This window comes from Bombyx mori, chromosome 6 (assembly GCF_030269925.1).
Source record: "Bombyx mori chromosome 6, ASM3026992v2".
NCBI classification, from domain to species: domain Eukaryota; kingdom Metazoa; phylum Arthropoda; class Insecta; order Lepidoptera; family Bombycidae; genus Bombyx; species Bombyx mori.
This window is the reverse complement of record NC_085112.1, coordinates 14032541-14176719: the sequence shown is the minus strand read 5'-3', so window position 1 is coordinate 14176719 and position 144179 is coordinate 14032541. Positions and strand designations below refer to the sequence as shown.

The following is a 144179-nucleotide window of genomic DNA, read 5'->3' as shown; positions in this document are numbered from 1 at the left end:
GAATATCCGGGAGTGGACCGGTATTGCCTCCGTCGAACAGCTCTTCCGGCTGGCTGCTGACAGAAATGAATACAGGAAGCTAACGGCCAACCTTCAGGATTTAAGAGGCACTGGAAGAAGAAGATGAAGAAGCACATGCAAGATTCAACAGCACTCAGATCCGGTAAACTAAATTTGGAAAAAACGAACAAGGAATATCTTCTGCCCGGCGGGTGCTATTGCTCAGAATACGAACGATCCAAACGCTGTCCATTAGGATTTGTATGCAAACTTGTCTTGTAAACATGATTAACGCGATTCAGCTTTTTTTGCTTACAAATATACTAATGTCTTTTATATCTGGCGCTAAATAGCTTAGATAAAGGTATTAAACTTCAACCGAGAAGAGAACGTTTTTATCTCATTCTGTCTCTAGTACGAGTACATATTATTATGGAGTCATTGTAAATAGAAAGTATATATACTATGTCTAAATTATTTTTTACAATATTTACCACAGTAATTACCTGTAAAATTACATACATTGCATATGAACCCAACTGTCTACTTACGTCTAGGCCGTTGATGTTAATGCTCCAAAAAATATATTAAGAAGCGTTTTCAATGTATGCCCGATCTGTTTGAAGTGATGTCTTATTGTTTGGGCATTAAGAACGCATTCGGAAATACCGATTTTTTTTTATTGCTTAGATGGGTGGACGAGCTCACAGCCCACCTGGTGTTAAGTGGTTACTGGAGCCCATAGACATCAACAACGTAAATGCGCCACCCACCTTGAGATATAAGTTCTAAGGTCTCACGTATAGTTACATGCATTATGCAAGCACATATCCAAAAACTACCCTGTTCTTGTCTTATAGCGTCATTGACTTATTGTTTACCGTTTTTTCACTATCCAGCCGCGAACTCACAGTCCGCTGTCTTGAGACGAACGTCAGCATTGATGTTTAGCATCTATCATATACAAAAGATACAAAAAAAATGTAAGTCCCCGTTGAACTAATCCAACGCGAATTCGACAATCAAATTCCGATATAACAAATAAAAAAATTAACAAAAAAAATTCATTAAATTTTAGTAATCTTTCTAGTCATTTTTTTATTTATTACGATTTTAGGTCTTTGTGATTTGTTAACAAAACACGAGCTATTTTGTTTTGAAAATTATTCATACTTTAACACGCCTATCGATTACAAGTGACGGGTTCCTTTTTCAGCAACTCGGTCACTTTCAGCTCATCCGGCACGTAGCGGAAATAAAAAATAAAATAAAGACTTTTCCCGAAGCCAATTAACTTCCTCAACGAATTCCGGTTTCGTCTTAGGAATTTTTTAATGATAAAAATTCACATTAAAATTTCCGCTCCGGATTTTAAAGAACGCTTATGGAGTGTTACGAGTGAGAATCTGTCAGTTTGTTTTCTGGCCAATTCAGTTAATCTGTATCACAAAGGCATCCGTGATCACGAAAATCTAATCACGGTTGCTACAGCCGGAGGTTGCAAAAAAAACCGAAGTTTATTTAAACTAAATTTAATCATAAGAATTACAATTTAAAAGTTATACTAAGTTAATCTAAGCTGGTGTGTCTTGATCGAACCAAGATCCAAGAGTGCTGTCTCTTATATATGAAGCGATGCCCTCATAGCTGGACACGTAGGCCACTCACGTTGTGCTGACAGTGCGCCTCGTGTCAGGCGACGGTCGTTGACCAGAAAATGCATACTGGTGGTTTCTATGCACTAGCCTTGCGCAACACTGGTAGTGGCTGTTACCAGAAAGTGCATGTGAGCGATTTTCATGTACTAGCCTGGCGTAACAACCTTATAGTATTCGAAATTTAGGAAATAACATTAGGCCTTTCCTAAGAAATTGCCGTTTGATTATGAAAATAAATAAAGTCAATATTTTTTGTATTTCTATCAGTCCAAATATGGACCCATGGACCCATAGTATCGGTGCATATATGTCAGCGCAGAGGTAATTTTTTAATGCCTTTCTAAAATCATTTAGATCTACGAGAGTCAACAAACTCTTCAAAGGCATTTCGGGTATTAAATTTTGTTTCCCTAACAATATTTGTCAGAACCTTAGAAAAAGTAGGAGTCTGTCGACGATGAGTGCAGTGGACGACGAAAAACTTCCAACTCTAACTCTTGTAGCTTAGACAACGTCTGTTGTGCCATACAAGGTTGAACGCGATTGTATAGAAGAAGCAGAGACCAGTGATTAACTATGGCTGGTCGAAGACTCACATACATCTCGTTGTGTCCAGTTCAATAGAGTTCAAAAGAAGCATGTTATCTAAAATCGAATTCCACTAAACACATTTCAAACATGCCAGATGAATGCAACGCGAAACGGCTGCTTATGAATATTCAAAAACTGAACAAATAAATACGGTTAGCTGCGTTACCAAAGATGATGTAACTTGGTGATAGAGCGGTCAATTTGAAAGTGTATTCTTTTTTACGTAGATACACAATTTTGGACGAACCTCACGATCTTTTAATGTAATAATAAAACGAAGTTACTAGCTACGTAGCTACTTCCATTTTGCTCCATACAGAAGAGGGCCGTTCGGATTGTCGATAATGCCATTCTCACGGTTCGTTTGGAACCTCTAGGACTGCGGAGGGACTTTGGTTCCCTCTATATTTTCTACCGTATGTTCCAAGGGGAGTGCTCTGAAGAATTATTTGAGATGATGCCATCATCTTGTGGTGTTTCAATAAAGAGATTATTTGAACTTATTTACCGTAACCTCCGCCCTTAAAATTAAATAATTATGTACAAATGTGCAGAGCCATAAATCGTAAGCGAAACACATCAAAAGATACCTACTCAATAAAATAACTGGATAATTCAAATTATTAAAAAGAAAGATGTGTGGTGTCGTTGGACACCGGATAGGAACGAAGTTCTTATAATAAAAATGCTAATTTTAAGTTCTATTCGAAGTATAAAGAAAATAAAACTGGAGGTTTCGCAACAACCCACGGTCATTCGGTAACGTGCGAACTTATGGTGGTACACTTAATTCACGGTTGTTTGAGAACCGTGGTCTTTCGTGGAATCTCTGATATCGTGGTCAAGTACACTGTGTGCATTACTAATTTGTACGTTATTTCAAAGTTAAGCCGTACACTGTGTACTAATAAAATGTACTAATAAAAATTTTACGTTACGGACGTTTTTTCCCGGTTAGGGTACCCCTCCGCATCGTGGCAGTCTCCTCCCGGTGATGGTCACGGGGCGACCTAAGGGGGTTGAGGCTGCGCCGCACGCTACCGTCACTCTAGCGCGCTGGCACCAGGAGGACGGGACGGCGCGTCGGCGGCTGCGGACTGCGATGCGGTCCGCATTTTCGTCGTCGCTGTCGTCGCCGAACATACTGTTGAAGAGCAACCCGGTCGGCGGTGTATCGCGTTCCGACCCGGCAGGCTGGTTCTGGCCCAGCGGGGTATCCCGGAACACCAGCGGCACCGCCCGGGCGGCCTGGTAGGGCCGCCGTACCGCGGAGACCGACGTCGTTGGTCGTCGACTATCGCCTCGACGACCCGTCGGTCGGGCGTCCTCGGGGTGGCGCCGCGTGTCTGGTTGTAGTGTTGACCGCGGGAACCCCCCTACTCTGAACGGGTTCTGACCCCGGACGGAGATCGGACGTCGGGTGTAAGAGTGCAGGGGAGTCGTTTAGTGGGTGGGCCCTAAAATCCTTGGGCCCGCGATCTGCTCTCAACACCTGCAGATCGTTGAGTCTCACATACCCCGCGCGCCCCCTAGGCGCGGGGACCTCGTAGGAGGTTCGGCCCCCGGCCCGAAAAAAAAAAAAAAAAAAAAAAAAAAAAAAACCCCTCCGCATCGTCCCACAAGGAACTTCGTTTCAAAAACTGAAATTCATAATCTACTAAAACGTAAAACATTAGCTAATATTTAATAAGCAATGAACGTTTCCCGAAAATTCAAGATTAACATGAGCAGCGGTGGTTTCAACCAAAATATAAAGCCATTTCTTCTTTTCAATATTTACAAACGCATCCAATTTCGCCTCGCTTAGAATTCAAGTCACAATCGTTTGTCACAGTCTGACTGGCAACTTTAAAAACGATATTCTAGAACGTTTCATGATTCAAAGGCATTGTACAGCTATATGAATAACCACGACAAAGGATTAACAGGCTCATGCATATGCATGCGTTTCATCTTGTGCAATGCCCATATAATTGTTAGACGGGCTCATAGAATGAGTCACGTAGACGGGTGAGTCAAAATAACAGAAGTCAAACTTCATTCATTGGACGGCGTTTTTGTTTTTGACAGCGGTGACAGTTGACAGATCTGACAACTGACGTTATTGCCATGGTGACATAACTCTGAGCACTAGTATGCATTACTTATTCGGTGGAGCGTCAGAAAGAGATTCTTTTATTTCCCTTGTAGGCAGACAGGCTACCTGATGGTGATTGGCAACTGTCGCCCATGGACTTCACTAATTTCAGAGGCAGAGCCAAGTTGCTGCCTAAAAATTAGGTGAAGCGTGTTTATTATGTTTTCTAAGCTTAGCCTAGCCTTAAAGCTCATGTCTGGAGATGGGATGCGAAAGCTACGAGCGAAAGTCGATATAGAAAGAAGAGATGTCACTCTAACCACTAGACTAACAAGGATTTCATACTCATATATTTTTTAATGCTTAGATGAGCGGACGAGCTCACGGCCCACCTGGCGTAAAGTGGTTACCGGAACCCATACACATCTACAACGTAAATGCCGCCACCCCCCTTGAGACATGAGTTCTAAGGTCTCACTTTTAACAGTAGTAATAAAGTTTGCGAAATATTAAAATCTAATTGTTCTTCATGTATTAATCTTGTCGGTTCCTTAGTCTATGAAATATTAAAATGTCTTTGACGCATCGATTTACATTTTCGTGTAGTCCACAAGTATTATGGTGCCGGTTTTGTCAAAGGAACAACGGACCTTTGATATACATATGTACTGTAACAGCTGTTGGTTATTCTTGATCTTGATTGAGTATTAAATTTGAATTTATTTCAAATACTAGAGGTCCCGCAGTAGTCGAAATTCGACTATAATTAATTGGAATTGTAAGTTTGTACACTATTATGATTGTATTTTATACTTCTATAATCACAAATTTCGCCAAGACTACACTATAAAAAATATTAACAAAGACAAACAATATTTAATTCTATTCTCGATTTGACAACAGACGTCAAGAACAAAAGTTTGACAATAAATAGTATGCATGCGTGTGTGTGTCAAATACATGGTATGTAGTGTGTGTAATGTTTTCTTTATTGATTTAATGTATCTTTTATGCATTATTTAAAAAAAATATATTAGCATTGTGCACTTCTTCTCTATATTCTCTATAAGTGTGGAAAATTTCATACTCCTCCGTCCGCGCAATTTTCGGAAAAAGGGATTCAAAGTTTTTGCTTCACGTATTAATATATAGATATTATATTATATGCCGTTAAATTTTTATTATTGTTTTTTTAACATTATATTAGTTCCGACATCTCTAATTAACCTAACTACAGATTCCAAAATTTAAAACGAGACACCGAAGCCTCGACACTCATCACGTCAAGCCGACACGGAAAATAAATAAAATCTATCGACATTAAATAACGCTCTGCGTAACATTTAAGTACTCCGTCGAGCCTGGTTTGCCAATGTTTGGCGCTGGCTATAACGCGGCACTGTTTGGCCACAAATCGGGGCGGTTTTGGCATTGCCGGTCGCGGTCATTACGTCGGAACTTGCCGAATTAATGTTCAGTATTTTAAATGAGCTCGCTTTTGGGAATCGGTGGGCAAACGCAGACCTAGTATTTTTGGAACGAAGTTCCTTTATGGGACGATGCGGAGGGGTACCCTTATCGGGTAAAAACGTCCGTAACGTAAGATTTTTATTAGTAATGCACACAGTGTACGACTTAACTTTATAATAACGAACAAAAAATAAAATATTTTTTTATCATTCATTTACCACGATCTCAGAGCGTTCGTTTGCGCAATACACTAACTCTTATGCAAACAACCGTGAATGAAGTGTACCACAATAAGTTCGCACGTTACCGAATGACCGTGGGTTGTTGCAAAACCTCCAGTTTTATTTCCTTTTTACCTCGAATAGAACTTAAAATTAATATTTCTATAATAAATAACTTCGTTCCTATCCGGTGTCCCACGACACCACACGTCTTTTTTTTGTCTTTAATTTCGTCGGAAGCTAGACCCACCACCCACTTTGAGACTTGAAAGCTATGGCTCATCTATGCCTCAGTTGTATAGTAATTACACAAATTTTTTACTTCATTCATCGTGGTAGTCATTCGTGAACATGAGTCTAGTACGTATTTCATTAGAAAAACGTATTTCAAACACCGCAATAGTCGTATTGTCGAAACAAGTACATAGGTACATTGGGCGTCTTATCCTTTACGCCACAACAACTTCACTGCGTGCATTATGCGCTGGTTAAACTGAAATAAATTCGTGATGCCAAAAAACCGTCACCTAATAGATAAGTATACCTGGTATACCTAATAAGTAAGTACCTAGTTATACTTACTACCTATCTATTTGAAAGGAAGGGTGGGGCAGGTGTTGTAATTATACTGAGACCTTAGACCTCATATCTCAAGGTGGGTCTCCAGTAACCACTTAACACCAGATGGGCTGTGAGCTCATCCACACATCTAAATAATAAAAAAACAAACGGTAGTTTGGATTATGAGGTAGGCACAATTTCTTACTCAATACCACACAGAATTTATCTATCTTTCAAAAAAAAACTTTGCTGCGTAGTAAAACCAAATTTGTGAAGTATATTTGACGCAGTGAAGTTCTTGAGACCAACCAGAAGTTGCAGGATACGATTAACACCTTTTCTCAATGCAGTGATGAATTTTGTTATTCATTGATAATCACCGCTGAGTTGAGACATAGAGTGGCTGAAGCTGATGATTGTATTTCTGACTTGCGGTCAGAGTTATGTAAACTTAAGGAACAGCAGACTAAGAGCTTATATTCGGAACTGGTTGAGAGTTTTGAGACTGGTTTGCACATAATGAGAACCTACAAAATTATTTACCATCAACCCGTCTGCCATTGATTAGAACACTAACTAACGAGTCTGGTCATCTTAACACGTCACGTCAAAGGTTCAGATGTTTCGCAATAGTATTAGTTCCGTGTAAAACAAGTCTCAGTTTGGGATACCGGTAAGGACCAACGTAGGGTTGTATTGTACATGATTAATAAACCCGAGAAAGGGATCTGTTATTTCGGAGATCACGTTAACAAAGTTAAGGGGGGAGTTTGCGCGTGCAAATCGAGATAGATCCCGAGGCATCAGCCCTAACGAATATGTCTTTGAAGACGCCATCAGGAAACTTCTAATGATCACGTTATGGGATTGTTTATTTGTGGTACACTTTTAAAGTTAACTGCGAAACGCATTTCATGTTCTATAAGGGATACCATAAATTGAAAAATCCGCTTTAGGATTTTCACTCAGGAATTAAGTAATATTTCGAGTAGGTACTTTTTTTATTGCTTAGATGGGTCGACGAGCTCACAGCCCACCTAGTATTAAGTGGTTACTGGAGCCCATGGACATGTACAACGTAAATGCGCCACCCACCTTGAGATATAAGTTCTAAGATCTCAGTATAGTTACAACGGCTGCCCCACCCTTCAAACCGAAACGCATTACTGCTTCACGGCAGAAATAGGCAGGGCGATGGTACCTACCCGCGCGGACTCACAAGAGGTCCTACCACCAGTAATTACGCAAATTATAATTTTGCGGGTTTCACTTTTATTACACGATGTTATTCCTTCACCGTGGAAGTCAATCGTGAACATTTGTTGAGTACGTAATTCATTAGAAAAATTGGTACCCGCCTGGGATTCGAACACAGATGCATCGCTCAACACGAATGCACCGGACGTCTTATCTCTTAGGCCACGACGACTTCAAATTTTAAATTTCAGATTTTAATTTGTTTTACGTCGGCGGTTTCCCCTTTGGCAAAGTTTTTTTTATCCAACATGTCGTCTTTGCTCACCTTGAGACGTGAACTGTAAGCCTCAAAACTGGAATTGTAAGACCTGACCTCCCTTCTAAATTGATTTGTGGTAACCAACTGGAATGAGGACAAAGAATACTGTAGAACCCTTATAAAGGTCCTTTTTCTTATTAAGATTATGCAATAAGATTTATGACATCTCAAAGTTTTATTCCAAAAGAAAACGAATTGGCTATAAATATAGAATTTTATTGTATTCTATTTTACATAACGAATTCAGTTTCTTTTTGGGCACAAAGTTTTTTATTATTTTCATTGCAAAACAATCCTTAATAAAGTTGTAAATATTAGCTATATAATATGCTTAAGGTAAACATTCAATATTAGTAATGTGCTATTGTAACTATGTAAGTGTGCATGTATGTATATTATGCAGTCTATTGTGGACAAGGATTTTAATACATTATCATTACGATAATAAATGACCTTATTTGATTTCGAAGCTAAGAATTGAATTAATTCTGCCTAGATGGGCAAACGACCCACTTGGTATTAACTTTTTCATTTATTTATTTTTTATTGCTTAGATGGGTGCACGAGCTCACAGCCCACCTGGTGTTAAGTGGTTAATGAAGCCCATAGACATTTACAACGTAAATGCGCCACCAACCTTGAGATATAAGTTCTAAGGTCTCAAGTATAGTTACAGCGGCTGCCCCACCCTTCAAACCGAAACGCATTACTGCTCCACGGCAGAAATGGGCATGGTGGTGGTACTCACGCGGACTGACAAGAGGTCCTACCTTCATCCCTTCCTTCCTTCATCGTGGAAGTCAATCGTGAACATTGTGGTCCGACCATCTCGTGGGACTGCGTCCTCTGGGACGTTTGCCATCTACCTATCTGTTAGTCTAGCCTGCTACTATCAGCTGTTCAAGATCGTAAGCTAGTAGAAAGCTCAGATATAATGGTTTAAATAGTGCCTACATTCTTATTTCATGAGCTCAGTTCAAGGCTTCCCACAAGATGAATTGACGACTTGTTGAGATACGCGGGAATCCGTTGGATGCAAGCAGCACAGGACCTATCGTTGTTGTGAGGCTTGGGAGAGGTTTGTGTACAGCATTGGACGTTTGTGGGATAGATAGATAGAGCTTAGTTCATTACTCACATGTAGATAATCCGGCACGGCTTTTACCGAGCGCTATGACATGTCCTTCTACAAACGAGGCTTGTGGAGAGTACTTGAAGGTAGGCAGAGGTTTGACTCTGCCCCTGGCATTGCTGAAGTCCATGGGCGACGGCAAATACTCGCCATCAGGTGGGCCATATGCCAGTCTGCCTACAAGGGCAATAAGAAAAAAGAAGAGTCGTGATCATCAAAAGTGCCTGATTATTTATGCCAAGAAAACAAACGTTAAGCATTCAATTGGAGCAGCCAACTGACCCGTTTCCGTTGCAATCTACTGCGAAGCAACAAGGGCTTTGGTCATAGAGCTAAGAAGTCTTAAACAAGGATCTTCAGAATTGGGGTCGAAAAAACCAATATTGTCTACACGAATTGCTTCAGAAAAAATTACAAACACATCTTGAACGAATTAATTTAAAATTATATTTCCACAATACCTTACTCTCATTTTAATCTTGCGATAAACATCATAAATCGTCCTGAATAAAAAGCAGTCGTCAAAAACCTTTCTATTCAAGATTCGCGAGTCAATAAGTTAATACTGAGATGAAAATTCAACATTTCTGATATCTCATTGAACGTTTTCCTTAAATTATATTATTCGACAACAATATTTTGTTTAGGTTCTCCCGAACATTCATTGGATCGACAAAAAAATATTCTTGTACAAAAAAGAGAGTCAGGCTTTTGTGGACAGTATTCATAATTCTTTTGCTCTCCCTATCGCAATGAATAGCTTTAAAGATATTATAATGATGTCACATCTGACTTTTAGGATAATTAATATTTCTCAGACAAGTGTTTTAGGTTAGAATGTCATCTTTTCTTGCAATTTATCATTTTTACGTTGCTGATATAAGTTACAGTATGTTTATATTGTATTTTTATTGCTGAAGTTGTTTGTTGGCGTATTTGATATTAATTTACTATCGAAACCCGTAAACACTATAAGGCCAATAGCAGTACATACGTTGACACGTAAATTTTTTATTGTATTCTAATATTCAACGTAAATTTTTAACTGTATTTTAATATTGAATGAATATTTTCTAATAGGAATAGCACAAATGATGGCACTCTTCCACGTAAATACATGATCCATTCTACTAAAGGCAATTATTCATTTCATTTTATAGCTTAAGCAGACAAAGAGGTAAACCACAAAAATTACTGTAAATTTGAATAAAAATGAAATGATAGTAAAATTGCGTTTATATTATTCTCAAGGATTGGAGGTTATTCTTATCGTGAATGCTCAAATAGTGATCTTGTTAGATTTATGTGATAGTTCTAAAATTGGTAAATGATACACTAGCTATTTGTAAATACCTCGAATCTAACAAAATCTATAGAATACATTCAGTATTTTGGATTTCGCTTTAAAAAGGACATATTTGAATTAATATCATGCTTTATGTCATATGCAAGCTTACCTTGAAAATTACGTCGGCGCGCTAAGGTTTTAGCCGGATTATTTCACACAAGGAACATTTAAAGACTACCTAGTAACATATTTTTAACATTTTCAAAAACATGGCTCAATCACTATCTATACTAATATTATAAAGAGAAAAGATTTGTTTGTTTGTTTGTATTGAATATGCTCCGAAACTACTGAACCAATTCGAAAAATTCTTTCATTACTTGGAAGCTACACTATTCTCGAGTGACATAGGCTATAATCTTTTTTGAAAAAAAAAATAGGTATCCTTACTAAAACTCCAATAAGGTAACCCAAGGTGTAAAAAAAACACCTAAAATATACTTTACATCACGTCCCCTGCGAAAACTATTGATGATATAATAAAATAATGTACTACGACTTTGTAGAACACATTACTATTTACAAAAAGTGTCGCGACAGCATATGTCTAACTATTATAGCTATGCCGCAATAAGTGTTTTTTTATTTGAAAAAATAAAACAACATCAAATATCGTTGAAATTTTTGTTAAAGACCCGAGTGGAGCCGGAGCGGGCCTCTTGTATAATATAAAACAAAGTCGCTTTCTCTGTCCCTATATCCCTATGTATGTTTAAATCTTTAAAACTACGCAACGGATTTTGATGCGGTTTTTTTTAATAGATAGAGTGATTGAAGAAGAAGGTTTATATGTATAATAACATCCATTAAATAGTGGAGAAATCAATAATATTTTACAATTTCCGAAGCGAAGCGAGGGCGGGTCGCTAGTTTTATATAAAACGATCTTTCCAGCAATTATTTGACTGCCACTCAATTAAACTATGTCGTAGCTAAGATACATTAAGTAGATAATAATCTTTTGATAACTTAATTCTTCCCAACGGATAATTATTTTCGTCGACATGATGATCCTGCTTCCGGAATACGTTGAACGCTGAGCAGATAATTCTCATTGAGGCGTCACACTTATCATTAATTATTGTGTCCGTACAAGGAAATAGTGGTAATTGTATTTTTTTTTCTAAGAACATTAAACAAGATGCGAATTCTAATATTGTTTTAGACGCTTCGATAGTTAGGTGATTAGTGTTTTTGATAATTCCTAGGGTTTTTTTTTTTGCTTAGATGGGTAGACGAGCTCACAGCCCACCTGGTGTTAAGTGGTTACTGGAGCCCATGGACATCTACAACGTAAATGCGAGACCCACCTTGAGATATAATTTTTAAGATCTCAGTATAGTTACAACGGCTGCCCTACCCTTCAAACCAAAACGCATTACTGCTTCACGGCAGAAATAGGCAGGGCGGTGGTACCTACCCGCGCGGACTCATAAGAGGTCCTACCACCAGTAATGTAGGGTTGTGAGTTCTTTTTTTTTCTTTTCTTTTTATTGACGCACAAAACAAATTACAACCATAGAAATTATATGTTTAAATGTTTAACATAACAATCTGGATTGCAATTGCATTTAAAATAGGTGTATACAGAAAAAAAATTAACAACTGAACCGATGCCTAAATACCATATTGTATACATACACACATACGCTCACACACACACACACACTCACACACATAATATGTAAGTTACTATCTGATTAAATTAAATCTAATGTATCATTAACTGGACAATAATAATTATTTGAGAATATGTCTAACTAATTTACAATATTTATAAAAAATATTCTCAAATATATAAAGATCTGTGTTGCCACTTGCCAACTCATTATATTGTCGTGCCATTCTAACAATGGGATTAAAGTATGAGATGTTATTTTTGTGAACTTTTAAGTGCAAAAAGATTAGTGCAATGTGATCTACGCGCATTATATCTGGTGTTAAAAGATATTTGCGAAATGAAGTCACTTGAATTTATTATATAATGTATGATTTTGTACAAATGGACTAAATCAAAGTATGTATTTAAGACGAAGAAATAAAGATTCAATTTTGAATTGGGCTAGTCTATGTTCATAATTAAGATTATTTCGACCTGGTTTCAAGCGGTAAGCTTAAACCTAAATAAGTTCTTAACTTAACTTGACGAATTATTAGGGTTGAAATACAAAATGGGTAACACTATTCACACCGTGGATCTTTTTTTTTAGGTAGGATTACTGGATGCCCAGAGGCCTTTCAGTTTCACTAGGATAAGTGGACAGTCGATCTATGAACCCCGATAACAGCATAGTAGAACGAGTCTCAAGTTCACTAATTGTTACAAAAAAAATACAAAATTGAGTGCATCGTCTGTAGTCGGCAAGGCCAGGAATTAAACTTAAAAGTAACGGTGCTGTTTCGATGCTTATAAGCTGGAATAATTTGAATAGCTTCGTCACCTCGCAAGATAGAATTAACGTTTTTCAAAGGAAAAAAAAATTGGCTCTGTTTTTTTTTTATTCGCGTCCACGAGCCGTGAGCTTGTCGGGGATTAACGTTATTTCTCTCAAAATGAAAAGAAATGGTCTCCTCAAAGGTTGTGTTTTTTGTAATAATTACGTAGTGCGCGAAATAAAGCTTGTGCTTTTTTTTCGTAACGGGATTTAAAAGGCGAGCATGGATGCGTGCGTTGAGTATGGTTTCCAGTGAAATTTATTTCTAAAAATATTTTTTTTTTGTATACATATACTCTATTTCAAAAGAAATACGTTTGAAAAGCGGAAACGTTCGAAATTTGTTTCAAAAGTAATGTTAAGTTTGTTTTTTGGTATAAAATTCAGCGATTTATTGTTTTTTTTTTCTACCTATGCTGATAGCGTCGAGAGGCTATTTCAGCTTCACCCTAACGTGTGTAGGTGAGCTCAAATCGGAAACGCGACCCACTGAGAAGATCCGGCGAGAAACTCAGTGGGCTGTGCAATTAATTGTGACAGCTCTACTTACCTTCAACGGAACTATATATGGGGTATCCCATACCCCACGACTAATCAAAACGCCATCACAAAGGGCATAACTCAAGAAAATGTGTATTCATATATTTACCTTTACAGGTGTTTTAAATTATCATTATTTACCACCAAACTCAGCATGAATTATCGCCGCTAAAAAGAATTGTTTAGAAGTCAAATATGATCTTATCCAAATATGAGTGGGCGGGTCGTGAATCGATTTCAAAAAGCACGCAGCTATAACTATATTGAATTGGATCATCTAGTATATTTAGGTCTGTAGGACTTCTAAAGACAAAAAAGTTAAGCAGACAGCTCAATTTCTAGATCGTTCGATGTAAATAAATAAAAAGAGAATTTACAGCCTTTAGCGCCGCGCCGGTACCATTAAATATTAATGAAATGCGAGTGGAACATTACGTTATGTAAGTCCATCAATAACCCGAGTTCCAAATTATGGAACGTGACCCGGAAACCGGGTTGCTGTAGCAAAAATATTACTCCCAATTTTTTTTACCAGAAGTGCCCGAAGTGTCCCGATGCTTCGGGACATTTTGAACATAAATCAGGTTTCCTTTTTTTTTCTTTTTTTTAATTGCCTTTGTGGGCAGACGAGCATACGGCCCACCTGATGGTAAATGGTCACCGTCGCTCATGGACGTCAGCAATGCCAGGGGCAGAGCCAAGCCGCTGCCTACCATAAAGTACTTTCCGTAAGCCTCGTTTGAAGAAGGACATGTCATAGCGCTCGGAAAACACCGTGGAGGGGAGTTCATTCATATGAAAATAAAAATAGGGAGGCTCTATCTATTAGTTAGCGCGTACGAATTGTAACATGCCTTCGAGATTCCGACCATCAATCAACCCTTTCACTGGTCACTAAGTAAGGCTTCTCTGGGTTCACGTGTGAATAAACTCATTAGTATATATTTCAAATACTCTTCAATTCCTTTGCCTACTGTGAAGCTATCATAACTATTATTTTTATTTCTCTTTTAAAGTTGACAAAGTCTAAATACTTTAATATTTTAAAATGATTACACACATTTTTATGATATTATTAGCCTATCGGCCTTTACCTTTTTTATTAATTTTATTTTTTATTTAATTACAACCTTACAACCGTTTTTACAGGCATCATCTAATACATCAATACTGGTGGTAGGACCTCCTTGTGAGTCCGCGCGTGTTGGTACCACCACCCTGCCTATTTCTGCCGTGAAGCAGTAATGCGTTTCGGTTTGAAGGGTGGGGCAGCCGTTGTCACTATACTTGAGACCTTAGAACTTATATCTCAAGGTTTTTTTTATATTGCCTTTGTAGGCAGACGAGCATACGGCCCACCTGATGGTGAGTGGTTACCGTCGCCCATGGACTTCAGCAATGCCAAGGGCAGAGCCAAGCCGCTGCCTACTAAGGTGGGTGGCGCATTCACGTCCTGGATGTCTTTGGGCTCCAGTAACCACTTAACACCAGGTGGGCTCTGAGCTCGTCCACCCATCTAAGCAATAAAAAAAAATCAAATAGTATTGTAACCAAATTTACAATTATTATCTATCAAAAAAAAAGATATCACCTCTTAAATACAATTTAAATTTTCAGTTTTTAGTTTGAAGCTTTTTAAGCCGTATTCGAACTTTCATGTGTTCATAAGTTCAAGAGCGGACAGCCAGCCCGTAGTCGTCCCAGTGGAGGAAAACATTTATAAACTCCAGGTCGATAGCATGCGTGGACGTGCATTGCACCCAGACTTTGTGAGGTCTCGACACAGCTAGATCGATGAGCCAAGACTTCAGTTGATAGCTAGACGGCTGGCGTCCACAATCCTTCTGTTAACTGTTATTTGGTAACAAATGTTGGCTTTTTAATACGCTTTTATTAGCTTCAGACGTATGTATGTTAGTATGTAACGGAATCTTTGAACATGATTTTGACCCCCTTCAAAACGTCGGATTAACTCTAAATTTGGTATACTTATTATGGACCGATGACAATTCAATATAAAAAAAATAAATTAAATTCAACTAAAAATGAAATGATTTTATTGTAAAAAAAAACGTGGGGTGCTTTTCAAGATATTATCAAAATAACCCTTCTATTCATATCTGTTCATAAAATATTTATAACTACTGATACCATGCACCCCACGCTTTTTTTACAATAAAATCATTTTTTCTTACACTTTTTTTTAATTCAAATTTATTACAATTTATTTTTTTATTTTTTAGTTGGATTTTCTATAAAAGCGTATTTTGTTAGTTTTTTTAAACTATTATTTATTTCTCCCAAGAGGATGCGAGGGGTATATGGGGCTTGGTGTCCAAATATGGTGCTTAGAACAAGGATTGGAGATTTTCTCATCTTATCAAGCTTCTAGGGTCTGCCCAAACGATTTCCAATCACTTCGACCATTGAAAACTTGTGGTCTGCTGACCTCTATTCCTAATCTATAAACACCACTTGCACGAATCCCGCAAAAGCGTTTGGAGATAATGAGCTAAAGACATCTTGGTGCAACCGATTATTGTCCCAGATGTTTTATCTTATTAGATCGTCAGATTCACAAAGTACGAGTATATGGTATTGGTGGTAAGACCTCTTGTGAGTTTGCGCGCGTAGGCACCACCACCTGCCTATTTCTGCCGCGAAGCAGTAATGCGTTTCGGTTTGAAGGGTGGGGCAGCCGTTGTAACTATACTTGAGACCTTAGAACTTATATCTCAAGATGGGTGGCGCATTTACGTTGTAGATTTCTATGGGCTCCAGTAACCACTTAACACCAGGTGGGCTGTGAAATCATCCACACATCTAAGCAATAAAATAAAAAAAATATGGTGCTTAGCTTATTTATGTTGATAGTGTTTTTTAGCCCACACCTATGTATAGGCTCTGCTAACTACTTAAGACTAGGTAGGTCATAAACTCACCCACCGATATCAGGCAATAAAAATATAGTTCAACAAAAACATAGCGTGTTCCTAAGAGCCTCTATCGTACGCGAGTGGCACAATATATTTCGGAGATTTTTTCGCTCATCACGACATCATTAGTCTCCAGCGTGGTAATGATTTTGCGCATTACCTTCCTAATACATGTTGCGAAGATTAATATTAGCACATAATGAGACTCCATGCCCGATTCATAAAGTTTTGAGGCTATATTTAGAGCTATTTTACTACATCCTAGTCTCTCTAGGTTTTTGGTAGAAGATTCAATGCCGTTCACTCTAAATTCGTGCGTAGCCGTTGTATAATTTCGGCATGCAATCTCAAGGTGGGTGGCGCATTTACGCTGTATATGTCTATGGGCTCCAGTAACCACTTAACATCAGGTGGGCTGTGAGCTCGTCCACCCATCTAAGCAATAAAAAAAAGCATGTTAAGGGTTAAAATGTTGGTTCGTAGTTCAGAGCCATCACGACCTGATTTTGGATAGCCATTTTGGAATGTGAGTTCGAAGCCTGAAATGTACAACGGCAACAACAGGAACAGAATTACCTACCCTCGAGGATTGACAACACACCCTACCAATAGTAATTAAGCAAAATTACCTCACCAGAACACGTCTGATCTTCGGTATTGGAAGTGATTTGAACACTCTGTGCCTTAAATCTGATTAGCGACCGTTATCCTTTTTAGAAGTGATTTGAACACTCTGTGATTTAAGTTTGATGAGCGGCCGTTATCCTTTTTGTATTTGCCGCGATCCTCTCGTCAATGTCTGCGGGAGGACGTTAATTATCACCATCCGTTTGAGTTCATTTATCCCGAGTCATAGTCATAACTTAAAATACTTTAACACCTTCATCTCGAACTTATTACTTTGATTTTATTATTTCCGTTTCCAATACCTTACATTTTCCATGGTCACAGACGGTATTCAGAGATTATTTGTTGATATTTATAAACAAAAAGGGAGAGTAGTCGGGGTCGAGAGGTAGCGTAAAATTAGTTTTAATTAATACTTAATAAAGCTCTGTTATAACGCAACAAGGTAGTTTAGAGAAAGTGGAAAAGCAGTAAATTAAAAAAAGACATCAAACTGTAGCTGAATTCTATTAGAATTAATTATAACCGATTTTTTTTTTAAGAGATTTTATGACCTGGTAACTAAGACCTTTAAGTCATGTCTTATTTTACTTTATATTCTTAATTTTATGAAAAATGATAATATGGAGTGAAATGAAATGAAGATGATTAATTTGAGACATTAATCAACTGGGATGAAATTTAATGAAATGAAATGATATGAGATGAAATATAATCGCAGTAAAATGGTGGTCATTTACTGAGATTTTTTCAGTGGACTTTTTGGAGGAACCGGAGAAGTTACGTCCAGCAGCTTTGTTTCATTTTCCCACATTTGTGCACTTTCACAGATATTAAACAGTTAATAAACCACCATTATTACACATTTAAACCTGAAGAAACACTAAATAGACAAAATAAAACAAATCACACAACTTCACTCCTCGCGTTCCCGTCAAAAAGTGAATTATAACCGAATAATTAGATTACTTACTACCCTCGGTGTAGAAAAGATTTTGTTTTTCGTTCTCGTTCGTTTTTCGTTTGTTTTCATTCTCAATATACATATACATGTTAGTTCTCTATTGGCACAATACACGACGTGAACAAAAAAATTCTATCTTGAAACTCAAATTCGAAGTCTCATATTTATATTTTTTTTTTTTCATCTTTTTCATTTTGTGGTTTCACTCCACATTCACATTTTTCTCTTAGCGAATTTCTTTCGATTTTCAATCGCTGCTTCTTAACGCTTATACACAAAATCCATTAAGGTTTTCCATTTAAAGAAAGACTTGAATCGAAACTGTGAACAACACCTCCATCTTGGAACACTTAAACCCAAATGTACTAAAATGTACCCAACGGGATCGCCAAATCACATTTCCCGACGAAATCATCACAAAAGGAATTCTCCCTAATCTAGGGAATATAAATGGAACATTACAATTAATGTGACAGCATTATGAAGTATGACTTGTTTGTTAGAACGTTTGCGGGACAAGATGAATAGTCGTAATAGGATACTTTAAATCTAATGTAACAGTTTAAGCTAATGTTTCCGTAGCCAAAAGCGGTTTACATAGAACCGAAGCATTAGTTGATAAATATCCAATTAAAGATCGATTCATTGACTTTTGTGGAAAATGATATCCAATCACGAAAACCAAATAAACTGAGACTCAAGCGATCGAAAGAATTTATTACAATTTTTATACTGCAGGACATATTGGGCGCGAACTTGTGCCGCAAAGTTTAAACTGATTTGCAATTTTCAAAACAGGATTTATGTTAGATTTGTAAAAAGCCGTGTAACTACTTTCCTACCCTGAAAACTGAAACGCATGGCAAGAACTTACCTGTGCGTACCAATACACACTACTACCAGTAAAGGTCATTTGGCGATCATAATACGTTGCTACAATACTCACAGAGCACCGCTGCCAATTCTCAACGGAAAGAAATAGAACGGTGCTATTCTAGACCACTAGGTCTCTTCTTCTTCATCGTTCCCTCACTGCTGAGGATCGCAACCACATGTGACTTTCCTCCACAGTGTTCAATCATGGGTGACATTGATCGCATGGACCAACCGCATCCTTAACCAGATGTCAGATCTGGCTGGTGTTCTGCCCACGGCCCGCTTGCCCTTTATGTGACCCGGAAATATGAGCTTCTCTAACACGTGTCTGGGAGACCGCATGATGTGTCCGAAGAAGCTCATAGCACGTTACCGGCAGATGACAGAGAGCCTTTTTTGGATGTTTAGCTCTATTGAATGGACTCGTTAGTTCTCATGGCTACCCATGGTATTCGTAGCATCCTCCACCACACCCACATTTCAAAGACATCGATCTTATATAGTATACAACAACAACGAAAACAAAGTTTAACTCAAAAATGAATAAAAACACCAATCGTCCAATAAATTCTGCTACAAGACGTGTATTTCATATGACCTGGTTCCGTTTCTGGGACCACACTTATTAAACGCGAGCTTGGATTCTGGTTCGGGCATCGAGAAATCGTTTTGAATAGTTTGCCGTCTAATTTATTACTTCAGCCGGTCCGTACTCGGAGATATTACTGCGGCTACGTAAATTATCGCCTAGCAAGAAAACATGAACCAAATAAAACTATTTGGCCCTTGTAAATTATGCGAGAGATGTAAAAAAAGACATAGAGTAAAATATTATACTAAAGTTACGTGATTATTGTATGTTATGGTCGTTGCCAGCATAAATGCGCTGTACACCCTTCTGCTACGGTTATTCTGCTCTTCATAAAGCATAATAGCTTCATAGCAGAACTAGGTAGAGTATGGTATAATCATTCGAATTCACAATAGAAACTATTGCCAATTTTACAATGGCTTTCGTAATGAACAAATACTTTAATCATTTGATTTTGGTTGGACAAATATACATAATGTAGATACATTTATACTTCTCCAGAAGAATCTCTGTCTCTCTGTAGAATTTATTAGGATGCCTTAAGAGTAACATTAAATTGCAATATTTGAACCTTAAAGTCAAGTTCTGTTTATTATTTGTTTAATTATATGAAGAAAGCTCAAGGATAAATGTGGATCGGGTCATTCAAAAATAAGCTAATGATTAGCTGACTTTCCCTTGACAAAATTATCCACATCACTTTTTAAATGATCTGGTATAATTGGTATTTATAAAGTAGCTTCTTCCTCTACAATAATTTTTTTTAAAGATTTCGTAGCGTAAGACAGCGTCTTGACTCTGCCTTTGGTATTACTGATGTCTGTAACAGACAGTCAACACTCATCATCCAAAGCTGCTGCATTAGGAGAAACAAAAATATTCCGCCTCCACTAAATCTGACCTCGACGTCATCACGAAATAACTTGCATTGAAACTTTCTACCAAGGCTAATGGCAGAACGCTGTTTGTCAAGCCCAACTTAACAGCTAAATTAATTTGAAACCACAGCAACTACCTTTTTGTTGCAAGTTTTCGGCTTAAGTATGGACTTGGGTGGAATAATATTTGCAAAGCTTTATTTGTGCTGTGTAATTTAACACGACCATAGTTTAATTACTGTATAACGCGTTTGTCCCATAACAAATATAGAGAATTAGAGACTGGTGGCAGACTGGTAGAGATTGTTTTTTTTTTTTTTATTAAGAGGAAAAAAAAATTGAAGTACTTTTTCACACACTTCGATATTTCGGACACTTATCAGTCAAACCCTTAAGCTACAGCTTGCATTATTTTAGTGTTGGCAATAAAGACCTCTACATTTTTTTTAACCTGTAGACACAAACCTCCTAAGTTTCTCGCCGGATCTTCTCAATGAGTCGCGTTTCCGAACCGGTGGCAGATTGTGCGAAGCTCTGAACTTGCTAGGACTAGACTAGTGCACTTGTTTACAAATTGTGAAATAGCTATTTTCTAAGTTTTTTTTGTTGTTGCTTCGAGTAGTGGTCGAGTGGCTACCGGAGCCCATAGGCCACCCGTCTGATGTTAAGTGGCTACCGGGGCCCATAGGCCACCCACCTTGAGACATAAGTTGTAAGTATTAGTTTTTAAAGTACAACGGCTGCCCCAAACTTCAAAGCAAAGCGCATTACTGCTTCAAGGCAGATATAAATATTCAGGGCGGTGGTACCTATTCGTGTGAACTCACAAGACGTCCACCACCAGTAAAAATTCAGCACCGGTAAAAGTCCAAAATTGAGGACAAAGGATCTTACTTGTCATAAACAATTGTGGCCTTTATTTTGTTTTTAATAAACCCAAAATCGCACAGGTTACTTTTGTACTAAAATTATTTTGTTACACACACTGCTCAGTCAGTGTAGTCGAAGCTTTGTGTGAATGAGTACCTTTCGCCTCTAGGATGTTAGTTTACTGAATTCAGTGATCACGAAAAGATTGTTAAAACAATGCGAATTAGTGTTTCCCAACTAAAATCCCGCTTCCTACGATAATTCGATTTAAGTTACTCGGCCCAGGTCCCGACTAATGTTGTTTTCGGAAACGTAATGTCACGCATGAGCGCCCGACGCCTGGACGGCTAGATAAGGGGATTTCAGTACAATAAAGTTTACAACGTACGATATTTTGATAAATGTATTCGTGGGCACTGCTTTAATTGACAGCTCGTCGGGACGCCACCCTGGAACCTGGAGGCAGAGGCGCTCGCCGGTATCGTCAGTTTGCTCCGAGGAAAATCTAACAGCAGCATCTACTGGTGGTAGGATCTCCTGTGAGTCCGCGCAGGTAGGTAACTATACCTGAGACCTTAGAACTTATATCTCAAAGTGGGTGGCGCATTTACGTTGTAGATGACGTGTATGGGCTCCGGTAATCACTTAACATCAGATGGGCTGTGAACTCGTCCACCCATCTAAACCATAAAAAATAGGGGGTTCGGAGAAAAAAAAACAAAGGTCTAAAGTTGGCTACGAAAGAAAATACTAATATTCGATGCGTCAGATTTGCAAAAAACACATGGCCAAGAAGAATTTTCTTTTTATAATTGTACAAGTGAATTCTAATTCTAACGATCTATTGATTAAACTCAAGTACTCCAAGCACGTTCAAGTTAAACTTTTGCGATCTCAGAGAAAGAAAAAAAATGCTAGAGCTACCATTAAAAGATGCCTTCAAACTTCGATTGAAGAACAAAAGTAATATCTTACTGCTCAACAACTTTTTTTAAATCGGTCAAACAATCTCTGCCGTTTTTACCAACTACGATTTTTTTCTGCAACTTTTAAGCACGGTACCGATTAATCGTATCGCACTTTATAAACGTAAATAGCGATGCCTTAGTGTACGTGAGATGTGCACGTATGAAACGTCGAGATCACATTGTAAACACACATGTGTCACTAACTACATATAAATTCACTTCTTTGTTATTAACGACGGATATCTTTTGTAACATATCACGTGATGACTTTAATCGACCGATCATATCGGTATGACTGAGAATGTACTGAAATATCACTTCGATAAATCGGCACGACACGAGAACCCTCTCATCGTGGCCGCCAGTAACTATATTCCCGATCTTGCGGAAAGAATGGAAAGCAGTCTACGTCGCCCCAAACACGTCATTTCGGATCCTCCCGATCCACTAGCGGTGCTTTTAGGTACCTCAAGCACCGTTCACCGTTCTCGTCGAACCCGTCGCTTGCCACGAAGGGCTCGACGAGTAAATTAACCCTCAGACACAGCCCACTGAGTTTCTCGCCGGATCTTCTCAGTGGGTCGCGTTTCCGATCCGGTGGTAGATTTTGCGAAGCACGGCTCTTGCTAGGGTTCGTGTTAGCAACGTCATCAGGTTTGAGCCCCGTGAGCTCACCTACTAGTTGAGGCGACGCTGATATAGCCTCTCAAGGCTATCAGCTTAGGTTTAAAAAAATAAAAAAAACTGAAATATCGTGAAAAAGAAAACTTATCGTGTAATACTTGGAGGCGTCTTGTTGTGCTGAAGTTCGAATCTTATAGACCCGTTTATCTCTTCTTCAACCAGTGTCCACCCAATTCTGAGTGTAGGTCTCTTCGAATGTACCCCATTCTCTTAGGTCTCTTTCCTTTCTCAAACAGACTCTACCAACCACTTGACCAGGTCATCGGTCCACCTCGTTGGCTGTCTGCCCACATCACGACGTCTAGTACGAGGTCTCTACTCCAGTACTTTTGTGCCCCACCGATTGTCAGTTGTCCATTTAGCGTCCCTTTTAGCGATCCTTTAGCGATTAGCGTCCCTTGTGGACGTGAGCAATGCCGGCTACACAATCAAGTCCTGCCTACCACTATAATAATTAGATATGATATGTTCACGTGTTACTTTTACAAATAGCTTCATGTAATATTAATTCGTTTTTTTGTTGGGTAATAACTTGTTTTTTTATAGTCGAGCGACTACTGGAAGCCTTTGTTATTAATCGGATCTACTCGAAGCGAAACAACGGACGCATCACTTAAAGCTGTTTTAAGTGTTAAATAAAGTTTTAATATGTACTTCTGTAGAAATTTTATTTATCCCGAACTCCAGCGCGTAACAATATTATGCGTCATTTGATAACATATCACTATTGTATTATCATTGTTAGTTTGCAGCAGATTGTGACCTTTGATGATCTTTGCTTTGATCTTGGATTTTTGCTTTAGCAAAAACTCATAGTTTTTTAAAAGAAAGTGGAAAATATCCATTCGTAATATTAAAAATAAGATTTTTCCTCGACTGAATACGTCACTGGTTAAAGTATCATTCAGTTAAGTTTCACCCCGAGGGCACTGAGAAAAGTCGAGAGGCGTCGATGAAAGAAAAGTCAGTAATTACCCTTTCTAGCTTCGCTGCAGTTTCTCCTTCGGTATTATAAGAATATAATTTCTAATAGCAAACTATTTTCACTTTGGCTGAGTTATTTTTAAAGTTTTCATGTTTTTTTTGTTGTTACTTAAATGGGTGAACGAGCTCACAGCCCAACTTTTTTTTTTTTTATTGCCCCTGTAGGCAGACGAGCATACCGCCCACTTGATGGCAAGTGGCTACCGTCGCCCATGGACTTCAGCGATGCCAAGGGCAGAGCCAAGCCGCTGCCTACCGAAAACCACCTGGTGTTAAGTGGTTACTGGAGCCCTTAGACATTATATTATATACCCATTTATATTCGGTAGGCAGCGGTTTGGCTCTGCCCCTGGCATTACTGAAGTGCATGGGCGACGGTAGCCACTCACCATCTGGTGGGCCGTGTGCACGTCTGCCTACAAGGGCAATAAAAAAAAACATTTACAACGTAAATGCGCCACCCACCTTGAGATATAAGTTCTAAGGTCTAAGTATAGTTGCAACTGCTGTCCCGCCCTTCAAACCGAAACACATTACTGCTTCACGGCAGAAATAGGCGGGGTGGTGGTACCTACCCGTGCGGACCCACAAGAGGTCCTACCACCAGTAAAACCAGTGCCGTGTGAACGTTGTTTTATAGAGTATACTTGCTTGCACTATTACATATAAATGTCGTGGATGACGACTTAAGCAATATTAAAACATTGTTTTGATTATTATTTTAAATGATAAAATATTGTTTTGATGACTATCAGAAAAATTTAGGGTTGACGCCGTAAGGCCAAAGCATAAAATGGCGGTACGTGGACAGACTCGGCCCAGTCAATCAGTCAGTCGAAAATTGTCGATTTACCCTGTCAATGTGAAAAATATTTGTTGAGAGTTTCAATAATTATTATTCAAAAGGTTTTATTAACTTTTGTTGCAATAAACTCAGTTTCACCGAATGCAAATGAGAATTGCCGCTCAGCCATCCCTGGCGCCGTCATCTTTATATTAAATACGTGAAACAAAAACCTTGTAACCATTTTTACAAAAATTGCGCGGACGGAAGAGTATGAAATTTCACACACACTTATAGAGAATATAGAGAAGGAGTACAGAATGTTAATATTTTTTTTAGATTATGCATAAAAAATACATTAAATCAATTCAAAAAAACATTACACACACTACCATGTATTTGACACACAAGCGCATGCATACTACTTGTTTATTTTCAAACTCATTACTTATAATCTGTGGTCAAATTGAGAATAGATTAATATTGGACTTTTTGGCGGGAACGCGAGGAGTGAAGTTGTGTGATTTGTTTTATTTTGTCTATTTAGTGTTTCTTCGGGTTTAAATGTGTAATAATGGTGGTTTATTAACCGTTTAATATCTGTGAAAGTGCACAAATGTGGGAAAATGAAACAAAGCCGCTGGACGTAACTTCTCGGGATCCTCCAAAAAGTCCATTGAAAAATCTTAGTAAATGACCACCATTTTACTGAGATTAGATTTCATCTCATATCATCTCATTTAATTTCATCCTAGTTGATTAATGTCTCAAATTAATCATTTTCATTTCATTTCACTCCATAATATCATTTTTCATAAAATTAAGAATATCCATTAAAATAAGACATGACTTAAAGGTCTCAGTTACCAGGTCATAAAATATCCTAAAAAAAAAAAATAGATTAATATTGTTTATCTTTATTAATATTTGTCTAAAGTGTAGTCTTGGCGAAATCTGTGATTGTAGAAGTATAATAAGTCTTTGACAATAGAATCATAATAGTGTACAAGCTTATAATTTCAATTAATTAGGGGACCACTAGTATATATAGTTATTTTTTTTTTTTTTTTTTATGATTGAAAGTTTACTGGTGGCCCGAAGGCCTTTCCAGTTTCACCAGGACAGGTGGGCGAGCAAAGGCTCAGCCAAGAGGGGCGGGATTTGCTAACAACTGCCCGAGCGCCTCCGAAGGAGACCTAACAACTCAAGAGCAATTGTTTCGCGAATGAATCTACTACCGGATCGGAATCGCGACCCGCTGAGAAGATCCGGCGAGAAACTCAGCGGGCTGATGCATGGGTTAGGTTGCACGTCGACCTCTTTGTCGAGTTCGACGAGTACGGTTACCGGGGTCCCTAAGCCTGCCCCTAGTATTAGAGCTGAAGGCATCTAATGCAAAGGTTATTGGATCTGATGGATCCGTAAGGACGTGTCTAGGGCGTCGACGGTGACTGGCTCCTGCATGATCAGGATTCGGGGAGTAGTCAGCGGCGGCAACGATAAGGCGATTATCATGACGCATAGCCTTATCGAAGTATCGTTCCGACGCTGACTTCATGTATTTCCGAATTGATTCGAGGCCCAGGTCGTCGTGTAGGTCAACGTTCCTCACGAACCACGGAGCTCCGACGGCTAACCTGCAAAAGCGGGATTGTAGAGACTGAAGGGTGTCTATGTGTGTGCGGGCCGCGTGAGCGAACACCACACTCGCGTAAGTCATGACGGGCCTTATGCAAGTTTTGTAAAGTGTCACCTTGTTCCGAAGGGACATTTTACTCCGCTTACAGATCATGGGGTAGAGTCTACCGAGAATAAACGCGGCACGGTCACGGACTGATTTTATATGCGGGCGGAATGTCATCGATGCATCCAGGGTAACGCCCAGGTACTTGACCTTCCTGGCCCAGGGTATGGATTGACTAAAGAGAGTAATCGGGGGTGTGAGATTCCTCCTCCTAATACGGGAGGAAATCCGTGTGGAGCTTCCCCTCTGAAATAGCACCGCAGTACTTTTCGCTGGGTTGATGTCTATGCGCCATTTTCGGAACCACTGTCCTAGGGCTAGGGCTGCGCTCTGAAGCTTCTTCGCGATTAGGGACTTATTTCTACTAGAATAGTAAACAGTCGTGTCGTCGGCGAATAAAGCTAAATGGGTCGGCGGAGACCGGGGAATGTCGTTGACGAATAAGCTAAATAGGAGGGGTGAGAGGACAGAGCCTTGCGGGACTCCAGCTGTGAGAGGTCGTGGGGAGGAGCGGGTTCCCTCGACTCGATATCGAAAAGAGCGGTTCGACAAGAAGTCCCGTATGATGAGCACGAGACTATCCGGCACGCCCATGTTGAATAGTTTGAAAATCAAACCATTGTGCCAGACTTTGTCGAACGCTTTTGCGATGTCGAAGAAGAGAGCTCCCGTGTATAACGGTTTTGGTCGATTAAGCCCCACAAGAATGTGCTCCGTGAGGCGGTGCACCTGTTGAACGCATGAGTGATTTGTACGGAATCCGAATTGTTCATCGATGAGAATGCCCTTGGATGAGACGAAGTCTCTGAGGCGTTTGTAGAGCAGACGCTCATACAGTTTGCCTAGAGACATGAGGAGGCTAATCGGGCGGTAGCTCGTCGGATAATTTTTTGGTTTACCGGGTTTATGTATGCCGATAACGTCCGCTTCTTTCCACACCGCGGGAAAGATACAGTTCGCCATAGCGGCATTGAAAATAGATGCCAACATCACGATGAGTTGGACGGGTAGAAGTTTAATAACGCGGTTGGATATACCGTCGGAACCGGGAGCCTTGCGAGGACGTAGGTCTTTGATCAAGTCTTTAACTTCCATCGGGGTGACGGGTGGTAACGCATCCGAGGGTGGCAAGGACGCTCTGCGTTCTACCTCACTGTCTACTAATTCTACATGAACAGGGTCCACGGATTGAGTGCTGGGCGTGCACTGGGTTTGCAATGTATCGGCCAGCAGCTCTGCTTTTTCATCATCATCGAACGCCGCGAGTCGGCCTGAGGGGCCTACGAGGGGGGGCATAGTTACTACCGTATCCGATTTGAGAGTACGAGCTAAGCGGTAGTAAGACCTTTGGGAGGGCGCGAGTCCTTCTAAGAAATCAGACCATCTGGCATCTCGGACTTCGGCGATGCGAGACTTTACGTCGCGTTGTAGGGCACGCATTCGAATACGATTTTCCGCGGTAAGATACCTGTCGTAGGCGCGTATCGAGGCGTTCTTAGCTCTAAGGAGTTCCCTAATATCGTCGGACAATTTGAAGCGGTGAAGGAAGTCCTCCGCTACAACTTGTTTCGATGACCTATCTAATGTCGAGGTGATGTGTGACGTTACGATGTCTATGGCTTCAGCGGTATCCTGAGGAGACGGGGTAGAGTCCGGGTTAAACGGAAGCGATGGTGGATCAGATTCAGCCAGGCTGATGCCCAGCGTGTGCCAATCCACCACAGTCCTCGTGACGGGAACGGAATCGGGAGCGCGACCGAGCTTCATAACGACGGGACGGTGGTCTGAATCTAACTCTGAAACTACTTCGATCGAGTGTAAGCGCAGAGTTACGTTTTTTAATAACGCTATGTCGAGTATATCCGGGCGATGCGCGATATTTAGCGGGTAGTGAGTCGCGGTTAGCGGAGCGACGATATCGAAGGCGAGATCATCGACTAACGCGTCAAGCCGCCTGCCATTCGGGGTTGTGGTGTGTGAGTTCCACCTGACGTGTTTACAATTTAGGTCGCCCGCCAGAATGACAGAGCTTCCCATGCCGAGCAACGCCTCGATATCACTGCTTAGAACGATCTTATCCGGTGGAAGATAAACGGACGCGATAACGATCGGCGCGTGTCCAGTCAGTGAGATTCGGCATACTGATGCTTCGATGTTAGAAAGCGCGGGGGGGTCGAGTGGGACGCAGTGCAGGGCTCGTCTATAGTAAATGACGGTACCACCACCACGAGCAGTGAGCCTGTCGTTCCTAACCATGTTATAGTTCGCGATTTTAGGGTCGCGGCGCGCGGGCTTAAGCAGGGTCTCCTGCACCAAAAAGATGTCAATTTGATGGTCACGCAAAAAATCACAAACCTGATCACGTTGATTTGCGAGACCGTAAGCGTTAAAAAATCCTATCGTTACGGATAGGGGCTTTATTCTACTTATGTACGCCATTGATTACCGGCGGAGTGAGGGGAGGACGTACGTATTTAACGACGCGTATACGTCAGCGTATTCTTGCACAACGGCGATGAAGTGTTGTGCAGTGGAGGCGGCGCGAATGGCGTCACCCAAAGCATTAACACGCTCAAAGTTGATCGACTGAAAAAAGTCGATCGCTAGAGCGAGATTGTCGGACGCGGTCGGAGTGCTGGTCGCGGGGGAGGAACGAATCACGGGGGAGGGACGTATCGCGGGGGCGGGACGAATCGCGGGGGAGGGAGCTACAGCCGTGTTCGTGTACGGCAACGGTTTAGCCCAGGCCGAGCCGCTGGGCACCGGCGCCGGCACGAAGGCAGGCTTAGCCTTCGGCACAGAGGGTGCCGTGGCTTTGATGTCAGGGCCGGAAGCTCGGAGGCGGTTTTGGCGCGCGACGCGGCGATTTATTTTAGGGGCTCGGGGGCATCCACGGTAATTCGCGGGGTGACCCTGTGTTCGGCACAGGACGCAGCTAGGTGGTTCCGTCGCGGTTTTTTGATCGCGAATGCAAAGAGTCGTGGCGTGATCGTCCAAACACTTGACGCATCGAGGACGCGCGTGACAATTACGGGAAGAATGCCCGTACAACTGACAATTGTGGCACTGGCTCGGTGTGTCTTTTTTATGAGGGGTTTCCACGGTGATTCCGGAAAGCCTACAGACCGTTCGAACGTTAAAGATTTGCTTACCTTCGGGGGTAGACTGAAGGGCGACGAGAACCATATTGTATGGCTCCCTCCCGCGTCCTGTGTGCATGCGGTGCACGGAGTTTACGGGTAGGCCTTGTTCGAGTAGGTCGGCCTTTACGAGCTCGGCATCTAACTCCTTGGGGATGCCACGTATGACTGCACGGAGCTCACGCTCCTCCTGGAGCGTATACGTATGATAACTTATACGCTCCTTTCGGAGGTAGCTTGAGAGGGCCCTATGGTCGTCGGATGTTGCTACTTTTATCTGTATCCCGTTCGCGAGGTTACGGGCACTGACAAAATTTATGTTCTGGGCCTTAAGGGCCAGGGAGACACGGTCCCAAGCAGCCTTCTCTTGAAGAATCAACGGAGGAGGGGCCTGATTTCTCGTTTGTGCCACCGGGCGCGGCGACGGCGTGGCACGGGGACAGGGAGCGACGGGGGTCGGAGGGCGGGGGCGCGACGCGTTCGCGGCTTTGCTTATTTTAGTGGCCGCGGAAGCTCGGGACTCCGCGGCGCGCTTCTTACCCTTTTGCACGAGGGTGAATCCATCTGTTAATGAGGCGGGAACGAGGTCAACCTCCATATCCGAGTCAGAGTCGGAGGACGAGGAGGAAGGCGCGGGAGCGGCGGACGCGACGGAAGCCGCAGATGATCGCTGAGGTAGAATGGAAGCTGCCGCGGTAGACGCGGGAGTTTTTCGCGACAATATGGGGGACACGGGTGTGCTGGGCGCGACGGAGGCTGCGGTGTACGGCGCGGGAGTTTTGCGCGCGCTTGCAGGGGACGCGGGAACGGCAGGCGTGGCGGAAACGACGGGCGCGGCGGGCACGGCAGAACAGTTCACGGCGCGTTTAGCTTTGTAAGCTAAAAATTCTGATTCGAGGGCCGGGTATTTCTCGCTTAAGAATTCCGCGAGCAGTGTGTTGGTTGGAGAAAACTCCATTTCTTCGGACTGCCCAGGGGGGGCTGCCCCGGGACTTAAACACGCGCTCGCCTTGCGGCGAGGCCCCTGTGTCGGTAACACTAAATTGGCCGAAGCGATTCTAGGAATTTTAGAAATTTTAGTGAATAGAATAAATAGAATAGAATTAGAGTGAATAGAACACCTGCACAGTTCCCGGGCGGCAATGCCTTGCAATTAGGCGCAGGTACAAATTCCGAGAAACACTTGGGCCACAGATGTGCCACGAACAATAATCTATTATCACCGGTAGTCACTTCCGACAAAACACTTGGACGCCAGATGTGCCACGAACCGAGGTCGGGCAATCGAACGAACAATGAGCACGTCCACGCGCGTCGGTTGCTCAAATCGGAATGATATATAGTTAACATTGAAAATCAGTCAATACTATGGTATAATAAATACAATAGCTGGTCTTATGAACTTTGACTATCGCAGGCTTATAACCAGCATCCATTAGACCGGACAGGGGGGTTTGCTCTATGATCCAGACCCCCGCAAGAACCTGAGAACCCAACGGATATTTCCGTGATAAAAAGACTGAATAAGAAAGAAGAATAAAAAAGAAGAAACGTTTTCTATTATAACAAAAGTGACCATATCAATAACACTGAACAATAAATAAATAGATTACAGCTGTTACGTAATGACCGTCGATCCTAATGTTAACACGACGCAGAATTCACTAAGTTCAGAAGTTTCTGGAAAATATCCCTCGAGATCCTTAGTTCCCCCGATACAGGAAAAGGGCCAGGTAATTTACGCAAACGGATTCCCATCTCTGTACATTTATTATAAGTACGTTGTATTTAATTAAAATTTCACGTAGCTTCTAAGATTTCCTTAAAAACGTTATCAAGAAAAACATTGGCCGCCAACTTGTATTGAGACGTTTTATAATCATTAAATAACCATGCATTTTGAGTATGACATTAAGATTCAAATAGAATCGATAGTTAAAATATTTATCAGAAGGTTCAATCATTAGGGACATCTTTATTTTATTTTCTATACCGGAATTTTCTCATTTTTTTCCCAACTATTTGTTGGTAGCCTAAGGGACTATTCCGGCTACGCATTTCCTGGTAGGTGAGCTCACGGGGCTGAACCTGAAAGTTGAGACTGGCTCTAGCAAGAGCAGTGCTTCGCAGAATCTAGCACTGGATTGAAATCGCGACCCACTCAGAAGATCCGGCGAGAAACTCAATGGGCTGTGCCTATAGACTAGTTCGCACGTCGTACTCTTCGTCGTAAATATATCATGGAATAAGGCCGTCGATACCAATAACTTCAAATTTCGTGCTAAAAAATCCCCACTTCAAATTTCGAGCTAACCATCCCCGACTGTAAATCCCCGACCATCATTAATACGTAAAAAGACTAAGCTATATCATTGTAACAACAAACACTACGTAGAAGTGAGTGCGAAGGGAATTAACTGTTATAAAGCGCAGAGCGGACCTAATTTACTCTACAGCCGGCCGCGTGTATTTCATTAATCACCTAAATAGGTTGACCACAATATTCATTAAACTAAGATATTTTTTAAGCTATTGCATAGATTTTATCGCGGGCCTTGAGCGCGGCTTGAGAGCGGAATCGTGAAATTCCGTAACGAAAAAAACCTCCAACCCTCACTACGCCTACTATATAGCTCGCGTTCAACACATTAACACGTTGCGCTTGTGTAGTGTTTAAAGTAAGAAGTCTAAACACCGATTTATGTACTATCAAAATATGTGATATCATTTCGTAGGTAACACAACGATAGCGCGATTCAGCTTTTGCGTCAAGCGCCATCTACCAGCGACAAACGGAATTTTAAAATAGAAACTTATATCACATTAGAATGCGTTGGGCGTGCCATTTTCTATCGCTTAGTCGAAGAATTTTATTACTACTCCTACTACTCATTCAGTGATTGGAGTGGCATTAAAAATAAACTAGCTAAACCGTTGATTCTGGGCGAATGAGAGTTAGAACTAGCATCCAAAAGCGTGTCTCTATCCCATGTAGCGCCCTCTAGTGAGTGCGCGGTCAAAATGGAATACTCACAATGTAGCAGATTCATTGAAAGTTAGCCCACTGAGTTTCTCGCCGGATCTTATTTTATTGTTGTTTTAATATTAAATTATTATTGTCGATTTATAATTGCATAAGTTGATAAAAAATGCTATGCAATAGCTTTACCGCGGCAGTCTCCGAGTGCTACACGTCTTTTTTTTCTTTTAATTGTTACACTTTTAAACGTATTATGCATATATTACGGACTAAGGTATTCTCAATCAAATAAGTTGACCACAATATTCATTAAACTAAGTTTTTTTTTTCCATTTATATATTACACTTTTAAGTATACGCATATATTTCCGGACTAAGGTATTAAACAGGCAACAGAATGCAATTAAAATTAGTGCATTTAATAAATAACAACGATTAGACTGATGTTTCAATAATGACAATAAATATAGGCATAAAACATAATATGCACACAGAAGAATGCATAATAATATATGGGCGCAAACCGCCATTATTGGCAATGTTTTTTTTTCCTTTTTATTGCTTAGATGTGTGGACGAGCTCACAGCCCACCTGGTGTTAAGTGGTTACTGGAGCCCATAGACATCTACAACGTGAATGCGCCACACACCTTGAGATATAGTTCTAAGGTCTCTGTATAGTCACAACGGCTGCCCCACCCTTCAAACCGAAACGCTTTACTGCTTCACGGCAGAAATAGGCGGGGTGGTGGTACCTACCCGTGCGGAATCACAAGAGGTCCTACCACCTGTAATTACGCAAATTATAATTGTGCGGGTTTGATTTTTATTGCACGATGCTATTCCTTCACCGTGGAAGTCAATCGTGAACATTTGTTGAGTACGTATTTCATTAGAAAAATTGGTACCCGCCAGCGAGATTCGAACACCGGTGCATCGCTCGATACGAATGCACCGGACGTCTTATCCTTTAGGCCACGACGACTTCGTACGACGAGTAATCATAATTTATAATTTAGTTTCTATGTTGATATTTATTTGTTACAGTTTATTTGTTGTTTATTTGTTAGAGACAGTTAAAAACTTAAATGAAAATCAAAATACTCAAATATTATAAATTAATAAGCATAAATATTAAAAATAGTTTCTGTTGATTATAAATTTTAATACTTAGAATAATTCATTGAAATATCGTTATTTTTTTATGCAAATCATGTTGTTGGCGCCATCTATTATTATCAGACTGGTTAATGTTAAAGTTTATTTATATTAGTTAGAAGTAATTTATGTAAAATAAATTACTTGGGAGTCATGTAAAGTTCACTAAAATAATTATTCTGAATATTAAGCTACATTTCATGAATACTTTTCGCAAGAATTCCATTTGTTCGAATAAAAGAAGTTGTATTTATTATATGTGTAACTATTATAAAAAATAAAATGGCTAACTTTGTAAAAATTAGGAGTTGTTTTTTTTTTTTGTATTCACGCAACATTAACGTTAGATATTATAGAAATTTGTCGTATGTTTGTTTTAATGGATCTGTAAAAATCGATCGTGGATCGTGTAACAACCCTGGTGAATCGCAGACATCTACATACCATGTCATCATCATCATCAATCCACACGTCCACTGGGCGACATAGGCCTCCCCTAAGGCTCGTCGTAATGAGCAGTCTTGCGCAGCCCGCCTTCAGCGTATCCCTACGACTTTCGGCAGGTCGTGGGTCTAATTTGGGTAGGCCTACCCACGCTTCATCATCCAGTGCGCGGTCACCACCCTAAAACTTTTTGCTCTACGAACAATACGCCCACATAATATTTACACTAATACTAGTTGTACTCACCCGCTTCGCTGGGCATTGAAAATTAACATTATTATTTATTGCCATTATCATTAGGTAGTCCAACACTCATATAAATATTAAACTATCCATTAAGTACATGTATTTTCTACATGGATACCAAGTCTCAAGTCAATCTGTTGCATGGTTAAGTAGTTATAACGGAACATCCGTAAAAACCGTATATATATTATATATAACGTATATATATTATGCCCTATAATATATCAGTATAAATATATACAGCTTAGAACATTAAAATGAATACACTTAGGCATACACTTAATGAAAATTACACTTCCAATCAATATGATTTACGTTTACTTTTATGTTTAAACTATTTTCCGAAGACTAACTAAATTGAAGATAACAGTAATTAAAATCTACCACTGAGCTAGAATCTAATACTTTAAACGTTGTAGTAATTAATTGGTTTTGTAACTAAATAAGTCCATTTTCCCTTTGTTGTTGAAACACTATACAGCTACTTTATTTTGATTTGTATTAGGGTCTAGGAATATTACCTTGTCCCTACGATATTCATTCATTGTTGTGATCTGAATAAAAATCACAAATATTTTTTGTTTCTTAATTTCTCTTTATTGGTTCATGTGTGGTCTAATGAGTACTCAATGTATTCATATCGAGTGAGTCGAAAACCAGCGACAGTATAAATTTTTCTAAATGACTTACAAAGGACTTCCACAATCAAGGTACATCCTGTACTCAAACAAGTTTTGAGGCTCCTCCAAGGGACGGCGGGACGGATGTAATGTGCTCTGCGTCAACCCTGTCCCGCCGTCTCAATAGCCCCGACTAGACTCCGGCCCGGTCTGAGGTAGGGCGCCGGTTGTGAGCGGCAGGAGTTTTTAGTGAGGTTCAACACCCACATACCCCACCTGTCGCGCGGGTGGGGATCCGGCGATTTTCTCCTGTGGAGGGTCCTCCAAAGTAAGTTTTAGCTTTGCTACACTCTTGACATTGCTCTTATTCGTCAGCGATAGTGATTACCATCAGCTGTTTCATTGGCTCAGCATGCTTCATACGTGATAAGGCACTTAAAGCATCTTAAATCTATATATATAAAAATGAATTGCTGTTCGTTAGTCTCGCTAAAACTCGAGAACGGATGGACCGATTTGGCTAATTTTGGTTTTGAATTATTTGTGGAAGTCCAGAGAAGGTTTAAAAGGTATATAAATATGAAAATGGTCGGAATAAAAATAACAATTTTGTTTTTCCTTTGAAGTGTCCCCCGTCGGACGGATTCCTTTTGTTTGTTTAAAGTTTATTTTATACAAAAACTTAGGTCTTTTATTTATGGATTGAGCCACTACGAAGTTTGCCGGGTCAGCTAGTCATTTAATAAATAATTTTATTATTTATCCTTTTTCATACAGAAACATGGTCACAACAATCCGGACCAGTGATCACAATGGTACAAGTCGCGTGTTATATCCTACGATATTTTCAAATTAATTTGTAAATTTTCCTCGCGCGGGCAGCAACAAATGATCAGCACTTTATTAGTGCTCTTTTCTTGTTGCGTCTGGTTTCAAGGAACGTGTGCTTTTTGTGTGAATAAGCAAGCGAATTTATGACGCGATTAATCTTGCGTTTTTTTTTCTTATATTATTTTAGTACTGGATTCCGTTGACATTACAATGAGCATGCTACCCTCTGGCTTAAAAGATAAGATGATCATTTTATGCTACCCTTAAACCTTCGACCTTCGATGGCCTGAAACAGGCAAAACAGAGGATTTTGGAACGGAGTTCCTTATGGGACGATGCGGAGGGGTACCCTAACCGGGAAAAAATGTCCGTAACGTAAGATTTTTATTAGTAATGCGCACAGTGTACGACTTAACTTTATAATAACGTAGAAAAAATCACATATTTTTTTTATCAGATCTCAGAGCGCTCGTTTGCGCAATACACTAACTCTTATGCAAACAACCGTGAATGAAGTGTACCACAATAAGTTCGCACGTTACCGAATGACCGTGGGTTGTTGCGAATCGTCCAGTTTTATTTACTTTATACCTCGAATAGAACTTAAAATTATTATAATATTTCTATAATAAAGAACTTCGTTCCTATCCGGTGTCCCACGACACCACGCATCTTTCTTTTTTCTATATATTGCTCTGCCACGGCTACCGCGGCTGCCTAGGCCCACGATGCTAAATAAAAGTTGCAATCTTAAGTCATGATGTCCAAATTCCAATTGTATTATTATCCGCTCTTACTCAAAGAAACGTATGACTACTTATCAGCTAAAAAGAGACGGCTAATTGCAGCCTACACCCTGCCACAACAACCGGTAATGGCCAAATGACTCTATCGTCACGTAAGCTAACAAAAACGAGCTAAAAAAATTTGAAGCCGCTATTAAAATTCGTTGAAAACCTATTTAGATTAAGATCACAACGAGCCCTAAAGGACCTGAGAGTTCATTGGCTAAATCACTTATTTCACTTCACTGCCCAGAGGTCGTTTTACTTTGACCATGATTATAAAATCAAGATGGATGTGGTAATTCAAATTCGTTAATGCAATTCACGGTAAACGAATGAATGCCAACTCTACTTTTTTTATAATTTATTGATTGGGTGGGCGAGCTACACGGAGCCCATGGACTTCAACAACATAAATACCGCCACCCACCTCGAGACATGAGTTCTAAGGTCTTCGTTTTTATAGTACAACGGCTACCCCACCCTTCAAACTGAAACGCAATACTGCTTCACGACAGAAATAGGCAGGGTGGTGGTACTTACTCGTGTGGTACCTGTCGTACCAGTACCTACCCGTACGGGCTCACAAGACGTCCTACCTACCACCAGTATTTCCGCAAATTATGATTTTTCAGGTTTGATTTTTATTCTTTCACCGTGGGAGTCAATCGTGAATATTTGGTAAGTACGTATTCCATTATAAAAATTAGTAATTTCCCGCGGGGCTCGAACACGGGCAGAGTCGCATCGCTTGATACGAATGGACTGGGCATCCTTATCCTTTAGGCGACGACGGTTCAAAACGAAATTCAAACAAAACATAGTCGTATAGCTTATACAAGCATACAAAGTTTCTCATTATTTGGATAATGACGATTTCAACATACAAATGATATAAAAAAATCACTACCCAACATTATTTCTAAGTTTATTTTTATAATGTAATAAACAAGCGAAGCATGTGCTATCCGCCAACTACTGTCATATTAAGTAACGAATTCACAATAATACAATATTTTCAACATAGCACTAATGAAAACCGACTTCAATAACATAAAATTATGAGAATATCGTCAATCTAGTCGATGCTTAGATAGTTTTATAGACTTTTATTAGTACAACGGCAGCCCCACCCTTCGAACCGAAACGCATTACTGCTTCACGGCAAAAACAGGCTGGGTGGAAGTACCTACCCCTGCGGACTCACAACACGTCCTTCCACCAGTAAGACGTTTTTTTATTAAGCTGTTTATCAAATATGTATTTTTAAAAATAACTCGGAAACTACACTAGTCAGGTCCTGTTAAATAGGAACACATTCTTGTGTCATTTCACTTTAAAAAAAGGCTTAAAGGCAAAAAGGTTTAAACAGAAAAAAAAATTAAGTTGAAAACAACAGTCTTTTTTGAAAAAAAATTAAGTAAATGCTTAGTTTAAAAATGAACCCACTTAAGCATTAAGCTATCGCATGACTCAAATCACCTGCCACATCCATTTTCATATTATATCAGTACATGTGCACAATTGTCCATTTCATTATTGGTTACATTCGTATGTCTAACTTCGTCTCTAGAGAAATACGGTTGCTTGAACATTATTACTTTGTCATTAAATCAAGTGCTATCTAAAGTAAAGTTCATTGATAGAAAAATAATATTTTATGAATAGAGAATTGAGTTATTCTGCGTTGTATTAAAAAAATATCTAATGGAGCCACTGCGGTCATCGACAGTGCGTTTCCAGAGATCTTTTTTGCCATGTACCATCCGGCTATGGAATGAGCTCCCCTCTACGGTGTTTCCCGAGCGCTATGACATGTCCTTCTTCAAACGAGGCTTGTGGAGAGTATTAAGCGGTAGGCAGCGGCTTGGCTCTGCCCCTGGCATTGCTGAAGTCCATGGGTGACGGTAACCACTCACCATCAGGTGGGCCGTATGATCGTCCGCCTACAAGGGAAATAACTGGTGGTAGGACCTCTTGTGATTACTGGTGGTAGGACCTCTTGTGAGTCCGCACGGGTAGGTACCACCGCCCCGCCTATTTCTGCCGTGAAGCAGTAATGCGTTTCGGTTTGAAGGGTGGGGCAGCCGTTGTGACTATACTGAGACCTTAGAACTATATCTCAAGGTGTGTGGCGCATTTACGTTGTAGATGTCTATGGGCTCCAGTAACCACTTAACATCAGGTGGGCTGTGAGCTCGTCCACACAGCTAAGCAATAAAATAAAAAAAAATTATATATATATAATAATAATAATAATAATGAAAACTTTCTGTGCAAAAAAAGCCTAAAACATAACTAACGAGAGACGCTTAAAATAATTATAATAGCTCTTAAAACAACAACAACAACAAGCTAAACAGCTCAAAACAAATGAATTTACGAAAAATATAATAATTCTATTCTTAGGATATCCATCTTATATATATCTTATATATCGACCGGGTATCCGTAAATGGATTCCCCAGCGTCAAAAAAAAAAAAAAAAGGATATCCATCTTCCAAATTAGTGATTACTTTCTTGCTTACAACTTTCAAGTTACATGATTTAATATTTTAACTGGTGGTAGGACCTCTTGTGAGTCCGCGCGGGTGGGTACCACCACCTTGCCTATTTCTGTCGTGAAGCAGTAATACGTTTTGGCTTGAAGGGCGGGGCAGCCGTTGTAACTATACTTGAGACCTTAGAACTTATCTCAAGGTGGGTGGCGCATTTACGTTGTGGATGTCTATGAGCTCCAATAACCACTTAACACCAGGTGGGCTGTGAGCTCGTCCACCCATCTAAGCAATAAAAAAACCGAACCTTCAAACCGAAACGCATTACTGCTTCACGGCTGAAATAGGCGGGGTGGTGGTACCAACCCGCGCGGACTCACAAGAGGTCCTACCACCAGTAAAAAACTAAATTGATAATTTTGCAAACCTATCAATGGATCGACGACAAAGAAAGCGAAATGGCTTCGCCGTCTAAAGCTTATAGAATTCAAGTTTTAATTGATCTATTCCACGGTAACTTGATCTGAGTTAATGCATACCAACGCCTTCTTATCTCGATTCCGTTATATCATCAAATAAAAAGACATTTGAGAAATCTGTGAGTATTTTGAAGTGTGGTTAAGATATCAAACGTTTCACTCCAGTGAGGGAAAGTTCTACGAAGAATATTTAATTTGTCATTTATTCAGAGTGCAACAGAGTGAAAACTTTTTTGCGATAGCTAAAAGGCATTTAGTTGTGATAAGGCGTCTTGTGAACCAATACGGGTAGGTGTCACCTTCCTACCTGTTGCTGTCGCAAAGCAAACGTGCATTTGAAGGAAGCAATAGCTCTTAATATTGATTGTGTTTCAAGTTAGGTTATCGCCTCCACGTGGTGATATTGATACTTGGTAAGCGATGAGCTCATTACACATAGGACAATAAAAAAAATTTAGCAGTAAATCACGATTAGAACACAAAAAAATATATTTTTATCTATACTAATATTATAAAGAGGAAAGATTTGTTTGTTTGTTTGTTTTGAATAGGCTCCGAAACTACTGGACCGATTTGAAAAATTCTTTTTCCATTAGAAGCCGACATTGTCCCTGATGAACATAGGCTACTTTTTTTTTTTTTTTTTTGGTTTCATGTGTGTTTTAATGTTTCCGAAGCGAAGCGAGGGCGGGTCGCTAGTATATAATAATAACGATAATTAGCGCAATATTAAAATGTCGACGAATAACAAAAACACAGTAGTCCGTGACCACGTAAACTGTAATAATAATATAATGATTATAAAAAACGCAAGATTAAACCGTCAAATAAGTTTTTAATTAAGTGCACAAAAGACGCGACAAAAGAAGAAAATACTACGGCAATTCACATTGCTAACTTCCTTTCTACTTTACTAAACAAAAAAACAGTATCATATAAGCACTTAAGCACATTATTACTTTCCTGCGACACACACACGTGACGTTGTTAGAGCCATCGTGGCTTTGTATACACACTCGAACATAGTGTGATTATCAAATAAATTAACGTACAAACTTCAGTTCACGGAATCACGTAACCCTCAACAAAGTTGCCCGCACTTTAGCATCGACTTGTCTTAGTTTCTCTGCTTATCAATGTCGTTAATTAAATCGAATTAATGAATTAATTTCTTATAGCCAATCATAATTTTTGATGGTCGCATTGTATGTTTTAATGTGGAGCTTGTGTAACTTGGAGTGCGTTCTCAATTGTTGACAGAAATAGTATTATAAATTAATTTATCGTGGCCACTAGATTGATGAATTTAATGACTATTTCGAAAGTTATATGAGAGATATTTGCTGAAATCTTTGCTTCTTTTTCGATAATTAGCGTAATGTTATTAGTAATTTAAATTATTAATAATTAAAGTAACTGTCTGCTTGCATTTCTACTACAATTATCCTTCGAACATAATTCTGGCATTAATGACGACGTCTTGTGAGTCCACATGGGTAGGTACCACCACTTTGCCTATTTCGGCCGTGAAGCAGTAATGCGTTTCGGTTTGAAGGGTGAGGCAAAAAACTCATATCACAAGGCGGGTAATGGCATTAAACTTGTTCATATTGTGGGCTCCGGTGACCACTCAACAGAAGAGAAAGCCAATCACGTGACTTTTTTTTCCTATGCTGATAGCCTTGAGAGGCTATTTCAGCTTCACCCTAACGTTTGTAGGTGAGCTCACGGGGCTCAAACCGAAGAGTTGCTAACACTGACCCTAGCAAGAGTAGTGCTTCGCAGAATCTACCACCGGATCGGAAACGCGACCCACTGAGAAGATCCGGCGAGAAACTCAGTGGGCTGTGTCTATGGGTTAATTCGCTCGTCGAGACATTCGTCGCAAGCGACGGGTTCGACGAGGACGGTGACCGGTGCTTGTGGTGCCTAAGAGCACCGTTAATGGATCAGGAGGATCCGTAATGACGTGCTTTGGGCGACGTCGACGGTTTACCATTCGGTCTACAGGGTCGGATATGTAGCTTCCAGCGGCCACGACAAGAGGGTTCTCATGTCATGCCGCCTTCTCAAAGTAGGGCAGCGATGCCGACTGTAGATACTTAAAGAATTAATAAAAAAACCACAGCAATAACTTGTTCCCCTATCATATACGCCTCAAAAAATATGCTTTTCTGTGGGTAATTGTGTTTGCCATTTTGATTTCAAACTATATCACCATCTTATTTAGTTAGTAAAGTTCTTTCGCAAATTATTACCCTATTTAGATCTACTTTCACCGTTTTAATTTAACCACCATTGTTTTCATTTTACAACTTCTGTATTGACTCACTGAAAGTGTCAATAAATCGGAACTCTGGAATCTCCTCACAGATAAAACGACTGAATTAATTTTTTGACCTTATTGTTTCCCGTCAGTGAGTATTATCGTGTAGATTACTTTTGGTTGTTTGAAAGAGATTGCTTTTAGCGATAAGACCGCCTATTGTATATTTATATATTATGATTATACCTTTATAAGAATATCGTTTTTTATCGGGCAGAGCGCCGAAAGCCTGCCTACCGCCTTTGCGGTAGGCAGCGGCTTGGCTCTGCCCCTGGCATTGCTGAAGTCCATGGGCAACGGTAACCACTCACCATCAGGTGAGCCGTATGCTCGTCTGCCTACAAGGGCAATAAAAAAAAAAAAAAAACCTCACGCGAAGTTTCCGCACCCAGGGTGCGCGTAGGGTATGGATCTTGACGGTCTGGTGACGTAAGGAATAGACCGCGGGCCCAAGAATGTTTTAGGGCCCTACCCTCCAAACGATTCCTCTTGCACTCTCTGACCCAACATCCAATCTCCGCCAGGAGTCAGACCCCGGGCAGAGCAGGGAGGTTGCCGCAGTCAACACTAATAACAAAACTCGCGGCACCACAACAAGGACGCTGAATCGACGCGTCGTCGAGGACTAATCACTCCGGTCTCCACGACAAGACGCGGCGGTGGCCTATCAGGATGCCAGGGCGGTGATGCTCGTGTCCCAGGAAATCCTGCTGGACTTGGCTCAGACTTTTTTTCGAGTTTAGCATTATTTATTACGCATATCCTTCTTGATATATCCTTCTCCTAATAAGTAGGGGTTAATTAAGGTTAATATTTTAATCAAAATAATAAATCCAATGATATCTTTAAAAGTTAAAAATGAATGAAATGGAATTTTATCTAAGTTTCTATTTAATCCAAAAGGGTTATTAGATCCTGTTTGGTGTAAAACTAATAAATGAATTATTGTTAATATTAAAATAATAAATGGTAATAAAAAGTGAAATGTATAAAATCGAGTTAATGTAGCATTATCTACAGCAAACCCCCTTCAAATTCAATTTACTAGATCGAGAGTACGTGTTAAAAACGCATTTCGTAGAAAAAAAACGCATTCAAAATTTTAAAACCGGCATATGCGCATCACTTGATACGTGAGTACCCCAGACATCTTGTCCTTTAAGCCACGCTGACTTCTTTCACTGTTACTAAATCATCATTTTTATCAGATGACAATCCACAGACACCGGTATCTAAATCTCATGATTCCCATCCCTTACGCGACACGGCCACATGACGGCAGCTTCCTCAATTTGTTACCCATATATCCTTATTTGTGAACGTCAAGCCCTTTATCTGCTGTCGACGATAAGGTTGACCCTTTCCCTCGAGGGCCCGAGGTAAATTACTTTCTAAATTGTCTTGATATACAGCGTGTAACGGAATTGTTTCGTCTGACGAAGATAGGACAGGTAGTTCTGGCGATTTATGACAATAAAAATAAATACAATTTAATAACAATGATAGCTGTGAACAAATCAGGCATAATCACCAGGCCCGAATTTAGGTTTTTTATTTTTATTTTATTACTTTATGGTTGGACGAGCTCACGGCCCACCTGGTGTTTAGTGGTTACCGGAGCCCATAGATATCTACAACGTAAATGCTGCCACCCACCTTGAAACATGAGTTGTAAGGTCTCAGTTTTAACAGTATTAAGGGCTACACTAAAAGTACCGGGAATGGAATATTTCCACTGTTCCTGTCATATTAAAATCTTTTTAATTGAAAACTCCTTGGTTTTAAAAATCGAATACCATTTATTTATTTAAAAAAAGATTCTCGGTCTTGTCACGAGGTTTTGTCAAACTTGTTTAGTCGTTGAGAAAATGGAATTGACTCGAGAAAATTCAAGAGCGATGATTTATTATGACTTTCGAAGTGGTTTAACACAAAAACAGTGTGTTGACCGGATGATTTCTGCATTTGGTGATGAAGCCCCATCCAAAACCACAATTTATCGCTGGTTTGCTGAGTTTCAACGTGGACGTGTCAAGCTCAGTGATGATCCCCGTCAAGGTCGTCCAAAAACTGCAGTCATCCAAGAAAACGCTGATGCTGTGCGTAAGCTGATTGAGGAAGATCGACATGTGACATACCGCGAAATTCAGGCAACTTTAGACATTGGCATGAGTCAAATACAAATAATCTTGCATGAACAATTAGGTGTAAAAAAGTTGTTTTCCCGATGGATACCGAATTCGCTCTGTGAAGAGCAAAAAGCGGCTCGCGTTACTTGGTGCGTCAGAACTCTCGAAAGATTCCACGCAGGATCCTCAAATGCTGTATACAACATTGTATCAGGTGACGAATCCTGGATATACGCGTCCGAACCCGAAACAAAAAACCAGTCACGAGTTTGGGTGTTCGAAAATGAGTTAAAGCCAACAAAAATTGTTCGTTCACGGAGTGTTGCAAAAAAAATGGTGGCCACGTTTGTCTCCAAAACCGGCCATGTTACGACTATTCCTCTTGAGGGACAAAGAACGGTTAATGCAGAATGGTATGCTAGCATTTGTTTGCCACAGGTCGTTTCTGAACTCCGTAAAGAGAACTGCAACCGCCGCATCATCCTCCATCACGAAAATGCGAGTTCTCACACCGCGCACAGAACAAAAGAGTTTTTAGAGCAAGAAAACATAGAATTATTAGACCATCCGCCGTACAGCCCCGACCTAAGCCCTAATGATTTCTATACTTTCCCTAAAATAAAGAATAAATTGCGTGGACAGAGATTTTCATCACCTGAAGAAGCTGTGGACGCCTACAAAACGGCCATTTTGGAAACCCCAACTTCCGAATGGAATGGTTGCTTCAATGATTGGTTCCATCGTATGGAAAAATGTGTCAAATTTCGCGGAGAATACTTCGAAAAGCAATAAATACATTTTTAATAGGTATAGGTATATGTATAGGTACCAAAGACCGTTAACCATACTTATAACATTTAAATATATACATTTTTTTTTTCATTGCTTAGATAGATGGACGAGCTCACAGCCCACCTGGTGTTAAGTGGTTACTGGAGCCCATAGACATCTACAACGTAAATGCGTCCACCCACCTTGAGATATAAGTTCTAAGGTCTCAATATAGTTACAACGGCTACCCCACCCTTCAGACCGAAACGTATTAGATATATAGATAATAAAATCCAGATAAAGAGCAAAAAACCTGTTCATCACACAATGTTTTCCCGATGTGGGGATCGAACCAACTACCCACGCCGCAAGAGCGAGGGGCGAAAACTACTGCACCACAGAAACAGTCATTAACTACAGTGAGCGAAAACTAGGTTTCCTGTCGTTTCATAGTACGAGGGCGGCACTGAAAATTTCGGGAATTAACGAAGTGACACAACATTACTATTTAAAAATGTATTTATTGCTTTTCGAAGTATTCTCCGCGAAATTTGACACATTTTTCCATACGATGCAACCAATCATTGAAGCAACCATTCCATTCGGAAATTGGGGTCTCCAAAATGGCCGTTTTGTAGACGTCCACAGCTACGTGATACAAGGCTGTAAAAATTTAATTTTTTGTGTATTTACTCTTCAATCATTCCTACTGTTGTAATTCTTGTGTAGCCAGCTGTCGTGGCGTGCAACCTCTTTGACAGGACATAAGACCTACAATGACTAGACATAGACACAGACTAAGACAGAGATTTGAAAATAATTGGAATAGAAATGGAACGAGCGCGTACGTGACCACGGCACGGCAGTACATTTTTTGACTTCGTAAAAGACGGACAAAAAGACGAAAAAGAACGTATTGACCGTTCTCATATAAGACGACAATAGAACGAACGACTGTTCAACGACCTTCGACCGTTCAAGTGGTGTTCGACCGTTCACCAGCATTTACAGCAGCAATCATGTGAAGAGACCCTCCCGATCCACTAACGGTGCTTTTAGGTACTTCAAGCACCGGTCACCGTTCTCGTCGAACCCGTCGCTTGCGACGAAGTGCTCGACGAGTAAATTAACTCTCAGACACAGCGCACTGAGTTTCTCGCCGGATCTTCTCAGTGGGTCGCGTTTCCGATTAGGTGGTAGATTCTGCGAAGCACGGCTCTTGCTAGGGTTCGTGTTAGCATCGTCGTCAGGTTTGAGCCCCGCGAGCTCACCTACTAGCCACGGTTACGCTGAAATAGCCTCTCAAGGCTATCAGCTTAGGTAGGGAAAAAAAAAAAAGTGAAGAGACTGATTGATGAGGTCCAGGTAACCCGAGAAAAAGCTGATTTATCTTCAATTCAATTCAATTTTCCTTCTTTACAAAGTGAAAAACAATGAACTTTGAAATGACTTCTGATTAGAAATCGGCAAGAAGGCAGTAAAATTATATTTAAATTACGTTTAAATTACGTTACGATAGCAATTCAATTATGATCAGTCATTTTCGATAAGAAACTACTACGTATCTAAAATCGGTAGGCAGCGGCTTGGCTCTGCCCCTGGCATTGCTGAAGTCCGTGGGCGACGGTAACCACTCACCATCAGGTAGGCCGTATACTCGTCTGCCTACAAGGGCAATAAAAAAATAATAAATAAAAATATTAAAAAAATAACAAAGTGTAAAGATTCAAATAAATACCCATTTTTGTTTCAAGTTTATACTCTGTTAAAATAATAAAACCGAGTTCCATTTAACTGATATAAAAATATATTATTCCTTTGTACAAAAGTCAAGATTTTACTTCGAGATAACCAAAAAATAATATCATTTTATTCAAAAGATCACTCAGTTCCTTTGACCTTAGCTCCGGAGGTATCTTTAATTAAATTTCGTCCTCATTCTGTTTAATCTTAACTACCTACTTAATGGGCCTGAGATAACACTATCTTTAGTAATCTGCAAACCGTTATACTGTTGAGAAAACGGTCGAAGAAATGGTTACTTTGAATATAAACGAAGTGAAATTGACGGAGTTTGAATAATTATCAGCAGTCCCTTCCGTAACAGATAAAGATTGTGTTGACAATTCTTGTAGTAAAGTAAATAATAGTGTAGAAAATATATCTTGTTTCAATATACTAAAGCCACCATTCTCCAATCTCGAGATATGAATGTTGAATGTTGTTTTACTGGTGGTAGGACCTCTTGTGAGTCCGCGCGGGTAGGTACCACCGCCCTGCCTATTTCTGCCGTGAAGCACTAACGCGTTTCGGTCTGAAGGGTAGGGCAGCCGTTGTAGCTATACTGTAGATCTTAGAACTTATATCTCAAGGTGGGTGGCGCATTTACTTTGTAGATGTCTATGGGCTCCAGTAACCACTTAACACCAGGTGGGCTGTGAGCTCGTCTACCAATAAAAAAAAAAAAAACAAAAAAATGATTAATCTTTTTGTCATAACCGACTTTTCCTTAACATGCCTTTATTAGCTTGTATCTCCACATAATCGAATGTTTCAATATAATTTTCCTCCGATTCAAACCGTTCCATCATCTTGGAAATTTTATTATTTTAGTCGAATATTCTTATCAATGTCATAACGAGACGAAAGTCAGATGACGGTATTCCTGATACGGTAACCTCTGAATAACGCCGCCACGTGCATTCAAAGGTCTCCTTTAACATAAAGAGTTTCGTCAGCCACATCTCTAGGTTTTTAACTACTGATTCATAGTTTATGAGACAAAAAAAATTTTATTGGTTAAATGCGTCACCCACCTTGAAATATAAGTTATAAGGTCTCAGTATAGTTACAATGGCTGCCATTACTGCTTCACGGCAGAAATAGGCAGGGTGGCGGTACCTACCCGTGCGGACTCACAAGAGGTCCTACCACCAGTAATTCCGCAAATTACAATTTTTGCGGGTTTGATTTTTATTACACGATGTTATTCCTTCACCGTGGAATTCAATCGTGAAAATTTGTTAAGTACGTATTTCATTAGAAAAATTAGTACCCGCCTGCGGGATTCGAGCACCGGTGCATCGCTTGGTACGAATGCACCGGACGTCTTATCCTTTAGGTCACGACGACTTCAAATTATCATACATAGCTTATAATACTGCTCCTCGCTATAATATTATGAGTGATATAATTGTTAATGAACGGATTCAAGCTAAATATCAGCGCCATTCGTATCCATCCAATTCAAACGGAGTCCAAAAGTTTCACAGTATTCGAAATGGGAGTTTCATGTTTTGGCTCCGTAAACACCAATAAGAACTAAAGTAATTAGTCAAGTTTTCTTGAAGAACTCGACGATCTTACGCCGAATAAATTATTTAGTATTGACGGCTACTGAAGAATCTTTTAGGGTTCTCAATTGAAGGCTGCGTCATTGGACTATTTAATTTATGATTCGGCGCTGTTTTTTTAAAATTCTATATTACTTCAGCTTTCTATATGAAAGTGGCACCTGTGACAGAGAAGCTGAGGAGTGCACGTTTGGGATGGTATGGACATGTGATGAGACGAAATGGAAATGAGGTTGTTAAGAGAGTGTTAACTATGAATGTGGAAGGATTTAGAGGAAGAGGTAGACCTAAGAAGAAATGGATGGATTGTGTGAAAGACGATATGGGGAGTGAGCGAAGAAATGGTATATGATAGAAGAGTATGGAAGGAGAAAACATGTTGCGCCGACCCCAGGTGACTGGGAGAATGGCAGGATAATGATGATTACTTCAGCTATCGATCCCCCTTATAGAAAGTCTCTGCTTTTATAACAAGTTGTTACGGCAATTGCGTACGCTTATACGACGTATTAATGGTTATAATAGTTAATAGTTATAAATATTTACTAACAATCACGCCACGTTAACTGGTCCCGTGTTAAGTTCGTAAAGAACTTGTGTTACATGTACCAGATAACGGAAATAAATGTAAGATTTTTATTATACACATATATATATTTAATATACATCCCTAACCCTGGAAAGGACATTTTATATTTATCATACTCTTCTTCAGTATCTTCCCTTGGCGGGATTCGCACCCGCGACCCTCTTGTGTAGTGACCATGTCACTGGCCGGTATTGATATGTCAAAGGGCCGGACAATCATTGCGCGATTTAAATGATACCTCCAGTTTCAAACTAGATTTACATGTCCTTGTCTGTAATCAAAAACTCAGAAAAAAGTGTGACTAGTTCTGACATTAAAAATACATGTGTTAATTATCATGATGACTTAAAACCTTGTACATAAGACATCATTCCTCTACTTTCTATCAAAGAATGAATACAATACAATCTATAAGAATTGATAGTCTTAAAAGTTAGGAGTCGTCTGCAATTATAAAAATTGTCTAAGTTTAAATCTAGCTTCAAAACTATCGATCTTCAAAACTAGTTTTTTGCTGTTAAAATAACAGCAAAAAACTAGTTTTGAAGAGTATGCAAAGGGGAATCACTTTTTTTATTGTCCTTGTAGGCAGATGCGCACACAGCCCTACTGATTGTGACTGGTTACCGTCGCCCATTGACATCAGCAATGCCAAGCCGCTGCTTACCGTTAAGTACGCTCCACAAGAGACTTAATATGCAAGGTGCAGTATTTTGTTCAGGGCGGTCGTTACAAGGGAACATAGAGGAATACAATTTCAATAAAGCCGGTTTTTTTAAACCTTTTTTTATTTTATTTTATTGCTTAGATGGGTGGATGAGCTCACAGCCCTCCGGGTGTTAAGTGGTTACTGGAGCCCATAGACATCCACAACGTAAATGCGCCACCCACCTATTGAGATATAAGTTCTAAGGTCTCAAGTATAGTTACAACAGCTTCCCTACCCTTCAAACCTAAACGCATTACTGCTTCACGGCAGAAATAGGCAGGGCGGTGGTACCCACCCGCGCGGACTCACAAGAGGTCTTACCACCAGTAATTACGCAAATTATAATTTTGCGGGTTTCATTTTTTATAACACGATGTTATTCCTTCACCGCGGAAGTCAATCGCGAACATTTGTCGAGTACGTATTTCATTAGAAAAATTGATACCCGCCTGAGATTCGAAACACCGGTGCATCGCTCAACACGAATACATCGGACGTCGTATCCGTTAGGCCACGACGACTTCAAAAACTTTCTATCAAAGAATGAATACAATACAATCTATAAGAATTGATAGTCTTAAAAGTTAGGAGTCGTCTGCAATTATAAAAATTGTCTAAGTTTAAAAATAACAGCAAAAAACTAGTTTTGAAGAGTATGCAAAGGGGAATCACTTTTTTTATTGCCCTTGTAGGCAGATGCGCACACAGCCCTACTGATTGTGACTGGTTACCGTCGCCCATTGACATCAGCAATGCCAAGCCGCTGCTTACCGTTAAGTACTCTCCACAAGAGACTTAATATTAACGGTCCAAGGGGCAGTATTTTGTTCAGGGCGGTCGTTACAAGGGAACATAGAGGAACAAAAATTCAAAAAACCTGATCTTCTTAAACTTACACATACAATAAAATATTGTCTGCATTAAACACTCACTTGAGCACGTACCCGGTCACCGTCCTCGTCGAACCCGTCGCTTGCGACGAAGGGCTCGACGAGCAAACTAACCCATAAACACAGCCCACTGAGTTTCTCGCCGGATCTTCTCAGTGGGTCACGTTTCCGATCCGGTGGTAGATTCTGCGAAGCACTGCTCTTGCTAGGGTCAGTGTTAGCAACTCTCCGGTTAAGCCCCGTGAGCTCACCTACAAACGTTAGGGCGAAGCTGAAATAGCCTCTCAAGGCTATCAGCACAGGTAGGAAAAAAAAAAAAACAGCACGTACACAACTACGTGACTTTCAGGTAAATGGTAACGACGCTATTCGTCAATTACAAACGCGTTATTTTCAGGCGAATGCCCGTATCGCGTGTGTCAATAAAACCGCATTCAAAGTAAACCTTAAAATGTTTGTTGGCACATTTTTTTTCCGATCTCATTAATCATAAAGAGATTTCAATTCATATATCAAAGCGTTTTGACAGCACTTTTCACAACAAAACAAGATGAATGGGGATATAAGAAATTTATAGTATCGGTATTTTTGTAGCTTAAAACTTGCCGGCAATTTGAACACGTGAGTCGGTTTCATATGACTCTTTCGAAGAGTGCTCTGTTACCTTTGTGGCGGGTAGCCTTCTACAACGCAAGATAATTGACAGATGCCTGAACCTCGCTTACGACATTTTCAAGATAAAGCGCATATATACAAGTTCCGAACAACAACATTCGGACCGTCGGTCTTCCGAGCAAATATCACCCGCTCGGTGGAAGATCTTCCCTTTGTGGTTAATCAGCTCCAAACTGGTGACCTGTGACGAGATGTGAACACGCGCAACGGTAGCGCATCAAGAACTTCGGCTACCACAATCCCCGCATTCTCGCAGATAAAAGCAAGTCATCGACAGTCGTCCCACAGCAAGCCAGCATCGCAGCCTCAACAGGACCATCGCAGCCGACTCACCGCGCTTCCTGGTCCTACGGCACGCACCTACACTGCCTCATCACGCAGCATTCAAGCTCAGTCTCGACTCACCGCAGACTTCGAGCAGCACTGGCGACAATCACGCAGCATTCAAGCTCAGTTTCGACTCACCGCAAACTTCGAGCAGCACTGGCACTTGCAAGCTAATCTCAGCACGGACAACGATAAGTAAATATGACACGACCTCCAGTCTCGGAGGGGAGTGATGTGGCGGGTAGCCTTCTACAACGCAAGATAATTGACAGATGCCTGAACCTCGCTTACGACATTTTCAAGATAAAGCGCATATATACAAGTTCCGAACAACAACATTCGGACCGTCGGTCTACCGAGCAATATTATCTGCTCGGTGGAAGATCTTTCCTTTCGTCGTATATTCTCCAAACCTTATTATTTAATCGAAAACCACAGTTGCGGCCTATCTTAGGGTAAACAATTTTTTTGGACGTGACAACGTCTTATTTTTTTTTTTTTTTTTTTTATTGCTTAAATGAGTGGACGAGCTCACAGCCCACCTGGTGTTAAGTGGTTACTGGACCCATAGACATCTACGACGTAAATGCGCCACCAACCTTGAGATATAAGTTCTAAGGTCTCAGTATAGTTACAACGGCTACCCCACCCTTCAAACCGAAACGCATTACTGCTTCATGGCAGAAATAGGCGGGATGGTGGTACCTACCCGTGCGGACTCACAAGAGGTCCTACCACCAGTAATTACGCAAATTATAATTTTGCGAGTTTGATTTTTATTACACGATGTTATTCCTTCACCGTGGAAGTCAATCGTGAACACTTGCTAAGTACGTATTTCATCAGAAAAATCTTATAATTCGATGGAGCCAGCTGCACGCACGAAAAAACATGACTCGTGCGGCGTTACCTGCGTTCCATTTAAGGCTTGAAGTGCAAGCGAGAGCGCGCAGCGAGCGACAAAGAGGCACAATCGGCCTCCGCGTTCGGCAGCGTTCTACATCTATCTCTCTCCTACTTGAGTGAGCGATGCATCCGCGTGGACAGCTGCTATACAATAATACATTTACATGTTTTCGTCAAGTATGAAGTTCAGTGAAAAGTGAATGTGGTGTCAATTGTTTATAGCAACGATAATTACGATAATTGAAAAATGAAACCACTCCATCAGTATTTTCTAATGACGTTGTCACGTTCAACTATCGTCAGTAAACTAACTTTACAGACAACCGATTTTTTGTTTATTGCTTAGATTGGTGGACGAGCTCACAGCCCACCTGGTGTTAAGTGGTTACTGGAGCCCATACACATCTACAACGTAAATGCGCCACCCACCTTGAGATATAAGTTCTAAGTTCTCAAGTATAGTTACAACGGCTGCCCCACCCTTCAAACCGAAGCGCATTACTGCTTCACGGCGGAAATAGGCAAGGCTGTGGTACCTACCCGCGCGGACTCACAAGAGGTCCTACCACCAGTAAATCGTCTCAATCAATCGTTCTCACTCACCGTCTTGAACTCAGAATACGCTATGCAAGTCTGCCTCTCAGAATTGACGAGATCTATTGTTTGCAAATATTTTGCTGTACTGCTAATTTGAACACTGGAATATGGCCTTCTTTTTTGGTCGTAATTAAATCAACGTTGCCTCCATAGCTAAAACGTCATTCTCTGTCCGAATGGATCAAACGTCGATATATTTTAAGGAGACAACTGCGACAAAACGACTCAGAGAGTTGAATGGAAAAACCAATCATGATCGGAAGCCCTGACGCTTAAATTTACGAAGCCTACAAAAGTTCTTTAATAAAAACTGTCCGTTTGTTACAACGCGAAACGGGTCTCAACCTTCGTTGCGAACTTAACAACTTCTTTAACTCATCCCGATCTAAATATCACAACTTAGCTCTGATTCAACGGTCAATAGATTACGCGAATGCCTTTATTGCATCATTACTTATGCATTAGTCTCATTTTAACGCAGACATCATAAATGTAAGACACAAGAACAGGTTTCAACTCGTAAATGTCGAAAATCCTTAATAAATTTATTCTAATATTTGATTGGCGGACAGGTTTATTGGGTGTTGGTTACCAGATTGCAAATATCCGTTCTTGAGACGTCAAAGTGTTGGATCCAAGTATACTTCACCCCTGCCCTGTGTGGCAGGCAATTCACACCCGGGTAGTGAGGTTCCCCAGGGGTCCGCTCTGTGCCCCCGTCCCGGTGACGACCCCCACAAGCAAGCAAGCAGCATCAAGCATGACTGATACGCTGCTGACATAAGTGGCAATTATACTAATCTATACGCATTGACAACACGCTCTACCGTTACCTGAAAGTATTGGTTAGTAAGCGGAGAAGTTAATAAAAATTTAAATAAAAAAAATAACAAATAAATTTTTCCTTTGAAGGAAACAAGAAAACCGTAGATTGAGGGCAATAGAGACTAGGGGTAGAATAGGGACAAATCTGGGTTGTCACAATGCTTTTATGAGATTTAAATTTGTTGAATTGAAAAGAACTTTTATTTGGTGTTTAAGAATATTAAATACTTTAATTAAGTCATTAGAGTTTTGTAACTGATGAAAGATATTGAAAAGATAATTACCTAAAGGTAAGTAAGTACATTTTTTTTATTCTTCCCAAAAATTATTGTGTATATTTTTCATAGAACTATGTATAATAATGCATCGTATATAAAATTGTTAGCCTCCAGAACCGTTTTAATCTCAACCTTAAGAAAAACCGCTGAAAATTTGTGTTGGAATTGGAAAGCGTCACGATTCCCCCCAATACACTGAATATTGTTTCAATAATTTAACTTTAAAAAAAAGCTTATTTAGAATAGCCACGATAAATAATCGTTTTATAAGAAGGTTTTTTTTTAATTCACCATTTGTCCGTCAAAATGGATGCGCGCTCTAAGTGTATTTTGATTTTAGAATTCAATTATACAGCATCTAATCTAAAATCCTTTCTATGAAGCGGCCGAAACAATAACGTTACCGCGTATATAATAAACAAAGTCCTCTGGGAGCAGTTATTTCGTTATGATTCTCCATAAATTTTACGGTCTTCGTCTGGGCTCCCAATTCGATTTTTATACGTGCGTATTCATTGAGCCACGAAAAACTATAAATCTGATAACGGAACAGCTCTATATATATTTGAAATATCGAGTGGTTTCGCGACAAATAAACATTTCCGGTTCGTGGTGTGAGGTAATAAAGAATTTATTATATACCACTATTATTTTTCAGGCAGCCTGATATCATTTCGCGTCGAATTTTTTACTGGTGGTAGAACCTCTTGTGAGTCCGCCCGGGTAGGTACCACCGCCCTGCCTATTTCTGCCGTGAAGCAGTAATGCGTTTCGGTTTGAAGGGTGGGGCAGCCGTTGTAACTATACTTGAGACCTTAGAACTTATATCTCAAGGTGGGTGGCGCATTTACGTCGTAGATGTCTACGGGCTCCAGTAACCACTTAACACCAGGTGGGCTGTGAGCTCGTCCACCCATCTAGTAATAAAAAAACAGAATACTGGTAAGTTTTTTGGAGTAGAGCTATCGAGTAACACTTCCGGCCTCACATAATAAATTATTTACGAACTAGTTAAGGTACATACTAATGATTAGGCAATATATAGAACTTATTATTGTCTTATAATATAATTAGTAATTTCATAATCAAGTAAATAGTTGATTCATATTTCTTTATACTTATAATATTTTATTGGTGCCTTCCGCTTGACAGCTTCCGGCGCAATAAACCTTTAATGTTATTTATGTTATATAATTCGATATTATTAAATAATAATTGTACGTAAATAATTAACAAAATAATGAAGATAAACAATGTCTAATATTACCTATTAAGTTTGTATTAAAATAGGTCAAGATGATTGTATAAATACCGGCGGTTATCATATTTCTGATTAATTCGCATTCTACCCGTCCTAACGTGTTATTAAAGAGAAATTATATTCGCTTCGAGTAGATCCGATTACTGACTGACTTCGTGTCATCCCTGCAACGCTTTTATAGTCGATACGGCATCCCTAGAATTATCAAGAATATTCCTCACAAGTCGAGTAGTTGCGATGTGTGTTTCCGCTATTGTGACAATAGATGGCGTTGTACTTCTCGATTTTACTAGTACCTTCGATATTCGTTTCTGCTATTCGGTGATAGATGGCGTTACTCTTACCGGCGTAACAATATCTATGGGCAGAGGCAATCACTTAACGCTAATTAAGCGGTAAGCTCGCTCACCTGTTTAGTGCACAAAGATAGAATCAAAAAAAATAATTCAAACCATATAATTCAGATTTGGCGTTTTTTTATCGTTATTTGTGGCGACGCGCGACTTAGACAAGTTTCAATGTTAAAACTTCTTAAGAATATTTTCGGTTTTTCCATTTAAGAAATTCATCTTGAATAAATTAAATAAGTTTTCTTTTTTAAAGTCATCTCTTATTATAAATTTTGTTTCACAGAACGCCGCCGTACACTTCACGAGTTCCGTAACATTGTTATTTATTTATTTAATTAGTTGCATCAAAGAAGTGATCAAACACTATCGAAAATGTTACCACTATTATATGCACAAACGTTAGTGAAATGATTGAGAGCATCTAGCAATTTAAAAATAAGCATAATAGAGAGGGAGAGAGAGAGAATACACTTTATTGCACACCAACACAATTTACATTAAAAAAAAAAACAGTCAAAAAGAATATATGTACAATAGGCGGTCTTATCGCTAAAAACGATCTCTTCCAGAGACAACCGTTTAATTTACAGAAATTCTGTAAAATATAAAAAAAATATAGCAGGTATGTTGCGGTGTACCATATACAATACATTATTATAGAAAATATATGTATACAATACATGTTGTGGATAACGACTTTTAGTTGTCGTGGATAACGTAATATTAAGACGGTGCTTTTGATTATTATTTTAAATGATGAAATGTTGTTTTGATAAATATCACAAAATGAAGGGTAGACTCCGTAACGCCACAGTATAAAATGGCGGTACGTGGACAGAGTCGTGGCATTCCGTGTCAGACAGTCATACCGTCTGTCTCAGTCAGTGAGTCTCTGACAGTCAGTCAGTCAGTCAGTCGGTCTGTCGGTATGTGCAACGAAACTGTCGGTTTATCCTGTCATTGTGAAAGTTGTGTGTGTTGAGTTTCAATAATTATTATTCAAAAGGTTTTATTGACTTTTTATAAACTGAGTTCAACCAAATACGAGTGATGACGGAAACTACCGCTCAACCACCCTTGACGTGTGCCAACATACATATAATAAACAGATATATACCGTTTACATAATATAATATATACCAATATACATACTTACATACAATACATACTAATATACTTACACACACACATAATAAATCAACAGTATAATAATACAATGAAATATGTATTATGTAGTTCAAAATAACACAATTTCACTTGAGTAACAAAATATTATAAAAAAAAACCACTTAATGAGAGAAAAAGTATTATGAAAAATATATTAGAACTGTCGAATGAATAATCAAAACACAGTTTTCTCTGAAATCACTGACCCAATAAAATACAGAATGTGATTAATTTATGTTAGGCAAACGGTTCAGTTTTGGTTCCGTGTATTTTCCCTCAGCTGTCAAAGTACCCGAAACTTCCCCTCCTGATGCCTACTGAAAATAATAAAAGGCTATTTCGCGGCCATTTTAAATAAAACATACTTTTCGATTACTGTGCACTCCATTCAAGCGTATAGTATTTTCGTGGGTTTTCCTCGACAAAGGAGGAGTAGACAGTGGCTTGCTTGTGCCCCTGACATTGCTGATGGCGATAAACCATTGTGACAACTCAGCATCAGATCTGTAAGTACGCTCCGTGAAGCAGTAATGCGTTTCGGTTTGAAGGGTGGGGCAGCTGTTGTAATTACTGAGACCTTAGAACTTATATCTCGAGGTGGGTGGCGCATTTACGTTGTAGATGTCTATGGGCTCCAGTAACTATTTAACACCAGGTGGGCTGTGAGCTCGTCCACCCATCTAAGCAATAAAAAATAAAAAAGCTAAACTGTTATTAAAAGTAAATGATGAAAACAATTTGATTTTGCAATTCTTACATAGCACATATCTGATTCTGATCAAATAATCTTTGTAACGAAAATCTTGCAAACGTGAAATAAATTTAAAAAATATAAATATTCTAGAAGGATCCCTAACGGCGCTAACTACGTCTGGTACACAGGTTTTTGCACAAACACAATGAGACTTTGTCTAGAAAGGAGAAAGTTTTTCCGATTTTGTTGTGTCTTGAAGTAGACATTTATCCAGACATTTTCCCGAAACGTATTTCGTCCGAAACTAACAGACTAACCAACACCAGAAAGTTTTGGACGCGATCCCGAAAAAAAAAACGGACAATTTCGTGAGTGAATTTGTTTCTATTATCTCCAATGGCTTAAAGGATAAATCCAAATCACACGTCAAAATTGTTATAATAATTAGGACAACTCCCACTCGACGAGACACCACAGTATGGGGCGGAATTGCATATTGCAGTATGGGGCAATTTAAACTCGTCTCATGGTCGATGGAGGCATTCACCTTCCTCGTGTAGAAGCTCCAATATAAGCTCTACCAGGAGCTTACACGCCGAACAATAGCAAACAAAAACTTAAATTCTTGTTAACAGAGACGAATGCTGAGAATTGACAACGTTCACCCTCACCATCGACAATGCCAATAACTTACTCAAACTAATTAGTTTTAGCTCTAAGCCAGACACCATACTTTGAAACTATTAACTAAACTCAAAAATATAAGCTAAACAGTGATCTTAGTGTACCTCAAACAAAAAGAAATCCAATTTTGAACCTTAATCCCCCGTAATTCGTATGACTTAGGTATTCGAAAACAAAATCTTATTTAAAAGTTTAGAGCGATCTACAGATCCGTTTCAAGTTTCCAATCTGGCGCATTTGGGGTCTTCCTGATAATTCCACCTGTCTTCGTCTTGAAGAGAGTTTAATGGATGTCTAAGTGCTCCGAAGAAATTCCGGCGGATCTCCCAAGTTTGACGAAGCTGAAGTATACAAACCTGCGTCGTGTCGAACTGAATTTATTGTTAGGAAAATCTCTGAAACACTAAATCGTGAAAATGAGTATTGCAAAACGTCAAAATATATTTGCATTTTCGGGCGGTAGGACAAATTTTGAGCTGTCAATTGCGGAGACCAATATCCTGTTTATAATTGATCTCAAATCTCATGATATTAACATTAATTAGATAATATTATACAGTTCATAAATTAATACAGGCTTGTCGCATGTCGCTTTATACTTGGCGGTAGTTTTCATAGAGCACAAGATATTTTGTCAGAAGCCTGAATCTGGCTCACGACATTCTCATGACTTTTTTTTTATATTGCTTTTAAACAAGCTCCGAATAATAACATTTGGTTAATGGATCTGTGGTCCGGCATGATCGATATAGTATATGTTAAAACGGATTTTATAGTCTCGGGATAGTACAGTTTTCTTGGCCACGAACGTCTCCGCTGGTCTTTTTTTTACTGGAGAGCGAAAGTTCGTTGAAAAGTGTCTAATTCAGCTTATGTTAAAAAGGTATATTAAAAAAAAGGCGAAGCTACGACACGTAGTTGAGCGACGAGAAATAAATAAATTGAGTATAAAAATGTAAACAAAAAATAAAGAACAATCAATTAATTTATTAAAACATTCAAGCAGAAGAGAAAGTGGTAGTTTCCCAGCTGAAGTGAAAAATCCGAACTTGCGCTACGGGCGTTATTAGAAAGCTTCTTCATCATGCTTCCGATCAACATCAGCATATACTTTTTCCGTTATCTCTAAGCTTCCAATGAAACATAATTTAATATTTTAGTTGAATACACTTTTGTGCCAATTGTCTGTACAAATAACTAATCTCATAGATAAAAACATTATTGATGCGTTCCGACTTGCGCAGCGCAATATGAATCCGTATGGTATCGAAACAAAATGAATAAAGGTATTAGTCGAGTATCGTTCAATATAGAATTTCACGAAAAAAATCAAAATCTTCTCGAAGCCTTAAATTGGTTTCAGATTAAACCGATTAAGTTAAAGCCATAAATCAATAAGTTAGCTTCATTCGGGATATTTCCGGCGACTTTATTTTGGGTTAAATCTTTTGGAAAAAAAATGTAATTTGAATTTTATTGTACCATGGAAAAATTTGATTGGAAAAACATACACATCTTTGGGGAGGCTTAACGACGAAAGGGAAGATCTTCCACCGAGTGGGTGATATTGCTCGGTAGACCGACGGTCCGAATGTTGTTGTTCGGAACTTGTATATATGCGAGATTATCTTGAAAATGTCGTAAGCGAGATTCAGGCATCTGTCAAATATCTTGCGTTGTATGATGGCTACCCGCCACACATCTAGTTTTAAATTCAAGAAAAACTGCTCTCAGTAGAACCTATTGTTAGTGTGTTTGAAGTTCGTAAAAGTTTCAAAATCAATATGTAATCAAATTAAAAATCAAAAAGTAATATTATGTACGACGTATCAATGTGAGTATACGTAGCAATGTCCAGGAAAATAATGGATCATATATTCGGAAATCCATCGTAAACTAGGTATAAGTCGTAGGTATTCTTTCATAGTCTGTACATAGGTATAGTCTGTAAATTATGTGTAATAGGTAATTATGTTTCTTTCCATTATGTTTTTGGATCTTACACCGAGCCAGTTAAATTGTTCGGTAGAGTGGTTCGGAGCTTGTATATATGGGTATTTATTTTTTCTCCTACCTACGCCGAAAGTTCAGTTTTCCTCGCGCTGTACAGGGAAGAAAGTTTAACTTTTCCTCCCGCTGTACAGGGAAGAAAGTTTAACTTTTCCTCCCGCTGTACAGGGAAGAAAGTTTAACTTTTCCTCCCGCTGTACAGGGAAGAAAGTTTAACTTTTCCTCCCGCTGTACAGGGAAGAAAGTTTAACTTTTCCTCCCGCTGTACAGGGAAGAAAGTTTAACTTTTCCTCCCGCTGTACAGGGAAGAAAGTTTAACTTTTCCTCCCGCTGTACAGGGAAGAAAGTTTAACTTTTCCTCCCGCTGTACAGGGAAGAAAGTTTAACTTTTCCTCCCGCTGTAAGATCTCCGCTACACGCTTAACTTCACATAATAAGAAATACCTTTGAGGTAAATTGAACTAGTATGCGGGTAAGTACGTAAGTATGTACAACAAGCCTGTTTAATTTCGTTACCAAACAGATATTGGTAATGACTATGATCATCAGATGCACCGTGTGCTCGTCTGCTTTAAAAGACAATGAAATATGATTGAGGCTTTATCGTATATAAAGACGACAGACAGTATGATGTCCACGTTTTTTTTTATTTCTTAATTGAGTGGACGATCTCACAGCCCACCTGGTGTTAGGTGGTTACTGGAGCCCGTAGATATCTACAACGTAAATGCGCTACCCACCTTGAGAAATAAGTTCCAAGGTCTCAAGTATAGTTACAACGGCTGCCCCGCCCTTCAAACCGAAACGCATTACTGCTTCACGGCAGGAATAGGCAGGGTTGTGGTACCTACCCGTGCGGACTCACAAGAGGGCCTACCACCAGTAATTACGCAAATTATAATTTTGCGGATTTGATTTTTATAACACGATTTTATTCCTTCACCGTGGAAGTCAATCGTGAACATTTGTTGAGTATGATAGCTTATGCCTATGTATAGGTATAGATATATAACACAAATAATGTTAGTAAATTAAGTAATAATATATTGATAGTTTATGCCTATGTATAGGTATAGAAATATAACGCAAATAATGTTAGAGTTTATGCCTATGTATAGGTATAGAAATGTAACGCAAATAATGTTAGTAAATTAAGTAATAATATATTTAAATAATTGCAGTAAATACAATTTTAAATTAATTAGATTTTTAGAGGATTTAGAGGAAGAGGTAGACCTAAGAAGAAATGGATGGATTGTGTGAAAGACGATATGGGTAGGAGGGGAGTGAGCGAAGAAATGGTATATGATAGAAGAGTATGGAAGGAGAAAACATGTTGCGCCGACCCCAGGTGACTGGGAGAAGGGCAGGATAATGATGAATGATGATGACAATTTTAAATTAAAGCCAACGTTCGAGCGATGACAAACAAGTATGACGCATAGTTGTTTGTCACCGCCTACAAAAGCCCCTGCGCCGACCAATCTCGATTCATTCTCGGTTGAGACGTCGGGCGGTGCGGAGCTCTCTCTCTGGCTTGATACTGTGTATAAGTGTGGACATTGTGAATTAAAAGATAAGTATAATTATTACGTTATTAAATAAATATTATTATGTATGTAAAATGTTTCTATTTGCCATTTATCATAAATAAATGAATATACAATGATTATTACATAATGGTATTATTATTACTCAATAGATAGATGTTCCTGATGAAGTAACTGTTTTGAACTATGCATCAATATGCAATTCAATAAATATATAGTGTAGAATTGATAAATTGCCGATTTATAGGTTGTTGTCAGTTTAGGTTGCTATTAAGTACGTATTTCATTAGAAAAATTTGTTACCCACCCACATCGCTCAGCACGAATGCACTGGACGTGTTATCCTTTAGGCCACGTCGACTTAAAGACGACGATCTCCAACAATCACGCAACGACGCTCATAGAAATATTGAAAAAAAAAAATTTGCACCAATGGTCGATTATCAGAGACGCTCGTTAAGAATGCCTTCTATTTAAAGTAGGAAACCAAATCCTTTCTACATCTTAAAATTTCCTGGGAACGTGGGATTGGTAATTTAAAGTTGCCATAGTCGCCAAGGACTGAGTGAATCGCCATCGGTCTGCTCATCATGTTTCTGTGAAAGTACAAAATTATAATGTTGGCGATTCAAGTCATTCTGTAAAAACTCGGAACGTACTACGTTTTATATATATAAGTAGATATAGTTTTTACATTCACCAACAAATCTATCTACAAAAATATAAGCTTGATCAGCGAAAAACAAACGACCCTTGGGCCCTTAATATTTACGACAAGAACTAAAAACAATGCCATCAATCAAACCATCATAAAACTAAAACAATTCTTACTACATATACTTAGATAAACAACACACTATCATACTAGATTGGTTCACTGAATAGTTCTAACTATACCGGTATTGACGCAGTTTTTTTTTTAGGGCCGGTGGCCTTACCTCCTACAAGGTCTCCGCGCCTAAGGGGCGCGCGCGGTATGTGGGACTTGACGATCTGCACGGTGTTGGGAGCAGACCGCGGCCCCCAGGAATTTTAGGGCCTTACCCACTAAACGACTCCCCTGCAATCTTACACCCGACATCCGATTTCCGTCCGGGGTCAAAACGCGGTCAGAGTAGTTTGGTTCCCGCGGTCAACATTACAACTAGACACACGGCGCCACCCCAAGGACGCCTGACCGACGGGTCGTCGAGGCGATAGTCGACGACGAACGACCGAACGACGTCGGTCTCCGCGGTACGGCGACCCTACCAGGACGCCCGGGCGATACTGCTAGTGTTCCGGGATACCCAGCTGGACCAGAAACAGCTTGCCGGATCGGAACGCGATATACTGCCGACTTCCACAGTATGTTCGGCGACAACAGCGACGACGAAAATGCAGACCGCATCGCAGTCCGCAGCCGCCGACGCCTTGTCCCGTCCTCCTGGTGCCAGCGCGCTAGAATGACGGTAGCGTGCGGCGCAGCCTCAATCCCCTTAGGTCACCCCATGACCATCGCCAGAAGGAAACTGCCTCCTCATAATTGACGCAGTGCATTAACTCAATTATTTTGACTCTGGTAAATAGGCAGAAATTACGCCCAGCAATAATGTTTTAGTAGTCATAAAGAGTAAAAAAAATGTGCAGGAAAATGATTAAATAAATGAACAAATCTTGGACCTATGAAGAACTGAATGAAATATCTCAAAATTAGAAAATGGATGAACCTGCAAAAGACAAGACCTACAATAGCATCAATCATTGTTAAAAGAGATATGTATGATTCCAATACGAGATGCCGTCTATAAGTTTGCCCAAAATTAAATTCCTTGAACACTGAGAATCAAAATTACGTATCGTAATTCTCGTTTCACGAAAAACAAATACAATTTTGTCGCATTAACATTTCCAGTATTTAATTTTAATGTAATTCTGCGTTACCAGCCTACCCGATTCATTCTTCGATTACCCTCATTCGTGCAATAAAACGCTATTGGCCTATGTCTATAAATACAAGAATTTCCCCTGAAATCGACATATTATTTCAATTTGAGTATTCGTTCGTTTAATGGAAACTTGATATTGGAAGAAATTCCTGACGCGTTAAGGTAGTTATATATGATTTGGCTTATAACGACCAAAGTTATGACTTATGGTTTGAAGGATATATTCGTTCAGGCAAATAAAAAGGATTTGTAACGTTTTTGGTCGAATGCACGCAAGGAACGCATTTGGAAATTGGGCAAGGCAATAACCTTGCCCAATTTCCAAATTCCCGGGAAGTGTCCTGTGGACAGAATGGAATTGAACAGTCGTGTCATACATAACACGACCGTTTCGGGGAAGTGGAAAAATGCGAGGGAGGGAATACCGTCCTCATCCGGCGCCTTGCGCCTCTTCATCCGCTTGATAAAGAGGCGCAACTCGGAGGGAGTGATGAAATCATCATCTCCCAACTGTGGCAACGGGGAGGAGAGTAGGCTTGCTACGTGTAGGCTGGCTACGTGAGACGACTCTGTCCACGTACCGCCGTTTTATACTCTGATGTTATGGTGTCTACCCTACATTTTGTGATATTTATCAAAACAACATTTTATCATTTAAAATAATAATCAAAACAATGTCTTGATATTACTAAAGTCGTTATCCACGACAAATATATAGTTCCCTACGATTGCATAGAGACTGTTATTTGAAAGAAAATAAACTGCGCACTACTATAAAAAGGATAAAATTTTAAAGAGAATGTGACGCATTCATTGCTTGTAGCACTGCACGGCTTTTTGCCAACACTTTTAATTAACAATTTTAAAATTCACTATAGCCAATAAATAGTGTGGACGACGATAAATCTTAATAGCAAGTACCAGGCGCAAATAAACGAACGGAGATAAAATACCTGCCGTGCATTCCTGATAGTCGTACTCCAGAGCGCAGTGTTGCCATTAATCGCATTACTCTCGGAGCCGAGGTGTTGCAAGTAATTAATATTGACTGTACATTCTCCGCATACGTCAAATTTCGCCCAACACAACTGTGTTGATTCAACATTATTTTCTTTAGCTTAATTAAATTATTTGATAACATTCGGATATTGCTTGTTTCCGTTCGTTCATTTTAGCAACTATAATTGAGGCCATTGGCGCAAAAGTGGCCTTTTTTTTTTTGTTGGTCAGGGGGAAATCGCCGAACTTCCGCCCTTTTCTGGGGATACTGGGCGGGGTATGTCAGAGTCGAACTGACTAAAACCTCCTGTCGCTCAACAACCAACGTCCAAACCTCGCATGAGACAGAACTCATGACAAGGCAAAGGGGGGAAAGTGAAGCGTTTAGCGCGGAGCACATCTCTCCCATCACCCTCCCCCTCGGGACGCCGGACTGGCGGTCGTCGGCGCCACGACCACCAGCCCTCTCGGTCGGCAGACTGTCCGAAGCCCGCCTATATGGCGCCGGTTAGAGTGGGTTACCCTACGGAATACCCCGCTGGGCCAGAACCAGCGTGGGTCGAGGATAGCCGGCCTTCCATCACCCGGATGCTCTTGCGTAACCGAAACACTTAAAGGGCCAGGGCTTGGGCGAGATCCGCCTCCCTGGCCCCCGCTCGACGGCGGCGGGATTGTGCGTCTCTCACGCGCCCCACCGCCTCCTTCTGCGAGATGGTGCACTCCGACAAGTCGGTGCAAAAGTGGCCTAACCCACAATTTTGTATCCCACAATTGTTTGTTCAAATTCATGAATATTCAAACCAAAAAATAAAAAAAAAAATAAAAAAAAAAAAAATATATAAAAAAAAAAAATTACGGGCAGTATTAGCAATCATAGAACAGAAAATGTCCAGTAAAAATCTGGATGGCGCTAATATTTACAAGGTGAACTTGTATAAACAATTTCCAAAGAACAGCCTTTGGACCGTCGGTTTGCTGACCAACCACATCCGCTCGATGGAATTTCTACCCTTTATCATTCTCCCCAAGTATCTAATAGTCAGTTGTTGTTGCTGAATGGTAAGCTGTCTTCCGAATATACCGGTAGCAACAGCAGCTATTTCGCTGCATGACTTTCGCGTGTAATAAAGACTAGCGTGTATTACTATTACCCTATATTTAGTATAATGTTATTAATTAAACTATATTTTAATTTTAATCATTAAAGATCCTTTTTTTTAAAACACTATTTAAAAAATAGATTGAAGTTAGGGTTTCAGATTGAGAAACCTCCTCACAATACGCGGCTTATCAAAAATAAATGCTTTCAGTATTAGGCCTATACAAACACAACTGGATAACGAAAGATTCTTAAGGTGTTGATCGAAACATTTCGCTATCAAACCGTGTACCGATACAACTAATTGGAACAATGATGGTTGAGTCAACATGCCATAATTATGGAGGTGGTCTCGTGGGCCAGGTCTAAACATTTTATTAAACTGTCCTTTTCTACCTTCACGATGTTCTCGTCATGAGGAATGGTGATATCAACCAACACTGCTCGACGTGCAGTCCGATCTATTATCGCAATATCAGGCTTATTGGCAAAAATAGACCTATCCGTGATAATAGATTGGTCCCAGTAGAGCACAACATGACAATTTTCAAGAACTGGTTGAGGTTGTTATTGGTAATAAGCTGATGCAGAATCAACAAAACCATATTTCTATTCACAATTCTTCATTCACAATTCAGTCTATTCTTCTATGGAATGCGCTCCCACTCAAAATAAGGTCGGCCACTACACGTGAAGCGTTTAAGACGAAGGTTCGAGAACTGTTTCTCAGAGAATTAGCAGAGTCATCTAATTGATAATATTTGTTTATATATGTTTTTATATGTATATATTTATGTATATCTATATATTTATGTATATGTATATATTTAAGTACTATGTATGTACTATGTATTATGTATGTTATATATACACATATGTTTAAGTAATATCACCTTCACACTACACCTACCAAGCTTCATCTCTGCACTCCCCTAAGGTAGACTATTAGAGAATGCCTATGGCATTAAGTCCGCCTTTATACTTTCTAGTATAAGAAGTTATAAATAAATAAAAAAAATTAAAAATATTTCAGAACAAGTGGTTAATGGACAATCTTAGCCAATTATCGTGCATTATCATTATTATTAGAGACCTAAAAATTGATAACTTATACTCGTAGATATCTATACTAATATATAAATCTACAGTGGTTTTTACGGATGTTGCGTTATAGCTACTGAACCATGCATCCGATTGACTTGAAACTTGGTATCCATGTAGAAAATACATGTACTTAATGGATAGGCTAATACTTATATGAGTGTTGGACTCCCTACACCAGTTGCGGAGGCGTTAATGAGGAGAATCGTTGTGGGGTGACAAATAATAATGTTAATTTTAAATGCCCAGCGAAGTGGGCGGGTACAGCTAGTAGACTTATAAATAGGTACAGAACTGATTCGATTAAAAGGCGTTTCTCTTTAGAATAATTAAATGAATTGTCATCGCAATAAGAGTCCTGTAATAGACAATTATTCTAAACGATTGTTCCGTTTATGGCAGTCATTTCGTGTCCGTTCGTCCGACTAAGCCCAACGTAATCCCAGTATCCATTCAAGGTTAATCCCGCATAATTGCGCTGACCTATTCGGAGTACGACGCAAAATTTGGTGTTGTGACTGTATCGAGACTGGACGTTTGGTGCAAATCCGGTCGAAATTGGAGCACTTCGCGGAAATAGAACATCGTTTTTCTTACTGGTAGCAGGGTTAGTTAGTTTAGGTAGTAGTCAAGTCGGCAGTTGTTTGCATGAGTGTATCAGACTCACCACAAGCCGGGAGGAGTGGCGATTGCTAGTGAGGATTCAGGATCCAGGATCAATCCAGGAATTATACTGAATGACGACCACGACCGCTCTGACAGGAGTGATACGACAAAGGGAAGTAGGGTGTCTTGTAAGCGAATACTGGTAGGTACCGCGTCCTCTCTGTTTTTACCGCGATGCAGTGATCTGTACATATTTTTTGAATAGTACTGAATGTCCATTAAAAGTTTGGTATTTTATTATCGCACGTTAAAAAAATTACTGGTGGTAGGGCATTTTGTGAGTCCCCGCAGGTAGGTACCACCATCCTGCCAATTTCTGCCGTGAAGCAGTAATGCGTTTCGAATTTAAATGTCTCGAAGTGGGTGGCGGCTTTTACGTTGTAGGTGTAGGTACATGTATGGTTTGTAGATCCCAACGGAAGTCTTTAAAAAATATTTATCGACGAAGCATCACAAGAAACGCTAATTTTGTAAACAATTGTAAAGACAATAAGGTCGTATTTGGAACTCAGACCAACAAAAATTACCGTACCTTAGTTAGTACCTTGCTTTAGTAAGTACTTTACCTTACTTAATACCTTACCTTAGTACCGGTTTCATGTCGTTCCTCGATATTTCAACTCCCAAAGCTAAATAACAACAAGATGGAAACGAGTCATCTAAATTTGCCATATTTCCTTTCGCAATTAAAATCCTCGCACGACAAATTGCGCACAATTCGTACGTACGTAATCTCAGACAATTACCGAATTTAGATAACTTTGTTCAGTCAACAAATAAAAATAATTCAATATGTAATTAAGTATTTAACTTTACTAAAAAAAAACTATATTTTAAATCAACCAAAAATATTATTCGTACAATCGTCATCGTGTTTTTGTATTATATGTAATTAATATACAAAATGTTTTTTTTTCAATATCATATAATTATTGTGAACAATCGCTGATGTGTTGGACTATTCATTTCGATCGGTGTATTTTATTACGTAGTTCAACGTAAAAAGCGTTGACATTTGATTTCATTTTCTTATCCAGAACGCAATTGACATTGACATGAAGATTATGCGTCACAGATGGACATGAATAGGCCATACTCTCAAGAGAGAGCCCACACACATTTCGAGACAAGACCTGGAGTGGACCCCTAGGGCAAGGAGAAAGCAGTTCGCCCCAAACAGACCTGGCCCAAAGTAAAGCTCTAAAGCCCTCAGCCCTACCTGGGGCCTTTAGGACCAACGAACAAAAAACAGCGCAAAACAGAAAAGGTACGTTGTAAGCTCACGCGAATTTTACGTGGGCTGATGTGCCTATCTTCCAAAACGAAGGAATCGTGCAGGCTTTGAAATGAAAGCATAAGATTTGCAATAACATTCGTAATTAATTGCTTCGAGGCCCGTTATCGATAAACACGGGTTGGTACCATTTTCCTAACTTAACATAATTCAATGCATAAGTACTTATTGGCTTTCCGTCTACCTCTTTGCCTTCGCAGTCTACCCTTTATATCGCGTGAGCAGAGAACCTAGCTCATGACTGATATAAAAGGTTAACCTAAATTATTTTCCAGAGCTCAACCATAGAAAATTTCGTCATAATCGGTTCCGTGGTCTCAACGTGAAAACGTAATTATACCGACATAGTTACTTTTGTATTGGTAATATTATTCGTTAAATAACTTCTAAAAATCTAACAGCCTAAAGCTAAATTACAAAATTTTTTAACCATAAAATATTTTACTATATCCGTCCTTATTGAAACAAAGCTTAAATTCAAAGTTTCCAATTATGAGAAACCATTCAGTGGTTTTAATATAAAAACAGATTGATGGAAAAGAATTCAAAAATTTACTTTACATTACTGTTTCTTTACAGCCTCGGTACCTATTGGTACATTAATTGATTGAAACTTACGATCTCACATCTGAAATAAAGGGGAAAACATTCTAATTGTGATAAGTTTAGACTCAAGAAAACATTTACCCTTTCTTATCTTCTTTCTAAGAGCCGTGCCGAATAGTTTGACGATACTTCGAGTCTGATGACAACTTTTATTATAAAGCCACGGGGGTGCAGCAATTAGCGTCGTACCTGACTATTGCGCCGAGGGTCGTGGGTTCGATTCTCGCTTCGGGCAAACATTCATGTGTTGAACAGGTTTTATTACTATTATCTTGGTACTCATTACCTGGGTGTACATGTATATATTAAAACGTATATATGTATGTATGTCAGTTTCCGGTCCCCACAACACAGGGAATCTCGGGGCCTGACGACCGTGCCTGATGGGTTCCCGGCTATAACATATCATCTTACAACTTCCTCAAATTTCCAAGCTATTTGATTAATTTCGCAATCTTAAATCCACATTCACGACGAGTTAACGGCAAAAGCGTATGCAGAATAATTCCAGTAGATCATTTACCATCCCTTCAACAATATTTCAGCCAAAAAAGTCTTCGCGGACCCTAATGTCGGAAGCTGTTCCCCTCGAATCAACGTTCCCAGGGAAACCTCGCTCGGCTTTTTGCACGACATAAAGAATCTTCTAAAATAAATAATCTAAAGAGACTCCGCTGTACAAAAAACGGGAGTTGTTTGCAAAAAGGTTTCGTATATGGTTCGGTATGTTAATGCTACACTTTATTATGAAAACACTGCCAAAGAGAAAAAAAAACACATTTAAAACTCTGATCTAAATACACGAATATTATCATGTGTTTGTAGTGAGAGTGATTTATAATGAGTATAAATACTTATCGTTATATTCACTATTCGTAAACTCGCAATGTATTGTTACGCCGGTTAGAGTAACGCCATCTATGGCCGAATAGCTGAAGCGAATACCAAAGTAACTCGTAACGTCGAGAAAGCTCGAGAAGTACAACGCCATCTATTGTCAGATAACACACATCGAAGCTACTCGACTTTCTCAAAATGTTCTCGATAAATCTAGGGATGTCGTATCTGCGTTGCAGGGATAGCACGAAGCAGTCAGTAATCGGAACTACTCAAAGCGAAACAGCGAACTGATCACCTGAAACGAAGCGGAAGTGAATCAAGAATTTTAAAGTGTTTCAAGTGTTTTAATACACTTTTAATTTGTACTTCGGTGGAATTTTTATTTATCCCGAGCCCCAGTGTATAACAACATTAACGCGTAAAAACATTAATTAAAACAAAGCGGTGATTAGATAATGAACATAATTAGGTTTATCCTAAGCTAGCAGCGCTATCTAGTGTATTTTTATTACCTTGGATCCTAGTGTTCACAGGTTGTAGAGACCTGGCCCACGTTTCTGTGGAATATTTTCAGTTGTTGTTTTTGCTGTTAGTTTAAAGTCAAGTGTGGACTATTCATTGGAGCGGTAATGGAGGGTTGTAAGGCAAACAAAATATTTCCAAATGTTTTCGATTGTTGTATTTTTTTCGTTTTTTGACGAGCGGTACCCAAAAATTTTGAGCACGATAAAAACATGACAAGCCGCAGACCATCTGGGCCCTATCGATTCTACCCTCTCTCGCCTGGTCTCCGGAGACCTGCTATTTACATAAACATGGCCTTTATTGAGATAAAAAATACGGTCCAGTTTTTTATTCGCGCAAAACGTGCGAAAGTAATACTTATATGCTAACGGAATGAAATAATTTCACATTGATTTTGAAGATTCACTTTTAGGTTCGCTTTTATTGACTTCACTTGTAAGTGACAATAGAAGTGGTGATTAATTTACTTCAAAAATCACACAAAGCTATTTAATAAACTGAATAACCAACCAATCTTTTAGTACTATCAAACTAATCTCATGTAAATTATGTTACGTGAGAGGTCAGAACCGATAAAATTTTTCGAAGAAACTGGTGATTGGACTTCTTGTGAGCCCCCACGCACCACCGCAGTGCCTATTTCTAGCGCGAAGCAGTAATGCGTTTCGGTTTGAAGGGTAGGGCTGCCTTTGTAGGTACTGTACAAACTGAGAGCTAGAATTCAAGCCCCAAGGTGGGTGGTGGTATTAACGTGGCCAGCACCATAGTATGAGCTATACTATGGTGCTGGCCACGTTATCCCTAACGCCCAAACTAAGCAAAAAAAAAAAAAATTAGGTGACTGACGCATTAATACGGAATTCCGGTCACCGTCCTCGTCGAACCCGTCGCTTGCCACGAAGGGATCAATGAGCGAATTAACTCATAGACACAGCCCACTGAGTTTCTCGCCGGATCTACTCCGTGAGTCGCGTTTCTGATCCGGTGGTAGATTCTGGGAAGCACTGGTCTTGCTAGGGTCAGTGTTAGCATCACTCCGGTTTGAGCCCCGTGAACTCACCTACTAGTTAAGGTTACGCTGAAATAGCCTCTCAAAGCTATCAGCTTAGGTAGGGAAAAAAACGAAATCTTAGAATGAAATATTTATAATAATCGATATCAAAGAAAACCATATTGAACAACCCATTGCCCGAGTACACAGACGAGCATACGGCCCATCAGATGGTGAGAGGTTACCGTCATTCATGGACTTCAGTAATGTCAGGAGCAGAGCCAATCCGGTGCCTACCGTTTAAGACTCTCCACAAGCCTCGTTTGAAGAAGGATATGTCATAGCGCTCGGGAAACACCGTGGAGGAGGGCTCATTCCAAAGCCGGATGGTACGTGGCAAAAAAAATCTCTGGATTTTTGCAACTAATGTTTGCAAAATATTTTTTTACAAAGTGATGCTTGACAATACATGTTTATTTTTGGTTCAAATAAAAAACGATTTATGTTGGATAGGCGAGCGTAAGTTTAGAATAACAGATACAGATACTGTTAAGCTACCTATCTGGCAAGATCAAAATGTAGCTAACGGTGACATTTTTAGCGAAGTTCCTTATGGGACGATGAGGAGAGGTACCCTAACTGGGAAAAAACGTCCGTAACGTAAATTTTTTATTATTTATGTATGGTCTTAGTATGATGGCTATACGGCTAGTTATTTTTATTTTAATAATTCTAATAGAAAAGTTTATAAATATATATCTATTCTATTTATGATATTATTGAGTATAATTAAATTTTGTTTGAAATAACAATATTTAATTTCTCTGATATCAATTTAAATATCTTTATTTTAATCAATAAAAAAATCATGATAAAAAATGTATACACGAATAATTATTTTCTTTATACCTCGAATAGAACTTAAAATTCGTTAATATTTTTATAATAAGGAACTTCGTTACTATCCGGTGTCCCGCGACACTACACATCTTTTTTTTTTATTACATTCATTCATCGACAAACGATGCTATATAGCTTTACTTCAAAACGAAAGTCAAAATACAGCACAATTCCTTTGAAACGTATCAACAAACGTCCATTAAACAGGCAGAATGCATTGTGTAGATGTATTGTTGAAAATAAGGAAATAACTCTGAGACCGCGGCGAATAAGTGAAGCGAAAGAGTTGAACAGAATGTCTCATTCCTTATGTAAGTTTACAACAATTCGGCGTAGGGCTGAGTGTGTTGAAAACAAAAATTATGGTTGTCTATAAAGTTAGTTTATGAACGATAGCTTTGCGTGATAGCGTCAGTAGCAGAACTATTCGAAGTGCTAACTCTGACGTCATAGGAGAAGATACATAAATGTGTCACAAGCCAACCACCGCTTGGGCCGATCGTGGCCCTTTTTTTTATTGCTTAGATGGGTGGACGAGCTCACAGCCCACCTGTTGTTAAGTGGTTACCGGAGCCCATAGACATCCACAACGTAAGTGCGCCACCCACCTTGAGATATAAGTTCTAAGGTCTCAGTATAGTCACAACGGCTGGCCCACCCTTCAAACCGAAACGCATTACTGCTTCATGGCAGAAATAGGCGGAGCGGTGGTGGTACCTACCCGTGCGGACTCACAAGAGGTCCTACCACCAGTAATTACGCATATTATAATTTTGCGGGTTTGATTTTTATTGCACGGTGTTCATTCCTTCGCCGTGGAAGTCAATCGTGAACATTTGTTGAGTACGTATTTCATTAGAAAAATTGGTACCCGCCAGCGAGATTCGAACACCAGTGCATCGCTCGATACGAATGCACCGGACGTCTTATCCTTTAGGCCACGACGACTTCTCGAGCCTGCATTTTTGACGCGAACCAGTAATGCTTTTTAGCTCAAAGTATGGGACAGCCGTTGTATAAAATTCTATAAAGTTCTATAAACTGAGATTTAGAACTCATGTCTCAAGATGAGTGAAGTCGGGCCGTGAACTTCTATAGAATAAAAAAATACGAAATGCAGCAAAACAGCGTTTTCAATTAACAAGGAAAATTCTGATATCTATCATAACTACAATATGATGTACGCTTATATAGGTATACAAATAATGAAATACCCGCATATTTGAATGTGGAAACGTCTTTTCAAAAGAACTGTGACTAATAACAATAATGACTAAGCACCACGTAGATTTAGCGTTGATGTGGCATGTTGTAAGCCCGCAAATGAGGGTGCAGAGCGGGAAAATGACACAAAGGACCCTGTGAGTCGAAACCTCCGGCAATATTTACCCTGTCCCGAAAGAACCAGATAAGAAAAGAAGAAAAGCCTGCCAGTCCATATACCATCGAGCCTCGATATACCGGGAAATATTCATAGGTTTCAGTTTAAGGCATTGTACATCGGACGGATTTGAGGCTTCGATCTTATGTCTCAAAATAAACAGCGGTCTTTACGCCGTAGCGTCTACATTAGGTCATAAACTGGCTAAGAGTTAATAGAATTCCCGCGTAGAATTTTCGTGATTCTAGGTATTGCTGAACTCTTTTTTTCCCTATCTAAGCTGATAGCCTTGAGAGGCTATTTCAGCGTAACCTTAACTAGTAGGTGAGCTCACGGGGCTCAAACCTGACGACGTTGCTAACACGAACCCTAGCAAGAGCAGTGCTTCGCAGAATCTACCACCGGATCGGAAACGCGACCCACTGAGAAGATCCGGCGGGAAACTCAGTGGGCTGTGTCTGTGGGCTAATTTACTCGTCGAGCCCTTCGTCGCAAGCGACGGGTTCGACAAGAACGTTGACCGGTGCTTGAGGTACCTAAAAGCATTGTTAGTGGATCGGGAGGATCCGAAATGACGTGTTTTGGGCGACGTCAACTGCTTTTCATTCTGTCCGCAAGATCGGGAACGTTGCTAAACCCCATTCATATCTAGAATGGAAAACCTCCACAGTAATTGCTGAGCGCTATGAAATATCATTTGCCAAACTACGCGTAAAAAGAATCCTAATCGCGGAGCATTGGCTCATTTATTGATCGGTACTGACGTTCATGGAGCATCGAGAAGATCGCGTGTCCTGGTTTGAAGGGACCGTACCGATACTTCAACCTCTGCGGACCCCAGTGGTCATACAGCAATCACATTAAGAAATATTATTGGCGATCATTCAACCAAATTTGTTCAACTACATTTGAAGCTCAAAAGAGTATATTTTATTTTTATACTCTAAATGTAAATAGTAAAAAAAATCGACCAGCTGTTTTTAGAGAAAGGACATCAATGGAGTCCCTCGAGGCTATGCGGAATAAATTTAATATTCTACTCGATATGTTAAGAAATGTATATCTTAAAGACTTTGATAAACAAAATATGTATAATAAAATGAACATTACCATTTTTGTATTATAGTCCTTTTTTTTTAATCAAAAGATATAATCTATATAAAAAATATAGATATACACATATTCCTTTTTAGTATATGCCCGATAGCGATCACAATACACCTATAATGATACTCAAAAAACGCTACTGTTCTTTGAATGAAATTCTCTGGTGAGTCCTCTAATCGCCGTTTAGGACATACACGCGCTAAGAGATAAGGTGGCACTATTCTAGACCTATATGAGCCGAGGATCGGAGAAGAGTGACAAGCAAGACATTTACATAATACACTTGGTAATTTCCCTATGAATCAAACCTCGACATAGTATCCATTACGCTCCAACGCCTAGAGCAAATTGTATACATAGTTATATTGTAAATGACATACAAGCTTAAATTTGTATTTATTGCTTAGATAGGTAGACGAGCTCGCGGCCCACCTGGTATTAAGTGGTTACCGAAGTCTATAGACATCTACAACATTTTTTTCCTATCTAAGCTGATAGCCTTGAGAGGCTATAACAGCGTAACCTTAACTAGTAGGTGAGCTCACGGGGCTCAAACCTGACGACGTTGCTAACACGAACCCTAGCAAGAGCCGTGCTTCGCAGAATCTACCTCCGAATCGGAAACGCGACCCACTGAGAAGATCCGGCGAGAAACTCAGTGGGCTGAGTCTGAGGGTTAATTTACACAACGGCTGTCCCACCCTTCGAACCGAAACGCATTACTGCTTCACGGTAGAAATAGACAGGGCGGTGGTACCTGCAGATTGTTATCGAGCAACACTTCCGGCCTCACATAATTTATTATTTACGAACTTAGGAAATATATAGAACTTATTATTGTCTTATAATATAATTAGTAATTTCATAATCAAGTAAATAGTTCATTCATATTTCTTTATACTTATAATATTTTATTGGCGCCTTCCGCTTGACAGCTTCCGGTGCAATAAACCTTACGGCGCAATAAGCCTTAATGCTATTTATGTTCCACATTATTAAATAATAATTGTACGTAAATAATCAGCAGAATAATTAAGATGAACAATGTTTAATATTACCTACTAAGTTTGTATTAAAATAGGTCAAGATGATTGTATAAATACCGGCGGTTAGCATATCTCTGTTGCATTCGTATTCTACCCACCGTAACGTGTACTAAAGAGAATATAATATTTCGTGTGGATGTAAATTGTCTCAATTGTCGCCGCCACCATGAGGATCCGTTTATAAGATAGATAGATAGATACGGTGCAGACTCATAAGACGTACCACTACCAGTAAAATTTTAATTTAAGGCGTTGAACACCTTCGGTATTAAAAATCAAAGCAAGATCGGTACTCAACATATTGTATGAGGATGGTTACTTTGAATTTAACGAAGCCTTTAAAATGTACTCTGAACGAATTAAACGGCTGAAACTGTATAATATTGTAATGAAAGCCTTCTATAAAATACAAGGACGTGAAAAAGTTTTCTCGTTACCTGATTTAGATACAAGTTTTAGCGCTGAAAACTCTTAATTTTTTTTAAAGCTACTTTTTTTTATTGCTTAGATGGCTGGACGAGCTCACAGCCCACCTGGTGTTAAGTTGTTACTGGAGCCCATACTATTGACACTTTCAAAACAATTGCTAAATTTTTTGCCTTGCAAAAGACTTATACTATAAGTCTAATCATTCACCAAATCCATTGTTACGAAGAAAACAATAAACACAAAGGAGATAACTATTAAATTGCCCCTTCCACAGCCTTCAAAGGCAGAACAATCGTGATTAAAGTTACAAAGTAAATAAAAAGTAACAAGTTAATGTTAATGTAAGAAGGGGGTATTGTAAAAAGACTTTGTTGAACTGTGTGAATGAGGATATGAGAGACAAGAGTATGCCTGCAGAGATCAAGTATGATAAGCCTGAATGACAATAAATAATAGTTTAAAAAAACTAACAAAATACGCTTTTATACAAAATCCAAATAAAAAATAGAAAATAAATTTTAATAAATTTGAATTAAAAATAGTGTAAGGAAAAATAATTATATTGTAAAATTTTAATTTTTTCATCATATTTTAGTTTCATCAAATTTTTCAAATTTCTTTTTTCGTTTTTTTTTTTTAAATTGAATTGTCATCGGTCCTTAATAAGTATACCAAATTTCGAGTTAATCCGACGTTTTGAAGGGGGTCAAAATCATGTTCAAAAATTCCGTTACATACTAACATACATACGTCTGAAGCTAATAAAAGCATATTAAAAAAGGACATGCTACGCTGACATTGAATAAAGTGGCAACAAAATGCATCATCCATTACAAAAACACAATCGGTTTGTTCTTCCTAATTACGTAAAACGCCTACTTGAATATCAGCTCGAGCAGTTTCCCAGGCCGCCACAAAAGACCTCGATTAGAGTAACATTCAGCTAAAAAACTGCCGATCTCCAACGCGGACCTAAACAAACCGTAAAACGTTACTCTGCAAAACGCAGGCTTCATTAAAATTCGTCCGTCAAAGAATACACAGCCAAGTCTCCGGTTCAGGATCCACTCATATTTGAACAGGCCTTATACGGTAATAGCATCGGGTGCTAAAGAATTTTGGGTTTTGCTAACATATACTTTAGTTCGGTATTCGATCGTAACGATCCGAAGTATCTATGATGATATATATTCATAATACAGGATAAAGAGACCGTTTCTAAAGGAACATGAAAATGGAATAGGAACTTCGCTTAAAGGATACTGAACTAAATGCTTGTTATTTAAAAAGTTCATATTATCTGAGTTCAATGTGTCGCAAAATTTACTTCCACGGTGAAGGAATAACATCGTGTAATAAAAATCAAACCCGCAAAATTATAATTTGCGTAATTACTGGTGGTAAGACCTCTTGTGAGTCCGCACAGGTAGGTACCACCGCCCTGCCTATTTCTGCCGTGAAGCAGTAATGCGTTTCGGTTTGAAGGGTGGGGCAGCCGTCGTAACTATACTGAGACCTTAGAACTTATATCTCAAGGTGGGTGGCGCATTTACGTCATAGATTTCTATGAGCTCTAGCTACCACTTAACACCAGGTGGGCTGTGAGCTCGTTCAACCATCTAGCTATAAATAAAAACAAAAAACAAAAATTGCCGAGCCAACTTTCATGCTTTCTTTACGTGTTTTATTTGAAAAAAACTTTTATACGATCTTCGATTCAAACATTACTAAATTTAAAATGACAAAAAAATGCGCTAACACCACATCGAAATTCTCTATCAAATTCAAACCTATCGCTTTCAAAATAAAATATATTATCGAATGTAAAATGTCCTTACAATAGTTCAAAACGTGGTCCACTCAACGAGTAAGGCGAGAGACTGTGGGATGGAGTCATTCCGAATGCTATTGAAAGAATCGCATTGGCCTAAAGGTCCCAAGCACGAAACCTCTCCGGTACCCATTATACGAGTTTTGAATGATCAATTTAACTTCTCCCGTTGAAAAGTCCATTGAGATTGGAAAAATACGAGGAGATTTGCTTTATTTTATTTTCTCGCACTGCAACAGCCAAACTCCGAACTTTAAAGCTCGCTCCGAGAGTCGAAATACTTTTATTAAATCAATAGCAACAACGGCGTATAATTCAACTAGCGACCCGCCCTCGCTTCGCTTCGGAAACTGTAATTTATTATTGGTTTCTCCACTATTTAATGGATTTTATTATACATATAAACCTTCCTCTTCAATCACTTGATCTCTTAAAAAAAAACACGTGTGGCACTCGAGGACTGCCGCGGTAAAGTTATTGCATAGCATTTTTTTTATCAGCTTATGCACACTCATAAGCTAGACCGCGCGAAAGAGAGATGGGCAGACTTTTCATGATGCGCATGCAGTGCGACGTCACGCCGCGCGCTCATTCACAAACACTACACAAGCGCAACATGTGAATGTGTTGAACGCGAGCTACATGGTAGGCGGAGTGAGGGGTGTTAGGTTTTTTCGTTACGGAATTTTATGATTCGGTTGCCACGCTCAAGGCCTGCGATAAAAGCTATGCAATAGCTTAAAAACCGCATCAAAATCCGTTGCGTACTTTTAAAGATTTAAGCATACATAGGGACAGACAGATATAGGGACAGAGAAAGCGACTTTGTTATATACTATGTAGTGATAATTACAAAATAACAACTAGTGAAGTGATTGAAATTCATTGAAATTCGATCAATAATCACTAACACCTTAAGATTTACATACATATTTTCATGTTAAGTAGTCACCAGAGTCCGCTGACATCAACAACGTCAATCCCGCCACCCACTTTGAGACATGAGTTCTAAGGTATCAGTACAACGGCTGCCCCGCCCTTGAAACCGAAACGCATTACTGCTTCACTGACGCATTACAGACTCACAAGACGTCCTACCCCCAGTAATTATGCAAATTACAATTTTGTGGGTTTGATTTATATTAAACAATGATAATCCTTCACTGTCCCCTTCATTGTAATTGTAAGTAAATTGTTAGATAAAGGCTAATGAAATCGTGACAAAATCAAAATCTGTGTGCTTAGCGCGAGTTTTTTAACGTTCTCGATGGAGTAAAAGTTAGCCCAATTTTATATGCAGTTGGTACAGCGCCCCTAGCGGCAAACGTAGGCAAACGATCTCATTCCATACAAATATGAGCTAACTTTTACGCTATCGAGAACGTTAAAAAACTCGCACTAAGCACACTGCGATGCGATTTCTGAAGTGATAACTTCGTAAGGAAGGGTACAACCTCTTCGTTACGTAACGCGTTACGGCGCCAATCTGTCTGGCTTCTCTTTCCCTCACGCATACGGCAATGTTAAGTACTGAAAACGTATGTAGCTCCTAACTATTTATATATATTTTTAATTTATGTTAATTTATTTTTCTTACATTATCATGTTAATACATATACATACATAAAATTTCAGTAATAACCTAAGCTTATCTCAAATTAAACAATTTCAATATTAAACATAACTTCAACTTAGATTAGTTTAAGTTATCCTGGCTAGGTGGTGGGATGACCTCCGAACGGTAGTCGCCAAGAAGTGGATGAGGAGAGCCGGATTTTGGGAAAAGCGTATGACCAGCAGTGGACGACTGTGGGCTGATAATGATGATGATGTTGATGATGAACAACATACAACGCGATAATAGGGGAAGGTAGGTACCACCGCCCTGCTTATTTCTGGCGTAAAGCAGTAATCCGTTTCGGTTTGAAGGGTGGAGCAGCCATTGTAACTATACTGAGACCTTAGAATTTATATCTCAAGGTGAGTGGCGGCATTTACGTTGTAAATGTCTATGGGCACCAGTAACCACTAGATACCAGGTGGGCTGTGAGCTCGTCCACACATCTAAGCAATAAAAAAATAGCAACAACTTTTATAGAAGCATCGCATCATTTTTTGTTTTTTTTTTATATTGGTGAACGAATCGGAGCTGGTAAACCTCACAACGTGAATACCGAAGCCGACCTTAAGTCCCTTCAAATCAGACGACAGAACTAATTCAGTACCTCTTATAAACTCCGTTTAAGACCTGCAATATCCTGGTGTGTTCTCTGGATTATCTATTACATCTCCTTGAAGTCATCCTTCCCTCTCTTCTTGTACATTAGTGTCTTTTGAAATATGCCCAATTCAATTTACGCACCCTTTTCGATCATCATTAAGCCGCTAAGGTTTTGAATGGTAATAATTCGTATCTACAGTGATGCGTGAATACGCTTGGTCTTATTAACTATTCCTGTACCTTCGCAATCATTACATGGGTAACCACCACTGTACCACCACTATAGAATCGTAGTTCCAGTAGTACCGTTAAGAAAATCGTGTTAAGAACCGGTTAAATAATAGCGCGTGTAATGATTCAATTCACTAGATCAAAGAATGCATCCATATTCCAGTCAAAGATTTATAAAAAAAAAGAGTTCTCGAAGTGTTCGGAAGAAACTGTTGATATCGTGAATAAATATTGGCGAGCCATCGAGTTCAAGTGGTAACACCAAACGGACTAAAAAGAGGGTAGATAGATTTGTCTGCTCCTAACATCCTACCCGCGGTTTCCAATCTACCGGTAAACGCATTAAAACCACCGCAGTATGGCCAAGTCATTAAATGTGAAAATCATGCCAAGAATCCGTTAAACAATAGTTAGTGTAACATAGATAAACTCACAAGCTTAAAACAACTTCGAGAGCGCGTGCAAGCAATTTTGAATTTTAACAGATGCATTATACCGCATCCATTCCTAAAATCGTCTGTAGTGAATGGTCCTGTGTTCGTCGGGTCGCCCCTCAGCCACGCCGGAGTACTCTAACGAACTCATTCACGTGCCCGCCGCCCGTATTGTGCCCCATGAAAGATATGCTCTCTTAAATTGAATCAAACTTTGCAATTAAAAGTTGCTAGGCGTCTTTGAGATCGAGATTTTTAAAGCTGGTTTTTTAATTAGTCTTAGTTTACGGTGAACTTTCTGAATGGTGAAGTGGAGTGGATTATATTTTGTAGTACACTAATAAAGTAAGAAGCTGTAGGCCTTGCGGCAGTCCTTCTATAAAGTGGACGGTTTTTCTCTACCTATTCGCTATTTTATTTTATTTTACCTACGCCCGAATGTTTAGGTGAACTCACGGGAATTTGCTAACAATAGCTAGGGAATTTGCAAACAAGAGCAGTGCAATGCAACGTCGTCGTAATCGACGAGTTTGAAGAGAAAATTGTTGTCTTTTTTATTTATTTTTAAGACAAGACAAGAGTACTAAATGTCTCAAAAAAAAAGGATTGTTAAAAAAATCATTCGTCACCAAGAAAAGGAATTAATGAAAAGATCTAAATTATAAAGTTACAAAATAAACGGGGAACTAATCCCCAATTTAATTGTGTCCACGACTGGAGTAAGCATGTCTAACTAAAATTCAGATACACACAATTATTGCATGCAAAAAAGTAAGAAATGTCTAGATCCGTTCTCGGGCATATTTTCACGGTTTGTTTGTTGGAATATCGCCGATATAGGAAGCACTTGCGCCTGAAATACTGAAGATGCTTCAGCGAACCTAAAACTTCGAACACATGGCTGCCTTTTGTAGTATGATATATTGTTTTCGAAAATTTTATTGTTTTATTGCTTCGTTTGCTCTACATACTTTTTTTTAAGTATACCAATCATCTTCTTTTTTATAATTTATTTAAGGGGAGTTAGGGGAGAACGGTAACAACACCTCCACCGACCCTACAGTCAACCTCACCTGCGCGCGCCGGATGGCGGCGGAAACCAATCGGTTTCCGTGGTACTCCCTGCTAGATAACAAACGAGGCAATGGCGACCGAGCAATGGCGGTATAACCATACAACCTGCCAAGCAATTGGTTGGAAGAGGCTATAGCAAGCCTGGGGATCTAAATAATCTCTAAAACGTCTAGAGTAGTAGGAAGAAAAAGGAACCCAAATGAATGCAAATTTGAAAAACAAACTACCCCAGGAGGGTACCGGTAATACCGGAGAATCCCTCCCTGAGTCTAACTCAGGCAGCCCTTCGTATTCTGGGGGGGGCACAACTTTGCGATCTGATGGATATGGAATCAACCCTATGAATAAACCAAAATTACCTAATATGGTACAACAAACTTTTCACCGCAGCATGTTTGAAAGAACACGAAGTAACTCATTAAGTGCCATAAATAAAGAACAAGAACCTACGCTATTCCTAACCACAACTAAAGACCTTGAACATAGTACATGGCAGAGTGACCAGGTTCCTCTAATAAAAAGGAAGAGAACTGAATCGCACTCAGATTTAAAAGGAAACATTAATAAGTTACAGAAAACCACATACCCGATACCTACCCATAATCAATTTGAAACATTAGAGATACTCGATGAAGACGGAAGCGATCCTAAACCAAAAATACCTAAGCCCGAACCTATATTTGTTACGGGTGTGGCATACATAAAAACCCTCAAGGACATACTGAACAAAATTACCAATGATGACCCAATGACATATACTATGACCACTTTGAGGTCAGGACATGTAGTAAAAATCTTACCAAGAGATATAGAAATGTACAAGAAGATCAGAGACAATTTTATTACAAACAACATCAGTCATTATACATATAAGCTCAAAAGCGAAAGGGCTTACAGAGTCGTTCTCCGTGGGCTTCACTCAACTGAGGACACGGAAGTTATCAAATCTGAATTAAGAGATTTAGGCCATGAAGTCAGAAATATTGTTAATGTACGACATAAAACAACTAAACAAGACTTGCCGTTGTTCTATATTGACCTTGAACCTAAACATAATAACAAAGAGGTATTCAAGGTAAACAGATTAAACAATATGAAAGTATCTTTTGAAGCCCCTTATAAAACAACAGAGATTCTACAGTGTAAGAGATGTCAGAGGTTTGGTCATAGCAAAAATCAATGTTATAGACCACATAGATGTGTAAAGTGTGGAGGAGATCATCCCACTGTAAGCTGTAAAAAGACACCAGATACTGAAGCAACATGCGTTAACTGCCAAGAGAAACATCCTGCAAGTTACAAAGGTTGTATCAAATACAAACAATATAAACAACAAATTTTAAAAATTAATCCCAAAAATGTAATCAAAGATACCCCAGCCTCACAACTAAATAAGGAAAAGCCCAGGAAAGCAGAATATACCAAAAACATATTTAAAACTTATGCAGATGCAGTGAACTCCAATAATAATAAACAACAGACTGAATCCCACTTGATTGACAGCAGCGAACTGAATAAGCTCATAGACAGCATGTTTAATAAATTTCAAACCATCATGACTAACATGATAGACAGCATGATGAATCGGATGATTCAATTAATATCCCGCCTAGTGCCCAAATGATCAATAATTTACGTGTAGTTACTTGGAATGCCAATGGGATGTCAGACAGATGCCTAGAATTAGAAATCTTCCTAAGGACAGAAAAAATAGATGTAGCACTTATTTCTGAAACGAGATTTACTCATAGAACTCACATTAGAATAAAAGATTATGTTGTTCATTCTACAAATCACCCCTCTGGCAACTCCCACGGTGGAACAGCAGTTATAATAAAAAAAAACATTAAACACCACCCGCTAGAAGAATACAGTACTGAAAAAATACAGGCTACATCTATCAGAATACAAGACAAAAACACTGAAACAACTCTATCTGCTATATACTGTCCTCCAAGACACAATATTAATGCTGATGATTTCAAGGATTACTTCTTAAGTTTGGGGAGTAGATTTGTCTGTGGCGGCGATTGGAACGCTAAACACACTTACTGGGGCTCAAGGTTGACTCTACCACGAGGCAGGCAGCTATTCCAGACGACTATAGAACTTTCTTTATATTGCTTGTCTCAAGGTGAGCCAACCTACTGGCCGACTGATCGAAAGAAAACGCCGGATTTACTTGACTTCTTTATCACCAAGAATGTGCCCCAAACACAGCTGAGCGTCAAATCTTGTACTGATCTATCCTCCGATCACACTCCAGTGATTCTTAATATAAACTCTACTATCTTGTTAAATGAATATCCACCTAAACCATATAACAAGAATACCAATTGGGAAACCTACCAAGAGTACATCAACAATAATCTGAATTTAAACATCTCTTTGAAATCCACTGGAGATGTTGAGAATGCTGTAGAAAATCTAAATCAACTTATTCACGAGGCACTAGGCAGATCTACGCCGCTAAGAAAATTCCCATCTGTGGTTTTGCACCATTACCCCAAACATATCAAGGATATGGTGTCTGGGAGGCGGAATCTGCGCAGAATATGGCATAACACTGGCTATCCTGCTGATAAGAGAGCTTTTAATAAAGCTTCTGAGGAATTAAAACACCTAACTAAGGCAATGAAAGAAGACGAGCTACAATCGTTCTTAAGAAATTTAAAGCCTAGTCCAGACACCAACTATTCTTTATGGAAGGCTACTAGGAAAATGAAAAGACCGAAAATGCATGTACCACCTATTAGAGCACCTACTGGAAGCTGGGCCAGATCTGATTCTGAGAAGGCCTCAACTTTCGCAGAGTACCTCAAACTAGTGTTTAAGCCTTTCCCGGGATTAAACTTAACGCACAACGATGAAGTTTTGAACTCTCTGAATTCTCCACTGCAGATGTGCCTACCGCTAATGTACACTAGTCCGACGGAAGTAACTAATGAAATTAAGAACCTGAAAGAAGGAAAATCGCCAGGTTATGATGAAATCGATGCAACTATGCTTAAACATCTTCCTAAAAAAGGCATAACACTCATGACTATCATCTTTAATGCATGCATTAGACTGGAGTGCTTTCCTAGTCAATGGAAAATAGCCCAAGTGGTGATGGTGCCAAAGCCTGGAAAACCACCTCACGATGCAGGTTCTTATAGGCCAATAAGCCTCCTTCCAGTCATTGGTAAAATTTTGGAAAAGGTCATTCTTAACAGGATGAAGAAACATCTGCCGAGTGTCCTTCCCGCACATCAATTTGGCTTTCGTGAAAAGCACGGAACAATTGAACAGATTCATCGCCTTGTGGATGTCATAAGTGGAACACTTGAAAATAAACAGTACTGCTCAGCTGCCTTTCTCGATATCGGGCAGGCATTTGATAAGGTGTGGCACGATGGACTGTTATTCAAATTGAAAAAAATGTTACCACACAGCTATTACGCTATTATTAAGTCATATCTTAGTGGACGATGCTTTGAGATTAAACATAACCGAGAATCATCACAGATGCATGAGATTACTTCTGGTGTGCCACAAGGCAGCATACTCGGCCCTGTCCTGTACCTCATCTATACAGCAGATTTACCAACCAACAGAAACACTATTATTGCAACATACGCAGATGATACAGCTATAATGTCTGTTGATGACGACCCTACAACAGCTTCTGAAAACTTACAATCACATCTAGATGACCTTCAGAAATGGTTTAATATGTGGCGCGTTAAAGTAAACCAAAGCAAATCATCCCACGTTACATTCAGCCTCAGGAAACAAACCTGTCCACCTGTAAGTTTATATAACGAAAACATACCGCAAGCGGAAGATGCAAAATATCTTGGCATACATCTGGATCGAAGACTGACATGGCAAAAGCACATCTGGTCTAAGCGAAAACAATTAGACATAAGGCTAAGAAATATGTACTGGTTGACTGGAGGGAAATCCCAGCTTTCGCCAACAAGTAAAATTTTAATTTACAAAACCATCTTAAAGCCAATATGGACATATGGCATACAGCTTTGGGGAACTGCCAGCAATAGCAATGTCGAGATCCTGGAAAGGTTTCAAAATAAAACTTTCAGAACAATGCTAAGAATACCGCATTACATAAGCAACAAATTCATACAAATGGACCTAAATATTCCCACAGTGAAAGAGGAAATAGTAGCTTACAGCAAAAAATATCAAGCCAGGTTATCGACACACGTCAATAAATTGGCGTCGGACCTAGGAGGCACAGGAGCTGTGCAGTTTACTAGATTAAGGAGGCACAGTATACCTACCTTACACAACAGAAATTAAATCTAACAATAAAAGATGAAGGTGTCACTGGACATCTGATTCTGTTTATAAATCTATTAAGAATAAATTCAGCCAGAGGAATAGCTCATTGTTAACTGAAAAACAGATCGCTACGAGACATTAAAACACAAGAGAAAAAAAAAAAAAAAAAAAAAAAAAAAAAAAAAAAAAAAAAAAAAAAAAAAAAAAAAAAAAAAAAAAAAAAAAAAAAAAAATTTACGGCCAGCGGCTACAAGACCTTACAGCCTAATAAAAAATATAATTTCAATGAAAACGTAAAAATTTCCAATAAATACATATTTCTGTTATATGAAAAATGATATGAAGCGAAATGAAATGAAGTAGATTGAGTCTTTAATCAATTGCGGCTAAATTAAATGAAACGAGATGAAATGCGATGAGATAAAGTAAGCTCTCGATAAAATTGTGGCTATTTACTCAGAGTTCAATGGACTCTTTGGACGAATGATTGATTCAGCGGCTTTGCCTTATTTTCCCACATCTGTGCATTTTCACAGGTGCTAAACGATTAATAAAGATTCATTATTACCGTTTACCGTTTACCGAATACACGCTAAATTAACATAATCTATATACGTTAATATTATAAAGCTGAAGAGTGTGTTTGTTTGTTTCAACGCGCTAATCTCAACTATTTATTGGTCCGATTTGAAAAATTATTTTAGTGTTAGATAGCCCATTTATTGAGAAAGGCTATAGGCTAGTATATGTAACATCACGCTGAGACCAATACGAACGGAGCACCAATAAAGAATGTTTCAAAATCGGGTTTTTCTTTTCCTTTTTGAGAGTTTCCGCCGCGTGCGCTGCGGAAACGGTTAAAAACTCGCTAAAATAATCTATGACTATTGTTCCTCTTTAAAAGGTCTAAAAAAAATTCCATACGCATATTATTATGTCTATATGTTAAGGCTGGCTCACTATAACGTTTTTTATGCTAACCAAATTTGTGCTAAAATAAAGCATTATTTGTGAAGGTGTTTTTATAAAGATGATATTAATCCTTATCCAAATAAATACGTTATTCATTACGACATTGAAACACCCAAATCACTTCAAGATAGTCTTTGACAATTATAGATTTTTCTGGATTTCTCCAGGATCCCATAATCAGATCTTGATTATTACAGAACCATTCGGGAAGTCTACCCTTTCGAACAAAAAAGAGAATTATCAGAATCGATTCAAGCATTCTCGAGAAATCGGTGAACATACATAGATAAAAAATGGTGGTCGAATTGATAGCCTCCTCTTTTGAAGTCTGTTCAAAAGCGTGATTTTGGTACCTTAAATAGCTCCTTAACATTCTATTATTCAAAAATATTTTCACTTTCTACGTAAATCAAGTCGCGGGTAAAATTTTAGGCTATACCAAAGTAACTATTACACGCGGACAAAGTCGCGGGCAAAAGCTAGTAAAATAATACACACGGTTTCGCTCGTCAAAGTTCCCGCCAAAAAACCCTTCGATGCTGTTGTTCCAATATAAAAAAAATTGTTTCGGCACTTTTTTTTCGTCGGGCAAATGAACCTCATACGAACTTCTTCATATTATGTGGCAACGTAAATGCCAATATCGACCTTGAAACGTGAAACGAAAGTCTCAATTGTATTGTCGGGTTAACTTTACAGGTTTGCATCTCATTCTCTCATGTAGTAATTTTTGAAGATGCGGAAGGTATTTTACTTTAAAAAAATCAGGTCATCCCCGGAATTGGAATAACGAACTTATCAGAACACGGGACCAGGCGTATTTTAATTTAAATAAAGGCATCCTAAATATCCATTTAACCTCAGAACCATTAATTCTCAACTTCATCGCTAGCCGTACCAAATATTAAAGTTAATTTCCATTTCGGCCAAATTATTTTAGCGGCTAGTTATTTCCGTAATTCAGAGCAAAAATATGACAGGATAAGGTTAACTGGGCCAGGGAAGGTGCGGTGCGTGTTGCCAGATTCTGATAAATTCATTTTTAGAATTTCTGTTTTTTTTCCTGTGGCATTATGTATTGACAGTTCGTTGTAGACCATGGAATACTGAAGATTAAACGTTTTGATAAGTTCTCATTTTAAGTAGCATTTTTAATAGCACCAAAATTTTTTAAAATATCTTTTTTTTTTTCAAAATCTTATCGTCTTACTTTTCGTATAGTGTGAATATAAAGTTACTGACGCTAGCGTACTAAAGATTCGTGAATTCAGTTAAACTAATGATTATAATTGATTTTTTTGTCATTTCCATTTTTTAGTTCTGGCAATCCTAGGTGCGGTTAAATCGGGACACAGGAATTTTAGTAATAAAAATGTTAATTAGTCTCGGACACGCTCAGAGCGTGACAATAGCCATAACAGCGTGACAGTGCAAAAGGTTAATTATGTTTTCTTCATTAAAAAATGAATACTTTTGTTATCGCTTAGATGGGTGGACGAGCTCACGGCCCACCCGATGGTAAGAGGCTACCGGAGCCCATAGACATCTACAACGAAAAGAATAAGAATTGATTGGTCCCTTTCAGCGGATACTACACTGAGATGGGTTTACTTCTACCCTTCGTAATAAAAACTTAACTCTATAACTTCACTTTTATTCGTGCCATTTAGAAGGCTCTTCGTTCCATTAATAATACCTCATAAAGCCTACCACGCACTGCGCTACAAATCAGACTGTTAATGTTGGCTATAAACTAGACGCTTTCAACGCCAGTTAGCCGGTCTAGCCGCCGGCCTGTGTCCATTCGTTTACACGGATTTATGAACCGGAATTATCTATAAGCACCGGATAACAAGAACATTTTGTTGCGTGTAAAATCAATCTTAGGCAATACGAATTGTTTTAGTATTGTAGTTATTATTTTTCTAGCATTATAACGCTGCACGCATACGAGATCTTTATCCAATATCTGTGGCCATTATGAGGGAGTGTTCGGTGTAGGTCTAAGTCAATAGAGATTAAGTTGATATATCGTGACTGTTTATAACTATATACTTATATATATATATATATATATAACTATAAAAATTACACAAGATTACTCTGACTATACACATTCTGGCCATTAATATAATATTAATCTGTGTTTAAAAAAAATCAATGGCATTAAATTTGAGTTTGGAACCTGTCACTGTCATTTGAATTTCCATCACTTGATAATTTTCCCGCCAATCTTTTTTAGATTTTTTCGTGATATTAAAAAGGGTGTGGGATCACAAAGATAGTCGTATTTCTCTGATTGCGTTACAAAAACTATGCACGGAGACAAATGCAATTTTAATTTACCCTTTTGGTACTGAAATATCGTTCTATTGGTATCAGATTTTTTTTTATTCAAATTCGAATCATCACAACTAAAACGTCACTGAGACAAAGATAATCAATGTCAAAACCAATTTCAAATTATAGCCACAGACCTGAGAAGAACCGGCGAAATAAACTCGGCGGACTTTTGCTTTTTTAATTTAATTTTTTAATAATACTTTTTAATTTATTGTTCTAGTTCATTTCGAAAAAAAACATTGACAATTTTGATATTAAGAAAATGGAGGAAAGGAAATATTTATATAAGAAAAATTTTTTAATCAAAATTTATAAGATATCACCTTTTCTGTTCGACAATCAATATTTTTACGGAATAGTATTGATTAATTGAATCTTCTGTCGGATTTGTTCTTCTACATGTTTTAGCCGTCGACAAAGCAAGCCTCTCCTTGATCCTATTATTAGGACGAATAGGAAAAATTAAAAAGTTTTCTGTATGAGAAACAAAACTAACATCGACGTTGTAATCGTACTCAGAAGTGCTCAAGCTAGTGAAATTATACTTTAAAAAATCTTGCCCATAGTGCAACGATGCAGTCCTGTGTGCTTAGTGCGAGTTTTTTAAAAGTCTCAAGAAGACAATTGCCATACTTAAAAAAAGGAGAAGAAATTTGAAATACTACTCAGTTATGTTAAATTCAATTTAGACTCCAGTGAGCTCCAGTACTGCAATACGCTGAAGTGTCGTCGCTCGGCTAATAAGATAACTTTGTTAGAGCGTTGCGATTAATAAAACACGTTGTAACAACGCTACAAAGTTATGTTTCGCTCGAAATATGTCTAATTAAGGAATTCTGAAAGGAGTTTATGATATAAAAAAAATTAGGGTTCCATAGCCAAAAAGATATGAAGAGAAATTTTAAATATCTATATCCTTTTATTGGTTCAGCCAAGAGAACGTACTCACAGCCCCTCCGGCGTCGTTAGAGATATTGAGTTCTATGCCTTGTTTCATTTTATAGTCATTACGCCAAATACAATTCTTGCGGTTTTGATTTTTATAATAGTTTAGGACACTGTTAAACCAACTTTTGTAGCTAGCTGAATTAATAGGATAAAATAATATTTTGTAAGTGTTGCAAATGATGTGACAATAAAAACCAGCAGCGTAACGACAAGTTCTTTTATTTGTGCGAGAATGCAGAAAGCAGGTAGAAATGGCTGGCACGGCTTGTTTTATTAACACTATCCTCCCTTCGTTGGCTTTGGCTGGCGGCGGCGGCGGTGGCGGCGGCGGCGGTGGCGGTGGCGGAAGGGGGCGTGTTAACATGGCTTGGCAGCTTGGCTGGCGGCAGGGCATGACAGCTGACGTCACGTCCGTTACATAAGTTAGAAAAAATAATTGAGAGATTAAAAAAAATATTTTATGATAAAAATTCATCGCGTGCTAAATGTCAATTAATTTAAATATTTCATTTACAGATATTGGTAATATTAACGTCATTATAAAATATCTTAAAAAGCACCCCACGGTTTTCTTTACGTAAATTGGATTCTTTTCAATCAATACTTTTTTTTTACTTCTAGAAAACTATTTAAAAGTTTTTTTTTCTACCTAAGCTGATAGCCTTGAGAGGCTATTTCAGCGTAACCTTAACTAGTAGGTGAGCTCACGGGGCTCAAACCGGAGTGATGCTAACACTGACCCTAGCAAGAGCAGTGCTTCGCAGAATCTACCACCGGATCGGAAACGCGACCCACTGAGAAGAAACTTAAAAGTACTCAGCACACTTCACTTCATTTATGCTGCTTTTTTTATTGCTTTGATGGGTGGACGAGCTCACAGCCCACCTGATGTTAAGAAGTTACTGAAGCCCATAGACATCTACAACGTAAATGCGCCACCCACCTTGAGACATAAGTTCTAAGGTCTCAGTACAGTTACATTTATATTACACCGCATACTAGGCTAACGCTATTTTGGTGGGGTATTTCAATTTTAATTTATCACCCACAGCTGGACATTTTTCAAATTATTCTATAAAATACAGTTCTCTTAATTTCTACCTTCCTTCCAATAGGTATGCAATGCAGTATACAATTAAGTTGCCAGCCGGAAAAACATAAGCGGAACCATTCGTTGGAAAATATCAATAATTAATAATGCAGAGGGTAAAATAAGCAGAACTCTGCTTTTAAAAAAGTGTCCTCTTGTTACGTCTCCATATGTTGAAATAAGTAACTAAAATTGTAGAATTGGAAAGACTTTTTCTTTAAATCTGTTTAAGGTCAATTTTGTTTAAGTGTGAATAAAAGTTTCGCTGAAATCAATCTTTATTACGTGAGTATTTTTGCCTAACTATTGCTAGTAACCTCGAAGAGTCGTGCTAGCTTCACCGGACATCTAGACAAGCTCAGGGGGCTCAGCCTGGGTTACGTGAGTAAACAAGTGCAATAGTTACTATAATAGTTTATTTATTTAGTACAGTCTTGTTACAAACTAACAGTTAAACCAAATATGCGTTAAGGAATTATTGGTAGCTTATGTAGCTTTTGACAACAGCTACGTATCGCTTCAAACCGTCATTGAATACCTATATCCATAGGCTGCTAAGGCATTCAGTGGCGAGACAACACAATGCAGCGGCTTGGCTCTGCCCCTGGCATTGCTGAAGTCCATGGGCGACGGTAACCACTCACCATCAGGTGGGCCGTGTGCTCGTCTACCTAAGAGGGCAATAAAAAAAATCGTTCCAAAGTTGGCGATGAGCTGTATAATTTTTTCTTTAATTTTACTGTCCTGACAACCCTGTTTATGAGCTGCTATTGCCAGATTGCTCCTACATTATCGATTTCTTTACATAATCAGGGGGTCTACTTCTATCTTTTTCCCAACTTTTCTTAACCAATTCATTATTGCTATTTTTATTCGCTTAAGGAAACCCGCCACGATTTGGCACGATTTGGCATATTAGTTTAACGTATTAGTTATAATTCGCGACCTTTTTTTTTTTTTTTTTTTTTCGGGTAGAGGGCCGAACCTCCTACGAGGTCCCCGCGCAAAAGGGGCGCGCGGGGTATGTGAGACTCAACGATCTGCATGGTGTTGTGAGCAGACCGCGGGCCCAAGGATTTTAGGACCCACCCACTAAACGACTCCCCTGCACTCTTACACCCGACGTCCGATCCCCTCCGAGGTCAGAACCCGGATGAGGTAGGGGGGCTACCGCGGTCAACTCTACAACCAGACGGCGCGGCTCACCCCAAGGACGCCCAGCCGACGTATAATTCGCGACCTGCCCTTTCGAGCTTATATAATACAATCAATAAATATTTATGTAAACTTCAATAGTATCACCCTACATCTTCCTTCACTCAATCAGAGAATACACAGAAGCGTTGTCCGTATGAATGTAAAATATAAATAATAATTATCATATTTTTTAATTCTCATAGACGAGGGCAGCCTCGGAATCATAGAAATTCTACGTGTTAACCCATTAAATGTGTTTGACTCGACAATATATGGCTCACTTTGACATGACTTACAGCTTCACGACTGGGCACATTCTTGAAGACGTTAACCTCCGTGAATCATCTTCCTGGTATGCAATCAAAGACTAATAGTAAATTATCAACTTACAACATGCATTTCAAGAATGTAATCTTTTCACAATTCAAACGCAATAATTTTACTTGTACAAGTAGATCTGTGGGCTTTAGTTAGTGAAAGAAAGTTAGTAAAGAAGGACCCCTTTGTCATGGCGCCGCAATTCCAAGGATTATCCCTGCAACCTTCCGAGAGTATAGGGATACTTGGGGTCGACATTTCGAGCGATATCCAATTTCGGAGTCATTTAGAAAGTAAAGACAAGCTAGCGTCCAAAATGCTGGGAGTCCTCAACAGAGCGAAGCGGTACTTCACGCCTGGACAAAGACTTGCTTTATAAAGCACGAGTCCGGCTTCGCGTGGAGTACTACTCCCATCTCTGGGCCGGGGCTCCCAAATACAAGCTTCTTCCATTTGACTCCATACAGTAGAGGACGGTCCGGATTGTCGATAATCCCATTCTCACGGATCGTTTGGAGCCTCTGGGTCTGCGGAGGGACTTCGGCTCCCTCTGTATTTTGTACCGTATGTGCTATGGGGAGTGCTCTGAAGAATTGTTTGATATGATCCCCTCATCTCCTTTTTATCATCGCACCTCACGCCATCGGAGCAGAGTTCATCCATATTATCTGGAACCGTGCGTTCATCGACAGTGCGTTTCCAGAGGTCTTTTTTGCCACGTACCATCCGGCTTTGGAATGAGCTCCCCTCCACGGTGTTTCCCGAGCGCTATGACATGTCCTTCTTCAAACGAGGCTCGTGGAGAGTATTAAGCGGTAGCCAGTGGCTTGACTCTGCCCCTGGCATTGTTGAAGTCCATGGGCAACGGTAACCACTCACCGTCAGGTGGGCCGTATGCTCAGTGGCGGATTTGCAGTCTCGGCCGCCCTAAGCCCCAAGCCATTAGCCGCCCCTTTCTCAGCATCCACCATATAGACTACATAATGAAATTACTTTATTGCCAACTTTTAGCTAAATAGATTTAGAAAAGTAGGAAAAAAAATAGTTTAAAAAACAGAAGAATATTTAAGGATGCGGTATAGATTGCATCATGCAGTGCAGTCCGCCCGCCATACGTTAAATCCTTAAATCTGGCCGCCCTAGGCCCGGGCCTACCGGGCCTTAGGGTAAATCCGCCACTGCGTCTGCCTACAAGGGCAATAAACAAAAAAAAGCCCTGGAGATCTCGCGACCCAGTCGTATTAAAGCATGAGGCATTTGAAGACACCATTTTATTCATTGGAACGGCCTCCTTTAAAACTGAGATTGCTTCATTAAATAAAAAATAAACAGGAGGATGATATAAAGAAATAAAATTTATAATATAGCTTATACTGATAACAATTAATTCTCCCTAAAGTGTCGTGTCCTTAGCGACAACCTTTTGAAAATTTGTTGCACTGCCCTCTGTACACAGCTTTTAGAACTATTAGCAGTCTAAATAAATAAAAATTGTCTTGCGTAGCTACACTAGCTACATAGATAAAAAAACGAAAAATTTATCAAATAACATACGATTCCTTTTTTTAAAAATTACACTAATTAATATTATAAAATTATTTTTTACGAAAATTTGTTAAATTAATGCATTTATTCGCTAGTCAGTACAATTGATTGTTCTAAATGAAATAATTGTACTGGTCCTGTGCAGCGTCCTGTTCATGATTTTTTATTAGTCGTTCTGTGTCTGCTAAAAGTAGAACACGAAACAAAAATAGTTTTATTTAAATTAGCCGAGTCGATATACTATAGTTTGTGAGTAGAAATATTTATATTCTTAATACTAGTGAACTGAATAGTAGGTAGTCAATGGGAAATCAGGTTAATTTTTCAAGTCAGCAACACTAACATAGTGAGCCATCGCCCTCTTAACGGTGTCATGGCGGTTTGACTTGTTGAAGGTTTTTTTTGCAATAATTACCAAGTTAATGTGCTTATTACCGATTTGATCTTTAATTTCTATAAACAAATTCAAGTGACACAATATAGGGAATAATGCGCGAGTACAAAATAGTTGTGTTAGGCAGCGGAGGCGTGGGAAAGTCCGCCCTGACAGTGCAATTTGTACAAGGCATCTTTGTCGAGAAATACGACCCAACCATCGAAGACAGCTACAGGAAACAAGTGGAAGTTGATGGACAGCAATGTATGCTCGAGATCCTGGATACCGCAGGTACAGAGCAGTTTACCGCGATGCGGGATCTCTACATGAAGAACGGGCAAGGGTTCGTGTTGGTGTACTCTATCACAGCACAGTCTACGTTCAATGACCTACAGGATCTACGTGAACAAATCCTGCGAGTGAAGGACACGACCGACGTGCCAATGGTTCTGGTAGGCAACAAAACCGATCTAGAGGCGGAGCGCGTGGTTGGCAAGGAACAGGGACAAAATCTGGCGCGCCACTTCAACTGCGCTTTCATGGAGACGTCGGCAAAAGCGAAAATACATGTTAACGATGTGTTCTATGACTTAGTGAGACAGATCAACAAGAAGTCCCCCAAGAAGGATGAACACAAACCTAATAAACGGAAATGTATTATTCTGTAAGAGTGCTGTACGAGTCTCCGACGCGTCTAGGTATAAATATATTTAATAATTTGAAAGACTTCTTGTACCCAGATTTGGCTCTCGGCAGTTCCCAAAGTTTATCTAGGTCGGGTGATGAACATTGTTGCTTCAAAATACCTGTATGAGAATGTGTGTTTGTTACACTGTATATTACATGTGCGGTAACACTCGTGAAATCCAGTGTCACTGATGATAACCACATTTTCTCTGTACAGGCGTAGTTAATAATATCTTACTCTATTTTGATAGTACAGTATTTGAGGATAAATTCATTGTCTTTGTGTGTTTCACTCTAGAAAATTCCATTTGTATTGTGTGGATGCGGTTAGATTGCGAAGTTGTAAATGATTATAAAAAAAATATTCCTTTACTACTTATGATGTAAAACATTGTATTTTGAGCCTATGGGGAGTGTGTCCCATTCTTATCTAAAACTTCAAAGTATATGATTGAACAAACCGTAATAGACTCCACAGTAAATATTTTTCGATGTCAGCATGCACTCTCCATGGCCTCCTCAGTATTAGAATCAATTCCATTTTTTTTTTCAAAATTCAGTGGAAAATTTTATGAATTGTGTTATTATAAATAACCGTGTTGGGTACAGACAGTCTTCTGTCAATTACACAGGAAAATTCCTGAGAAAACAACACATTTGCCATGAAACGCATCAAGGGCACACGCATTAAACAAACAATTCATATTATTCATTTGAAATTGTTAAAATGCCAGTTATTAAGCATTTAGTTTTTATTTGCTGTTTGGACCTAACATAAGGTTGTTAACTAGAGTCTAATTGTACTGATTGGAATTATCCGTTATGTCTATGTGACATTTAGACGGAGGCTGTAGAAGACAAGCTCGGTGTATTCTGTGCCAGCTGGTCTGAACCAGTGTAATGTTTAATAATTAAGGATACATTAAATTTTTTCAGATATATTATTGTCTTGTTATATAATTCAAGTGTATTGAAGAGAATGTTAGCGTAACAGTTTAGAACTTGATAAATTTAAATTTTAGAGAAGCCTTAGGTGATTGCACCCTGCAGATAGTTGTTGATGTCTCTATGGTGGAGTCCTGTGCCATTTGTTGTGCTTACACCATTGGCACTGTACAATTGACCCCTAAAAATATAAAGAGTTCTAAATAAAAATTATCGTTATTATAAATAAAATGAAGTTTACTAATTACAGTCTCATTTTTTAATATTAATTAAATACCAGCCAACGTTTTGCTGCTAGAACTTTGTTAAAAGTAATGATAGATGTTTGAAATATTGTTACGAGAATTAGATGTTTCCTCAATTTTTCTTCTGTTAAAGTTAATGACTACTGCACAAGGATATTGGTATAAAAACTTTGATCTGAGTTTTTAATTATATTTTTTTATATATATTGTGCAAATCAAAGAAAATATTGTATATTTTTATCTTTCGATCAATAATAATCGACATGTACAATAAATATTAATTTCTTTTTCTTTTGCAAATTTATCAATAAAACCAATTTTAAATATGATGTCTTAGGGTATATTTTGTCCCTCCCGTGATGCTCCCCTCATGTCAATTGACCTGGTTAGTGTCTGATGAGTCATGGTACAACTATCGGTCCTGGCGCGACGTACCCCCACCGACAATCAAATAAACACCAATTGACTCGGAGAATTTTAATGGTTTATAATCAAATTAAACGACAGCACATCATCTGCTACTATTTTATTTCAGTGTAAAAAAGATACATAAAAAGTGTTGCTTACACGTTATAGAACACACAATAATATTAAATATAAACGCAGTGAGACGTGGCGGTCGTATGTCGACATTCTAGTAACATAAGAATTGACACAGTCCTACATATTAACGTAATTCTAACAAAGTACGACAGAACTATGATAATCAAGCAATCTAGCTAGTTAGATAAAATAAGTATTATATTAATTCACCACTGGCACACCCCATATTGTGTAACAAGATCTAACGCATAGATCGAGCACACCATGGGATGAACTATGAAGCTAAATTAAACTTAATTTGCAATATGGTGGGTTTGAAAAGCCGTGAATGTAAAGGTCACAATTTGAATGCTCTGGATCTATATAGACTTCCCACGCAATACGTTCTTTATTGATCACATTCATAAGAGCGTTTTATTACAAGTTTTTCGAATTCCCGATTTCGTTTTGAAATGGAATGCAGAGTAAAACTTGCATAACAATGCAGTATAAGTACGCTGCATAAAAACAATTCGCTTTTATCAGGATGTTAGGCAACGTCTAGCTTGCTTATCTACGCAGCGGGGTCAAATTGTGATTCAATACAACTAACTATATCCGAAACCAGATTACCTATACGTTTTCTATAATATGAAATTTGCTTTATGATAACTGTAGGTACGTAAAAATACATAGCGATAAGTGTAAATTCCTTCGAGTGCGATATGATTTTGTGGAAACCAGTGCATCGACAATCCGATATCTACGACTTGGAACGTGTAAAAATTATCTTAATTTTTTTTAAATTCTATTTCGTTCACTACTAAAGTTTTAATCCAAAAATTTGTGTTTTTAAGACTACAATTTTAAGATTCATAAGTAATTCGAGGCGGAAATATGATTAAAATTTAATTTTTAAAACCCAATTGGACGGAATTGTTTTCATGGTAATTACTTACGAATACATCTCTAAAATTACAATAGAATAGTTGAACTTGAATAATTTGAATAACAAACACGATTAATAATGTCGTTATTCACGTATAAGCTGGTCGCGAATAATTTTGCGAATTGTAAGAACTCTTTTATTTTCAATTAAAATGAATTGGATTACATAACGACTAGAACATTCTTCGAAAAGTGGGCGGTAAACGGGCTGTTAATGTGGGCAGTTACGATATTTTCCCATGTACTTTTTTGGTAATGTAAACTTATTTAAATCACATTTCGTTACAACAACTCGTTTTTATTTGGGACGCAAAATTATGAATTACGTCATTGTTTTAAAAAAAAAGAAAACCTGATCCAATTAACCTAATTCGTTAATTGAAAAATGGTTTTATAGTAAGTAAACAAGTGTGAACGAAGATAACTGGTTTATAACATTTTTCATTCAAAATAATTCGAGACTATTCGAAAAATAGTTTATATTCATTTTCACTCGTGAGCATTGCGCCAAAAATTAACTAGAACATTAGCATAAAAATCGCCTCGGACTGTACTTCCGGCGCGTTCAACCTCAACACCTTATCTATCCACCGCACTCTGCACTCCACTATCATTATATCCTGCTCACGGCTTCTAAAACTACAGCGAACAAGAAGAAGACGGATGATTTAAACAAAATCCCTACGTACAGATACGATTTGTTTGCCAATAATGGTGTCCTCCAATGTCCAGATGATTGAGTCATGCGTGTTATCAAACAGGTATTCTTGTGACGAATTAGCTTTAATTCTACAAATCTCTAAACAGTACACAATGATTCATAGCTGATTACTTGTATATAGAACTAAAAAGGTCACATGTTGAAACTTTGAATTGAGCATGGGCCTTAAGCTTCGGGTCTTAAAGACTATTTTTGTTCGTTTCAATAATTTTGTTAATTTTTGTTATTTAACCGTTGGTCAATATGAAATAATTTATCAAATACATACGTTCATTTATTATTACAATGATGTAATAGTCATTTTACACGCTGACTTCCCTAAATTGTGCTCATTTTACGTGCTAATAAAGTTTTATAAAATTCACGATATTAATATAATTATTATCAGTAAGCGTGTAATATATGGGATTGATTAACTGAATAAATATATCATTCATTATTTACTAATACAAAAATACAAAAAAATCAATTTAAGATTATTGTTTAGGAATTCGATTTTTTGTTCACTTGTTTGAGAAAGATTTTGTTTATAGGTGTTGGTTGGACGTTCATAGGAATTTCCAGGCAGCATACTTTTGAGGCAAGACTTCGAACCGATCTGCTACTTACATATAAAGTAATTTGATGGCACTATAATTATGATTATAGTGCTCTTCAATTCGAAACACGATTAAGCATGAGATGAAATATTCGAGATAATAATAGAAGCAGTAAAGGCACGTATGCGATAATGAAGCAGAAATGACATATTTGAGATATTCCAGTCCTTTTTATGAGTGGTACGATCGCACTAATGCATTCCTCAAAGTCCAAGGAACTTTTTTGACAGGCACCCTATTCGTCTCATCTATACTTAAACTTAATAATATATAAATCTACAGTGGTTTTTACGGATGCTCCGTTATAACTACTGAACCATGCATCCGATTGACTTGAAACTTGGTATCCATGTAGAAAATACATGTACTTAATGGATAGGCTAATATTTATATGTGTGTTGGACTCTCTATACCAGTTGCGGGGGCGTTAATGAGAGAAATGTTAATGTTAATTTTAAATGCCCAGCGAAGCGGACGGGTACAGCTAGTTTTCTATAATTTAATCTATTTTATTTTTTATAAAAAAGTTAAAAGGCAGTTAGCATAATATTTTAAAGTACTGGTAAGTAAACACTTTGGTCTTCTGCGAGCACGGAAACTACAGTATTCGAAACAACGGACATAATTTAAATAGAGGTGTGAAAGGCCATTTGGTATAAGCGACATTTTTCAACTTTACAGGAGAGCCATTTAGAATTTAAAATTTAAAAAAATAATAATATAAAAAGCTTCTTTAGCTAGTTCAATGGAGTTCTCAATTGAAGTTCAATTAAAAACATCGGACTGTCGATGCTAATGTCAAATAAAACGCACCTTCAATTACAAAGATGAATGTCGCGTATTGAGCGAAATGCCGCTTAAACCAATTTGACTGGAGGTAGAACGTCTTATGAGTCCGCACGGGTAGGTACCACCACCCTGCCTATTTCTGCCGTGAAGCAGTAATGCGTTTCGGTTTGAAGGGCGGGGCAGCCGTTGTACTGTTAAAACTGAAACCTTACAACTCGTGGCTCGAGGTGGATGACGGCATTTACGTTGTAGATGTCTTATTAGCTCCGGTTATCACTTAACACCAGGTGAACCGTGAGTTCGTCCACACATTTAAGCTACAAAAAAAAACCCTTCCACTTTTGAGGGCGATTTGACAATAATAAAGGCGAGATTAAACCAAAGAAGATACTAAACGCTGTCAGGTTCTAGGATGAACTGTTTCTAGACATTGCTTCCCGAGCACGGTTTGTCAAATGCAGTTTGACAAGACTGCTGAGCGGTAAACATCGGATTTGCTTTGCACCTAAGATTGTTGATGCCTATGGGCGACTGTAATCGCTCACCATAGAACGACTCACATACTCGAAGGAAAGGACCTTGACGTACCATCCGGCTTTGGAATGAGCTCCCCTCCACGGTGTTTCCCGAGCGCTATGACATGTCCTTCTTCAAACGAGGCTTGTGGAGAGTATTTAGCGGTAGGCAGCGGCTTGGCTCTGCCCCTGGCATTGCTGAAGTCCATGGGCGACGGTAACCACTCACCATCAGGTGGGTCGTATGCTCGTCTACAAGGGCAATAAAAAAAAAACCATGCGAATTCTCAACACGTCAGAAATTACACAAAGGATAGCGAAAAAAACTATAAAATGCAGCTCATTATGATGAGTTATTATTAAACAGTCAGTGACGTCACAGGAAAAGCCAATCGAAAAATGAATTACGCTTTGCCACATACATAACTCAATACGTATGTATAGAGTTATTTTGCCAATTAATACGTGTGTATAGAATTGTTTGCTTGCGGTATATTAAACGAATCATTGATGATGTAGTTTGAAGTCACTATTGTTAGTGCTGTATCAGCTCTGAGTGCGCAAAGTGGCCCGAACGGGAAAACCGCATTAAATTACCGATTTTTCCTCAAATTTCAAAATAAATCCCAAAATTCATAAAAAAAAAACACCTACAGATCGCTGAAACAACTCCCGACCGCGTAAACTGCAATCGATTTCAAAGAGTATAATGCCTTTTTGGATCCGTGTGCTTAGTGCGAGTTTCTTAACGCTCTCGATAGCGTAAAAGTTAACCCAATTTTGTATGCAGTCGGTACAGCGCCCCTAGCGGCAAACGTACGCAAACGATCCCATTCCATACAAACATGAGCTAACTTTTACGCTATCGAGAACGTTAAGAAACTCGCACTAAGCACACAGAAGTGTATTTTTTTTTCCAACTATAGACTTCATAAAAATATGTTTTTTTTTTTAAGATTATCAGACGAGTCTTTTGTCCGCTTGATGGTGAATAGACTCGACAATGCCGGATAGTTAGCATTCACGTTACCCCGAAACTTTTCTTTTATTGCCCTTGTAGTCAAATGAGCATAGCCCCGGCTGACGGTGAGTCAACGTCGCTTATGGACGTCAGCAAAGTGAGGTGTCACAGCCAAGCCGCTGTCTACCTTTGAGTACCTACTCCTTTTTTATTATAAACTAGCGGCCCGCTCCGGCTCCGCTCGGGTCTTTAACAAAAATTTCAACAATATTTGACGTTGTTTTATTTAAAAAAATAAAAGAACTCTTATTTTGGCATAACTATAATAGTTAGACATATTATTATGCTGTCGCGACACTTTTTGTAAATAATGATGTGTTCTACAAAGTTGTAATACATTGTTTTATTCGATCGTCAATAGCTTTCGCAAGGCACGCGTTGTGAAGAATATTTTAGGTAATTTTTTACACCTTGGGTTACATTATTGGAGTTTTAGTAGAGGATCCTTAATTTTTTTCAAAAAAGATTATAGCCTATGTCACTCGGGAATCGTGTAGCTTCAAACAGAGAAAGAATTCAAATTCAAATCGGTTCAGTAGTTTCGGAGCCTATTCAATACAAACAAATCTTTCCTCTTTATAATATTAGTATAGAAGTATAGATATAGTTTTTTTTTTAATATAGCATAAAGAAAGTGTTTATGCAAACAACGATAAAGTCGTATGGCTCCCGCGCCCTCGCGTTTCTCTCCGTGAGATTAAAAAAAAAATTCCTTAATAGGAGCACCTCAAGTGCACGCTGCGCATTTAATATTTAGTCAATTCTCAAATAATACATTTAATGGAAACGACCTAATCTGTATTTTTCAATCATAAATTTCCCTAACGGAAAAAATATAACATAAATCTGGGGGTGATGTTTTTAACAGAGATATCCCTCAAACTTCTTCGTAGACTAGGCCTGAATCATAAGCAAGAATAGCGCAATTACTGATATATTACAAATAAAAATAAAAACAGCGCACATAACGTATCGTCTGGTATAAATTAGGAAAATTTTCGTAATTAATTATTAATTGCGTAAATGCCAAATAAAAAAAATTACTTCTTGGAAAACATGAACGCAACGGGCGATTACTCATTTTAAATTAACAACTACCTTTAATTGCTACGTATAATTAATTCCCTTGACGTATTATTATACAATTAAAACATTTTCATCGGGACAATAACTTAATTGCAACGTAGAAAACGTAAAAAAACACGTATAGGATGCGAATAATAGTGTGCTTAGTGCGAGTTTTTTAACGATCTCGATAGCGTAAAAGTCAACTCAAATTTGTATGCAGTTGGAACAGCGCCCCTAGCGGCAAACGTAGGCAAACGTTCTAACCCCATACAAATTTATGTTAACTTTTACGTTATCGAAAACGTTAAAACTCTCACTAAACACAGTATATATTTTGAATGAATCAAGTAAGACTCCGCGAGAATTGCATCTTAGTATTGAGCTGTAGCACATTCTTGCTTTATTTTTAACGTAAAGCAGCAGTGCGTTTGTAGAGTACAGGTTTTCCTTTTTATAATACCGTATAAGCAGACGAGAATATGGCCCACCTAATGGTGAGTGGTTACCGTCGCCCATGGACGTCAGCAATGCCAGGGGCAGAGCCAAGCCGTTGCCTACCATTGGTTTACAACGTACGAGAAGCTTGATACGAATGCACCGAATATTTTATCCTTTAGGTCACGACGTCTTCTAAAAATGACTATACTTGAAAACCAATATTGTCCCAAATTAAACATTGATTGTACATATTATTATTTAAATCTAATGTTTAATTACCGAACTGCAATCTAGTTTAGTGTTTCTAATAGATGCATAAACTATCAAGCTGCGGTGGCATCGTGGCGCGTTCATTGTGTCAATAAGAGAGTAGTATTATTAGTAGTAGCAACAGGAAAGACGAAGGTATCACAAACCATACAGCCTAATACTTTGTATATTTTGTTATATGAAAAATAATATGCAGTGAACATTGATACGGATAAAATAAGGTGGAGTTGTTTTATCTGAGACTTCTAATCAATTGAGATGAAATTAAATGAATCGAGATAAAACGGGATGAAATATAATCTCTATACAGCTTATTGCTTAGAGAATTTAGTGGACTTTTTGGTAGAACTCGAGATGCCACTTTTTGGAGTTTACTCCTTTAGAATCGATTTACATATATAGGCCCGGGGTATGAAAATTATGGGGACCAAAATCGTACTAGCATGTCACACGAAATGCGTTATGCGCCTGATTGGCTCCTGATTGCGTGATGCGTGCGCGCGCCAATCAAAATCGTACTAGCATGTCACACGAAATGCGTTATGCGCCTGATTGGCTCCTGATTGCGTGATGCGTGCGCGCGCCAATCAAAATCGTACTAGCATGTCACACGAAATGCGTTATGCGCCTGATTGGCTCCTGATTGCGTGATGCGTGCGCGCGCCAATCAGGAGCCAACGCGCGGCCGCGTTATCGCAGGTGACGCCGGGCTGCTGCGCCGGCAGTCCGCCACAAAGCCTCGTACTGATCGCGCGTTTCTCTCATTATTGTATTTTCATATATTTGTTAGTCGTTTGTTTTGTGTCTCGTTAATTTGTTAATAATCTGTAGTGTATCGTGTTGTCGTAATATAGAACTATTTCTCGTATTGTTTCGTTTAATTTTTTATATCCAGTAAACTCCAGTCGTGCGTCGGAGCGGACACACACACTTTTTTTTTTTTATTGCTTATTTGGGTGAATAAGCTCGCGACCCACCTAATGCTACGTGGTTACCGGAGCCCATAGACATCTACAAAGTAAATGCCGCCACCTACCTTGAGACATGAGTTCTAAGGTCTCAGTTTTTACATGAAGCGACTGTTTAATTTTCCCGCATTTACGCACTTTCACAGATACTAAACAATCTATAAACAGCAGTTAATACAAGTTTAAGGCCAAACAAAACTATAATATAACAAAATATAACAATCCACACAATATTTGAGTCAGAGTTCCAAGCAACACTATACTTGTCACATATTTACCTCGTGCTATAATGTACCACGCCAGACCACATGTAGCACTAAACAGTGCATTTAATACTAAACGTGAGTACTCGTGAACATTTAGAAACACCACTACCTTAATCCGAAATAAATTGATGGCGTTGTAATGCCAACAATGAACACATTCAAGATTTCTTCAATATATTGAATAATCGTTGTTTAAAAATTATCATCTCTTAATATCTGAACACTAATTTATATGTAATCTGTTACGCCACAAATGCTGGCGACACTTTTACTATGGCAATTCTGTACTAAATTTGTTACGCCACAAAATCTGGCGACACTTTAACTATGGTAGTTCTGTACTAAATCTGTTACGCCACAAATTCTGGCGACACGTTTACTGTGGTAGTTCTGAACTAAATCTGTTACGCCACAAATTTTGGCGACACGTTTACTGTGGTAGTTCTGAACTAAATCTGTTACGCCACAAATTTTGGCGACACGTTTACTATGGTAGTTCTGAACTAAATCTGTTACGCCACAAATTTTAGCGACACGTTTACTATGTTAGTTCTGGACAACAGATTTACTGTTACGCCATACGGCTACACTATGGTAGCTCTTAAGCCCTTGTTAAGTTTTCTTCGGCGATTCAAATCTGAGGTTGTATTTATTTTGATGAGTCGTAGCTGTCGGTGAGCGGCGGTAGACTGTGAGCCAGGGTGCTGTCCAACTTTCTGGCTTCATGTTCCAATGTGTAAGAGTCCAGGGCCGGATCCTGTTGAAGACAATATATTCTTTGTTTATTGTCAAACTTTTGTAATTGTTTAAAGTCAGTGGTCAAATTGAGAGTAAATTAATATTGTTTGTCTTTAATATTATTTGTCTATGTCTATGTCTTGGCGAAATTTGTGATTTTATATTTTTGAATTTCGACTGTACGACCACTAGTATAATTAATAACGTAACGTTTGAATTAATAATAGTTTAAAAAAAAACAAAAAAAATACGCTTTTCTAGAAAATCCTACTAAAAATAGAAAATAAATCTTAATAAATTTGAATTAAAAATAATGTAATAAACAATTATTTTATTGTAAAAAAAGCGTGAGGTGCTTTTCAGGATATAATCAAAATAATCCTTCTACTCAGATCTGTTCATAAACTATTTATAACTACACGCATAAATTTATTAAGATTTATTTGCCGTTTTTTAGTTGGATTTCAATTTTTTCAACTATTTTTTTCAATTTTTATTTAAAAAATTTTAATTATCAGCGGTCCTTAATAACTATACCAAATTTCGAGTTAATCCGACGTTTTGAAGGGGGTCAAAATCAAAGATTCCGTTCCATACGAACATACAAACGTCTGAAGCTGAAAAGCGTATTAAAAAAAAGAAACAGTGGATGCTCCTAAAATTGGTCTTTATGTGGACACTAGCGACCCGCCCTCGCTTCGCTTAGGAAACTGTAATTTATTATTGATTTCTCCACCATTTAATGGATGTTATTATACATATAAACTTTCCTCTTCAATCACTCTATTCATTAAAAAAATCGCATCGGAATCCGTTGCGTAGTTTTAAAGATTTAAGCATACATAGGGACAGACAGATATAGGGACAGAGAAAGCGACTTTGTTTTATACTATGTAGTGATGTAGCGGCGGGTACCTGCGACACCGTCCTCAGCGAGTCCCCGAGCGCGGCCCGCAGGCGCTGCACGTCCCGGGCGGCGCGCCCGCTGCGCGACACGTACGCCTGGCGCCGCCGGATCTCCGCCGACAGCTGCGCCCGGAGCTGCGCCGCCTGACAACAGCAGTACAATCTTTGAAGTTATACTTCTTTATGCGCGTTATGAAAAAAAATTTTTTTGTCGTCGCCGTGGCCTAAAGGATAAGACGTCCGGTGCACCGGTGTTCGAATCTCGCTGGCGGGTACCAATTTTTCTAATGAAATACGTACTCAACAAATGTTCACGATTGACTTCCACGGTGAAGGAATAACATCGTGTAATAAAAATCAAAACTCGCAAAATTTTAATTTGCGTAATTACTGGTGGTAGGACCTCTTGTGAGTCCGCACGGGTAGGTACCACCACCCCGCCTATTTCTGCCGTGAAGCAGTAATGCGTTTCTGTTTGAAGGGTGGGGCAGCCGTTGTAAGTATATGGAAACCTTAGAACTTATATCTCAAGGTGGGTGGCGCATTTACGTCGTAGATGTCTATGGGCTCCAGTAACCACTTAATACCAGGTGGGCTGTGAGCTTGTCCACCCATCTAAGCAACAACAAAAAAAAATTAGGCCGGGTGGTGGTACCTACCCACGCGGACTCACAAGAGATCCTACCACCAGTAAAAAGACGAAATGTGAGGGTTTTCGTACCTGGTTCTCGAGACGCAGCATCTGCTGGCGGTGGCTGGCCTCGCGCGCCTCCAGCAGCCGCTCAGCCTGCAGCGCGGCGCGGCGGTACTGCTCCGCGTCGTCGCGGCACTCCGGGCCTGAAGCGGATAGCTCGCCCAGGTAGCGGCTGCGGGCCACCGCCAGCTCCGACTCCTGTGGAATTACAACCGAGCCTAGATCAGTTGAAGTCGCAGCGCAAAAGACGAGACAAGTTCGGTCGTACATTTTATTTTTTAGTCTGGCAATTTAGCCTTGCGATGCCAGTGTTGCCGGCGTTGAGTTTATAAAATCTTCAATTGTTATTTGACAAATGATATAGAGCGCAATTACATGAAGTTGGTTTATTTGAATTCGTTAATGTAATGAAATGAAATTATCTAAATAAAATTTCGGTAAATCTATCGAAATTTACTGAAACATCAAGATTTATTTTGAAAGAACCTGTGAAGCCACGTCTGATGGCTTCGTTATCCACACTAGCTTACTTCCACGAGTGCAAGCAGTCAACTACACAGCTCCTCGTGACTCACTGAGTTTTTTGCCGGATTTTCTCAGTGGGTCGCGATTCCGATCCGGAAGTAGATTCAGCGAAGCACTGCTATTACTAGGACTAGTGTTAGCAAATTCTCTCAGGTTGAGCCCGTGAGCCCACCTGTTGGTCTACACGAAGTTGGAATAGCCCTTAGGCCACCAACGATTAGACAGGAATAAAAAGCTCCTCGCATTTCGATCGAACTGGACGGTAGATACTGGACCACCAATGCCCATAGACCAAACCCGTTACTTACGTACCCAGTAAGTAGTACGCGTGAAGCCTTCAAACATCGAATCTGAACTCTATGTCAGCCCACTGAGTTTCTCGCCGGATCTTCTCAGTGGGTCGCGTTTCCGATCCGGTGGTAGATTCTGCGAAGCACGGCTCTTGCTAGGTCTAGTGTTAGCAACACTCCCGGTTTGAGCCCCGTGAGCTCACCTACACGCTAGGGCAACGCTGAAATAGCCTCTCAATGCTATCTGTATAGGCAGGAAAAAAATCTAGTTTTTTTTTGGTTTCTCCTACGTTTTCAGCGTCTCCTTAACTAGTAGGTAAGCTCCCGGGGCTCAAACCTGACGACGTTGCTAACACGAACTCTAGCAAGAGCCGTGCTTCGCAGAATCTACCACGGGATCGGAAACGCGATCCACTGAGAAGATCCGGCGAGAAACTCAGTGGGCTGTGTCTGAGGGTTGAAATCCGGTAAATACGTGCCTTATCAGCAAGTTCCTTCTCGAGGCGTCGTATCTTCATCCTCAGCTCTCTGTTCTCCAGCTCGAGCAGACTCAGCTCGGTGGAGAGTCCCTTGTCCCTGCAGGGCACCTCCTTGTCCTTGTAGCAGTGCGACGACGAGTCCTTAGTCGAATCTGGCCCTGGAAAGGAGAGTCAAATTTCGTAACCCGAATCTATGAAGTAATTTTTTGTACGACTCCTTTTAAATTCTTTCAGTAATAATATATTTGTCACTCTTATTCCCAAAATTTATGACTTTTATCGTAACCTAATGTGAAAACTGCTTTAGCACAAGAAGCAAATACACGTATTTAGGAGAGAGAGAAAGATATCTCTATCGAATAGTACCGAAGGATTCGATTCTACTATGTGTGAAATTTTAGTAACAGTATAAATTATAAATACACGAGATATGAATTTTAGTTTTAGTTGTAACTATACTTGAGGCCTTAGAACTTATATCTCAAGGTGGGTGGCGAATTTAGGTTGTGGATGTCCATGGGCTCCGGTAACCACTTAACACCAGGTGGACTGTGAGCTCGTCCACCCTTGAAAGCAATAAAAACAAAATCGAATGCGGGTTAAGTACCAAACAAAGTCAATGTTTCCACAAACCTGAATCCAAATCCGAGTAGTACACGCTCTTCTCGGTCCGGTCGTGGCTCTTGGTCCTCAACACGGAGGGCCTGGTCATCCTCCGGTCCGCCTCCAGCTTCCTCAGCGTGTCCTGGAGGGCGTCGTTCTTCGCTTTGAGCTCGGAGCGCTCTCGCTGCAGCTCGTGAAGCTCGCGCTCCAGCTCGCCGTCGTTGGACTCCTTGCCGTCCCAGGTCGTCATGCGCAGTTGGGATTCTAGGCCAGATCTGAAACCAATATGACATATACAAAAGATTGCCGTATACCTTTTTTTTTTCTACCTAAGCTGAGAGCCTTGAGAGGCAATTTCAGCTTAACCTTAACTAGTAGGTGAACTCACGGGGCTCAGACCTGATGCCGTTGCTAACACTGGCCCTAGCAAGAGCCGTGCTTCGCAGAATCTACCACCGGATCGGAAACGCGACCCACTGAGAAGATCCGGCGTGAAACTAAGTTTTTTTTTTATTGCTTAGATGGGTGGGTGGACGAGCTCACAGCCCACCTGGTGTCAAGTGGTTACTGGAGCCCATAGACATCTACAACGTAAATGCGCCACCCACCTTGAGACATAAGTTCTAAGGTCTCAGGTATAGTTACAACGGCTGCCCCACCCTTTAAACCGAAACGCATTACTGCTTCACGGCAGAAATAGGCAAGGCGGTGGTACCTATCCGCACGGACTCTCAAGCGGTCCTACCACCAGTAAAAAAACGGTAACAAACAGTATACAAAAGATTACCGTATACCGACTGCAAATAATCAAAATGAGATTATCATCAATATAGTTTGGAGTCAATTAAACATTAGTTATTGATGAAATTTAAAATGAACCGCGTGAGAAATATCGGCTTTCAAATAAACAAACGAATCATTAAAATCGGTTGACCTTTTAACGCTGAGGAATCCATTTACGGATACCCCGGTCGAAGGGGGGTAACGGACCGGGTTATGTCGGACTCCGGCGCCTCCTGAGAGGAAGAAGGGGAGAAGAGAAGGGCCGAGGTCCTCCACCTCCCCCAATTTCTCACAGGAGACTACGCCTTGAAAAAGGCGCGCGAAGCACTTGCCCCGTAGAACGACTACTGACTAACTAAACCCCATCGAGCTCCGCCACACCGACTACACGAAACTTACGGTACCTCAGTGCGCGCCAAAATTCTCGCCTTAGCCGGTACCCGTACTAATGTTAAGACGGGATCTCATTGACCTAGAGTTAAGTTATGACACATAAAAAAAACTTATCAAAATTTTTGTCTAGCTTCTTTTGTCTTTGTTTTGTGGATTTTATCTAAATTAAAGCAATATATCTGCGTGTCTACAGAATCAGCAATCAAAACCAATGATTACACATCCCTACCATTCCACCCTCTGCCATGCGTCCAATACCCAATGTTAAAGATATTTCTTAAGCAAAGATACCGACTCGGGTCTGCATTCAAACCTCACACCCGAGATACAGAAGCGTAGATGAGCCCGCTGCACTGAGAAATCAAATAACGTCACTGAAGGTCGTTGACCTTTGTTTGTTTGTGTTACATTGCGCAGTATCCACACTGTTTCCATTGCTCTTTCTTTGACGTTCATTAATAAAACAGATCGGTCATTGAGAATAGAATGCTTTACATCTGCGTGACGCACGCTCTTACCGTTGCACTTCTACGTTTGCCAGCTGATTGGTGAGTCTGTGGACCTGGTCTTCCAGCGTCGAGTTCTGCCGCTTTAACTCGCCGAGAGCCGATTTGGCACTCTCCAGTTTCTCAGTGAGCACGCGCCGCTCGTTCTCGCAACTCGCTAAAAATAAAATTGGGTTTCATTAGGAAACGACCCTGGGTTCGATCCAGACCCTGTCATCCTGCACCCCCTCGCGGCCTCAACACGCGAGGCAATGATGGGACCATTCAAAATCACGGTCACAAAGTAATGGTTCAATAAACGAGAAACAAATTTGTTAATAACCAAATTATGAAAGAGGAAATCATTTCGAAATATAAAATAAGTTACTAAATCTAATATTATCGAAAATACTTTTTATTGTACTGTCATCGGTCCTAGACATACTCCTAAATTTGATGCAACGTTTTGTTAAAATATTAACGGCAAGATAGACAGCAGGATTTAGTATTTTACATGACACTAAATCTTGGGGCACCACGTGTGACAAACACATTTCTTTTCGCCTAACAGGGAAGATATATAAGACCTTAATAAGGCCTGCCGTCTTGTATGAATCAGCTTGGTGGACCACTAAAGTGGCGGATGAAAGGCGATTGCATGCAGCAGATCTCTCAGCATCTGCGAATGTTGCGATGGATGTGTGGAGTAACGAGAATGGATAGAATACGGAATGAATATGTTAGAGAAAGTCTGAAAGTGGCACCTCTGACAGAGAAGCTGAAAAGCGCGCGTTTGGAGTGGTATGGACATGTCATGAGATGAAATGGAAATGAGGTTGGTAAGAGAGTTTTACTATGAATGTGGAAGGCTTTAGAAAAAGAGGTAGACCTAAGAAGAAATGGATGGGTTGCGTGAAAGACAATATAAGAGGGGAGAGAGGATGAAAAAATTGTATATGATAAAGGAGTATGAAAGAAGAAAACATATTGCACCGACCCCAGTGACTGGGAGAAGGACAGGAGAATGCTGATAACTAAAACTTGAAGTACTACTAACTTACGATCGAATTTCGATTATTCAGCCAAAAGTAGTAATATTAAAGGGGGGGTATGCAATAGCTGGAGTCATTAGCCAATTTGCCTAAGTTAAGTAAGTAGTAGTAAGTAAACTCGGAAAGCATAATTATGTGGAGGTAGCCATCATACAACGCAAGATATTTGACAGATGACTGAATCTCGCTTACGACATTTTCAAGATAAGCTTACATATATATAAGTTCCGAACAACAACATTCGGACTGTCGGTCTACCGAGCAAATATCACCCGCTCGGTGGAAGATCTTCCTAAGAGAAACCCCACACATACTTAAAGGCCATATATAAAGATGCTGCTAACAAATCAAATAAACAGCGAAACTAGTGACTCAAAGACTCAAAGAGTGACGCACGACGTTCGATTGCAGCCAACACCAATTGAGTTGCTTCCATTCTTTGTCTCGAACTTTATTATTAATGTCAGAGAATGGTCTCTTTTGCTATTAATAAGTTGGACTATGTGAAGAGTCATTGTTGTACTGCGCAGTTTTCAATACGAACTCGCATAAGCGACCGTTTCATTAGTCACTTCTTCCCTGCATTGGGCCTTTTGTTTAAACCGATGAGAGCCCACCAAGCCTATAGCGGTATATTAGCCACGCAAACAATATGGCATTAACATAACCCTTCCTGATCCATTAACGGTGCTTTTAGGCATCACAAGCACCGGTGACCGTCCTCATCGAACCCGTCGCTTGCGACGAAGGGCTCGACGAGCGAATTAACCCATAGACACAGCCCACTGAGTTTCTCGCCGGATCTTCTCAGTGGGTCGCGTTTCCGATCCGGTGGTAGATTCTGCGAAGCACGGCTCTTGCTAGGGTCAGTGTTAGCAACTCTCCGGTTTGAGCCCCGTGAGCTCACCTACACACGTTAGGGCAAGCTGAAATAGCCTCTCAAGCCTCTCAAGCATAGGTAGGAAAAAAACCTCTTACTGATATTCTTCTGTATGTGCCTGAGTTTCTCGGCGGCGCTCTGTCCCTGCGCGCGCGCCTCGCCGAGCTGCCGCTGCAGCTTGGCCAGCTCGGCGCGCAGCTCGCCCTCAGCGGTGGCGGCCCGCTGCAGCGCTGCCGACAGCTGCTCCACCGTGCCCTTCAGCGACGTGCAGCGGTCCTCCAGCTGCGCTATCGTGCGCGTGTAGCCCTCGCAGCGCTCTTGCAGTTTCTGTAACCAAACATCGACTAATATATGAGGCAGTCCGCGCAAAAGTGGCCTAAGTTTACCACAGTTAGTATGGAGATAATGAGGTTCGAATTTACCTTTACAATACTTCGTAGGCCAAAAAATACGCGCTAAAATGATGTTAACAAAGGCATCTGTTATCTACGGATGAAACTAGGGATAGGTCGATTTTGCGTCAAAATTTTATTATGTTTTAAATAAATTGCAATACATAAGCATGAATATGAATCGTGGGTTAGGCCACTTTCGCGTTGACGGCCTCATATGTCTGATGACCTTTCGATTTGAGTCACCCGAACTCATATACATATGTAGGAGCGACCGCATTATCGATACAATCGTCAAACATCATAGACACGAAACAGTGAGTACACAAAACACGTTTATTTACAATATAGCAGTCATCTTTTAACGTCAGCAAACAAAACGAGAGTTCCTAGCATGGTAGTTCCGCTCTTCACGAAGGCTGGTAGGTAAGTGACAAATATTAAGTATATTATCTATCTAAGTGGCGTATATGCGCGCCTCCATCGACTAGGCTCTGTCGTAGCACGACTTTAGCCAAGTTCTGAATTTTCAAATTTTCAATTCAACAAATTCTTTGCAAAATTCTCATATCTATACTAATATTATAAAGCTGAAGAGTTTGTTTGTTTGAACGCGCTAATTTCAGGAACTACTGTTCCGATTTGAAAAATTCTTTCATTATTAGACAGCCCATTTATTGACGAAGGCTTATAGGCTATATAACATCTCGGTAAGACTAATACAAGTGGAGCACCAATACAGAATGTCTCAAAATAGGGTTTTCAATAGCCCCTTAACATACAATAATTCAAAAATATCTTTCTACGTAAATGAAGTGGGGGTAAAATTTTGCATTATGCCAAAGTAACTATTCCACGCTGACGGAGTCGCGGGCATAAGCTAGTTAGAAATATATTGGTTAAAGTGGCCCCCCGGTTTGTATGGAAAATACATTCATACGTCACAATTGGATCGCCTGCCTTCGGACATTAGTTAGATAGATATATAGAGAGATGTGATAACCTTGAGGGCCTGGTCCCTGTCCCTGGCGGCGACGGCGGCGCGCTGCACGTCTCCCTCGAGCTGCGCGCGCCGCACGTCCAGGCGGGCCGCGCGACCTGACACATCGCACCTTCATTACACACTTGTCTGTATGGGCTAAGTTCCCTTTGCCTGTCGACATCGACAAGAAGAAACAACAAAATACTTCGGAAAAGTATTTAAAAAAAGTTTGATCATAAATTATTGATCGTTTAGTATTTTTGGGTAAACGAAAATGCTTTCTTCGGTTATTAAAGAAAAATAGAGTTCATCAAAGCGACGCGATGCCACGCGATAATCGGAGATATCAAAGGCTACCCAATCTTGTATAATAAAAAAATGTATATTTTGACTATTTGCTTAATTATTATAGTAGTATTGTCATTTGTATCTATTTTGTATCTATCTATTTGAATTTATTATTTCGATAAAGTTTTTACAAACATTCTACGTGCCGCCCCCCACTCAGGGGGGGGGGGCGCTGCACTACACAATCAGGACTTAGACCTCACGACTCAAGCTGGATGGATTCGTCACTTAACGCCAGACGAGCCGAGAGGTCGTCGACCCGCGTACACATATAGAGCAGACGGAGGCGCGCATACCTTCGGCAGCCGTCAGCGCCTCCCGCAGCTGGGCGGCTTCGTGTGCGCGCTCGGCCAGCTGCGCGCGCAGACTTTCCGCTTTATTCTGTAATTAAACAATTAAAGCTAATTAATAAATACTCTATAGCAAAAAATACTAAAACCGGCAGGTGAGGACCAGACTAGGGGACGCACCTCCGCCTGTACTTTCTCTTCGGTGACGGAGCTTAGAGCTGCTTCTAAACTGGTTATCTTGTCCCTCAAGCTGCTTATCTCGACCGTCTTCGACTGTATCGATTCGTTCTGAAAACTCATTACTATTACTATTTAATTCATAAAACAGTATACACATAAAACATAGCATGTAGATGTTTAGGCGAAAGGTTCATTTGGTATAGTGGTTAAAAGAGCTTTCAAACATGAGTGTGAATGTCGCGTTCCAGGTTGAGACATGAGGTTTAAGTCTCTTAACCTCCAAACCGAACCGCGTGACAGCGGACGTTATCTGCGTGGGAGACCCACACCACGCCCGCCCCCCGTATGGGGGGACATGTGTCCGAAGCGTGTAAACAGTATAAACATAAAACATAGTATGTAGACGATTAGGCGAAAAGTTTAAAGTGGTGACAGGAGCTTTCAAACATGAGTGTGAATTTCGCGTTCCATACGTTGAGACATGAGGTTTAAGTCTCTTAGCCTCCAAACCGTGACAGCGTACGTTATCTGCGTGGGCGAGGGGGAGGTCACGTGCGGGTAGGGGGGGTGCGTACCAGCGCGAGCAGCTGCGCGTCCTTGTTCCCGCAGGCGGCGTGCAGGCGCGCCCGCTCGTCCTGCAGCGCGCGCAGGCTGGCGGCCGCCGTCTGCAGCTTGCCCTCGCCCTTGCCCTGCTGCTCCGTCGCCTCCTTCAACTGCTTCTTGAGCACGGTCACTTGGGACTTGTAGTCGTCCTGAAACGTTATAGTCATATTTTAAAAACCACTCAAATCAAACTAATTTTTTATGTTATATTTTTTTTTATTGCTTAGATTGGTGGACGAGCTCACAGCCCACCTGGTGTTAAGTGATTACTGGAGCCCATAGACATCCACGACGTAAATGAGATAAAGTTCTAAGGTCTCAAGTATAATTACAACGGCTGCCCCACCCTTCCAACCGAAATGCATTACTGCTTCACGGCAAAATTAAGCAGGGTGGTGGTATCTACCCGCGCGGACTCACAAGAGGTCCTACCACCAGTAATGGGATGATACAAATACAGCCTAATGTTACGAACATTGACATATGTCTAAGTTTTTTCACAAAACTGGTTCGTGACGAAGATAAGTGGAATAAAATGATATCTATCCCTGTAGGCTTATGACGGGTCACTACGAGAGATCCCTGTCAACTCTACCTTCTCCCTCTCGATTTGACAGACATCGTGCATCAGGTTCCTGACGCCCTTCTTGATCAACTCCGGGTCGACGTCGATTATCTCGTTACGATCCTCGGAATGGTCACGACCTGAAAAATTTAACACCCTTAATCAACTAGTAGTAGTAGGGGATTTTACCGGTCATCGTCCTGGTCGAACCCGTCGCTTGCGACGAAGGGCTCGACGAGTAAATTAACCCATAGACACAGCCCACTGAGTTTCTCGTCGGATCTTCTGTGGTTCGCGTTTCCGATCCGGTGGTAGATTCTGCGGAGCACGGCTTTTGCTAGGGTTCGTGTTAGCAACGTCGTCAGGTTTGAGCCCCGTGAGCTCACCTACACCTACTCACTAGAATAGGTAGTAAAATAAAATCGGTTGTCTGTAAAGACGGTTTACTGACTATAGTTGAACGTGACAACGTCATAAGAAAATACTGATGGAATGGTTTCATTTTTGAAAAGAAAATTTTAATTTTGTTTGATAGATATTTTGTATGGACAATTAAAACCACATTCACTTTTCACTGAACTTCATACTTGACGAAAACATGTAAATGTATTATTGTATAGCAGGGCAGACGCGGATGCATCGCTCACTCAAGTAGGAGAGAGACAGATGTCGAACGCTGCCGAACGCGGAGCCCGATTGTGCCTCTTTGTCGCTCGTTGCGCGCTCTCGCTTGCACTTCAAGCCTTAAATGGAACGCCTCAGAGCGAGGTAACGCCGCATGAGTCATGTTTTTTCGTGCGTGCAGCCGGCTCCATCGAATATAAGACGTTGTGACGTCAAAAAAGGGATTCTTTCATAATCGCACCCACGTGTTACAGCTCACTTTTTTTGCGGAATTACTGGTGTGGTAGGCCGTCTGTGAGCTTGCGCGGGTAGGTACGTTCCACCATTCTGCCTATTTCTGAGACAAAGCAACAAGAGTAGGGCAGCCGATATACTCTACTTAATAGGGACTTGCATCTCGGCGACGGTACCTCGGTGCGGGCTGTAGCGGCGCGCGGGGCTGGCGAGGCGGCGGCGCGCGGCGGGCTGCAGCGAGCCGTCGGGCTGCACGCCGCACACGCGCCGCAAGCTGTGCACCACCGACGACAGCTTGGACTCGGCCTCGCGCCTGCCGCCCTCGCACTGGCTCAGGGACGCCTCCAGCGCGCGGCACCGGCCCTCGCACCCGCCGAGCCGCGCCTGCACACCACGCCGATCATACGTACATACGGACTCAGTGTTAAAACTACACTTTTAACCCAAAAAATTACTATTTTTTATGGGATTTTATGACCTGGTAACTAAGACCTTTCTAAGACCTAAGGTCATGTCTTATTTTAATTTATATTCTTATTTTTGTGAAAAATGATAATATGGAGTGAAATGAAATTAAATGAAGATGATTAATTTGAGACATTAATCAACTGGGATGAAATTAAATTAAATTAAATGAGATGATATGGGATGAAATATAATCTCAGTGAAATGGTGGTCATTTACTGAGATTTTTTCAGTTGACTTTTTGGAGGATCCCGAGAAGTTACATCCAGCGGCTTTGTTTCATTTTCCCACATTTGTGCACTTTCACAGATATTAAACAGTTAATAAACCACCATTATTACACATTTAAACCCGAAGAAACACTAAATAGACAAAATAATACAAATCACACAACTTCACTCCTCGCGTTCCCGCCAAAAATCACATACGTGGCTCTATACGTTTTCTCTACCTACCTTCAATTCCTGTATTTGCTGCGTCGCATCGGCGAGACAAACTTCCAAGTTGTGCTTCAGTTCTTCAAGTCTACGCTCCTTCGAGCGGCAGTCTTCTAGACGCAGCACTAATTCCTACAAGCAGTATCTATATATTAATACGTGAAGCAAAAACTTTGTACCTTTTTTACGAAAACTGCGCGGACTGAGGAGTATAAAATTTCACACACTTATAGAAAATATAGAGAAGAAATGCAGAATGTTACTATTTTTTAAATTATGCATAAAAATACATTAAATCAATTAATAAAAACATTACACACACTACCATGTATTTGACACGCACAAACATGCATACTGTTTGTATATTGTCAAATTTTTATTATGGCTTATTTATAGTCTGTGGTCAAATTGAGAATAGATTTAATATTGTTTGTCTCTATTAATATTTGTCTAAATAAAAGTGTAGTCTTGGCGAAATATGTGGTTATAGAAGTATAATAGTCTTTGTCAATATAATCATAATAGTGTTATAATTTATTATTATCTAATGCGCCACCCACTTTGAAATATAAGTTCTAAGGTCTTAAGTATAGTTACAACGGCTGCTCCACCTTTCAAACCGAAACGCATTACTACTTCACGGCAGAAATAGGCAGGGCGGTGGTACCTACCCGTGCGGACTCACAATAGGTCCTACCACCAGTAATTACGCAAATTATAATTTTGCGAGTTTGATTTTTACTACAGGATGTTATTCCTTCACCGTGGAAGTCAATCGTGAACATTTGTTGAGTACGTATTTCATTAGAAAAATTGGTACCCGCCTGCGGGATTCGAACACCGGTGCATCGCTCCAAACGAATGCACCGGACGTCTTATCCGTTAGGCCACGACGACGATGTTGGGGTAGAGGCGTTGTAGGGTGCGGTGTGCGTTTGTTATTTAAAGATTATGTTGATTAAAAATGTTTATTGTTAAAATATTAAGTAAATCAACGAAATATTAATGTTATGAATGCACCCTGGTGACGCGGTTGTTGATCGTGCACTAACGATTTGTGGAAATAAAGTTAACGCGTCACGCGAATTATGCTGACAAAGGTGTTCCGTAATATATCACCGAGCAGGTGTGGTGGTGTGGTCACCTGGTCCCTGGCGCGACAGGCCTCGTCCAGCTCGGCGGCCCGCTGGCGCGCGGCGGCGAGGTCGGCCCGCGCGGCCTGCAGCACGGCCTCCAGCTCGGCGCCGTGCCGCCGCGCCGCCGCCGCCTCGCTGGCGCACCGCTCGCGCTCCTCCGCCTCGTTTTGTAGTCTGTTAACAGTAGGTGTTGTATCTTAGTGCATTAGTTAATTTATTAATACACAATTTCTTGTCGTACGCCTTTATTCGGAGACCACAGACCGACAATAAATGAAACCCCTAAAAACCATAATCGTCTCTGAGCTCACATTGTTGCCATCTACAATAATATCACTTAACACTAATTTATATATATTAGTGGTCCCGCAGTAGTCAAAATTCGACTATAATTAATTGACATTATAAGTTTGAATATTATTAAGGTTCTATTGTCAAAGACTGTTATACTTCTATAGTCACAGATTTCGCCAAGACTACGCTATAGACAAATAATATTAAAGATAAACAAAATTAACCTATTCTCAATTTGACCACAGACTTTAAATAATAACAAAAGTTTGACAATAATCAAAGAGTATACATATATTGTATCAAATACATGGTAGTGTGTGTAATTTTTTTATTGATTTAATGTATTTTTATGCATAATAAAAAAATGGCGGCATTCTGCACACCTTCTATATATTCTCTAAAAGTTTGGAAAATTTCATCTTCCTCCGTCCGCGCGATTTTCGTAAAAAGTGATACATAGTTTTTGCTTCACGTATTAATATATAGATAACTTAAACTTAAATTTGTTACTACTTTAGTTTAGTTTTAATAATAACCGGAACACTCCATATAATAGTGATTAATGCTCACAACACAGAGTCGAATCGCACCAAAAGAAGGGGTGACTCAAAAGATAAACTTGTCTGAAGCGCTCACATTGAAAGATGCGATTTTGTCATGGTTAAATCCTAGAGATACATAAATATGTTTTTGTCAATATATTTAGTTTACTGGTTATTTATACAGTTACAATAAAAACCATGTGTTCACAGATTAAATCCTATAGATGAACATACTTGTCTCTTTTAGAATAGCTTTTTCAATGTTATTTTCGTTTCAAACTTGTTAATTATCGTTACTGAAGTACATCAAACTTTTTTCTTTCTTTAATGAGTAATGAGATAAAAAGTAATTACCCGGAACTCATAGACATCCTAAAGTGTATGTCGGTATACACTTTGAAACACGAGTTCGAAGGTCAATCGCATCATCTAACAGTAAGGGGGACCGATACCGATACGTACAGTTGCTTCCCCCCAACACCCCATCAGTATCTGCCAAGTGCAAACTTTGTCGAGTTTTTATTTATTTATTTTTATTGCTTAGATAGGTGGACGAGCCTCACAGCCCACCTGGTGTTAAGTGGTGTAAATACGCCACCCACCTTGAGATATAAGTTCTAAGGTCTCAGTATAGTTACAACGGCTGCCCCTCCCTTCAAACCGAAACGCATTACTGCTTCACGGCAGAAATTGGCGGGGCGGTGGTACCTACTCGTGCGGACTCACAAGAGATCCTACTACTAGTAATAAGAACCGAACCGTAAGCCAGCACATTATCACAGTGGGGTCTCTACTAGCCTGGAGTGCAGCTCCTTGAGGTCCTGCTGCGCCTGCTGCAGCGCCGCGCGTTCGCGCTTGAGCTGCGCCTCGGCCGCTTGAAGCGAGCGCTGCACGTGCGCGCCGCCCGACTCGCTCTCCTTCAGCAGGGTCTGCACTCTGGACAGTTCTAGTTCCAGAGACGTGCGGCTTTCTTCTAAACCTGTTCATTTCATTATCTCTGTCAGACAACGATCAATTTTGTGGTACGATTTTGTGGTATTTTATAATGCTCAATGCAACATTGTCGAAGATGATTAATGATCGGACTTTTTGGTGGGAACGCGAGGAGTGAAGTTGTGTGATTTGTTTTATTTTTGTCTATTTAGTGTTTCTTCAGGTTTAAATGTGTAATAACGGTGGTTTATTAACTGTTTAGTATTTGTGAAAGTGCACAAATGTGGGAAATGAAACGAAGTCGCTGGACGTAACTTCTCGGGATCCTCCAAAAAGTCCACTGAAAAAATCTCAGTAAATGACCACCATTTTACTGAGATTATATTTCGTCCTATATCATCTCATTTCATTTCATTTAATTTCATCCCAGTTGAATGATGTCTCAAATTAATCATCTTCATTTCATTTCATTTTACTCCATAATATTATCATTTTTCATAAAAATAAGAATATACATTAAAACAAGGCATGACTTAAAGGTCTTAGTTACCAGGTAGTAAAAAAAAATTAATGATCTCAATTGACCTTCGATGAATGTCTTCTTTTTACGTAACGCATTGTATACGAATGTTGATAGGAGATATTGTAAAGTGACTCGATAAAGACTTTTTGTTTTTTGTGTTCAGTTCGCAACCCTACTCATGACTGGTTGACGTGACGTCACCGACCGCACAACGCTGGGCGGGCGGGCAGTGTGCGTACCGGCTATCTTGTGGTAGGCGTCGTCGCGGGCGCGCGCGGCGTCCCTGCGCTCGTGCTCGGCGCGCTTGACGTGGTCGCGCAGCTCGCGGCAGCTGGCGCCGTACTTGTCCCGCTCGGCGCCGCACGCCGTGAGCTGGCGCCGCACGTCCGTCAGCTCCTTGCGCAGACTGTCCGCTTCGTTCTCCACTGGGACGATGGAAGATCACATATTCAAACACAAGACCTTAAAATATTTTGCGCATGTATTATACAAATGACGAAATAAAAGCATATAATACCGCCAGAATCTAATACCCTGTGTACCGGCTACAGCGGCGGCGGATTCGATAGGGTTTAGTCGGTAGTTGGTTTTGCGGGGCGAGCACCTCACGTGCCTTCTTAAAGGCGTAGCCTCCTGCGAGGAATTGGGGAAGGTGGAGGACCTTGGCCCTCCTCGTCTCTCTCTTCCTCTCTGGAGGCGCCGGAGTCCGACATAACCCAGTCCGTCACCCCCGCGAAGGGTATCCGTATCTAATACCCTTTAGACCACTGAGGTAATTACGCTTCATACCATTATGTATCTAACATAACATAAAAATTCAAAAGGTATTTTTTTATTGCTTAGTTAAGTGGTTACTGGAGCCCATAGACATCTACAACGTAAATGCGCCACTCACCTTGAGATATAAGTTCTAAGGTCTCGGTATAGATACAACGGCTGCCCCAATCTTTAAACCGAAACGCATTACTGCTTCACGGTAGAAATAAACGGGATGGTGGTACCTACTCGTGCGGACTCACAAGAGGTCCTACCACCATTAATATAACTATAGAACTATATATAGGTCATAACTATAGATATCGGACTTTATTTCTTCTGCGTTAAGGTTCAATTTCATAGTTGAGACTGACATTCCTTCAGTTTCCGCAGCGTGTCCTGCAGCTGCGCGTGCGCGTTGTCGTGCTTGTCCTCGACGAGCGCGAGCTGGGCGCGCACCTCGGTGGCCTCGCGCTGGCAGGCCTCCTTCTCTAGGTGCAGCTCCTTGATTCGATTCTCGTACCGAGCGCATTCGTCTTCCGCGGCGGCTCTGAAGGTGTCGAAATGTTAATGTTTCAATGACTCAGCTAAAAGTCAAAATCTGAATTTCAATAGAAGAAAGGCTAGAGAGGATGCGGTTATGTGCCAGGGGCAGAGCCAAGCCGCTGCCTACCATTATTAGTATAGATAGTTAAAGGAGAGTTAAAGTCGTCGTAGACGGCTCATGCTCGGACCCCCGGACCGTAAATGCTGGTGTTCCCCAAGGCTGCGTGTTATCCCCGACATTGTTCATTCTGCATATCAATGATTTGTTGCATACCAGTGGCATTCATTGCTATGCGGATGACAGTACCGTGGATGCACTGTATTTCGGCCGCAGCAACATCTCTCGGGATCACGTCGATGAGTGTCGGAACAAACTTGTGTCTGAAATCGAATCATCCCTTGTGAAGATTTCCGATTGGGGGGGACTAAATCTAGTCCAGTTTAACCCTTCTAAGACTCAAGTTTGCGCGTTCACCGCTAAAAAAGCCCCCTTTGTCGCATCGCCACTCTTCGGAAACACTCACCTTTGTGCCAAGCCGAACATTGGCATTCTGGGCGTAGACATTTCGAGTGTTGTCCAGTTTGGCGGTCATTTGGAGAGCAAAGCTAAAATGGCCTCCAAAAAACTCGGAGTACTCAACAGGGCCAAACAGTACTTCAAGCCGTCTCACCGCCTTAAACTGTATAAGGCGCAGGTGCGGCCTCACATGGAGTATTGTTGCCACTTTTGGGCCGGGGCTCCGGGTTATCAGCTATCTCCATTTGACCGAATCCAACGTAGGGCATCTCGGATTGTCGACGATCCTGAACTTGCCGATCGGCTAGATCCTTTGGCATTGCGTAGGGATCTATCTTCCCTATGCATACTTTACAGAATTTACAATGGGGAGTGTTCCGAGGAGCTGTTCAATTTAATAGAAGCCGCTGATTTTCGCAACCGATCGTCTCGCCGGAACTATCATCCGCACCATCTGGATGGTTGGCGTTCCACTACAATGCGTTTTAAAAACAGTTTTCTGCCACGCACAGTAAATCTCTGGAATTCGTTGCCATCAGCGGTCTTCCCCAACAACTGCGACATTGGGTTATTCAAGAAAAGAGCATATTCTTACCTGAAGGGTAGGCAACGCACTGGCGTAAACGCTGGTGACCGTGGGCGGTGGTGAATCACTTACCATCAGGTGATCCGTCTTGCTCGTTTGCCTCTCTTTGTTATAAAAAAAAAAAAAGCGGTAGACAGCGCCTTGGCTCTGCCCCTGGCATTACTGACGTCCATGAGCGACGGTAACCACTCACCATCAGGTGGACCGTACTCGCCTCTGCCTACAAGAGCAATAAAAACAAAAAGTGCAATAACAGTGCTGACTTTGCTTCCTCCAGTTTGGTCTTCAGTTGCGCCTGCTCCTCCTTGAGCTGGTTGATGCAGCCGCGGTCCTGGTCGGCGCGCGCCTGCCCGTCCCGCCGCGCGCGCTCCAGCCGGCTCTGCTCGCAGCCCAGCGCACGCTTCAGCTCCTCGAGACGCTCCAGTAAGGCCTGCTGTTCTTGATGAGCTGTTCACATTATTCAATGATTTTATTTATTTATTTAATTAACTTAATGCACAGAAGTACAATGGTGGACTTAATGCCTGAGGCATTCTCTACCAGTCAACCAAGGGTGGTGTAGAGAATCCTTTGGTAGGTGCAAACTTAATGTGATAATAACGTAACTGATAATAATACTTCATACATATTCATACTTCATAATACTTCAATATTTTTCGTCTGAACAATGTCTGCTGTATGTGTGTGTTAAATACATGGTAGTGCGTGTAATGTATTTTATTTATTTATTGATTTAATGTATTTTTAATGCATAATTAAAAATAAATATTAACATTCTGCACTCCTTCTCTATATTCTCTAGAAGTGTGGGTAATTTCATATTCCTTCGTCCGCGCAATTTTCGTATAAAGGGCTACAAAGATTTTGCTTCACGTATCAATATATAGATTAGACACACAGTAGCTTAGCTAGTATACAAGTTATGCTATTATTTCTCAATTTTTCTCTCACCTCATAGTGCGTGATAAGGCCAATCCTTCTGATTCTGTCTATCAACCCTGGTGGGCAGCAGAGATACTGCCCCGGGCCGCTCCACATTTGGACTGCGGAATGTTCAGTGAGGAACTCACCCATGAGCAGCGCCTGCTGCTTGTCGTTCTCAGCCCTGAGCAGGGCTTCGTCGTGCTGAAGTATGAGCTGGTCGCGGCCCACTAACAGCTTCTTCTCTCTCTCGCGCGCGGCCGCCTCGCTAGCTTCCTTCTCGCTCGTCAACGAAGCTATAGTCTGGCTCAATTTCTGTTCGAGAGTCTGACGCAATTGTTCCTGTTGAAAAATATTTAAGAAAATAAATAAAATAAATTACATTTATTTTCGCCTACCTATTCCAGTAACCTCGAGGGGTTATTCTAGATTCACCGAGCTAGTAGGTGAGCTCACGGGGCTCAAACCGGAGAGTTGCTAACACTGGCCCTAGCAAGAGCAGTGCTTTGCAGAAACTACCATCGGATCGGAAACGCGAACCACTGAGAAGAACCGGCGTGAAACTCAGTGGGCTAAGCGAATTACATACTGAAGAGTCCTCAATACCGGAAATCAGGTTAACGGGATGTAGTCATATAGTACAGGTGTTCGTATCCAAAATTTGACCCTATTCACTGACAACTTAAGATTTACTTTCATTTTATACTAAATTGTTGTCTCTCTCTCTCTCTCTCTTCCCAGCTATTTATCCCACATGGTGGTGGGGTCAGCTTTCCTGACTTTACTCCTCCACTTCGCTCTGTCTTCGACATCCTCGTCAGCAACATTGCATTCTCTCTTGTCCTTCAGCACTACGTCCCTCCACCTTGTCTTGGGTCTGCCTCTAGGTCTCCGACCGGGGAGGTCGAGCAGTAGCGTCAAATTTCCGACGTAGTCAGGTGGCTTCCTTTTCACGTGACCATACCATCTCAGCCTACTCTCCTGCATCTTGTCGGCGATGTCCCGTACACCTAGACTTCCACGCACGTACTCGTTGCGGATTTTATCGAGCCTAGTCACGCCGCACATCCACCTCAGCATTTTCATTTCAGCAACTTGAATGGTATGTACGTTCCTTTTGGTTTCCGCCCATGTTTCGCTGCCATACATAAGAACAGGCCTTATTATGGTCTTATAGATCATACCCTTAAGCTTAACGGGCATCCTCCTATCGCAGGTGACACCACTTACTTCTCGCCATTTTAGCCACGCTGCGGCTATTCGGTGTTGAATGTTGCATTTTAAATTTCCAGATCTGTGCATCATAGTACCCAGATACTTGTATTGATCGCACATGTTTACAAGTTGACCGTCAATGGAAATCTGACTGTTGTCACCTGGATCTGGGTCATTAAAAGACATGTAATGTGTCTTCGCAACACTCAATATTAGGCCACCGGCCTGTAACTGCTGTTTCCACAACAGGAGTGCTTCTCGTAGCTCTGTGCGGCTCTCGGTGCAGATAGCAACGTCGTCTGCATAGATGAAAGTCCACGAGGCTGAGGACTGCGCCACCTCAGTGAGTGAGTCTATAACCATGCCGAACAGAAAGGGACTCAGTACTGAACCTTGATGTAGACCTTCTGCAACTGCTATTGGTTTTGTCTGACCCACTACTGTCCGTACCATTGACCTCGCATCCCTGTACATGTCAACTATGACGTTAACATAATGTTCGGGTACATTCTTCTTGCGAAGGCTCCACCAAATCGTATCTCTTGGCACACGGTCAAATGCCTTTTCCATGTCTAAGAGTGCGACATACAATGGCCGAAGCTTCGCACGATACTCCTCAGCGATCGTATTTAGAGCAAACATAGGGTCGGTGGTAGATAGGCCCTGTACAAAACCATAGTGATTTTTGGATAGTGAACACTCTGATCTTAGGCGGCTGTCAATCACTCTTTCATACAGTTTCATAGTATGGCTTAACAGCTTGATCCCGCGATAGTTGTTACATTCGTACTTACTGCCCTTCCCCTTATAAATAGGAACTAAATTTATACTAAATTGTTGTCTTTTGTTATAATAAAAAAGAACACTAAAGCTGCTTAAACTACTAAGCAGATATAGAACATTTCACAAATGAACGAGAAACATTTTTTTTAATGCGCTGGTAGGCATACGGTCTACCTGATAGTGAGCGGTTATCGACACTCATGTCTTCGTGTCCAAAAGATAAGATGTCCGTTGCATTCGTGTTTAGCGATATACCGGTGTTCGAATCCCAGGCGGGTACCAATTTTCCTAATGAAATACGTACTTAACAAATGTTCACGATTGACTTCCACGATGAAGGAATAATATCGTGTAATAAAAATCAAACCCGCAAAATTATAATTTGCATAATTACTGGGGGTAGGACCTCTTGTGAGTCCGCACGGGTAGGTACCACCGCCCTGCCTATTTCTGCCGTGAAGTAGTAATGCGTTTCGGTTTGAAGGGTGGGGCAACCGTTGTAACTATACTGAGACCTTAGAACTCATATCTCAGGGTGGGTGGCGCATTTACGTTGTAGATGTCTATTGGCTCCAGTAACCGCTTAACACCAGGTGGGCTGTGAGCTCGTTGACACATCTAAACAATAAAAAAAATAAAAATAAAAAATAAAAAACACAGCCAGCGAGGGGACTCGTACCTTCTCCTCCTTGAGTTTAGTGATGTTCTCGGCGGTGGTGCGGTTGATGTTGGTGATGATCTGCTGGTACTCGGCCTCCTTCTTCCCGGACTGTTGCTGCATGGAATTCTTCGTGTCCCGAAGCTTGCGCTCGCTGTTTTCCAACTCTTTAGTCAGACGGGCGATCTGACCTGACGAGTTAAAGAACAACACACAACTGAAACTGTTTAGGCCGACCCGTCTAAGGCAATTAAGTCAACACCTAATTGCACGCGCACCGTTTTTTTATTATGTTAATAGTTCCAAATTTTAAACAGAATAGAGCCTTTCACTCCTCGATAAAAAGATAAAATTAATTGTTAGTCCGGGTGGGTATTTAAGTGTGTTTAGATTTTTTTAACTTTTAAACTAAATATTATTTTAGTATAAACTAGCGACCCGCCCTCGCTTCACTTCGGAAACTGTAATTTATTATTGATTTCTCCACTATTTAATGGATGTTATCTATACATATAAATAAAATTGGAGTGTCTGTTTGTAGTATTGAAATATAACATGCATATGAATATATATATACGGTACATAAACCAAAATAATTTTTTTTACAACTTTTGTCTGTCTGGCTGTCTGTTTGTTCCGGCTAATCTCTGGAACGGCTGGACCGATTTTGACGAGACTTTCACTGATAGGTAGCTGATGACATAAGGAGTAACTTAGGCTTTTTAGACTAGCTTCGCCCCGCGGCGTCATTCGCGGTTTGACAATATCCGCGGGTATCATCATGAGACTCAGCTATTAATAATAAAATTTAATGTTTCCGAAGCGAAGCGAGGGCGGGTCGCTAGTTATACATATAAACCTTCCTCTCCAATCACTCTATCTATTAAAAAAAACCGCATCAATATCCGTTGCGTAGTGTTTAAAGATTTAAGTATACATAGGGATATAGGGACAGAGAAAGCGACTTTGTTTTATACTATGTAGTGAAGAATGTACCTTTATAATTTTCCTGCTGCACAAGAGTGTCCTGCAACTCTCTCTCCAGCTTGTTGCGTTTGTTGTCGGTGTCTTCCAGCATGTTGGCCGTGTCGAAAAGCACGGCCTCAAGCGCGTCCTTCTCGGACCTCACGCCGGCCAGCTGCTCTTGCAGATGATGCTTGTCTTTCTCCAAGCTGTCTATGAACATCTGTGGGGATCGGTACGGTTATATAAACGAAGAACTTGTGAATGTAGTACGGGTCTAAATTATTCTAAGGATGAGTTCTAAGCGCAAGTACATCTGTGGTGATAGCCATCCATAGAGCACAAGATATTTGATAGTAGCCTAAATCTGGCTTGCGTCATTTTCAAGATAGGCTTGGATATATAAAAGTTTCGAGCAATACCATTCGAACCAACTAGTTTGATGATTTTTTTTTATTGCTTAGATGGGTGGACGAGCTCACAGCCAACCTGGTGTTAAGTGGAGCCCATAGACATCTACAAAGTAAATGCGCCACCCACCTTGAGTTATAAGTTCTAAAGTTTCAAGTATAGTTACAACGGCTGCCCTACCCTTCAAGCCGAAACGCATTACTGCTTCACGGCAGAAATAGGCAGAGTGGTGGTACCTACCCGTGCGGACTTACAAGAGGTCCTACCACCAGTAAGCATGAATCTAGAATAACCCCTCGAGGTTGCTAGAATAGGTAGAGAAACTAAAAAATTCAGATCAAGCAATATAACCCGCTCAATGGAAGATGTTCCCTTCATCCTTACCCCCAAATTAACATCACAACTGTTCTTTTTATCTAGTACTAGTGACCCGCCCTCGCTTCGCTTCGGAAACATTAAAACACACATGAAAGCAAAAAAATAAAATAAAAAAAAATTTAAAAAAGTAGCCTATGTTCATCAGGGACAATGTCGGCTTCTAATGGAAAAATATTTTTTCAAATCGGTCCAGTAGTTTCGGAGCCTATTCGAAACAAACAAACAAACAAATCTTTCCTCTTTATAATATTAGTATAGATGCCTTTCAATCAGAATACTCTATACTGCTCCACGCACCTGTTTCTCTTCTCCATCCTTGACGTGTTCTTCGAGAGCCCTGTTGATCCTGCCGATGGTCTCGTTGGCCTGCTCTAGGCGCTGCTGGAGACGGATCATCTCTTCGTTGAGGGTGTCCTTCTTGCGGACCATCGAGGTGAGCTGAGAGCTCAGCTCGCCGCGCTCCCTGCAACAGAACGAGCTCGTGGCGGTACCCTGCCGTGCGCGCGGTCGTGAGCATGAGCACATTCACTCTTCATGCCGAATCACTTCTGATTAGTATATGTAGCGCCACCTATTTGCGACGATACGAACTTTGAATCGTTTTAAAATCTACACCTTTTCAATGTCCGGTTTTAAAGAAACCATTTCCCTCTATGATCCCCTTCCTCCTGACATTCCTCGCCCCATTGATCTCAAATCTCTTCTTTCCCTTATCAACTCCCCTTTCGTTTATATTCTTAGTTTATTCATTAACCATAATAATATTAAGCTGTAGTTTGTATTTTTTTTATTGCTTAAATGGCTGCACTAGCTCACAGCCCACCTAGTGTTAAGTGGTTACACAACGTAAATGCGCCACCCACCTTGTGATATAAGTACTTAGGTCTCAAGCATAGTTACAACGGCTGCCCCACCTTTCAAACCGAAACGCTTTACTGCTTCACGACAGAAATAAGCAGGGTGGTGGTACCACCAGTAAATATGATCCCTGACCATTCACCATGGGTGACAGTAAAACCAAAAAACACATTATTGATCGATTCCAACACTACTTGATACGCACCTAGCGACTTGACGTAGCTCCAGTTCGACCCTCTCCCTCTCCCCCTCTAGGAACTTGATCTTCTCGTACAGAGAGGACTTGTCGGCTTCCAGCTCCATCCGGTTCTGCTCGGCGGCCAGCAGCTCCTTGCGCAGAGAGTTCAGGTCGCTCTGCTGCTCCGACGACTGACTCGACAGCGAAGACCTCTCATCTTCCAACTGCTCATGGAAAATATAAAAAAATATATTTTCAGAAAATATTCACTCTGTAATATATTATATTTCTGTAATATGTACTGGTGGAAGGACCTTTCGTGAGTCCGCACGGGTAGATATCAACAACCCCGACTATTTCTGCCGTGAAGCAGTAATGCGTTTCGGTTTGAAGGGTGGGGCAGCCGTTGTAACTATACTGAGACCTTAGAACTTATATCTCAAGGTGGGTGGCGCATTTACGTCGTAGATGTTTATGGGCTTCAGTAACCACTTAACACCAGGTGGGCTGTGAGCTCGTCCACCCATCAAAGCAATAAAATAAAAAAAACCACGAACATTTTTAACATCCTCCTGCAGTTTCTTCTTGTCACTCTCCAAGTTCCTGATGGCGGCTTGCATCTTCTCAGAGAGGTCCTGCAGATCAGTTCTCTCCATTATAGTCCGTTCCAATTCCATTTCGAGGTCACCTAGAAATATATTGTTTTCAAATTACTAATTACTAATTATTATATATATTTTCAAATAACTATTATATGGTCAGCGGTCCTTGTTCACGTAGTACAAATTCTCAAGTTAATCATAATTCTTGAAGTTGGTGAAAATTACTTTGGAAGGTTCTGTTATATAGGTTAAGTTGAATAAACGCGTGTTAGAAAGAGAGATAAATATCGAATGAAATTGGGAAGAAATAAAACTGTCTATGTATGATAAGAGAAAATAGATTAATACATCTGTTTTAATAGGACATTTTAGATTTATATTCGTCTCTTCCCTATACCAAAATAAATTGAAGTTACGGTCTCCGCGTGACCGAGGACTCTTCACGTGGAAAGCTTTCTTAGGCCACGGCAACGGGGATATTTACGAGGTGTATCAGACCACGTATCTCGCTTATGAATTCTTTTTTTTTATTTATTGCTTAGATGGGTGGACGAGTTCACAGCCCACCTGGTGTTAAGTGGTTACTGGAGCCCATAGACATCTACGACGTAAATGCGCCACCCACCTTGAGATGTAAGTTCTAAGGTCTCGTGTATAGTTACAACGGCTGCCCCAACCTTCAAACCGAACGCATTACTGCTTCACGGCAGAAATAGGCAGGGTGGTGGTACCTACCCGCGCGGACTCACAAGAGGTCCTACCACCTATTAATGAACTCGTGAAATACGATAACAAAGGTTCAATTGCAAGCTCATCCTGTGTCTATGGCTTGGGTATCTAGGTGCGTTACTCACTCCGATGTTTCTCCATCTGGGACAGTATGGCGTCGGCTTCCAGCTTCTGTTGGTCCAGCAGGTCCCTGGCCAGGGCGACCTGGTTGAGTTCCTCCCGCACGGAGACCAGCTCCGCGCGGAGACGAGCTGAACGTTCCTCTTCCGCCCTGGGTATGGGTACCAACAATTTTGCGATCAATAGATTTACGTATTATATTTTGTTTTTTTTTTTCGCCTCAAACGCCCCGCCCGCCTCCGGAGTAGAGTTCATCCATACTACCTGGAACCGCTGCGTTCATCGACAGTGCGCTTGCAGAGATCTTTTTTGCCACGTACCGTCCTACTTTGGAATGAGCTCCCCTCCACGGTGTTTCCCGATCGCTATGACATGACCTTCTTCAAACGATGCTTGCGGAGAGTACTTAATTGTAGGCAGCGACCTGACTCTGCCCCTGGCATTGCTGAAATCCATGGGCGACGGTAACCACTCATCATCAGTTGGGCCGTATGCTCTTCTACCCATAAGGGCAAATTAGTTCAAAGACCCCGAAATATATTTCAATTGTATTATTAAGCATTACTAAAAACCCGATCACTCGTACCGCAACGGAATACTTCCCAGGACTTCCAACTAACAATCATACCATGTTCTCCCAATCAGATGAATGGTTTAGGAATGCATAAAGGAAAAAATATATTAATTAATCTAATTCTGCTTGCGTGAATGCACGAGACCTTATCAATGCCCACAGCAAAAAGAATTTTTATTTCCTTTTTTTATTGTCTTTACAACCCTTGTCAAGTTGCTTATCCATCATCTACCGTCATAAGCGACATGGCGCGTCAAGACACACCCTGTATTTTCATTGTAAGTATCACTCTTAACAGAGTGGTCATGGTCATCACTTTAGGGGCTGATGGCAAGCTTCACAGCACACCACGACTGTTCTCCGATGGCCGCTCTCCTCGTGCATTCAAACAGTGATCATGAACCATTATAGACATTGGACCACCCTGTATATACCCTATCACGTTGACTCTTACCTGAGGACCGAATCTCTGTGCGAGGCATCGCGGTGCAAACGATCAACTTCCGAGTTCAAAGCTCTCTTCTCTCCCTCGAGACCCTCAATAGTCTTCTCCAGGCGAGAATTGATCTTCTGAAGTTTCTCGTAATCCGACGTTAGAGACTCCACCTAACAGCACAAGGTGGATCTTAATAATAAATTCTAATATTCACAGTTTAGCCAATAACTTCTAAATAATATTTACCATGGCGTTAATTTCCACTCTGTTCCTCTCCAGATTATTCTTGTCGATCCTCAGAGACTCGACGGTCTTCTGGAGTGACTCTTTCTCTTGCAAAGCTTGGCTGAGATCAGCGTTAGATTGATCCAATTTGTCTGAGAAAAGCATTTTTTTATTTTTAAACTGATTCCATTCTTTATACAAAAAAAAAGAATAGTTTTTGTGGCTCGTTTTTAATGCATATATGCATGAACATTGATTTTAACTTTAATATAAACGGTAATAATATAGTAATCTATAAAACGTTTCAATTTTTTTTTTTTTAAGATTTACTTGTGGTCAGTTATATTGAGCCAACATAGGTAGGTACCATCATCCTTTTTTTTTTAACGTTGGGGAATCCATTTACTGATACCCAGTCGAGGGGGGTAACGGACCGGGTTATGTCGGACTCCGGCGCCTCCTGAGAGGGAGAAGGGGAGAAGAGAAGGACCGAGATCCTACACCTCCCCCAATTTCTCACAGGAGACTACGCCTTGAAAAAGGCGCGCGAAGCACTTGCCCCGCAGAACCGACTACCGACTAAACCCCATAGAGCTCCGCCACACCGACTACACGAAACTTACGGTACCGCAGTACGCGCCGAAAACCATCCTGCCTATCTCTGCCACGAAGCAGTAATGCGTTCCAGGTTAGAAGATGGGGCAGTCTTATTTTTTTCATAGTTCCGTTTTGTTTAGCCAGGTATCGGCACCCGGGGGTCCGGTGACCAGATTTTCGTCTGTGGCGGGGATCGGACTTTGGGAGACAGTGGTTGATAGCGACTCTCAAGGGGATAAGTATATATACTGCGGATCCCCCCCAGTCCCGGCAATAAGAAAGACATTTCGAACAAACACTCACTTTGCAAGTCGTGCACTTTGGTCTCCAGCGAGTGTATGGTCGCGTCTGCGGCTTCACAGTGCTTTCTGTTGCTCAGCAGTTGTTCTCTCGTGTTTTGCAACTTCACCTATAACAGTATGTGTAAATAAATTAAATTTCAATAAGCTTCTTAAGTATACCCAGGTCTAATAGTGGACGTTTTCAAACTAAAAGAAGTTTAGCTTTTTACCGCGAAACTGAATCCTTTGTAGCTTTACTATACAATTATATTAGTTTCAATGGATGGGTAAAGGTCACACATGAGATCAAAGTCTGAACTGTATTGAAGAGGGTCCCCCACCCTTTAAACCGGGACGTGTGTCTGCTTCGCAGCTGTAGCACTTAGGCAAAATATATCTACAGTCCCACAAAATATAATTTGACGTTATCTCATCTGGCAATCTTCTTCTTCTGTCTTGTATTCCAGCTATTAATTTAATATTTTTTAGTTATTTTTTTTATTGCTTTGAAGAGTGGACGTCCTCACAGCCCACCTGGTGTTAAGTGGTTACTGGAGCCCATAGACATCTACGACGTAAATGCGCCACCCACCTTGAGATATAAGTTCTAAGGTCTCAAGTATACTTACAACGGCTGCAGCACCCTTCAAATCGAAAAGCATTATTGCTTCACGGCAGAAATAGGCAGGATAGTAGTACCCACCCGTGCAGACTCACAAGAGGTCCTACCACCAGTAAATACGAATAAATCAACAAAAAAATATATAACTAAATTTGACCTGCAACTCGTGTATTTGTATTTGATACTTGTGCAGTGCGGCCTGCACCGCCGATATGGTGCTCTCCGCGAAGGCCGTCGCCGCCGCCGCCTGGGACGCGCTAGGTTTCTGTGAACTGGGAATACAAACAGTTGTTATTGAAGACTTGCACGTCCCCAACTCGGTCCCCCCGGTGTCCCCCCAGTCCCTCGCACTGACCGGTCGGGTAGGTGCAGGTGCGCGGTGCTGGCGTCCGGCTCGGAGTCGTGTATGAGCGCGCGCGCCACCTCCTCCAGCGCGCCGCGACACACGGCCGCCTCGCCCGCCGCCGCCTCCGCGCTCTCGCACCGCTCCTCCTGCAAACGCGACCGTTACTACTGTTATTTTAACGGTAGGCAGCGGCTTGGCTCTGCTCCCGGCATTGCTGAAGTCCATGGGCGACGGTAACCACTTACCATCAGGTGGGCCGTATGCTTGTCTGCATACAAGGACAAAAAAAAATACGGACTTCTAAGACTTCTTCTTCACAGCAGACTATTTAGATTATACAAATCAGAAAATAAAAAAGACGAGTTCACAAGACGGTGGTCGATGGTAGACTTAATAGTCACGGATAATGTAGCGATGTCTGACAGCATCTTTCATCTTAATAGAATTATATAATAGTACCCTACCATGCATGGCAATGTAAGCTCCCGTTCATTAATTGGATTTCAGATTTACAATTCATGGTAACTAAATAAAAAAATTAATTAAAATGTGATATTTTTACCTTTTGGTATTTCAAAATCTAAATTTAAGTTAAAACGTTTAGGAACACAAAAAGAAGAAAAATCCATCCCTATATAGGTGATATATCCCAAGGAGTCAACCCTTAGTAGAACTCATGCCAAATCTCTATGCAGCATGATGATATCCATATTATGATTCATTCATTCATCTTCAGCCCTTGGATACCTGCTCCAGAGCATAGAGTTCCTCTTTCAATGCCTCTCCCACCATTTTCATCCACGTCCGCTCCGCCTGACTATGTCATAGTTACACCGTTCCACCTTACGGTCGGATCGGTACCTTACGACCTAATCTTAACCACTATTCTGTCACCATTCTACTCCATATGTTATCTTTTCGCCTTGCTAAGTATCCAACGAAAATCCATTTCACATCCGCCACCCCTATTCACCTTATAGCCTTATGATAATAATAAATAATAGTTTAAAAAACTAAAAAAAATACGCTTTTATAGAAAATGTCACTAAAAATAGAAAATAAATTTTATAAATTTGAATTAAAAATAGTGTAAGAAAAATGATTTTATTGTAAAAAAAAGCGTGGGGTGCTTTTCAGGATATTATCAAAATAACCCTTCTACTCATATCTGTTCATAAAATATTTATAACTACTAATACCATGCACCCCATGCTTTTTTTACAATAAAATAATTTTTTTTTACACTATCTTTAATTCAAATTTATTAAAATTTATTATCTATTTTTTAGTTGGATTTTCTATAAAGGCGTATTTCGTTAGTTTTTTTTAACTATTATTTATTTTTCAGTTTTTACTTGAATTTCAATTTTTTCAAAATTTTTTTTTTCAATTTTTTTTAAATATTGATTTGTCATTGGTCCTTAATAAGTATACTAAATTTCGAGTTAATCCGATGTTCTGAAGGGGGTCAAAATCATGTTCAACTATTCCGTTACATACTAACATACATAGTCTGAAGCTAATAAAAGCGGTTTTTTTTTATTGCCCTATAGGCAGACGGGCATACGGCCCACCTGATGGTGAGTGGTTACCGTCGCTCATGGACGTCAGCAATGCCAGGGGCAGAGCCAAGACGCTGCCTACCATTTAATACTCTCCATAAGCCTCGTTTGAAGAAGGACATGTCATAGCGCTCGGGAAACATCGTGGAGGGGAGCTCATTCCGTAGCCGGATGGCTATTAAAAACAGATACAATTTTGGGCGTACCAATCCTTGCAGCTCAGAAAGCAAACGTTGTATCCGGGCGTCCCGCTCCCGCAGCTCGGCCAGGGCGTGCTCACGCTGCGCGGCGACCTCCCGGAGCTCCACTCGTAACGTTTCGACTGTTCCAACGTCTGGCGCGGTCGAACTCACGACTGAAGCTTGAGGTTCGCCCTTCAAGATAAGAACACAACAATCAATTACATATAAAAGACTGAAGATGCTATGTGAATAACCTCAATGAACATTTTTATATGGTACTAGTTTCCACCCGCGGCTTTCCCAGCGTAAAAGGAAACAATAAAAGGGAACAATTCCCAAGATTACATTTTATCCAAGTCCATTCAACTCAAGCCTTGCTTCCATTTCACATGAAAGAAGGACAAAATCAATTGTTATGATAAAATAACTTCATTTCCTATTGGAGTATTCCGACTTTAATATATCACTTGAAAAAAAATGGCCATCCATTGCTTCGCTTCATCGTGAAACAAAGACAAACAAACTCACTTACCTTTTAGTTTGTTGTTTAACAGTGAATACTAATAAAAATGGGTAAGATGGTGCTATAAGTAAGTAATGTACGATGCAAAATGAGGTATATTCTTTAGCAGGCTAAAATTTCCAATAGTAACTATTACACTAAATTTCTTACCTTACTTCCTTGAGCTGCAAATGCATTGATAGCATATCCACTCAATGATCCAACAAGCTCCCTAACAGATGAATCAAAGTCGTTCTTGACCCGATACAGATCTCGTTCCGTGTTGGACTGCAGTTCGGAGAAGAAACGCTTCACAGACACCACCTCGCGCCACAGACTTAGCAGACGGTTATGCTCGCTGGAATAGTAGTCATTGAAAGCCTGCAAATATAACATTGATTAATTTTTTAATAAACATCTGAAAACTCAACCCGAAGCCTACAATGGGAGTTAGAAAATCAATGATCGGTTCATAAGTTTGTATTGATGTTTCGTTCAAGTATCAAGATTATCATGGATGATGTTGTAAAACAGAAGTCTATTTTACACTAGCATTTTTTTAGCAACTTGATACAACTTGATACTTTTTTAGCAATTTGAACTTGACGTCTTGCCTTCATGGGTAGATATCACCACCTTCTTACGCCCTGCCTATTTATACTTCAAATCTTAAGGCATGCTGCTTGAAAGGGTGTAAGAGCCACTATAGTCTCTTACGTGAAACTTAGATCTCACGTGTCATGGGTTTTTTATTGCTTAGAAAGATGAACAAGCTCACAGCCCACTTTGTACTAAGTACAATAAAAATCATTTAAATCTTATAATACCTGTTCTTCATCTTTCCATTCATCCTCCTTGACTGCCATCTCGTCTCTCAGAGCCTCCCAATCATTGGTCAGTTTCTGCAAGTCACCTGTCAGAGCTTCATTTAGCTGATGAGACTCCTCCAGTTGCTCTCGGAGTAGATTATTCTGGGCTACCAGCTTCTCACACCTAGAAACAATTGAAATACTTACACACTGAATTTTACTGATATGTTACAAACAAGGACAATAAAAACCAACTGCTTTTTTGTCTCAGTTACCAAATATAGTATCTGTCATCTGGCAAAGCTCTCAGCCCCATCAGATCTATTCAGGTTACTATAAACTGTATCAAATTTTTTACACACACATAGCCCTAACCTTCAATTTTTTTCATGTAACAGAATAAGACACTCGAAAAAATAAAAAATATTTTTACCACAACACTGCTTTAACCAGCAATTTAACACGAACCTCAGAGTACTGTTAAGTTTACTAATGACCAGAGCAACGAAGTGGTGATTGGTTTGTCAATATTGAAGAAGTGTTCTAGCAATTCTGGTATGAACTCGTCTGTCCACTCATCTAAGTAATAAAGAGGGATTTACAGAAACTTATAACTTGCATAAAACTCTTCCCACCATATGGGGTCGGTACAGCACACCCTGTTTTTCCATTCTGTACTTGATTTATGTGATAATAAATTTAATTTAGCACTTTAATTAATATCCCTAGTTCTTAATTTACTTCTGACAAACACTAAGCACTAGGTACAAAAGCACAGGTTTTCACTAGTATTTTAGTACTACAGCCACTCCGGAATACGCACTTGCGTTTCTCCTCGTCCAGTCGACGCAGAGCAGTCTCCAAGTCGTTAATGCGTTCATCCCTGCGCGAATCGGTGGAAGGCGGCGACGGTGCGGGAAGAGCGGCCGGCTGCAGCGCCGTGCTGGTGCGATAACCCTCGCTTCGGGGTGTCTCCAGCATGTGACTTTCGAGCTCCGCACATCGTTGCTTGTACTGCAAAACCTAACGCACCAAACGAAATGCGTAAATAGAATTTATTGCAAAGTGAACACTTTTTTTACTTTTAAAAACATTTTAGATTTGTTTATTTTGATTTTTTTGTTTCTTTAATTTTGATTTTTCTATTGTGCAAAGGAAACATTACCCATACAGACAAATCTTTTATGATTAAGACCGAAGCTACATGTCATAATAAAAATAATAATAAAATCAACTGATCTCTCAGTAAATTATGATAAATTATTGGAAGTTCATTATAAGAACTTACGAAGCCACGTCAACGATATTCTTTCATTTCTCGCTTTCAGAGGCTAAGTGGTGGTTATTAGAAGTTTAAGCCGGATGAAATCTTAAATTAAGAGAATAAACCAATTTGCAATCTAAATCCTGTACACAGTCTACCAGTGATCAGATCTGACATTTACCGTCATTTGAAAGAGTTTTTATCTCATTCATCTGTCGTATTCAGTATGTGTGCTAAGACCATGCTGCCCAATCAGCTCTTTGTTGCCCAATCAGAAATAATATATTAGATTAAAATATGTTAGAAGAAATTACTTTAGCTTGCAGTCTCGATACTAATGCAGCTTGGCCTTGCTGAGCACGACGATACGCGTCGAGACGACGCTTATGATCTGCCGCCTCTCCAGCAAGACGTGCACGAAGCTCTTCATTCTGACGTCTCAAGTCACTACCAACACTGCCCGCTGGAGAATCCATTTCCGGCGGACTTTCAAGAATTTTCTGAAGTAAATCACTTTAGCTTAGAATATACTATATACATACATTTAATACATATGTAGTTATTTCGTCATTATTTGACATTTTCAAATAAAATCATATATACCTCCTTCTTTAAGCGTTGATGGGGAAGAATACTTGGAGTCCGCCTTCCGACGGGAGCTCGAGCACTCCGCGGAGTAGTTAAGCCTTCTTTTGTTGACAACTAAAACAAAAAAAAAATGTTACAATTGTGATGGTTTTTTAAATGTTTATTAATTATTGTATATAAATTTAGGCTATATTGTAATACCAAAAATGACTTCTCCAGCTGGACTAGGGATTCGTGATTAAAAACTTTGTAAGAGCGCAAATCCCACACAATTTTTTTTGTTTTTTCCTACCTAAGCTGATAACCTTGAGAGGCTATTTCAGCCTAACTTTAACTAATAGGTGAGCTCACGGGGCTCAAAACTGACGACGTCGGTAACACAAACCCTAGCAAGAGCCGTGCTTAGCAGAATCTACCACCGGATCGGAAACGTGATCCACTGAGAAAATCCGGCGAGAAACTCAGTGGGCTGTGTCTGTGGGTTAATTTACTCGTCGAGCCCTTCGTCGCAAGCGAAGGGTTCGACAAGAACGACGACCGGTGCTTGAGGTACCTAAAAGCACCGTTAGTGGATCGAGCCCCATGCTAAGCAACGCGACAGGGTTTTTATCTTTTTTGGGAGAACGGGGTTTGTCAACAACTGCCGAAGAAGGCTTAACAATTAAAGGGTAGCTGCTTCGCAAGTCCATCTGCCACCCGGAATCGCAACCCTTTGAGGTGATCTGGCGATGAACAATAGGTCTTCGTTATCAAGATTAACACTTGGAACATCTACTAATTCTAACTTAGTGCATTACGCATTAATTTACAAAAACAAAATGCTTGAATGGAATAATGGCATTGTTCAACATTCGTGTAGGAACTTCGGTCGGTAGACTTAACCCAATAAACCGCCAAAGAAAATAAAGCAAACCGCCAGAAACGAGGTTAATTTCAATCTAGGCTGTATGAAAAAGGAATTGTTGCTGTCAATCTAGGCATCTAATTAATACATATCATCTGCAATAAGTATGTATGTACCGTACATTTTAGGATAAACCTCAACACCAAAACACCGAAAAGAGGATTATAGCTATAATTTTATTAATACCTAATTATTGATAAATGCTTTCGAGATTAAGAAGATCACAACTTTAACACAATATAGTTACTATTTTGTTACATTCATTCACAACACTTAGGTACATAGTAGTTTAAATAGATGCATTCAATGCTTGCATTTTCAATATTAATTCTTACTAAATTGGGCTGTCAATATTTAATCGAAAATAGTCATAGCGACGGATTATAAACGGTTTTTACAAATAAATAACGTTTATGTGTAAGCAAATTACGAGTCGTCAAAAACATTAAAAAGTAAAAACAAAAACAAAAAATCTTAATCAAATGAAATTTAAAATTTAACTTAGGCATCAAGTTATTTCAAGGCGGTCTAGGTCATGGTCGCGGGTCAACAACCTTAAAACTAATTAAAACGAAAATAACTTGAACCATGTTCAAAAAATTATATGCAAATTATTTGATTTTATTTATTTTCGAATTATTTTAGATCTATGTATCTAGAATTAACTTACCTATCAATCATGACGAGTCAGTATCACACGAAATGCACCTCTCTTAGATAGATAGATAGAATTGATATTACAATGGTATCCTAGCAACGCAATCAATGTAAACTTTGCTTAAACACGATGCAAGAAAGGATATTCGCAAAAAGAAATTAATTTTTTTCGACAAATACATTATAAAGCTTTTTTTTTTTGTAACCTTTTAACAAATCCTTTAGATATCATTCAGCGTGACTGATACCGCATTCAAGTTCATACCTTGACACGGGGAGTCAAAGTAGGTATTGGAACGACGGCTATCTCCCTTTCAAGAAACTAATAAAGCGCAAAATAATGTTATAATGTGCAAAATTACAAAACGTTACACGCTAAATTACAAATAAATAAATAAATAGATAGCTCCTTTGTCATGTCGAATTAAATTTATTGATTTTCGTACAAATAAGTACGTCATTTTGACTAGACATGAGCAATTAGGTAGTGAAAGAAATCTCAACTTTAATTAGCAACGCCTTATATCAAATTATAGCAATCTATTTGTGAATAAAAATATTGTTTCGTACCTGTTCCCATACGTGTGCTTTCGAAAACAAAAGTTGGTGAAGTGCTTAAAAATTCACTTTTTTTTTCCGACAGGGTAGCTTAGTTTTTACGTTTCGCTTGAACGCGCACCCCCCACCGTTGAAACATGTAAACAGTAGTGAGGTACTATCATTGATAAAGAGTACGATATCACCCTATTTTTATTGATTCACAATCATGACTCACAACTTTTTACCTTGCAACGAATCAAAAATGTGAAATTACGGATATCGATACGGGCCTCATGTGGATTCGGGACCACAATATTTAAGCTATGATACGATTTAAGGCAGAAGCTGAAACTATTTTTTTTAAACAGGAACACTTCATTAAAGCTCTTTCCAAACTGTAATCTGTGTGTAACCAATGTGTAGGTAATCTACATATAACAATATCCGTTCTTAGATCAATTACAAATTTTTATTATTCTAAATGTGTGTTTGTCCTTCTTTTCACGTCGAAAAGAACAAACGGCTAGAGATGTTTTTTTTTAAATGATAGTTTTAGGTCAGGTGATTGACTTATGCTACTTTTAATCCCGAAAAAACATCTCATACCCACGGAAAATGACACTGACGATATACCTTAACCACGCAGGTGAAGACGCGGGTAACAGGTGGATTAGTATAATAACCTTTTTTTATAATTGAGGGATTACTGGTGGTAGGACCTCTTGTGAGTCCACACGGGTAGGTACCATCGCCCCGCCTATTTCTGCCGTGAAGCAGTAATGCGTTTTGGTTTGAAGGGTGGGGCAGCCGTTGTGACAATACTGAGACCTTAGAACTGTATCTCAAGGTGTGTGGCGCATTTACGTTGTAGATGTCTATGGGGTCCAGGTTAAGTGAGCGAGCAAAGACTCAGCCAGGAGGGACGGGATTTGCTAACAGCTACCCGAGGGCCTCCAAAGGACACCTAACATCTCAAGAGTAACTGCTTCGCGAATAAATTGACTACCGGATCGGAATCGCAATCCGCTAAGAAGATCCGGCAAGAAACTCAGCGGGCTGATGTTTAGGTTAGGTTGCACGTCGAACTATTTGCCGAGTTCGACGATATGGTTACCGGGGTCCCTAAGCCTAGTGTTAGAGCTATAGGTGTCTAATGCAAGGGTTATAGGATCTGATGGATCCGTAAGAACGTGTCTAGGGCGTCGACGGTGACTGTATCCTGTGTGGTCAGGATTCGAGGAGTAGTCAGATAAGACGATTATCATGACGCATATCCTTATCGATGTAAATCTAATAACCCGGGTGTGTTTGTTTGTAATGCTTTTACGTCTAAGTTACTTAGTTACTGTCAGAGGTACCTAAAAGGACCTTTCATCCTGTAATAATTTTAATAAAAGTTATAAAATACCATCGGAAATAGCGCGTTGTTAACTTATTGTGCATTGTGTTTAGAAGGGTGGTGCTCATGCATAACTTACTTCACATGTTTGTGATGTCCATGGGCCCGGGTAACCAGTTAACATCAAGTCGTGATTTCGTCACGGACAACCTGTTTGTTTTCATTTTTATTTACTTATTTACCATTACTCTATGCTCATAGCTATTACTCATTAGTAGTCACATGAATTCAAATTTTGTGATACCTAACATTTTTTTTATTTTCTTTTTATTGCCTAGATGTGTGGACGAGCTCACAGCCCATCTGTTGTTAAGTGGTTACTGGAACCCATAGACATCTACAACGTAAATGCGCCACACACCTTGAGATATAAGTTCTAAGGTCTCAGTATAGTTACAACGGCTGCCCCACCCTTCAAGCTGAACCGCATTACTGCTTCACGGCAGAAATAGGCGGGGCGGCGGTACCTATCCGTGCGGACTCACAAGAGGTCCTACCACCAGTCCTACTACCATTTATACTTGTAAGTATATGTTGCAAATGATGTGACAATAAAAACCAGCAGCGTAACGACAAGTTCTTTTA

The 144179-nt window shown here is 40.0% G+C and overlaps 2 protein-coding genes across 2 annotated transcripts; one reads left to right on the top strand and one right to left on the bottom strand.

The window, feature by feature from the left end:
* The first annotated feature begins 95509 nt into the window (after positions 1-95509).
* Ras3 (ras protein) lies at positions 95510-97713 on the top strand. Its single transcript, NM_001043507.1, is given in 1 exon segment — positions 95510-97713. A coding segment is annotated over 1 exon segment (555 nt). The 5' UTR covers positions 95510-95620; the 3' UTR covers positions 96176-97713.
* A 187-nt stretch (positions 97714-97900) lies between these two features.
* LOC101735863 (rootletin) lies at positions 97901-142371 on the bottom strand. Its single transcript, XM_038011702.2, has 38 exons — positions 142226-142371; positions 140110-140208; positions 139821-140006; positions 139066-139265; positions 138261-138426; positions 137605-137814; positions 136956-137123; positions 135197-135333; positions 134999-135113; positions 134242-134347; positions 133363-133493; positions 133135-133286; positions 132112-132257; positions 131213-131343; positions 130683-130879; positions 129917-130082; positions 128864-129053; positions 127889-128058; positions 125361-125553; positions 124554-124737; positions 123016-123191; positions 122125-122310; positions 121228-121408; positions 119602-119767; positions 118476-118589; positions 117732-117939; positions 116728-116837; positions 116105-116281; positions 115530-115637; positions 115356-115440; positions 114733-114827; positions 113436-113664; positions 111439-111583; positions 109775-110019; positions 109142-109299; positions 107875-108045; positions 107163-107297; positions 97901-106266 (listed from the first exon to the last, which is right to left on the bottom strand). The coding sequence occupies exons 3-38, from the start codon at positions 139980-139982 to the stop codon at positions 106159-106161; spliced, it is 5721 nt and encodes a 1906-aa protein (XP_037867630.1). The 5' UTR covers positions 139983-140006; positions 140110-140208; positions 142226-142371; the 3' UTR covers positions 97901-106158.
* Between the last annotated feature and the right edge of the window lie 1808 nt (positions 142372-144179).

Coding starts and splice junctions, on each gene's coding strand:
- LOC101735863 (XM_038011702.2), bottom strand. CDS start 139,982: ATGGATTCTCCAGCGGGCAGTGTTGGTAGTGACTTGAGACGTCAGAAT. Junction 114,828..115,355: donor GGCGCTGACGGCTGCCGAAG/GTATGCGCGCCT, acceptor GCGATGTGTCAG/GTCGCGCGGCCCGCCTGGAC. Junction 106,267..107,162: donor CGCTGAGGACGGTGTCGCAG/GTACCCGCCGCT, acceptor TGTCTTCAACAG/GATCCGGCCCTGGACTCTTA.